The following is a 107,636-nucleotide window of genomic DNA, read 5'->3' as shown; positions in this document are numbered from 1 at the left end:
AGTTCATTTAGTGACCATTCAAAGTTACAATGGAACTGAAAAAGGGGAATTATGACCGTTTTTCACACTTACGACCGTTGCAGCATCCCCACGTCACATGATAAAAATTCAGATGGTTGACAGCTGTCTCACATTTATGACAATGGTAGTCTCCCAGGGTCATGTGATCCCCTTTTTCAACTTCTGACAAGCAAAGTCAATGGGGAGGCCAGATTCACTTAACAGTCATGTTAATAACTTAACAACTGCAGTGATTCATTTAACAAATGTCACAAGAAAAGTCATGAAATGGGGCAAAATTCACTTAATAAATTTCTCACTTAGCAACATAAATTTTGGGCTCAATTGTGGTCGTATGTTGAAGAGAGGCTGGGAGGGGAGGGGACAGGCATGGCGAGGAGAGGCCGGGCAAGGCGAGGCACCCCTCGATGTGAGTGATGTCGAGTTGGCCATGCCCACCCAGTCACATGACCACCTAGCTAGTCATTAGGACAGAGAACCGGTTGTTAAATTGTTTGAATAGTAATAGCAATAGCACTTACACTTATATACCGCTTTACAGTGCTTTATAGCCCTCTCTAAGCAGTTTACAGAGTCAGCATTTTGCCCCCAACAATCTGGGTCCTCATTTTACCCACTCTGGAAGGATGGAAGGCTGAGTCAACCTAGAGCCTGGTGAGATTTGAACTGCCAAATTGCAGGCAGAAGTAGCCTGCAGTGCCGCACTCTAACCACTGCGCCACCGTGGCTCATCCGACCACTGGATAGATGTGCAATTGTTGTAAAATGTAAAATGTTGAGCTTTACTACCTAAAGTTTGAATAAATGCTCTTTTCAGTGTTTAAGAATCATATAAGTTCTGGTTTGTTTTTTCCCCCTTCCAATCTAATTGTTTGAATAAACTAGTTTTGTTCATATCTAGTTTTGTTTGCTGACTCAAGTGTGGTAAACTGACATTCTGATTCTGAATTAGACACATTGGAAATTTCAGGATTGTATCCTTCCTTTTTGCTGCTTGGGGCTAAATAAGTGGGAAAAGAACTTTAATGGGACAAGTGCCAATAATATTCCTGACAGATGGTGCCCAATTTATTTGGGTGATGTCAGAGTATTTAATAGAGTGGGGTGGGGCGGTGGCGGTGGCCTAGAGGTGGAGCTCTCGCCTCACAATCAGGAGGCTGTGAGTTTGATCCTAGGTAGAGGCAGATATTTCTCTCTCCGGGCACAATGAGAATATATCTGCTGAAACAATCTCCGCATTGGCAACAGGAAGGGCATCCGGCCAGTAAACACTCAGCTCCATTCAGTTGCCCAAGACTCCACCCAGCAAGGGATTATGAGGTCTTTAAAAGAAGATGATGATGATGTCAGAGTATTTAATAAGCACTTTTCTTGCTGAAAAACAGCTTTCAAAATAATGGGCCCTATCTTGGAATTTACTATCTAAAAAGACATGACTTATTAATAATGTAAATGGGGAGTAAAAAAAGAAAACTTTAACCATCAGTCTAGGATGTCAGTGATCTGCACAGAGGAACCTAAGTGTTATCATCTCAGAGCAGAAGCTCCTCCTGCTCTACTTAGAATAGAGACAGTTTTGAAGAGGAGGAAGCAAACTTCTCAGCCCTCATTACAGTAGCAATTGAGCAGAGAATGGCCATTTCTGTGCCATTTGTTCCTTTGCTGCCTCACAAAGTGGTGCCAAATCACACACTTTCAGAAAGTGTCTTCTTCGCCATATGATTCCTGTGTGAGACCAGCATCTTAGCCTAGCCACCTCCATGTGCTATTCATGATAGCATCCTTGTGTGACTGGGAGACCCATAATCTGATTCAGGAAGGTCACTCACTATTCTACAAAGATTCTATTGGAGTTGGGGAGCTATAACACATTTGGATGGATGGATGGATGGATGGATAGATGGATGGATGGATGGATGGATATAGACAAGTGCTCCCCTGACAACAAAGAACTGCAGCCCAGTGAATTGCTCAGATGGAAAAAGCTGGTCCATGAAAAACAGCCCAGTGTGTGGAAGTGATACCCATCTTGTCAAAAGAAGCTCCAAATTTATCCAGATGTGAATCAATTAAAAATTGGGAGTTGGTTCCTCAGCATTCTAGCTTTGACACCAGATGCATAACTCAGAACACGACAGAGAATGATTGGAGAATTCTGCTAATCTAGGAGGGACAGTTATTTCTTCAAAGTTTACACACAGTCAAGTAGAAAAATGAATAGTGCCAATGAGGAACTCACAAATGGTTTTATTCAAGTCCTGCTGCACAGTTTCCCCCCTCACATTGATCCTTCCCAATCCCCCAAAATGTGAGACAAAAAAAAACATGTTCAAGTCAATAGATGATCTGATTTTATTTGCCCTGTGCTGATCGAGACCGGCTCCTTCAGGAGGGCAAGACAGGCTCTTGAAGGGCATTCAAGGTGGGATAATCAATAGCCCACCGTTTGGGACAAAGGTCTTATTAAAGATCATTAATACCAATTCTCTCTCAACAAATGCTGGCCCTGTGTTTGAAAGGTGGCTGTAATGCCATCGGTGAAGTTCTCAAAAAAGTAGATTCATTTTCAGCAAATACTGTAGTAACATATTGGGGATGGGTTGATCCTATTGGAATGTGAAATCGGGTTGTGATGTGGTGTTGAGAGCCAGCTTGGTGTAAAGGTTAAGGCACTGGCTAACAACTCTGAGTTCTAGTCCTTTCTTAGGGACAAAGTCTGCTGAGTGACCCTTCAGCCAGTGCCTCTCTCAGCCCTGGGAAGAAGAAGGACCCTAGCAACATAGCTACGATCTAGGAATCACACTCCTTTCCTTGTAACATTGTGTGCCTGGAAAACATGACCTCCAACAGCAATGCCTCAGGCACAGATTATGGACAACCAGGGGCATCCACAGAGGAAGTCAGAAAAGTCAGGATGGCAACTGCAATGGCATAATTAATTCCGGTCCCTTTTTACGTGTGATATGCATGCAGTCATGTGATTACTGTTGTCATCTTGATTTTTTAAAAAAATCTTTCCCGCAGATGCCCCTATGCAAACACCTATAAGCAGTTCCAGTTTTTGGTTTTAAATGAGGTTAGCCGTTTCTCTTCTGAACATACAAAAGCAGGGGTGAAAACAGCCCACAAAAGCTGCCCCCCTTTGTCCAAGAATGGAAGTTAAATAATAATATAATAAAGACTGATCACTACAAAAGTTCCAATAAAATAGACATAGTCTAAAAGAATTAAATATAATTAAATAAAATAGTACAGTATGTAGTGTTTTATCCAAAACCCAAACTATTTGGTTTTGTGGTGCAAATTCTGCTTATTTGGTCCACGTTGGCAGATGGGGCTCATCTCTGTTTCAATGTCATTGAGCCAGTGCTGTCTGAAGACTTTTCCACTCTCATGTGACCAGCATGACATCACAGAGCGCTGTTAATTTCCCACCAAAGTGGTACCTATTTATCTACTCGCATTTACATGCTTTTGAACTGCTAGGTTGGCAGGAGCTAGGGCGAGGACGGGAATTCAGCTGATTGTGTAGTGCTCAGATCTTGAACCTGGGCTACTGGCTTTCCAGTCGACAAGTCCAGCTTCTTAACTGCTGAGCCACCCGCTAATCCAGCGTACTGGACTAGAATTCAGAAGATGATGGAAATTAGAATCCATTTTTAGGGTCTGAGCTTGGAAAGCCTATCTAAAAATCAAAGATTGCCAACTTCTTAAGACTCCCCACAGTATTTGTGTTCCTCAAAGACTTTTCCTTGCCCACTTAGAAGATCATTCCTAAAGTCATTCAACTAAATAATCAACTCAGCCCCCTTTTCTTGAGGAATGCCAGAAGCCTGGATGACCCTAAATGACAAGACATAAGTTGAGAACTTTCAGTGGGGGGTGATTTCAACCCTTTTACAAGATGTTTACAATGTGGATTAAGTTTAGGATTAGGATTGAGTTTGGCAGCCAACCAAATGGAAATGGGTCATCATACTTTCAGCTGAAAACAATAGTCCTCTTCTTCCTCTTCGGTCAAGCTCAGCTTCTTTGCAAACATCTCCTTTAAGGTCTTAGCCACTTCGCTGGCCATGCGGATGTCCCCACAGACATACAGGTGTCCCTCTTCTTCATGGAGAAGCCTGTATACCTCTGCTTCTAATTCTTTCCGAAGGAGGTCCTGCACATAAACCTGGACCATTTGCATATCATTCAGATTTTTTCTTGGAAAGCTGCTATATTTAATCACTTCATAAAATGGATCATTAATCTAGTGCTTGCCAGAAGTTTCTGGGTTCCCATTAGCCCTCCCCAGCGAGGCTGGTGGCCAGGATTATGAAATTCATTTATCTGTTGGAGGCATGGAATTGGGATGCTTTGGCTACAAAGCTTTTTAGAGCAGAGCAAATTACAAGTGAATAATTCTTTTTAAAAAGACTGACAAACGTACACTCCAAAAATAAGGAAAAAGAGAAGGGAAGGAGAAAATTGAAGTATACTTCAAAACATTTCGAAGGCACTAGGGCAGTGTTGGCGAACCTTTTCGACACTGAATGCCAAAATGGGAGTGCACATGTGCGGGGAAGCACCGGCAACCGGAAGAGCAGCTCCTTGGCAAGCATGGGCGAGAACGCTGGTAACCGGAAGAGCTGAGCTTCCTGTTTTGCATGTGCGCATGCACGCTGGTCACCTGGTCTTCCAGTTTCTGGTGCTCTTGAGTGCATGAAGACCAGCTGGCACAAAGACCAGCTGGAACCCAGAAGAGCAACGGGCAACAGCTGGCGTGCCCAGAGAGATGGCTCTGCGTGCCACTTCTGGCATGCGTGCCATAGGTTCGCCATCATCGCACTAGGACATCTATTATCCAGTAGTTGGACAATCTATGCCACGGCTGGGACAAATAACTAGTAGAATCCTAATATTTTAGAGCACAGCACCAATAATGTATATACTATTAGAAGAGACTATCTATAGCTCAGAGTTGAACTGTGCAGTTCTTGGTGCTCTTGGAAACAAATCAGAAGGAGGAAGGACTATTAGATCCTGGTGGCCACCTTGAGTTATTTACAAACGTAATAAAAGTGGGATCAAAACTTCTGGAAAAAAATCATGGGCAACAGGTCCAATTTATGAAGATGCCAATGTAACTAAACACATCCAATCACATTGACAGAAGAAAAACGAACACCTTGGTTTGTTGATGGGTCTAATTCTTATTCTCCCTTCCATGCTGTTGGATCATTTCTGGGAAGATTTGTCAGGGGGCATTTCTGGAAAAAGAGTAGGGGGGATTTCCAGCTTTTTTGCAAAGCAGCAGCTGCAGGCATGGAGGTGTGAAACAGAGGAATGGAGAGGGGAGGGGGGAATGGATGGAGCGGTTTCATTATCAAGTGCTTGAGCGGAGATCAGCCGTGTCCCAAGCACAGGGAAGTAGAGAGGCAGGAAAGGGGATCCCTGCCCTCCAGCATAAAAATAAGAATGTGGCAGCTTTTTTCAAACAAAATCAGATGAGGAAGGATGATTTGATCCCATTGGCCATCTTGAGTTATTTACAAACGTAATAGAAGTGGGTTCAAAACTTCTGGAAAAAAATCATGGGCAACAGGTCCAATTTATGAAAATGGCCAGCGCTAACTAAATACATCCAATCACATTGACGGAAGAAAAACGAACACCCTGGTTTGCTGATGGGTCTAATTCTTATTCTCCCTTCCATGCTAAAAATAAGAAAATGAAAATAAGACAAAGATTATCCACCAGGGTCTTGCAGAAACAGCATGTGTGGTTAATTGTAGGTAAGGAGGCAGGAGGGCTTACTTGTTCCCCCATTCTACTGACCCCTATCACTGCCCCATCTCCCCACCCCAGTGATTGCTCTTTGCAAGCTGCTTCCAGCTGAAAGATTTCCTTGCTTTGCTTCATTAGTGGGTAGCGAAAGGGGTGGGGTGCAAGTTGATTTTTTTTCTTTTCATTTGGTCATACCTGATTGGAAGAGGAGTATAAGAACTTAGAGAAAGAATTCCAAAAAGATATTCAAAATAAAAAAATTAAGAAGGTGATGGAATTGAAAAAAACATGAAATAAATTTAAATGAACAGGAATCATTAGCAAATAAATTAAGAACATCTAAACAGATTTTTTTTTGAAAATGCAAACAAACCAGGAAGGTGATTAGCATATAAATTAAAAAAAGAGAAGGAGAAGAAAATAATAAAATATCTACAAGATGAAGAAGGGAATTACACTATAGAAATGAAGAAAAGAAGATAGTAACTCAAAAATACTATGAAAAACTCTATTCCCAAGAAAAGATTTCAGAGGAAGAGATAATAAAATATTTGGAAAAAATCACATTTACCTAAAATACCAGAACAATATAAAGGAATGTTAGAAGAAAAAATAACAATGTTGGAATTAACAGAAGCGATAAAAGGAGAAAAAAATGGGAAAGCACCAGGACCGGATGGGATACCAGCTGAACTATATACAACACTACAAAAGTGATGAGTAATGTAATATTGGAACTATTTAATGAATTATTAATGAAGGCAAGAATGCCAGACTCATGGAGGCTTATGTAACATTTATACCTAAAGAGGATACAGACGTACAATTGATAAAAAACTATAGACCGATTTCGTTGCTAAATATGGACTACAAGGTTTTTGCTTCAATAATGGCAAATAGATTAAAAAAACTGTTAAATGAATTTATTTATATGGACCAAAATGGATTTTTACCTAAAAGGCAAAACAGAGACAATATGAGGATAATTTTGAATACTTTGGAGTATTATGAGACACATTCAGAAAAACAAATGGCGATGATGTTTCTAGATTAAGGTGACCAGATTTTAACATTGGTAAAGAGGGACATTGTGGGCGTGGCTTATTTTGTGGGCGTGGCTAGCTGGTCATGTGACTGGGTGGGCGTGGCTAGCTGGTCATGTGACCGGGTGGCCATGGCTATGTGTATAGGGTAAGGTGAACAGATTTTAACATTGGTAAGAAGGACACCATTGTGGGCGTGGCTTATTGTGTGGGCGTGGCTTGGAGGCCATGTGACTGGGTGGGCGTGGCTAGCTGGTCATGTGACCGGGTGGCCATGGCTATGTGTATAGAGACTACTCAGAGGGCTGAAAAGTCATTTCTGACAGGTCCTCACACTTTTGACTGGTCCTCACACTTATGACCATCCTCACATTTATGCCCGTGCAGCATTCTTAACAACCATGTCACTCATTTCACAACTGCTTCTCTTCACCATGGTGACAAGATAGGGCAAAAACGTAAAATGTGAGGACAGTCGTAAGTTCGAGGACTGGTCAAAAGTGCGAGGACCAGTCAAAAATAACTTTTTCAACCCTCTGAGTAGTCCATATGCACAAAAGGACTAACCAGAGGGCTGAAAAAAGTCATTTCTGACAGGTCCTCGCACTTTTGACTGGTCCTCACACTTATGACCATCCTCACATTTATGCCCGTGCAGCATTCTTAACAACCATGTCACTCATTTCACAACTGCTTCTCTTCACCATGATGACAAGATAGGGCAAAAACGTAAAATGTGAGGACAGTCGTAAGTTCGAGGACTGGTCAAAAGTGCGAGGACCAGTCAAAAATAACTTTTTCAGCCCTCTGAGTAGTCCATAAAAGGATACAGTAATAGAGAGGGATGAAGGAAGGGAAGGGAAATTAGAGTAGGAGTGACGGTAAGAGAGGGAGGAAGAGAGGAGGAGAAGGAGAAAGGAAGAGGAAATAGGGAGGAGAAGAAGAGGGTGGGGGGAAGAGAAAGTAAGAAGGAAAGAAAAGAGAGGTGGTAGGTTTGAGGAGAAAGATTGCTGTACAATAAAAAAGATGAAAGGGAAGAAAGCCAACCCCAAACAAATATAAAGATATTAAGATAAAAGAATGAATTGTTAAACTTTAAAGAATAAAAGAGAACAAATATGAATAAATAGCAATAATTAGAAACACACATACAAACATACAATGTATTTTCTTTGAACAGAATATTTGGCTGGTTCACAAATTTAAACAGTGTTTAGTCATTTCAATTTAATTTACAATTTCTATATTTCCTTTTTGCCATATTTATTCCTCATCTATTTTTTTAAAAAAACAATATTACCCTTCATCCTCATCTCTAATCTTAATCAAATTCAATTTTTCTCTTCTATTCTATATTATACCCCTTCCCATTGTCATCTATTTTTATATCCATCCTCACATTGGTTAATTATGTAATATGAGTTGTTTAATACAAATTCAACATTTTAATATAAATCAATTAGTTATATAACTATCTTTTTTGTATATTAATCAATATGAACATGAATATTCCAATTATTTCCATGCAATCCAATTTCTTACAAATCAATTAATTATATTTACCAATAATAATAAACCAAATAATTTCCCCCATATATTCCTCCAAACCACAACTTAACCATTTCTGCTTTCAACACAGTATACAATTAATAGTATCTCAATTATTACAATTCCCTAGTTAAAAAGAGCTTTTTTTTCTTTTGTGTTTTAAAATCTTGAACTCTCCTCTTTTGCCCTAAATAATTTCCCATTGTTTGCACCTACCTTTTTTGGTGAGGAAAAGGAAAATAAATCTGCTGCCTAATTTTCCAACGTTGCAAGCAAACAGCAAAGCCAACAGCCTGTTTTACTTTCAGTTTCGTTTTGAGCTTGGTTTGCACAAAGAGAAAAAAAAAACTGCTGAGCAATTTAGCAAGAGCAGAGCCCTGCGCAAATCAGCTGAGAGGGGGAAGCCGAGCTAATCAACGTAGGGCGGCCCTTTGAAGCCCCGCGGCAAGAGTTTAAACAGGTTTTTTCCCTCTAGCCATCAGCGGGGACTCAGGAGGCAGCCGGGACTCAGGAGGCAGAATGAAAAATCGGGACTTTTTTAAAACGCCGTGGGACGCGGGACAAATTGCTCAAAAGCGGGACTGTCCCGCCAAAAGCAGGATGTCTGGTCACCTTATTCTAGATGCCCAAAAAGCCTTTGACAATGTGAACTGGCAATTTATGATAGAACAGATGCAGAGAATAGACTTTGGGGACAGATTTATATACACTATAAAAACGATTTATGACGGACAATCTTCTAAGTTAATGATGAATGGAGAAATGACAGAAATGTTAGCATTATGGAGGGCACTAGACAGGGATGTCCTCTATCACCATTGCTATTTGTTTTGACCTTAGAAGTTTTAAATAGAAATATCAGGCAAAATGAAGAGATAAAAGGGATGAAAATAAAAGAAGAGTATAAACTGCAAGCTTTTGCAGATGACTTAGTATTCATCTTAGAGGAACCACAAACAACAGGTCCTAAATTACTAGAACAAATAAAGAATTATGGAAAGGTGTCTGGTCTAAAAATAAAGATAAAACAAAAATTTTGGTGAAAAATATTACAGAATGTGTGGTTAATGGTAGGTAAGAGGGCAGGAGGGTTTACTTGCTCCCCTGTTCTACTGACCCCTGCCACTGCCCCACCTCCCCTGCCCGGTGATTGCTCCTTGCAAGCTGCTTCCAGCTGAAAGATTTCCTTGCTTTGCTTCATTAGAGGGTAATGGAGGGGTGGGGATTGCAAGTTGATTTTTTTCTTTTCATTTGGTCATACCTGACCTCACTGAAGTATCATCAGATGATTTGGCCCATGAACAGAATACAGAATAAGTGAATTGGAAGGGGCTTTGGAGGTCTTCTAGTCCAACCTCCGCCCCCCAACCTCTCGAGCAGGAGACTTCATACCATTCAGGACCAATGGCTAAGGATTATGGAGATTGTAGTCTGCCTCTTGATCATACTGGAAGGTTCTAGTCAGGGGTGGTTCTAAAATATTTTACTACCAGTTCTGTGGGTGTGGCTTATTTTGTGGGCATGGTTTGATGGTCATGTGACAAGCAATTCTTTAGGATTTAGCAGAGGTACTGGTCAACCAGGCTTTTAACTGCTTGCAGAGCTGTTCCGGTCTACCCATTTATTTTTGGAGCACACTGGTCTACCACCACACTTTCTTTTACCACTGATCAGCTGTAAAGCTGTAAAGCCCTTTAAAGTACCGTGGCAAGAGTTTAAACAGTTTTTGCCACTGTGCCACCACCGAGAGCATTGGACACCGCTTTCAGGCAGCTTGGCCTCAATTGCCAATCTATCACCATCGAGTGGTTTACAAGGAGCGGATCAGTTCTAGCCGATCAATTGGGAGGCTTTTTGGCTTCTCAATTTAAAGCTACGGTGTCTTGTTTTTTTTTCTCTTCTTTGTCAAGTGAGCCCTGATTTTTTTCCTTCTAGCCAATCAGCTGGGACTCGGGAGGCAGCAAATAGATTGGGGGTGGGGCCAGGCAGAGGTGATATTTACCGGTTATCCGAACTACTCAAAATTTCCACTACCGGTTTGCAAGAACCGGGGAGAACTGGTAGCAACCCACCACTGGTTCTGGCTTGTGAGATTCCACCCCCGCCCCTCAAAAATAGGCTGACTTTGGAAAGAAATTAGCTGCAGGTTCATTCCTGTGGTGTGAACCTCTGCAATATTTCAATTCTGGTCCCATGACCCCGGTCATGGTATGTTGCAATTCTACCTTAAATTGGCCCATAACCTCCCTCTAACCCACCTCCGTGACTAACGATAGGGAAAAACCAGAGAGTGGGTGGAAAATCGAGGGGGCGTAGGAATGGAGCCAAGCAGATCACCTGACCAGCATCCCACCCCCTCACATTCAATTCACTGTGGCCTTTTATGGAGCAGCACTGATCCCCCCTCCCAATTTATCTTTAGAAGCGTTGACACATCCAAATATAATAAACATGGACAATATTGTTACCGTGTTTCCCCAAAAATAAGATCCTGTCTTATATTTTTTTGAACCCCGAAATAAGGGCTTGACCTTATTTGGAGGGGTGTCTTATTATTTTGGGGCACAATTTGGGGGTGGCAGGTGGGGTGGGGAGGGGGAGAAGCAAGGGGCAGGAAGCTATATACTATTAGAAGAGACTATCTATAGCTCAGAGTTGAACTGTGCAGTTCTTGGTGCTCTTTGAAACAAATAGAGGAGGAAGGACTGTTAGATCCTGTTGGCCACCTTGAGTTATTTACAAACATAATAAAAGTGGGATCAAAACTTCTGGAAAAAAATCATGAGCAACAGGTCCGATTTATGAAAATGGCCAGCGCTAACTAAATACATCCAATCACACTGACGGAAGAAAAATGAACACCCTGGTTTGCTGTTGGGTCTTATTCTTATTCTCCCTTCCATGCTGCTGGATCATTTCTGGGAAGATTTGTCAGTGGGCATTTCTGGAAAGAGAGTAGGGGGGATTACCAGCGTTTTTGCAAAGCAACAGCTGCAGGCATGGAGGTGTGAAGCAGAGGAATGGGGAGGGGAGGGGAGGATGGATGGAGTGGTTTCATTATCAAGTGCTTGAGCGGAGATCAGCTGTGTCCCAAGTACAGGGAAGTAGAGAGGCAGGAAAGGGGATCCCTGCCCAGCCCCTCCAGCCTAAAAATACGAAAGTGAAAATAAGCCAAATATTGTCCACCAGGGTCTTGCAGAAACAGCATGTGTGGTTAATGGTAGGTAAGGGGGCAGGAGGGCTTACTTGCTCCCCCGTTCTACTGACCCCTGTCACTGCCCCACCTCCCCACCCCAGTGATTGCAGAATACGAGAATTGGAAGGGGCTTTAGAGGTCTTCTAGTCCAACCTCCGCCCCCCCCCCCAATCTCTCGAGCAGGAGACCTTATACCATTCAGGACAAACGTCTAAGGATTATGGAGATTGTAGTCTGCCTCTTGATCATACTGGAAGGTTCTGGCTTGCGAGATTCCACACACACCACCGCCCCCTCCCCTAAATAGGCTGACTTTGGAAAGCAATTAGCTGCAGGTTCATCCCTGTGGTGCGAACCCCCGCAATATTTCAATTCTGCTCCCATTACCCCAATCATGGTAGGTTGCAATTCTACCTTAAGTTGGCCCATAACCTCCCTCCAACCCACCTCCGTGACTAACGATAGGGAAAACACAGAGTGGGTGGAAAATCGAGGGGGCGTAAGGAATGGGGGCAAGCAGATCGCCTGACCAGCATCCCACCCCCTCACATTCAATTCACTGTGGCCTTTTATGGAGCAGCATTGATCCCTCCACTTCCCAACTCTGCCCCCTCCCCCTCCAGGCAGGCTCCGCCTTTTTCTTTTACCTCCCCCACCTCGTGGCTCCACTCGACTCTATTTAAGTGCGAGCTGCATGTGCATTCCCTCACGGTGGGAGGAAAAAGTCCTATTGGCAAACTTGCCAGAATTTCCTTTTCTTTCTCGGATTCCACTGTCAACTGCTGAATATGGTAAGTTGGGTTTGCTTAAGAAGGGAAGGGACGGAAAGGGATTCCCACCTACCCACTTCACTTTACGACGTCAGGTATCCTATAATTCGTGGCGGGCTGTGTTCCTGGTGCACTTCCAAGATAGACATAACTGTGATTGAGCCAAGTCAGGTTATCTGGCTTTTTAGGAAAGGTTCACCCGTTATTTAACAGAATAACACAGTTGGAAGGGACTTTGGAGGTCTTCTGATCCAACTCGCTGCACAAGGAGGTTTTTTTAATGTAATATTTAATTTTTAAAAAATTGACTTTAATTGAGTTTCAAAGAGATGAAATGCTTGAAATACAAAATAACAAAAAAGGAAAAATTGAGGGAAAGGGGTTCAAAAAGGGGGGAAAGTTAAAAAGTGACAAAATAGATTTATTTGGAATTTTCTGTAGTACAGATATAAATACATAATAAAAATAATTTTACCCCTAATCAAAATAAAAGCACAGAAACATCATATTTAAAAAAAACCAGATTGGACATCAAAATAGTGTTAGAATTATATAAGAAAATAATTCTTGTTCCAAGTTTACAACTGGTTTACAACTTATATAATATATATGTCCAATAGTAAAAGTGAAACTACACAGATCATTGAGCATAGCTGCACTTAATAACAGTTGAACAGACAGCACACCACAAAAGTCTGACTTTAGAATTCAGAGGGTTATTAGAATTTAAAGCATAGCGAACATAGAACACATATTAATCACATTGCAATGAGGGTCAATCAGACAAACAGTCAAAAGGGAGGTGGATTGGCAACGTCTCAATCAATATTTCATTTTTAAAATAAAAGTTTTATTTGTTTTGTTTATATTGTTTTCCATTTCCATCAATCTGTGTGTGATCTGGGTACAGTTATTTGAACAGACCACAAATTTGTTATTATATTATCACAATATAACTATATAATAGGATAATAGCAATAATACATAATTTCATTATCTTTGAATTCTCTCCACATTAACATTTCCTCTTTTTATTTCTCCTTTCTAACCTCTGTTTCTATTGTCTAACCATTGATAAAATACATGCCATGTCAAAAAATATTCAGTCTCTTCTTTATCCTTAATAATAAGCACTAGTCTGTCCATTTCTGCGCATTCTAATATTTTCTTAATTACTTTCTCATCTGACAGAGTATCTTCATTTTTCCATTGTGCAAATACAATTCTGGCTGCGGTTAGTATATGTAAAACCAGATAAGTAGTCTTTTTATCATATTTTTCCAATAGGATGCCCAACAAAAATGGTTTCAAATCTATATGCTGCTTTATCATTTTTTCCAACCTAGTATGTATTGTCATCCAATATTTTTTAGCTTTTGTCAAGTCCACCACATATAATAGTATGAGCCCAATGGTTGATTACACTTCCAAAATTTAGCAGATTTATCTTTATACATTTTAGCCAATCTTGCCAGTGCGAACTGCCATCTATAAAACATTCTATACAGATTTTCTTTATATGCAGTTGACATAGTCAATTTAACATTTCTGTCCCATAGTTTCTGCCATTTATCTAATTCTATTGCATATCCAAAGTTTTTAGCCCAGGCAATTATTTTCTCCTTTACCTGCTCACTTTAAAGTTTTATATTTAATATATAACAATATAATTTCTTTATCAATTTATCATCTGTTCCAGTTAATATCTGGTCTAACTCTGTTAACTCTTTATGAAAGCCTTACATTTTAACATCTTTTTCATAATGAGATTGTATCTGCATATGTGGCCACCATGTGATATCTATCCCTTGACTACTAAGTTCCTGTTTAGTTTTTAGTTCCCCTTTATCATTCAAAATGTCTTTGTATCCTACAATTTTTTCTGTATTAATAACATTAGGATGTACCAGTGCTTTCACAGCGGAAAGCCAGATTGGTATTTTCAAATAATGTTGTTCTTTTATTTTAAACCAGACTGATAACAGTGCATTCCTAACATAGTGTCTCTGGAAATAACTATGTATCTTATTCTTCCCATACCATAAAAAGGTGTGCCACCCTAGTTGAAGATCAAGCCCTTTTAATGTTAAAAATCTTATATGTCTCAAGCTAATCCATTCTTTCACCCATGTGAATACCGAGGCCTGGTAGTACAATTCCCAATCTGGTAATCCAAAACCCCCTCTTTTTTTGGGTCCTGCAACATTTTCAAGCCTATTCTCCAGCTGGTCCAGAATGCGGCCGCGCGGGTGGTTATGGGCGCACCTCGTTGTGCCCGCGTGACACCCCTCCTGCGTGAGCTGCACTGGCTCCCAGTGGTCTTCCGGGTGCGATTCAAGGTGTTGGTTACCACCTTTAAAGCGCTCCATGGCACAGGACCTGGGTACCTTCGAGACCGTCTTCTGCCAACAATAGCCTCCCACCGACCAGTCCGTTCCCACAGAGAGGGTCTCCTCAGGGTGCCATCAGCCAAGTTATGTTGGCTGGCGACACCCAGGGGGAGGGCCTTCTCTGTGGGAGCCCCAACCCTGTGGAATGAACTGCCCCCGGAAATACGTAAGATCTCCGACCTCCGGGTATTCCGCTGCGCACTGAAGACCCTGTTGTTCCGCCAGGCAGGGCTGTCAATATAATAATTTTAAATTGGGGTATTTTAATTTTTGGGGTTTTAAATCGGCCAAATCTATTTGATTATTTTAATTTTTAATTATTGTTGTGTCTTGTGTTTTTAAATTGGCTGTACACCGCCCTGAGTCCTTCGGGAGAAGGGCGGTATAGAAATAAAATTATTATTATTATTATTATTATTATTATTATTATTATTATTATTATTATTATTATTGCTTTTTTTCCGAACCAAACAAATCTTAATGTTATTTTATTTAATTCTTCAAAGTATTTTTTCTCCAGCTTTATTGGTATGGTTTGAAATAAGTATAGTATTCTTGGCAAAATGTTCATTTTTATAGTAGCTATTCTTCCTGATAGTGACAATTGTAAATCCATTTCACCAGATCTTGTTTAAATTTGCCTCATCAGTTTCATATAATTATTCTCTTTGATTGTTGCACGTTTGGTTGTTAGTATGCTGTTAGCTAAATACTTCACTTTTTAAACTATCTGTATATTAATTCTTTCCATCAACATTCTTTTTTGTGTCTCTGTAAAATTCTTAACTTCAATATTTCATTATATACCTAAAATCACAAAATCACATGACTTTCAGGATTCTGACAGCTTGTCATAGCAACAGGACCAGTTGTCCGTTCCTCCAACCTAAATTTTACAACATGCTTATTTTTACATACACTTTAAGCATACACTTCCTCCTTGCCTACAACATTTTTCAAGCTAAGCACCTGCCAGTGCTGCAAAGCACCATTCTGATATACTTAAAGGTCACAATTTCAACACCCAGATTAACATTGATTTTATTTCAGGCCCTTCAGCCCTTAATATACATGAAAATGCGTGAATAGGCGTTTATTAAGAAACAAAGGTGTACATTAAAAAAAATTCCCTTGCAATATTATTTTTAAAATCAGAACACATCTAATCAAATCCAAAAATATCAACGCTTCATTTTTATATTTTCCAAGAAAGAAATCCAAAATAATACTTTAAAACTTAAGAAACAGTAAAAACAATCACCCAAATCATACTGAATTACCAATATAGTAACAAAAATTAAATTATGCAGCGAAACACATTTCCTGGATTCACAAAAAAGGATTGATTCTAAAATAGTTCTTCCTCTTTTGAACGAATGGACCTGCTTTATCTTTGTTGGAGCTATCCAACATATTATGAAAAGTCTGTTTCTGAAGAGTGACACATGCATTTTAATGACTGTATAAATAAAAGTCATAATAATTTATTAAATAAGTCAAAGAAAATACACTTCCAGTTTGGCATCAACTGTAAATGTGGCTGGTTGCAGAGCACCCAAAATGCAAACATATGACCGTGTGTGTGTGTCACTCAGAACTTTGAATTTGCATTGTAATGTCTGTCTTTTTTTTTATAGAATTTTTTTAATTTTTAAACAAAACATATGGGAGGTAGCACTAAAGATTTGTAACCGACTGACACACTTTCTGCGATTGTAATGGATGATGGTAGTTTTATGTAATGTCTGTCTTTTTGAATGTCTGTCCTACAGTCATTAAAGTGACCAGTCAGACTTCCTAAACCCACGATGGCGAACCTATGGCACACAGAGCCATATCCGTGTGCACGCGAGCTTAGCTCTGGCTAAGCTGGCCAACTGATTTTCGAGCCTTCTGGGCCCAGTGGAAGTAGGGAAAGAGGCTGTTTCCTGCCTCTGGAGGGCCTTGGGTGTGGGGAAGGTCTGTTGTTCACTCTCCCCAGGCTCCAGAGCTTTTCTAGGAGCCTGGGGAGGGTGAAAATGGCCTTCCCCACCCACCACCCCCTGGAGGCCAGAAATGGCCTGTTTGCCGACTTCCGGTGGGACCGGAAGGCCCATTTTTCTCTCTCCCTAGGCTCCAGAAGTTTTCTAGGAGCATCAGGAGGGCGAAAATGGCCTTCCCCACCCTCCTCCGGGGCTCTCCAGAGGCTGGAAATGGCCCGTTTGCCAGCTTCCAATCATATCTGACGTCATTGAAGTATCACCAGATGATTTGGCCCATAAGCAGAATACAGAATAAGAGAATTGGAAGGGGCGTTGGAGGTCTTCTAGCCCAACACCCCCCCCCACTCAAGGAGGAGACCTTATTCAGGATCAATGACTCTCCTGATGTCAGCATTCCAAGTAATGCACCCATAGAAATCAGAACTTTCTCTGAAGGAGGACTGCAGCCACAGCACGTGACTGGCATCTGCTTGGGATGATGAATGGATGCTCTGGATTTGGGTGTTTCAGGATTGATTCCATAGCAAACAGTCTCTTGAGTGCCTCAAACACTTTTTGACATGTTAGGGTCCAGTTCAATGGTTGACTTGGTCATGGTTTGACCCCTTCTCCTCCCATTTTTAACAGTTCGATGATGGGAAGGGCAATCAGTGAATGAAGGGATGAACTGTTGGTAAAAGTTTGCAAACTCTAAAAAGCTTTGAAGCTGTTTGCGGATGCGAGGGGCTTGCCACTCTAAAACTACTTTGACTTTTCCAGGATCCATTTCCATGCCTTCACTAGAGATTTGATACCCCAGGTAGTCCAGGCAGGATTGGTGGAATTCACATTCGGAAAACTTGGCATATAGTTTGGCCACCAAGAGCTTTTTTAGTAGCTGACATACAAATTTAACATGCTCTTCTAGTGTCTCAGAAAAAATAAGAATGTCGGCCAAATACACAAGGATCCCTTTCTACAGGTGCTCATGTAGCACCTCATTGATTAGTTGCATAAACACAGCAGGGGCTCCTTGGAGACCAAATGGCATTACTTTAAATTGGAAGCTTCCTAAGGGACAATTGAATGCCATTTTCCACTCATCCCCTTCCTTAATCTGCAGTCGGTAGTACGCCTCTTGCAGGTCTAGCTTGGTGAACAACTTTTTCTTTGCTAGGTGGGCTAGCAGATCCCTCATGAAGGGGAGTGGGTAAATGTTTTCCATGCAAACAGTGTTTATTCCCCTAAAATCTATGCATAGCCTCATTGACCTGTCTTTTTTCTCTTTGAAGAGGACCAGGTGGAGAGGATACCCTCAATTTTGTTGGTTGTATGAATCCCCTTGCTAGATTTGCGTTGATATACTCTCTTAGTTCTCTCATTTCTTTTGGGGTCATAGAATACATTTTTGGCTGGGTAGTTTCACCCCGGGAACAAACTCCATGGCACAGTCGGTTGGGCAGTGGAGGGGGGGTAGAGTGTTGCATTCCTCTTCATTGAAGACCTCTGGTAGGTTTTGGGGATTTGTGGCATCCCTGGGGGCCGCTCAGATGTAGTCTTCCCTTTGTCGCCTTGCTTAATGACATTTGGTCATCATGCAGTTTTCCCTGTGGCAGTGTCGGGGAGGGAGAGGGCCTACTCCCAGGCTCATCTTCCTATCGCCCCCTTCCCACCAAAAGGTAGGGCCCCACTTGTCAAGCCATGCCAGGCCTAGGATCACCGTTTCTGTCATTTTTGGCGCCATTATGAAGTGGATGAGTTCCCACTGCCGGCCCATCTCTAGTCTGATAGGCTTGGTGAGGAGTGTGGCAGGGCCTCCCCCTATTAGTGATCCATCAGCCTGTTTGAATCATATGGGTTGGGCCATCGTTTTTGGCCTAATTCCTAATTTAAGGACTGTGGGCAGGCTGATCAGACAGTGGGTGCAACCCATGTCTTATGATAGCTTCCACCTCCCTTTTTTTCCTGTCTTGGGCACTACCAGACTTTTTTTTTAAAGTTTTTGTATTTTGCCCAAATCAATTTAAGGTACAATCCAAATTGCAAAGTCTATTTCCCCCCCCCTTTTTTTTCATAAAAAACTTCTATTACAGGGCTTTAATTTTAAGTTCCTCTTTGTTTTTTCTCCAACATTCAAGAAAATCTTTTTACTTTCTTTCCAATCCTCTTCACATCAATTATGGGTTTGTTTTTTCTTCTAATTTTTAAAGTTCTCCCAATATTTTTGTCCAGAAGTCAATTTTCTTTTCAGGTTTTATCACTTTAAATTTCCGCTTTAGTCTTCTTCCTTCCTTTCCCCCACGCCTATTAGCCACTGTTATTTTGCTGGGGCACTTTTAACAAATTTAAAAATATTTTTCTTTTTTTGCCTATGAGCTGGCAATCACTCACCCGGCATCAGTACTCCATTCAAATCACCGCTCCTGCTCACCATCTTCCGAGGTGCCTCTCCTTCTTCTCCATCCCTACAAGATGGATTCGGTCCGAAGACCTCTCGGCAGCGTTTCGTCAGTCCGGAATTGCGCAGGGCTCATTAGAGCCCGCTATTTCCCCGACTGTCTCGCCACAACACTTCTGGTCGAGTCTCGGGCACTATCAGTCTTGATGAGATGGTGAATGGCTGGATGGCTTCACTTACCATCAGGTCGTCTTCGCTCTCATCATTACTATAGTAGACCACGGGTTCTTGGGGTCCCTGGGCTGCCGGAGTTGCCTCCTCACCGCTAGGGGGAGGGGGGACCTCCATGGCTTGGCAGGTGAACTTTCCCCTTTCAGCTTCTTTACATGAGGTGTGTGTGTGTGTTTCAGCTTGGCTGATTCTGGGGTCTTCCCTTTTGGTATGGGAGCTGGAGCCAGGCATTCAGCCTCTCAGTGCCCTGTTGACCTCAGCAGAAGCATTTGATGGGTTGCCCTGAAGTCCCCCTTGGTTGTTCTTCAGGTTGTTGGGAACTGGACTGATGACCAAGCTGGCATTTCTGGTTTGGCTGTTTGGCTTCATTTTGGCAGAACTGCATTTCTTGTGACAATTAAGTTCAAGTTCCATGGCCACTGCCATTTGGTACCAATCGTGGATACATCCTGGGACTCCCTGGCAGATGCATGTGTGAAGCAGTTCTAGATCTAGTCCTTCCTTGAAAAAGTAGAGTAGGAGTCATTCTGGCCAGTGCCACAGTTTCCCAGCCAGTCTTCTGAACTCTCTGACATACTCTTTGGCAGGGTGGCCCTTCTGTTTAATTTCCCGGATCTCAGCTGCAGTTTGCTGGGTCTGGGATTCATCTTCAAACCTGGCCCTTAGGTCTTGTAAGAAGGTGTCAATGTCTCCCAGCTCCAGTGTGTCTTCGTCATGTAGTTGGGTAACCCATTCATCCACCTCCCCTTCCAGGCAAGCCGTCACGGCTCATACCATGGCTTAGTCAGTTAAGTAGTCAGCGCCATATTCATCGATGTGAGCCCACACCTAGTTCAGGAAGAATGCCAGCTTGTCCAGATCCCCGTCAAAGGTGGCTCTTATCCATAGTGGACAAGCTGGGCAGGGAAGCTGAGGAACCAGTGCAGGAGCCGCTGCTGGCAGTGGTATATTGGTCTTGGACCCAGCTGTGCCCAGGGTAGTAGGCCCATCTGGGAGGTGCCTGCAGTCCTGGCTGGTGGTGTAGAGGGGGAGGTGGGGTCCCCTACCTATGTTGTCTTGGTGGGCTGTGCCGCAGTCCAGGGCTTGACTGCGCCGACAGGGTAGAGGGCTAGCCGTTTGAGTCCCTGATGGATGATTTCAGTCACCGTTCCTGCCACTCGTTGGCCCTTTTTGCAGGGTCCCTTGGGGTGCGCAGCAGCGCCTGCAAGTTTGTCCTCTTGTTACTGTATTCCACAATCTTCCATGAGTCTTTGCTACTCGCACGGTAGCCTGGGTGAGCATCTGGGGCTCAGGACCCCAGAGAGCAGCTCTGATTAGATCAGAGAGTTGAAAGAGAGTCAGCTTGATGTCAGCGTTCCAAGTAATGCACCCATAGAAATCAGAACTCTGAGGCAGGCAAATTCCTCAAAGTTTTATTGGATACATCATATTGGCACAACTGGTGAAAGCCAACCCTAAAGTTCCCACGACTTTCACCTAATTAAAAGTAAGAGTTTTCCCTTCCCCACCCCCAGGTCACTGGTCACACTGTCCAATCCAGTTGCTGGCCGGTTGCCTGGTTACTTCCCCCTCCTTGGCCAGTTACCTGTGAGAACGTCCTTGGTTCCCACAGGAAAACTTTATTGTTTTGGCTACAAACCCCATCTAACTACACTGCTCAAAAAAATAAAGGGAACACAAGCAGAAGACATCCGAGATCTGAATGAATGAAATAGCCTAAATACTTTAAAACTATTAAATACTTTGTTCGTTACATACAGTAGTTTTGTGTTCCCTTTAGTTGTTTGAGCAGTGTATAAACTACTGTATGTAACGAACAAAGTATTTAATAAGGCTATTTCATTCATTCAGATCTCGGATGTCTTCTGCTTGTGTTCCCTTTATTTTTTTGAGCAGTATATTTTCTTCCTCCCCCTGATGTGTAGCAACCCTGAAGATGGCCCCAGCCAGCTTTGATTCAGGGTTGACACCTGTCTCTTCTAAAAATCTCCAGTGATGGAACATCCACAACTTCTGAAGACAAGCCCTTCCACCGAGTAATTGTTGTCACTCAGGAAATTTCTCCTTAGTTCTAGGTTGCAGAACGCTGGTATCTTGTCACCTCTAGTCCTAAACTAGACATACCGAATTTCTGGAACTATTCTTCATATGTCTCAGCCTCCAGTCCCCTAATCATCTTGGTTGTTCTTCTCTGCATTCTTTCTAGAGTCTCAGCATCTTTTTTATATCATTATAAATATCATTATATCACATCCAAACTGGTGCAATATTCCAAGTGTGGTTTTACCAAAGCAGTATAAAACAGTAGTAACACTACATGTGACCTTGATGCAACCCCTCTGTTGTTGCAGTCTAGGACTGCATTGACATTTTGGAAGCTGCAGAACACGGCTGGCTCACATTTAAGTGGTTGTCTACTAGGACCCCAAGATCCCTTTCCCAGTTACTACTGTTGAGCCAGATATCTCCATTCCATTCCACTCCACTCCACTCCACTCCACTCCACTCCACTTATGTTCCGTTCCATTCCATTCTAAATTCCATCTCTAAAACACACTTACATGTGTGTGTGAGTGAGTGGGGCAATACAGGCCCTTTTATGACTTGTGGATATGGATGGCTCAGGAATTCTGGGAGTTGAAGTCCACAAGTCATTAAAGGGCCATAGTTCTCCACCCCGGTTGTAAAGTGTAGAACTGTATAGTTCTGTACAGAATAAAATTGGATGTCTCTCAACTAAATCTGTTTGAAAATACTAGAAATTAAACAAGGAGAATGTCTGTCTCATGTGCACATGGAGGAAATACAGATAGTTCTCAACTTACAGCAGTAATGGAGCTTGTCTTTTTGATGGTGGTAAAGCAGGTCACCCATGTGACCGACTCAATTTTGCGAGCTTTTTTGCAGCAGTCATTAAGCAAACCAATCATTCATTCTAGGCTGGTTTTGCCAAAAACTGGAAGTAAATGCTGGTTTTAAACAAAAATGTCATAAAACATGGTCAAACATGGGTACTCTGACACGACCAGTGGCAGTGGAGAACCTATCACATCTCTCCAACTTTTGAAGTTTAGTGAGATTGCTAAACTTCACAAGCAACACATTTTTGTATTATCAGGGAGTCCTTGACTTATGACTGTAATGGAGCCTAGAATTCCTGTCTGTAAGTCATGATTGTCATAAATTGAGGCATCTACGTGACTGGCTTGATTTTATGAACTTTTTTTGTGACTTGTTAAACAAATGGAGCAGTTGTAAAGTCAAAGCTGCAGTCATAAAGGGAGTCCCCTCCCATGGGGGTGATTTTAGCAGAAACCAACCAAAAAGGCTGGAAACCAGCAAAAACAAATTGCAGTCACGTGATCATGGAACATTGCAATTGATGAAAAGTTAGCCAGTTGCCAAGTTTCCAAAATGTGGTCATGTGACTTAGACTTCCAGTTTGGCGTCGCGGCGATGCAGTCCCAACAAAATCCCGGCTGGCTAACTGCCACTGACAGGTATGCGGACCTACCCTGTCCTGAAGGGACAGGGGAAAGAGAGGGACCCCTTGGGCGGCCGAGAGGAACGGGTAAGTTCTTCGGAGGCCGGAAGCAATCCTCTTAAATCAACGGCGGGGGATGGCAGCCATGGCGGCTGCCTCGAGACTGCGACAAATCAGGACAAGCAAAGTGCAGGAGGAAGGAAGAAAAGACGATGTGCTTCGGAGTCGAGTGAGTGACACCAGCCCAGGCGAGAAACAACGTGTTAATGAGGATATTTACAAATAAGACCCCCAGCCTTACCTAGCGGCTGAAGATCTGAGGGGCTTGAAGATTTTGTAAAATAAAGAAAGAAGTTTTAAAACCCTTTAAGAACTTTATTTCACCACTGATTGATTGGAGTGAACTGCTTATTAACTAAATAGAGCTGGATATTTGAACTTTCTTGCTAAAACTGAAATGAACTTGAAAAGAGAAAAGCGATAATTAAGGATTTGTCACCTTTAAAAGCCAGACAAAGAGATCAAACGGATTGCTACATAAATGTTTCAAAATGGCGATTGAAGCTGTGACTAAGTGAAAGTGTTAATTGCGGAAACTTGTTTTTTCTTGAAAAGAACCTATTTGTCTTGTTATATATTGTGGATTACTTTGAAAAAAGCTATGGTTTTTTGAACTTTGGAGATTCCTATTCTGTTGTTTAATGATTTTACAAAGAAAGAAGAAATACAATGACTAATAAACTTTTAACTAACTGGCGCAGCAACAAAAGGCTTGGCGCAGGAACAGAAGTGGAGAAGCTGATGTTTTACTGGAAACAGACTTTATAATAGAACTAAAAAGGATATGCAGAGTTTTAAGCGTGGAAGTATTGACTTTGAATTGAAATGCATATGGACAGATAAGGAAACAAAGAAGCAAAATAGATAAATTAGATAGCAATGTTTGAATGTTTAATTGTTTAAATGGTTCAAAATTTAAATGAGCTTTAAATAAAAACAAGTGTTTATGGTAAATAAAGATAGAAATATAATAAAAATAGAAATGGGAAGTTAAGGTGACTAAAAGTGATATGTTCATAAAAGCATAACTTGTTGCAACATGTTTTAATTTTACTTTGATAACAAAGTGGTGGATGATAATTATGATCAATTGTTAATGATTTTAGATGATATACTAAGGTACACAGATGGAAGTTATAACTGTGATTGCATTTAACACATGTTGGAAATGATTAATATAAAGAAATAAATGGGGACACACCCTGGAAGAGTATAGATGGAAACTATTAATAGTTTCCATTAATAGATTGGATTAATAGACAACATATGGAAAAAGAAATTTTTAATAAGTTAGCCGAATAGAAGTTGGAGTTATGGAGGAGAATATGCTGAGAAATCAGCCAAATAATGAAATGCTGGAAATCAGGCAAATAATAGGTGGAGTGATGGAGGAGAATGAGGAGAATATACTGAAGAATAATTATTAATAAGGGTTGAAAAAGAAAATGTTGGGTGATAATTAAAATGAAATGGTAAATTTTGAGATGTCTGTGTAAAAGTTTAAGAACATGATAGGATGAATTGGGTTTAGAAAATGAGAAAAATAGAAAGAAATTTTGATTAATAAATTGAAATAAAAATTGAGTTGTATATATTTGAAAATTAAGATTTGTGGTGATAAAATTGTAAGGTAAATATATAGATTAATAGAATAGATTGTTTTTGTGTTTAATGTTGATGTTAAAAGGAGCAAGGGAAAAAAAATTTAGATAGAGCGGTATTGAATTTTGATTTATAATTGAGTATAAAAATGAGCTCTGCTTTAGTAGGAGATTAAGATGTATGATGAGATAATAGAAAGATTTATTAAGAAGTTGGAATTTATGTTAAAATTGTTTGTTTTCATTTGTTAAATTAGTATACCCATTTGTGATCGGACCAAGACTTCGTTCTTGAAAAAAAAAATTTATGTTTATGTTGGAAAAAATAAAAAAAATTTACAAAAAAAAACCAAAAACAAAATGTGGTCATGTGACTAGAGGTGTGTGTATTCCTCTGTCAGAAACCAGGTTATGAGTACATTCGGGGTGGGGGGGGTTGTCATAATCTTGGAGCGTCGCTAAATGACCGCTCATTAAGCAACACTACCTGTACTATCTAAGAAGCCTTTTTCACTGGCTGAGGAATTCTGGGGCTTGAAGGCCACACATCTCTTAAAATTGTTGAGGTTGAGAAACACTGACCTAGAAGTCGCTCTTCATTCTGATACTTGCTCATTCAATTTCCTTTGGTTTCTGTTTTTTTCCAGACCGATCCAGTTTCTTCCAACACAATTTGCCCAACAGCCCCACAGGTATGATATACAGTCCTTTACAGAAAAAAATGCCAACAATCGCTCATGTGTGTCACAGACATCATGCACTTCAACAGAGACAGAACTTTGATTGCATGGCACTATATGACATCTTGGTTTTTTGACCCCGTTGGGCGCTCTGACGTGACAGGTGGCAGTGGAGAACCCATCACACCACTCCCTCTTTTGAAGTTTAGCAAGATTGTTGTGAGATGATGTCAGAAAGCACCACATGTTTATATTATCAGGTAGTCCTTGACTTAACGACTGTAATGGAGCCTAGAATTTCTGTCTGTAAGTCATGATTGTCATAAGTTGAGGCATCCACATGACTGGTTTGATTTTATGAACTATTTTTGTGACAGTTCTAAGCAAATGGAGCTGTTGTAAAGTCAAACTGCAGTCATAAAGGGAGTCTCCTCCCATGGGGGTGTTTTTAGCAGAAACCAACCCAAAAGGCTGGAAACCAGCAAAAACAAATTGCAGTCACATGATCATGGAACATTGCAACTGATGAAAAGTGAGCCGGTTGCCAAGTTTCGAAATGTGGTCATGTGACTAGAGGTGTGTGTATTCCTCTGTCAGAAACCAGGTTATAAGTACCTTCAGGAGGGGGGTAGTTGTCATAACCCTGGACAATTGCTAAATGACCTCTCATTAAGCAACACTACCTGTACTATCTAAGACAGGGGTGTCAAACTTGATTTCATTAAGGGCTGCATCCGGGTTGTGTTTGACCTCAGGGGGCCATGGTGGGCATCACCAAGTTGGGCATGGCCAACATGTCACGCATGTCGCAGCATGCCTATGGTGGCCTGAACGCTCTTCCAGAGAAAACGGTCTCCCAAGCTCCATTTTCAACTGCGACAGCCTCCTGTAACCTTCTGCAAATGAAAACAGAGCTCAGAGAGGGCCACACGCAACCCTCGCAAGCTCTGTTTTTGGTTGGGATGACTTCCTGCAACCCTCTTCCAGAGAAAACTGAGCTCAGGAGGGCCACACACAGCCCTCACAAGCTCTTCTAGGCCAGCCCCGTGAGCCAGATCTAAGCACCCCACAGGCCAGATCCAGCCCCTGAGCCTTAAGTTTGACAATCCTGGTCTAAGAAGTGTTTTTCACTGGCTGAGGAATTCTGGGACTTGAAGGCCACATATTTTAAAATTGTTGAGGTTGAGAAACACTGACCTAGAAGTAGCTCTTCGTTCTGATACTTGCTCATACAATTTCCTTTGGTTTCTGTTTTTTTCCAGAGTGATCCAGTTTGTTGCAAACCAATTTGCGCAACACTCCCACAGGTATGATATAGGGTCCTTTTCTTTAAAAAATGCCAACAATCCCTCGTGTGTGTCACAGACATCATGCACTTCAACAGAGACACAACTTTGATTGCATGGCACTAGACGCCATCTTGATTTTCTTGACCCCGTTGGGTGCTCTGACAGGACCAGTGGCAGTGGTGAACCCATCACACCTCTACATCTTTTGAAGTTTAGTGAGATTGCTAAACTTCACAGTGCCACATTTTTGTATTATCAGGTAGTCCTTGACTTACAACCGTAATGGAGCCTAGAATTATCTGTCTGTAACTCATGATTGTCATAAGGTGAGGCATCCATGTGACTGGTTTGATTTTACGAACTATTTTTGTGACAGTTGCTAAGCAAGTAGAACAGTTGTCAAAGCTGCAGTCATAAAGGGAGTTATGGGGGTGTTTTTAGCAGAAACCAGCCAAAAAGGCTGGAAACCAACAAATATAAATTGCAGTCACGTGATCATGAAACATTACAACTGATGAAAAGTGAGCCAGTTGCCAAGTTCCCAAAATGTGGTCATGTGACTAGAGGTGTGTGTATTCCTCTGTCAGAAACCAGGTTATAAGTACCTTCGGGGGTGGGGGGGCTTGTCATAACCCTGGAGAGTTGCTAAATGACCGCTCATTAAGCAACACTACCTGTACTATCTAAGAAGCGTTTTTCCCTGGCTGAGGAATTCTGGGGCTTGAAGGCCACACATCTTAAAATTGTTGAGGTTAAGAAACACTGACCTAGAATTAGCTCTTCGTTCTGATACTTGCTCATACAATTTCTTTGATTTCTGTTTTTTTCCAGACCGATTCAGTTTGTTGCAAACCAATGTGCCCAACAGCCCCACAGGTATGATATACAGTCCTTTACTTTAAAAAAAATGTCAACAATGCCTCTTATGTCACAGATATCATGCACTTCAACAGAGACACAACTTTGATTGCATGGCATTAGATGCCATCTTGATATTTTTGACCCCATTGGGTGCTCTGACAGGACCGGTGGCAGAGAGGAACCCATCACACCACTCCATCTTTGAAGTTTAGCGAGACTGTGTGAGATGATGTCAGAAAGCACCACATGTTTGTTTATATTATCATGTTGTCTTTGACTTATGATTGTAATGGAGCCTAGAATTTCTGTCTGTAAGTCATGATTGTCATAAATTGAGGTATCCACGTGACTGGTTTGATTTTACGAGCTTTTTTTGTGACAGTTGCTAAGCAAATGGAGCAGTTGTAAAGTCAAAGCTGCAGTCATAAAGGGAGTCCCCTCCCATGGGGGTGTTTTTAGCAGAAACCAACCAAAAAGGCTGGAAACCAGCAAAAACAAATTGCAGTCACATGATGATGGAACATTGCAACTGATGAAAAGTGAGCCAGTTGCCAAGTTTCCAAAATGGGGTCATGTGACTAGAGGTATGTGTATTCCTCTGTCAGAAACCAGGTTATAAGTACCTTCGGGGGCGGGGGTTGTCATAACCTTGGACAGTTGCTAAATAACCTCTCTAAGCAACACTACCTGTACTATCTAAGAAGCGTTTTTTCCTGGCTGAGGAATTCTGGGGCTTGAAGGCCACACATCTCTTAAAATTGTTGAGGTTGAGAAACACTGACCTAGAAGTTGCTCTTCGTTCTGATACTTGCTCATACAATTTCCATTCTGTTTTTTTTTCCAGACCAATCCGTTTTGTTCCAACCCAATTTTCCCAACATTACCACAGGTATGACAAACAGTCCTTATATATATATATATATATATATACGGAAATGTCTCCTTTTTTCTCTCCTCTATTGTAGCTGTTCTTAGACCATGGAGAAGGAATTAGAGAAATTGTCTAGTTGGAATATTATTAGCCAGTGTGGTGAAATGATTAAGATGTTAGACTAAAGAAATCCCGGTTTCCAAACTGGATGACATAGGGCCATCTATTGTTTAGGGCCACTTCCCCTCCCCTCCCAGCTTTTAAATGTGGCCCTTAAAGTCTGGCAACTTTAATTTGTTTTGCTCCTGGGGGTGTTTTATTTGCTTTTGTTTGCATGTTGCTCTTTTGGTTGCCTTTTCTTTTTACTAGATCATTTTTTCAGTTGTTTAGGAGTCTAGTGGTCCACTTCAGAAAACGCAGTTTTGCAGCAATTCTTCTCAGCCCCAAGGAGCTTGAGAAATCTCTCTCTGTCTCTCTCTATATCTTTGTCTCTCTCTTTGTCCTTCTCTCTCTCTCCCTCTCTTTTTTTCTCTCTCTCCTTCTCTCTCCCTCTCTCTCTCTTTCTCTGTCTCTCTTTGTCTCTCTCCCTTTCTTTCTCTCTCCCTTTCTCCTTCTCTCTCTCTTTTCTTTCTCCCTCTCCCCTCCCTCTTTCTCTCTCTTTCATTCTTTCTTTATCTCTCTCCCTCTCTCTCTCTCCCCCTCTTTCTCTCTTTCATTCTCTTTCTCTCTCTCTCTGTCTCTCTCCCTTTCTCTCTCTCCTCTCTCCCTCTCTCCCTTTCTTTGTCTCTCTCCCTGTCCTTCTCTCTCCCTCTGTCTCTCCCTCTCTCTTTCTGTCTCTCTGTCTCTTTCTTTGTCTCTCTCCTTCTCTCTCCCTCTCTCTCCCTCTCTCTTTCCGCCTCTGTCTGTCTGTCTCTGTCTCTCTCCCTCTATCTCTCTCTCCCCCTCTCTTTCTCACTCTCTCCCCCTCTTTCTCTCTTTCTTTCTCTCTCTCTCTATTTCTCTCCCTCTTTCTTTCTCTTTCCCTCTCTCTTTCCTTCTCTCCCTCCCTCCCTCTTCTCTTTCTGTCTCTCTCTCCCTCTCTTTTCTCTCTGTCTCTCTCTCTCTCTCTCTCTCTCTCTATCTATCTATCTATCTATCTATCTATCTATCTATCTATCTATCTATCTTGTTTTTGCCTTTTCACATACCCCCACCTCCACAAGCATTCTGCAGGCTAAAACCAGGCAAAAATGGCTCGGTTTTTGGGCAAAACCAGGCCATTTTTGCCTGGTTTTTTTGCCTCTTCTACCCCCCCCCTCACACACACACCTGCAGAAGCATTCTGCAGGCTAAAATTGTTGCGCTTACCTTTTGGTTCCAGCCTGCAGGTCTCCCGAAGGCAAGTCCTGTGCTCTGCTGAAGGGTGGGTGGGGTGATGTGGGCAGGGCAGCCTTGTGGTGCTCCACGGGCCAGATTAATTGGTTCAGCGGGCCACATGCGGCCCACGGGCTGTAGTTTGAGGACCCATGCTGTAGGGCCACAACACTACGAAAACCAATTTTCTAAACAATTAAAGATTTTATCTTTGGCCACTAGATGGAGCTCAATACATGTTTAGAGAACAATAATAGCCTAGTGAAGGCAAACTTTTTAGAGACCGAGTGCCCAAACTGCAACCCAAAACCCACTTATTTATCGTGAAGTGCCAACAAGGCAATTTAACCTGAAGAATGAGGTTTTAGTTTAGAAAAAAACAACTCTTACATGATTAACATCTTTTCTCTGGAAAAAACCCCCACAATAACAGAGGTTTCAATGAATCAAACAACTTTTTATTGAAAGGTAAAAGTTTGCACTTGGCATGCTTTTGATTAATGTGACTTTTGCTGTTGTATGCATGCTGATAATTTTTCTAACCTTGGCTCATACTTTGCAAGTTTGAGAGCAACACATGCAGCACTCAGATCATTTGTTAGTCCAGGGGTGTCAAACTCAATTTCAATGAGGACCGCATCAGGATTGTGGTTGACTTTGGGGACCAGGGTGTGCGTGACCAGGATGGGCATGGCCAGCTCCCACTGTTGCTGTGCTCGCTCCCCTTGGCCAGGTTGTTCATGGTGTGTGCGGGAGGGCAAAGCATATGAGGAGACCTGGCTTTGTAACCAAAGCATCCTCAGTGATAGGATGGGAGACCACTAGGAGAGGTCAGGAGGAGGGGACAAGGGGATGGCAAAAGGCAGGAGGGCTGCTGGTGGTCAAATGCTAAGGCAGCATTTACCTCACACCCTCAATCTCTCTCATTATAATCTTCCTTCCTTCTCTTCTTTTTCCTTCCCTCTTCATTCTTTCTTTCTTCCCCTCTTTCCTTCTTTTTGTTTCCTTGTTCTCTCCCCCTCTTTCCTTCTTTTTCTTTGTCTTTCCTGTCCCTTCTTGGATGCTCAAATGCAAAAGGGGAAACATTTCTCGACACCTCCTCGCTTTGTGATCAAATGCCACTTTTGTTAGTAGTTTGTGGCAACTTAAAAGTCTGAGAACAAACCAGGCTCAGTTTATCCCGTGCTTGCATTTCATGGGGGCGTCCACAGACTACAGTACAGCAAAACTGTCAAAATGATGGCTCTGATAGTTGATCAAAGCTCCTCTGTTTTTTTATGTGCAACAGCTTTAGCATTTAAGAACAGAGGTAAGTTAGTTGCTTTTCTATTAATACATAATCCTTAAAAGAGCTCTTCTGTAGGGACCCAGCCATGGTCTAATTCAGACTAGAAATATAACAGAGAAAACTATTTTTCCCCACTTGCTTTGTCCTGTTTTCCCCACTGGAAATAGCTGTTTGCAACACATAATGCTTTCCTAAGAGCTCACAATTCAAGAATACCAATGTGCACATGAGGTATCTCAGGGTAGGGAAGGCCATGGGGTGCCTAGTGATAGAACAGGCCTACAAGGCCTCCCCAACCCACTAAGATACCGTATGCTTCTCCCTCCCTTCCTGCCACAAGGACTCACTTACCTTGCAAGCCTCTTGTTTCTCTGTTTCTTTGCCTTTGAGGAAGGGAGAGGAGAGTTGGCTGGGAAATGCTTTTCATGCCGAGAATGGATGCTCCTGGGTGCTATAATATCGCACAGATTCAGGCACCCATCCTCTTGCAGAGAGTCAGAGTCCCAGAAACTTCTATTCTGCTCATGAAAAGTGTTTGCTGGTCTCCTGCTCCCCCTTTCCCCCCAACTACTTTCCACTTAACTACTTAATGAAGCGTCTTTGTCCCATGGAGCATGCTTGCATGCATGCAGGAGAAAGAGAGAGAGAGAGAGAGAGAGAAATCCAATTTTGTGTGTGTGTGTGTGTGTGTGTGTGTGTGTGTGTATGGATGGGAGAGAGAGCAATCCGTACTTCAGCCATGGCACCCAAACTGCTGGCAATAGCGTGGGTGACACCTGTGCAGTGAGCTGCCTCCCAACGCCCCGCACCGGCTTATCTGAGCGCCCTGCCAGCCAGGCAGTGAAGCACTGCAACTGCCGCTGGAGCAAGACAGAGACAAGAGGGGGCTCTCCAAACTCTTTCTGTTTCTGTGTATGAGAGAGAGAGAGAGATATCCCTGCTTTAATCAGGGCACTCAAGCTGCTGGCAACGGCGGGGGGTGGGAGGGAAGAACCAACTGAGCAGCTGTTTTTCTCCTTGTCCTCCCCACTAAAGCAGTAGCAGTCCCTACAGGACAGCAGGGCCTCTCATTTCTTCCCCGGCACAGCGAATTCCAGCTTCAGTTGGGACTGGTGGTGGCAGCCACCTAAGCACCATGATTGCCCCCTCCCTAACCAGCCAGCCAACCCTGCCTGACCTGCTCCCTGCTGGCTGGCGCAAAGCCTCACCATTCTTCTCATATTCGTCATTGTTTTCCTCACCCAAGTGGCAGCGGGCTCCACAGGACAGGGCCTCATTCTGGAGCAAACTCTGGAGCAGGCTGGATGTGAGTGTGAAGAGCCTGGGCCCACAGTGCTTCCTTGCTCAGTTGAAGGCTTCATTCAGCCTTCAAACAGTAAGGCTGGTGCATGCAAGCGAGCAGGGCACCAGGGCCACGGATGGCGTTGATTCCTGCACCTGGCCGATTCTGTTTCCACGGCCAGCCTTACTGTTTGAAGGCTGAAAGAAGCCTTCAACTGACAGAGGAAGCACTGAGGAGCAAGGCCCTTTATACTTCAATGCCACGAGCAGCACCGCTCAGTTGGAAGAGTAAAAAAGCTAAGGGCAGCAGGAAAAGGGGGCTGGCCCCACCGAACCTCGCACGCCCACCCTGAGGATAAGGCTCGGAAAAAGCTGAAGCGCCCTCACCAAAGATGTTTGCCTGTCAGCTGTCAACCCACCCACCCCCCCCCGCGCGCATCTTCACTGCACTTTGGCTGAGCCTGGCCGCTTGCTTGAGGAGAGTATCTCCGCTTGTGTGTGCCCTCCCAGCCCCACAGCAACTGGCCAGGGGATCATGTGAGGAGGAGGAGGAGGGGAAGCTGCTGCTGCAGTTTGTGCTCGCTCCTCAGCCTGTCCCCCTTTCCATCGTACCCTCCCAGATCCCATTCCAACCCGCCAGCCCTCATGTTAGTGAGGTTGGCGTCAGCCACTGCTGGGTTGGGCCAATGTCTCGGGGTGCAGCGACGGATGCCCACAGATAGGGCTCTGGCATGTGTGCCATAGATTTGCCATCACGGAGATATACAAACTCTGCTGAAATTGGAAGAATCCTAACTGTTTAGGACTCTGCCACACGGAGCAATCTTTTGAGAAACAGAAAGATGGGAAGATTTCATTCATAAACATTGGCAGGGATAGATGACAGTTGGGTTCTGCCTCAGAGACAACCTGGAATTGCAAGATGAATTGCAGCCCATGGTGTGGTGTCACTGCACAATCGACACCTAAGGGAAGATATGCAATGACACCATGTTACACGTGGTGTCTTTGTGGATTGTACCAGATGCCTCGAAATTTCTTTCAATTTGCCTCTGCTAAAACAGGTACGGTAGGTTTTTCAACTGGGGTGAAACCTGCAAAAGCTCTTTGACTAAAATGAACAGTGACATAAATGAAATATGCAAAATAATGCAGAATTGGTTGCTGGGAAATGCTTGCCAAGAATCTGAGACCAAGACTAACTAGAATTGGTGTCCACTGTCCACTGTTTCTCAACCTTGGTAACTTTAAGATGTGTGGAGTCAGCTTCATCCTTGCTAGATAATTTTAGGAATTAAAGTGCATACATCTTAAAAGTTGCCAAGGTTGAGAAATACGGGGACAACAGCTGTCGGGGGCTCTTGGTTAGGAAATTTTTACTCATGCTGGACCTGCTCCTTATATCCTAGCTGTGATGTTGCCATACTCTGGGTCTTTGGGGAAACTGGAGTACCCATTGTGAACTGCTAATGAAATTTCCTAGGGTTATCAGAAGACATTATGGGTAACTGAAAGGGTAGATGTTTTGCAACTGGCATAGCAAAGCAGTTAACTCTTGCAGGAAGAGGAGAAACCAGGATTAAAAATGTATCTTACTGGGTAGAAATTACTATCAGTCCTACTTTAAGGAATTGTTGGATTCCCAAGCTTTTTGACAAATGTTTGGCTTATGTGTATGTTTGGATTTTTTTTAAAAAAAAATTCATGTAAAATCTTGACTGCTATTCTTTTTTCTTCATAGCCAAGTGCCTATCCCATTGGACAATGCTTTCAGCCACGAATGTATGTAAGTATCATATTAGCAATATTGCACTTAAGTCATTTTTTCTGGCCCATCAATTATGAAGGATTTCAACCCTAATTATGAGAGTCAAAGTCCCGCACATTTAGGGATCTGATACTATTCAGGTAGGAATCCTCTAAAATGGGCACAAAGGAGCATGGGTAGGAATTTTGGCTCAGCATGGGAACCCAGTCTCCATGTTTGCAAATTATGTGAATCAGGCCATCAGTGCCAAACCTGCTCTGACTTGGTCCTTTAGTCAAGAAAGATCCTCTACTCCATTTGTAGTGAAAGGTATACTGTTACTAAAAGCCAAGTAGATTACAGTGTAGCAAAAAACAGAACTAAAGTTCGAACACCAAAATTCCCTGGTTAACTTTCCCCATCCAGTTCCTCTCCTCCCTTGGTCCCATATTGTCCAAATATATTTGAATAAATTGCTTTGTCACTTCAACAGCTGGCAGAATGGTGAGTCATTGCATTCCATTCTATTCCCAGAGTTTTGACCTTGAGCTGGTGTCTCTGGATGGTATGATGAGTAGTTGGGTTCATTAGTTTCACTTTCCCCCAAGCATTCAACCCTTCGACTTCATAGGTCATGGCAGACTGAGAGTAGAAGGTGAAACTCAAGCAAATGATGGCAGTTCTGACAATCGCATTCAGCCATAATGTGGTTGATTAGTGTAGCTGTGTCTGGTATGAGAACTCAGCAACGGGGAGATGTTAACATGTCTTAAAGATTAAGCATGTGGGAGAGCAAATGTGGGTGGTAGTTAGCTGTTGCACTCAGCTTCAAGTCCCTCATCTACCATGGAGGGCTTTGGGCATGCTGTTCTCTCAGAATAGAGTAGAATAGAATAGAATTTTATATTGGCCAAGTGTGATTAGACACACAAGGAATTTGTCTTCAGTGCATACGCTCTCAGTGTACATAAAAGAAAAGATATGTTTGTCAAGAATCATAAGGTACAACACTTAATGTTAGGAAACAAATAAGCAATCAGGAAAAAATATCAGTATAAATCATAAGGATACAAGCAACAAAATTACAGTCATACAGCCATAAGTGGAAAGAGATGGGTGGTGGGAACGATGAGAAGATTAATAGTAATGCAGACTTAGTGAATAGTTTGACAGTGTTGAGGGAAGTATTTGTTTAGCAGAGTGATGATGTTCAGGAAAAAAAACTGTTCTTGTGTCTAGTTGTTCTGATGTGCAGTGCTCTATAGCGTCATTTTGAGAGTTGGAGTTGAAACAGTTTATGTCCAGGATGTGAGGAGTCTGTAAATATTATCACAGCCCCCTTTTTGACTCGTGCAGTATACAGGTCCTCAATGGAAGGCAGATTGGTAGCAATTGTTCTTTTTCCCCCTGCAGTTCTAATTATCCTCTGAAGTCTGTGTCTGTCTTGTTGGGTTGCAGAACCAAACCAGATACTTATAGAGGTGTAGATGACAGACTCAGTAATTCCTCTGTAGAACTGGATCAGCAGCTCCTTGGGCAGTTTGAGCTTTCTGAGTTGGCGCAGAAAGAACATTCTTTGTTGTGCTTTTTTGATGATGTTTTTGATGTTAGGTGTTCATTTTAGATTTTGAGATATAATAGAACCTAGAAATTTGAAGGTCTCTACTGTTGATACTGTGTTGTCTAGTATTGTGAGAGGTGGAAGTATGGGAGGGTTTCTCCTAAAGTCTACCACCATTTCTACGGTTTTGAGTCTGTTCAGTTCCAGGTTGTTCCGGTCATACCACAAAGCTAGTTGTTCAACCTCCCGTCTGTATGTGGATTCATCATTGTCTCGAATGAGACCGATCACTGTTGTGTCATCTGCGAACTTCAGTAGTTTAACAGATTTGAGATGCAGTCATTGGTGTATAGAGAGAAGTGGAGAGAGCACACAGTCTCGTGGGGTCCCTGTGCTAATTGTACAGGTATCTTAGGTGATTTTGCTTAGCTTCACCTGCTGCTTCCTGTCTGTTAGGAAGCTTATGATCCACTTACAAGTGTGTTCAGGTATCTGTAGCTGGTTTAGCTTAATTAGAAGAGTATCTGGAATGATGGTATTGAATGCTGAACTAAAATCTACAAAGAGGACCCTTGTGTAAGTCTTTGGAGATTCAAGATGTTGTATAATGTAGTGCAGAGCCATATTAACAGCATCATCTGTTGATCTATTTGCTCGGTATGCAGATTGAAGGGGGTCTAACAGCGGATCCGTGATGGTTTTCAAGTGGGACAGCACTAGCCTTTCAAAGGTTTTCTTAGAGGAACTAGTCTGTAGTCATTCAGTTCCTTGATGGAGGGCTTCTTCGGCACTGGGATGATAGTAGAGAGTTTGAAGCAAGAAGGAGCATAGCACATCTCTAGCAATTTATTGAAGATTCGGGTGAAGATGGGAGCCAATTGGTCATCACAGACTTTTAAGCAAGAAGGAGTTATCTTGTCTGGGCCTGGAGTTTTTCCTGGCTTTTGTCTGTGAAATAGGTCTTGCACTTCCTTTTCTGTGATCACTAGGGGTTGTGAACAGGGGTGAAATCCATCAGGTTCTGATAGGTTCTGGAGAACCGGTAGCGGAAATTTTGAGCAGTTTGGAGAACTGGAAAATACCACCTCTGGCTGGCCCCAGAGTGGGGTGGGAATGGAGATTTTGCAATATCCTTTCCCCATGAGTGGGGAGGGAATGGGGATTTTGCAGTATCCTTCCCCTGGAGTGGGGTGGGAATGGAGATTTTGCAGTATCCTCCTGCCATGCCCACCAAGCCACGCCCACAAAACTAGTAGTAAAAAAATGTGGATTTCACCACTGGTTGTGAACCCAATGGGATGGCATCAGTTGTAGGAGGCTTGGCTGTTGTTGGTGTGTCTGAGATGGGGGTTGTGGAGATAGGTGGCTGTAGTTTCCTTTCAAACCTGCAGTAAAACAAGTTCAGGTCATCCGCCAGTTGCTGATTTCCTTCAGCCTCATTGTATCATTGTTATGCAAAGATAATGGAAGGGGGAGTGTTATATGTGTCCCCTGAGGCTCCAAAAGGAGGGCATAAATCTAAGCTATCTAATAAAAATGAACCCAACCTTAGTAATCTGATGTATCTTTTCTAATAAGAGCTGCAATAGGAAAGAATCAGCGCTGGGAATTGGGCCTGAGCATCATTGGAATTTCCCACAATGCATCAGATTTAAACTAGGTTCCTTGGGCATTGTGGGAAATCTGAATGGCTTGGGCCAGAAAATCTTTTGAAAAGAGGTCAGCAGTGAATCACAGTACGGCCTTGGTGCTTTGGGAAAAAACTTAGCCAGAGGCTAAGACCATCAGTGGACATTTACAACTCTGACCAGGAAGGACCATTGGTGCTTTCTCAGGGGGAAAATCTACGCTTAGGTGGATAATCAAAGATGTCCCCACAAGGAGGTCAAAACAGTCACCATGTCAATAGAAGCCCAGTCCTCTTTTTTATGAATGAGCATCCACATTAAAAAGAGCAGGGATTTGATATGTGGTGGCCTCAGACATTTTGATTTTTTCAGACTCCCTCCACTGAACCCCTGTATACACCAATCGGCTTTTGTTAAATTCTGATTGATAACTTGAAGGTACAAAATGGGAAAATATTCAGATTAATTCTAATATTGTTTGTGTGTGTTTTCTCTCCACAGTCTCTCCCTTACCAAGCTACCATCTGTGGGGGCTTTTTCCCATCCAAATCAATAATAATCTCAGGCTCTGTGTCCCCTTGTGCTCAGAGGTAAAGGCTAAGAAATATTGTTGGTAAAAGTTCTTTCCACACAATTTTATTCCGGATTCATTTATTCAGAATTCCTTTCAAATGAATGGTTTTGGGCTGCACAGTTAAAAACAGTCAGTTGCCTTTCGAAAAAGCAGCTTTGAAATGACTGTCAAATGCACGTGTGTTTCTGTGTTTTGTATTTTATCTTTAGCCATAAAAATAAATAAACATGTTTGGGGGAAACAAAATAAAGTGAGGTTCCATCAACAGATGATAAAGGGCTACCACAAATGAACATCAGCATACCTAGAGTGAGTTGGCGATACTTCTTAAATATTCCTTCCAGGAACAAAGTTGGCCAACCAGAAGCAGCACCTCTCTGTCACCAGCATTCATGATTCACATCTGTTACCTTGACCTATAAAATAAAATGAACAGAAAGGTTACACACCCAGGCATCACACACCCATTCCAAAAGTGCTAAATATGATAAAATGGACTTTGCTGTATTGTTTTTTTCAAGTGCAAATAAAAATAATCATTACTAGTCACCCTCCATGCGTGTTAGGGTACAATGTGGTTATCACTATATCATATACAGTATCTCTATGCATTTATTTCTATCATCTTTCTATCTGTCTTGTCTGTCTGTCTATCTGTCTATATCTCTCTATCATCTATGTATCTATCATCTATCTCTATCATCTTTCATATCTTTACAAGAGCACACAATAGATACAAACTCAAGGTAAACTGCTCTAAACTCAATTGCAGAAACTATGACTTCAGCAACAGAGTGATCAATGCCTGGAATGCACTACCAGACTCTGTGGTCTCATCCCAAAACCCGCATAACTTTAACCTTAGACTGTCTACTGTTGACCTCACCCCATTCCTAAGAGGTCTGTTAAGGGGACATGCCTACCATCCCTGTCCTACTGTCCCCATTTATTCCCATCCATTTCATGTATTCATAATCATGTTTATACTTGTATCTGTTATACATGCTTGACTAAATAAATATATCATTTCTCTCTCTCTCTCTCTCTCTCATCTATCTTTATCTATTTATATATTATCTATTGAATGACCCCTTTTTTCCAGAAGTGGAGATCTCTTGGTGAAGTCCTAAAAAAAGAGAATCTATTTGGCAAAAAGATTCTTGCTCACCAGGTTCACACAGGAATTCCCTTTGAGAAAAATAATGGGTTTTGAATCAGCAATATAGTATCTTCAGAAGTTGGAATGTTCATTGTGTAGTTTCTGGATGTGGATAGTTTCCTGCTAATTGTGCAGTGCAACATTTGGGTCTTTTTATGTAGGTTCTACATCAGTCTGAAAGTGGGGAACGATATTGCTTTACATCTCAACCCACGATTTGATCAGAACACAATTGTTCGAAACTCTCACTTCAACATGTGCTGGGGCTCAGAAGAGCAACACCTGCCCTGTGGGATGCCTCTGTTGCGTGGCCAACCCTTTACCGTAAGTCAAAGCAATTTGGTTGCTCCACCTGGGCTGGATGATTGTGTGAAGTGACTTAAATTTGCATTTATCAGGCTAGCCTAATGCATGGATTTCAGGATCCTTGATTCACCCATACAGTAATACTCTTTTAAAAGCTGCACTGCTTACAATCAAAATTAGGACTGGATTTTTGGTCATAAATTGGTGCGGTTGTAAGACAAGTCATTCGGTTACCAGACCTGGTTTTGCAACCATTTTTACAATGGCTGTAAAGCAAATCACTATTTCACAATTCTAAAATCACTATTAAACCTGAACTAGTAATAAATATCAGAACCATAGTTAGCAGAACATAAATCGCCAAATAAAATAATACATTATACTATGTTACTAATAATATAATGTATAAATAATATAGTATAATACCATGTATCCATTTCATCCTTATTACCGTACTAAGAATTTATTCAGATTTAAATTTGTAAAATTGAAATATGATTCTAAGATAAATCCAAATTTGGCATGCAGTACCAATCCATGTACTAGGTTAAAATCAGAACTGAAATAAAATCTGTATCAAAGTTACTTTTAGTTGTTCTGGATACTCATCATTTAATGACTTTGAGGACATCATCAGATCTTGCAGGTGCTTCTGTGAAACAACTTTGCTGCTTTGTTGTCTGGGAAATGGTTAATGTGTGATGTTAATAGACGAAATAAAAATTTAAAGATCTGGGTTATATTATTGGGTCCCATTAAGGTAATCACAAATGTGCATTTTCTTTTTATAGATCTGGATTCAGTGTGAAGCACACTGCTTTAAGGTGGCTGTGAACGGACATCATCAATTTGACTACAACCATCGCATATGTAACCTGCATCAGATAAATCTGCTTGAAGTGGATGGTGACATAACATTAACCAACATCCAGGCTTAAAATTTCCAATAGAGGTCCATTTTTGGATAGATATCCCAGTGGTGGGATTCAGCCGGTTCACACTGGTTTGGGAGAACTGGTAGTTAACTTTCTGAGCAGTTCGGTGAACCGGCTGTTGAAAGAAATCTCCTTCCAACAGTCTTTTTGTCTTTCCCACCTTAAAGGGTTAATCCTGTCAGGAAGGAGACTTTCTGGTGTGCCTCTGTGTGTTGTTTCTAGCCTAATTCTGCTTATCTTTATTGCCTAACTTTACTTATCTTTATCTTATCTTTAACTTTATCTTTACTGCTTAAGTGTTTTCAAAAACTGCCTCTGTTGTTAAGCCTTGTTACATTGTAACAACTGTTAGTGGTTCTTGGCAGTACATCCAGACTTTCTGTAGCATGAGTGGCTTCTCTGGAGTTTTTTCTTTTCTTTGCTGGTACTTTTACTCTGGGGCTTGACTTTTTTAAAGGGGGAGGGTTGTTTTAAGCTTTTTACACTGCTTTAGTGGTTCCTGGCATTGTCTTTTTGTGGTGTACTTCCAACATGTCTGAGTCCAGTTGCCCCTTGAAAAAGCACCTTTCGAGTCTCTTGCATTGCTTCAGAGTGGCCAAGGCACATGATTGCTCACTTATAGTAAGATTTTTAAAAAAGGAGGTAGGGGTGTGGATCCTCCCTCACATTCATTTTAGTTTTCTCTCAATAAGGCTTAGTAACATGGCACCAGGCTTGAAGTTTATTTAGATATCTGTGGCATGTATTAATTTTATTGTGATCCTGACAAGCTTGGGAGAGCAGAGACTTGAACCTGGGTCCTCTAAATTTCTTAATTTGTCTCTTTAGCTTGGCATTTTGTAGCCCAAGCATGCCCACCAACTTTCTGGAGAGCTTAAATGACGTCTCTGCTAAAGGGTTTTACTTTATGAGTTGGCTGCTGATAATTATCATTGCATTTTAACTATTTTAATTCCTCAAGGTGCTCTGGCACCCTGCCTGATTTGTAATTCCGGGTTGCAGGTATTCCTGATGAAAAGGAAAGTATTCAGACAGAATGGCTGTGAATGTCTTCAATGTGCATGCCCCCATTTCTAATCTAATGATTGGTATTTAGGGCAGCTTTTTGCAAGCGAAGAAGATTTTTGTATTTTTGTACAGGTAATCAACTTACAACAGTTCATTTAGTGACCATTAAAAGTTACAATGGTACTGAAAAAAGTGACATGACTTTTTCACACTTATGACCGTTGCAGCATCCCCATGGTCATGTGATAAAAATTCAGATGGTTGACAACTGTCTCACATTTATGACAGTGGTAGTCTACCAGTCATATGATCCCCTTTGCTTGCAACCTTCTGACAAGCAAAGTCAATGGGGAGGCCAGATTCACTTAACAGCCATGTTACTAACTTAACAACTGTTGTGATTCACTTAACAAATGTGGCAAGAAAAGTGAAATGAGGCAAAATTCACTTAATAAATTTCTTAGTTATCAACATAAATTTTGGGCTCAATTGTGATCATAAGTCGAGGAGAGGCCAGGTGTGACAAGGAGTGGCTGGGAGGAGAGGGGTGAAGTGGGGTGGGGTTGGGTGGGGTGAGAAGTTGGGCAAGGGCACCTTGATGTGATGTCGAGTTGGCCATGCCCGCCCAGTCACATGACCACCCAGCCACCCCTACCCAGTCGGTCATTAGGGCAGAGAACCGGTTGTTAAATTATTTGAATCCCACCACTGGATAGATGTGCAATTGATGTAAAATGTTGAGTTTTACTAACTAAAGTTTGAAGAAATGCTCTTTTCAGTTTTTAAGAACCATAGTTTTTTTCCTTCCAATCTAATTGTTTGACTAAACTAATTTTCTTCATGTCTGGTTTTGTTTGCTGACTCAGGTGTGGTAAACTGACATTCTGATTCCAAATTAGACACCATGGAAATGTCAGGATTGTATCCTTCCTTTTTGCTGCTTTGGACTCTAAAATTTAAGTAAATGGGAAAAGAACTTCCATGGGACAAATGCCAATAATATTCCTGACAGATAGTGCCCAATTTACTTGGGTGATATCAGAGTATTTTAAAAACACTTTGCTTGCTGAAAAACAGCTTACAAAATAATAGTATCTGTCTGAATTTACAATCTAAAAAGACATGATTTATAAAGAATGTAGATGGGGAGAAAAAAGGAAAAAATTAAGCATCAGTCAAGGATGTCGGTGGCCTGCACAGAGGAACCCAAATGTTACCATCTCAGAGCAGATTCTTCTGCTCTATCTTAGAGTAGAGACAGTTTTGAAGAAGCCAACTTCTCAGCCCTCAGCCCTTACAGAAATGGCCATTTCTGTGCCATTTGTTCCTTTGCTTCCTCACAAAGTGGTGCCAAATCACACACTTTCAGAAAGTGTCTTCTTTGCCATGTGACCTCCATGTGAGACCAGCAGCTTAGCCTAGCCACCTCTATGATAGCTTCTGGGGAAAGCAACTAGAATGATCCTTGTGTGATTGGGAGAGCCATAATCTGATTCAGGAAGGTCACTCATTATTCTACAAAGATTGGAGTTGGGCAGCTATAATACATTTGGATGGGTGGAGGGAGGGAGGGAGGGCAGTCAGTGCCTGGAATGCACTACCTGATTATGGTTTCTTCCCAAAGCCCCATAACTTTAACCTTAAACTGTCTACTGTTGACCTCACCCCATTCCTAAGAGGTCTGTAAGGGGCATGCATAAGCGCACCAGGGTGCCTACCGTCCCTGTCCTAATATTCCTTTTATTCGTATCCTTTTCATGTATTCAAAATCATGTTTATACTCTTATCTGTTATCTTATATATGCTTGACAAATAAATAAATAAAATAAATAAATAAAATGTTAAATGCTCCCTTGACAGCAACGAACTGCAGCCCAGCAACTTTGTGAATTGCTCAGATGAAAAATGCTAGTCCATGAAAAACAGCCCAATGTGTGGAGGTGATACCCATCCTGCCAAAAGAAGCTCCAAATTTATCCAGATGTGAACCAATTAAAAATTGGAAGTTGGTTCCACAGCAATCTAGCTTTGACACCAGATGCAGAATACTGACAACACTACAGAGGATGGAGAATTCTGCTAATCTAGGATGGACAGTTACCATATTTTTTGGATTATAAAACGCACCTTTTCTCCCCCTGAAAATTTGGGTGCATCTTATACACCAAATGTAGCCCCGCCCAGCCTCTGAAATGGAGGTTTCAGAAGCTGGAAAAAAAAGCAAGACACAGAGCTGACAACGTACCTGTTGCTAAAGTTCACCTCTGGGAACAGCTGATTGGGAGTATTCCGGGAGGCCATCTACCAGCCAATCAGCTTTTTTCTTATTTTCCTCCCCAAAAACTAAGGTATGTCTTATACTCTGGTGCGTCTTATACTCTGAAAAATACGGTATTTCTTCAAAGTTTACACAATCAGAAAAATGAATAGTGCCAATGAGGAACTCACAAATGGTTTTATTCAAGTCCTGTTGCACAGTTCTTTCCCTCACATTGATCCTTCCCAATCCCCCAAGATGTGAGACAAAACAAACAAACAAACCATGTTCAAGTCAGTAGATGATTTGATTTTATTTGCCCTGTGCTGATTGAGACCAGCTCCTTCAGGAGGGCAAGACAGGCTCTTGAAGGGCATTCAAGGTGGAATAATCGATAGCCCACCATTTGAGACAGAATTCTTATTAAAGATCATCAATACCAATTCTCTCTCAACAAATGCTGGCCCTGTGTTTGAAAGGTGGCTGTAATGCCATCGGTGAAGTTCTCAAAAGAGTAGATTCATTTTCAGCAAATACTGTAGTAACATATTGGGGATGGGTTGATCCTATTGGAATGTGAAATCGGGTTGTGATGTGGTGTTGAGAGCCAGCTTGGTGTAAAGGTTAAGGCACTGGCTAACAACTCTGAGTTCTAGTCCTTTCTTAGGGATAAAGTCTGCTGAGTGACCCTTCAGCCAGTGCCTCTCTCAGCCCTGGGAAGAAGAAGGACCCTAGCAACATAGCAATGATCAAACTCCTTTCCTTGTAACATTGTGTGCCTGGAAAACATGACCTCCAACAGCAATGCCTCAGGCACAGATTATGGACGACCAGGGGCATCCACAGAGGAAGTCAGAAAAGTCAGGATGGCAACTGCAATGGCATAATTAATTCCGGTCCCTTTTTACGTGTGATATGCATGCAGTCATGTGATTACTGTTGTCATCTTGATTTTTTAAAAAAATCTTTCCCGCAGATGCCCCTATGCAAGCACCTATAAGCAGTTCCAGTTTTTGGTTTTAAATGAGGTTAGCCATTTCTCTTCCGAACATACAAAAGCAGGGGTGAAAACAGCCCACAAAAGCTGCCCCCCTTTGTCCAAGAATGGAATTTAAATAATAATATAATAAAGACTGATCACTACAAAAGTTCCAATAAAATAGACATAGTCTAAAAGAATTAAATATAATTAAATAAAATAGTACAGTATGTAGTGTTTTATCCAAAACCCAAACTATTTGGTTTTGTGGTGCAAATTCTGCTTATTTGGTCCACGTTGGCAGACGCTGCTGTAAAAGCAACTTTTGGGGACCCCCGTTGAGGCTAAAGAAGGCCTCTGGGTAGGAAGTTAGGGTTAAAGTTTTAGCTGGGTTTGCGATTGTAAGACTCTTATGGATTCTTCAGTTTTTATTTCTTCCATGGTTCTTTGGTTCTCTTTTGGAAACGTTGCTCCAAATATGTCCTCTTTGTATCGTTTCTGCCTCTGTAAAAACAAAACAAGGAAAGTTAAGAATCGGTGGAATTGTTTTAGTATAATTCCTGTGGAATTTTAAATGGAGGCCTGGATGGAAGGACTCAATTAAAACACAAATTGTTCAAACCAGCAGCATTCATAGGGAGGGTCAAAATCTGACTGATAGGGAGTGCAGTGCCATGATCCTTTTGTTACATGCATGTAAAAAGGGGAAAGGCTTGGATTGCAGCTACTTGCCTTTCATTTTGATCATTCGCTGTGGATACCCTTCCAACATTGCAAACTCAGTTAATTTGGGGGAAAATATTCCATAAATACATTATTCAACTTGTTCAATAAATAAATTGAGATGCCCAGAATTGCCATCTAATAAGGCCTCCCCACCAGCTCCAAAGTTATTTTAGGCAGCTTGGTTACAGAGTGGGGCCCATACTGGCAGAGGCCAATCATCACTTCTGAATTAGTTAAAAACCTTATTGGATCCCTCCTGATCATTCCATGATCTGGGGTCCAAGACCTGTCCCCTCCTTGTGCATTTGGGCAGCATTGACAGAACCAACATCAGTCTGTTCTCAGGCCCTATTGCCGGAGAAGGGGCCTTGCTAGAGGGTGAAAACTGAGAGGAGCATAACGGACTGGAGAAGAAAGACCCCCTCCCGGGATATCTTGGCAGCTGTAGAGGACCTGGAGGCCCCCTGTGACATCCAATGGAGGCTGGGGTTTGGATTTGTTATCCCGGAAGAACTGAACTATCTGAGGAATGTAGGGCTGGGGGGCGACGGAGGAGTTTTCCGTCACATAGATACCAGCCCTTTTCTCCTCCCCCTCCCAGGTACTGTGTCTGCCTAAATGGGCTTATTATTCGCCCAAATTGAGGGAATCTTCTCTCTCCCCCCCCCTTTTCTTCCCCTCTTCCTTCTTCCCCTTCCCTTCTTTCCCTTTTTCATCGGGACTTACTCGAATATGATCTTGAGTATAAGACTTTACCAAGGATTTTCCATCTTCACCCCTGGCGTGACTCATAGACTGACTGATAGACTGATAAATCTTTCTTCCGACCATGGTCAGCCAAACTGATGCAACTGTTGAGGGGTCCTCTATTACATCATGGCTCTTGTCTGTGGGAGAACTTTTTCAATCTACGGCCCCGTGGGGTTCCGCTGTGAGAGGGCGGGCCGGAGGTCGCCCCCATTGGAGGAGATAATTTAGGACCCTCCTGCTGTTGTGGGAGGACAGTTGAGACACCAACAGCACATCGATGAACAATTGGCTGTGTTACATCTTTTGTGAAGTCCCCTGTCTGAGCTTTGGGCCTCCATCGCTGCATTTTGGAGATGTATACGACTGCAGATCTTCTTGCGCTGCGAGATTCCCCCTTCTCGCAGATGTGGCCCTCCTCACTATCGAGGGCCCACCTCAAGGAAGGGTTTTGGGACCCAGAGAGGTGGCATGTGAAAACGAGGGGATTGAGGGGTTTTTTAACAAAATTTTTAGTCAAATTTTTAAGGGGTCCTAGGGAGGGGGAGGGTCAGATTGGAATTCGGGCTGTGGGTATGGGGGATAACCCACAAGGGGGAGGGTCGGGTCTGGCAGTGAAGCGTGGTGTGGGGGATGGAGGACCCGGGATCGAGGGGGGGGTTAGAGCTTGTCCGGATAGTTTTTTGAACATCAGTACTGTAGGTGGGAGGGGTAGATATGGCGGGAGCAGGGGGCCATATCGTGTTAGGGGAGTGCGCACTCGCTGTCTACGAGTGGTGGCGTGCTCCGGCCCCCAAGGCTCTACTCGCTCCTCAGGTTGCATAGACCCTCAAGACCCAGGCCTTCGGCTGATGCTGTGCAATGCCAGGTCCGTAGTAAATAAAGCCCCCCTCATCTGTGATCTTGTTCAGGAGGGGGGTGCGGACCTGGCAGGTATTACGGAGACCTGGTTGGGCCAGGAGGGGGGGGTTCCCCTCGTTGAAATGTGCCCGCCAGGTTTCCAAGCATTCCATCAGCCGAGGTCACAGGGGAGGGGCGGGGGGGTAGCGGTTATCATTAAAGAAGGTCTGAGACCGAGGGAGGCCACTGTTCCTCAGACGGCCGGCTGTGAATCCCTTTTTGTGAAATGGGGTCATGGGGTTCAGATGGGTTTGCTGATCACGTACCTGGCTCCCTGCCACGTGGCAACAGCCCTGCCCGAGCTACTCAACGTCATCGCCGCGGTGGCGGTTGATACCCCTAAGCTTATGGTTATGGGGGATTTCAACCTGCCGTCCGTGGGTGAGACGTCAGAGATGGCTCGGGAGTTCATGGCTTCCATGACAGTTATGGACCTGACCCAGTTAATTCATGGCCCTACCCACACAGGGGGAAACACGCTGGATCTGGTTTTTGTCTCTGGACAGTGGTTGAGGGATCTTGATATAGGGGATATAGTTACTGAACCCTTGTCATGGTCAGATCACTCTCTCCTTCGTCTCGACTTTCGAACCGCTGCACCCCGCCGCAGGGAGGCGGAGCCGGTCAGATGGTTCCGCCCCAGGCGCCTGATGGAACCTGACAGATTCCAGACGGAGCTTGGGCCATTTCCTGAGGTTCTGGCACACGCCTCGACTGGAGACCTGGTGGCCGCCTGGGATAGGGCGGCTGCTGGTGCTCTGGATCGGGTCGTGCCTTTGCGGCCTCTGACCCGGCGCCGATCTCAATTGGCTCCTTGGTTTACCGAGGAGCTGAGGGAGTTGAAGCGCCGGAAAAGACGCCTAGAGAGTAGTTGGAGGGCCAGTCTTCTTGAATCTGACCGGACACTAGTAAGATCCCACATTAGGAATTACTTAGTGGCGATAAAAGCAGCGAAATGTAGTTATTTTGCTGCTCTTATTGCGTCATCAGATAATCGCCCGGCCGCCCTCTTTAGGGTGACCCGCTCCCTGCTCCACCAGGAAGCGCGGGAGGACCCCTTGGAGGGTAGAGCCGAGGATTTTGTTCAGTATCTGTATGACAAAATCACTCAGATTCGGGAAGATTTGGACTCCGACTGGGTAGTCTCAGGGGGAGAGACAGGGGCAGGTCTTGAGAATGTTATCTGGGATGAGTTTGATCCTGTGACCCCTGAGGACGTGGACAGGATTCTGGGTAGACTGAACGCGACCACTTGTTTATTGGACCCGTGTCCTTCCTGGTTAGTACTGGCTTCCCGGGAAGTGACACGAGGCTGGCTCCAGGGGATTATAAACGCTTCGCTGAGTGAGGGTGACTTTCCCGCCGCCTTGAAAGAGGCGGTGGTGAGGCCTCTCCTCAAGAAGCCTTCCCTGGACCCGGCAATGTTGGTAAATTATCGTCCGGTCTCCAATCTTCGCTTTGTTGCGAAGGTTGTTGAGAGTGTGGTCGCGCAACAGCTCCCCCAGCACCTGGATGAAACGACGTATCTGGATCCGTTCCAGTCGGGCTTCAGGCCCGGGTACAGCACGGAAACGGCATTGGTCGCGTTGGTTGATGATCTCTGGAGGGCTCGGGACAGGGGGTGCTCCTCTGTCCTGGTCCTGTTAGATCTCTCAGCGGCTTTTGATACCATCGACCATGGTATCATGCTGCACCGGTTGGAAGAGTTGGGGGTGGGAGGCACTGTGTTGCGGTGGTTCTCCTCCTTTCTCTCTGACCGGTCGCAGTCTGTGTTGACAGGGGGACAGAGGTCGACCCCGAGGCCCCTCATATGTGGGGTGCCGCAAGGGTCGGTCCTCTCGCCTCTCCTGTTCAACATTTATGTGAAGCCGCTGGGCGAGATCATCCGTGGTTTCGGGGTGGAGTACCATCAGTACGCTGACGACACCCAGCTGTACATCTCCACCCCGGATCACCCCAACGATGCCCTTGAAGTGATGTCCCGGTGCCTGGAGGCCGTACGGATCTGGATGGGGAGGAACAGGCTCAGGCTCAACCCATCCAAGACTGAGTGGCTGTGGTTTCCGACGTCCCGATATAGTCAGTTGACGCCATCACTGACTATTGGGGGCGAATCATTGGCCCCCACGGAGAGGGCTCGCAACTTGGGCGTCCTCCTGGACTCACGGCTGTCTTTAGAAGAGCACTTGACGGCCGTGACCGGGAGGATTTTTCATCAGGTTCGCCTGATTCGCCAGTTGCGTCCCTTTCTGGATTGGGACTCTTTACGCACGGTCACTCATGCCCTTGTCACCTCCCGCCTGGACTATTGCAACGCTCTCTACATGGGGCTCCCCTTGAGGAGCACCCGGAGGCTCCAACTGGCGCAGAGTGCGGCCGCGCGGGTGGTAATGGGAGCGACATGGCGTTCCCATGTAACACCTCTCCTGCGCGAGCTGCACTGGCTCCCGGTGGTCTTCCGGGTGCGCTTCAAGGTTTTGGTTACCACCTTTAAAGCGCTCCATGGCTTAGGACCCGGGTACTTGCGGGACCGCCTACTACCACCAATAGCCTCCCACCGGCCGGTACGCTCCCATAGAGAGGGGCTCCTCCGGGTGCCGTCAGCCAAACAATGCCGACTGGCGGCCCCCAGGGGGAGAGCCTTCTCTGTGGGGGCACCTACTATCTGGAACGAGCTCCCCCCAGAGATACGGAGGATCCCGGATCTGCGCACCTTCCGCCGCGCCTTAAAGACCTTACTATTTCACCAGGCCGGCCTGGCCTAATTTTCCCCCTCTTTTATAAAAGATTTTTAAAATTTTAAATATTTTTTAGTATTTATATATTCAATTTTAAATTGGTTTTAAAAGTTTGGGGTTTTAAATTTGTCGGGGCCAAAATTATTTAATTTGATTTTATTCTATTTTTTAAATTTTGTATTGTATGTGTTTTTATTGTTTGGCTGTGCACCGCCCTGAGTCCTTCGGGAGTAGGGCGGTATAGAAATCTAATAAATAATAATAATAATAATAATAATAATTGCAAAAGACAGCTTTACCTGGAACAGATTACATCCTGCAATGATACCGTTAACACTCTCAAACAACAACATCTGACTATCCCAGGTGCTTGGAAGTACCTGGGATAAAAATTAGCGGGATAAAAATTCCCAATCCAGTCTAAACAGTTGACTGGCTGTGCAGCAAACCATAATAATGGCAACTATCAAACTGAACACCACAAACACATGTAGATACATGCAGAACCCATGTATCTCTTTTTAAACATTTCCATCCTGATATTCTTAATCCAAGGCTGTTTCAGGCTATCATAAATCTGTTAAAAATTGAAACCAATGCTACAAAGTTGAATGAAAAATAGCAGAAAAATGAGGGGGCAATATATTTGCAAAGAATTAAATAGTTGATAAGAAAAGTAACCAAAACGTTAACAGTCATAGTACTTAGATTAAACTTTGTGGTCTATTTGCAGAAATAAAGATACTCATAATACAGCCAAAAGCCACAGGAGGGGAGAAGATAAAATTAGTCAATTCTGAAATGGAAATTAAGCTCACCCTTAAAGTAATCTTCTCTAACCCAGTGTAAAGGTATGGTAAAGGAGTCCAAGCATATTTGATTCCGCTAGTCTTTGCCAACTATAGGGGGTGGGGCTCATCTCATTTTCAATTTCATAGAGCCAATGCTGCCTGAAGACTTTTCCACAGTCAGGTGACTAGCATGACATCACAGAGCACTGTTAAGTTCCCACCAAAGTGGTACCTATTTATCTACTTGCATTTACATGCTTTTGAACTGCTAGGTTGGCAGGAGCTGGGGCGAGGACGGGAATTCAGCCCATTGTGTAGTGCTTGGGTCTCGAACCTGGGCTACCGGTTTTCCAGTAGATAAGTCCAGCTTCTTAACTGCTGAGCCACTCCCTGATCCAGAAAGATGATGGAAATTAGAATCCATTTTTAGGGTCTGAGCTTGGAAAGCCTATCTAAAAATCAAAGATTGCCAGCTTCTTAAGACTTCCCACAGTATTTGTGCTCCTCAAAGACTTTTCCTTGCCCACTTAGAAGATCATTCCTAAAGTCATTCACCCAAATAATAAACTCTGCCTCCTTTTCTTGAGGAATGCCAGAAGCCTGGATGACCCCAAATGACAAGACATGAGTTGAGAACTCTCACTGAGGGATGATTTCAGCCCATTTACAAGACCATGTTTACAATGCGGATTAAATTTAGGATTAGGATTGAGTTTGGCAGCCAACCAAATGGAAATGGGTCATCATACCTTCAGCTGAAAACAATAGTCCTCTGCTTCCTCTTCGGTCAAGCTCAGCTTCTTTGCAAACATCTCCTTTAAGGTCTTAGCCACTTCGCTGGCCATGCGGATGTCCCCACAGACATACAGGTGTCCCTCTTCTTCATGGAGAAGCCTGTATACCTCTGCTTCTAATTCTTTCCGAAGGAGGTCCTGCACATAAACCTGAACCATTTGCATATCATTCAGATTTTTTCTTGGAAAGCTGCTATATTTAATCACTTCATAAAATGGATCGTTAATCTAGTGCTTGCCAGAAGTTTCTGGGTTCCCATTAGCCCTCCCCAGCAAGGCTGGTGGCCAGGATTATGAAATTCATTTATCTGTTGGAGGCATGGAATTGGGATGCTTTGGCTACAAAGCTTTTTTAGAGCAGAGCAAATTACAAGTGAATAATTCTTTTTAAAAAGACTGACAAACATACACTCCAAAAATAAGGAAGAAGAGAAGGTGAAAATTGAAGTATACTTCAAAATATTTGGAAGGCAATTGGGCCGTGATGGTGAACCTATGGCACACCTGCCACAGGTGGCACGCAGAGCCATATCGGTGGGCATGTGAGTGTTGCCCTAGCTCAGCTCCGGCATGCATGTGTGCACCGACCAGCTGATTTTTGGGCCTTTCAAGCCCACCGGAAGTCAGGAAACAGGCTGTTTCTGGCCTCCGGGGGGGTGGGGAAGGCTGTTTTTGCCCTCCCCAGGCTCCAAGAAAGCCCCTGGACTCTGGAGCGTGGGGAGGGCAAAAATCGGGCCTTCTAGTCCCACTGGAAGACAGCAAACAGGCCATTTCCGGCCTCTGGAGGGCCTCCAGGTGGAGTGGGGAAGGCCATTTTTGCCCTCCCCAGGCTCCAAGAAAGCCTCTGGAGCCTGGGGAGGGCAAAAAACGGGCCTACCGGGCCCACCATGCCATCGCGTGCTAAAAGGGGGGGAGGGCGGGGGGGTCATGCACGCATGCGCGGGGGGGCAGGGCGCATTGAACTATGGGTGTGGGCACACACACACACACGACCCCCCCGCGTTCCCACTTTTGGCATGCGACGGCAAAAAGGTTAGCCATCACTGCAATAGGGTGTCTATCCCCCAGTAGTTGGACAATCTATGCCACAGCTGGGAGAAATAATTAGTAGAATCCCAATATTTTAGAGCACAGCACCCATAACGTATATGCTATTAGAAGAGACTATCTATAGCTCACTGTGCAGTTCTTGGAAGTTGGTTGGTTGCTTGCAGAATTTTCGTGATCCAACTACTGTGTTTCCCCGAAAATAAGATCCTGTCTTATATATTTTTTGAACCCTGAAATAAGCACTTGGCCTTATTGCCATGCATTCAAAAGCCCGATTGGGCTTATTATCAGGGGGTGTCTTATTTTGGGGGAAACAGGGTAGGTAAGTTCATTACTGCAAGCAAGTGTGGGCTTTGCTGCCATACATACTTGCGCTGATGAGGTTACTTAGGTAGAGAAGATAAAGATCACATACAAGTAGCCCTCAATTTATGACCGCAATTGAGCCCAACATTTCTGTTGCTAAGCAAAACGCTTGTTAAGTGTCCTACTGTACAACCTTTCTTGCCACAGTTGTTAAGTGAGTCACTGCAGTTGTTAAGTTAGTAACACAGGTGTTAAGTGAATCTGGCTTCCCCGCTGATCTTTGCTTGTCAGAAGGTCGCAAAAGGGGATCACATGACCCCGGGACACTGCAATGGTCATAAATATGAGTCAGTTGACAAGCGTCTGAATTTTGATCACCAACCAAAGGGATGCTGCAATGGTCATAAGTGTGAAAAATGGCAGTGAGTCATTTTTTTTTCAGTGATGTTGTAACTTTGACCAGTCATTAAATGAACTGTTGTAAGTTGAGGACTACCTGTATATTAAAACAATTCCACCAACTCGTGCCGTTGTAATGAATGGTCACAAAATGAACTGTTATAAGTCAAGGACTACCTGTGTTATAACTGCATTATACTGCTTTTGGCCACCTTGCTTCCTTACCATCTTTATGTTCCCGCTCTTTTTAATCAGTGGGACCAGAGCTTAAACCCAGGACTTTCTGGATACAATTTAGTGCTCTGCTGTGAGCAAAATATCAAAGGCAAGATGCAACGGAGGCTTACTTTGGGATTCCCGGGCTCTCTGGAGTAAGCTGTGTAGACCTCTTGGAGAATCCCTTTCCGATGCATCTCCTCCATTTCTTCTCGATAGAGATGGTCCAGGCTGGAGTGCCGGCAGCCGAACAGCAGGATCAGACCTCTCCCTTGGATCCCTAAAAACCAGAAGGCCAAAATCAATTGGGCTTCTTAGGTAGCTCAAGGCACTGTTTGGGTCTAAATATAGAGAAGGAGTCCAGTGTCCCAGTCAGCAGAATGAACAGGAGGGCCCCTAAATGCCCCAACATTATCACATTTTGAAAGAAGAGAAGCAACTCACGATGTCATCTAAAGAGGAACAAAGCCATGTTGCAAAAAATCACAATTTAATGACTTAACTGGAGCACTGAGTGAGACAGCTGAACACGAGTCTTATGAAGGAAGCGTAAAAGGCTGCCTCAAATTAACTTGGGGTTAACTTTTAGACCGATCTTAACATCTTCTCTTTTCGAGATCTACTTCACAGGTTTAAGCAGATGTTCCAAAAGAGTAAGGCTTGTATTCCATGACCCCAAATAAGAAATGGAAAGTCTAATTTCTAATTAGAGCTGTCGTGGTGTAGTATTGCAGGCTAACTCTGCCGATTGCCAGCAGTTCGATCCTGACTGGTTCAAGACTCAGCTTTCCATCCTTCCGAGGTTGGTCAAATGAGGACCCAGATTGTTGGGGGGCAAGATTCTGTAAACTGTCTAGAGAGGGGTGTAAAGCATTATGAAGTGTTATATAAGCCCAAGTGCTATTGCTAGTGCTAATTGTTAGATAATGCCAACCCCTAAACACTGCCCATTTCAGTTACGCATGGATTTATCCAACCAGATCATTCAGAAAGTAGCAAAGCCCTCTTCACCTTTCTTTTCTAAATCGAAGTGTCGTTGTTGCCAGAAGCTTCTAAAAGGAGCAATTCCTGTACCAGGACCAATCAGGATGCACGGTTTTCTTGGATCTTTTGGAAGTTGGAATCCAGCAGCACTAGATAACAATGAGACAAACAAAATATCTTACTCCTAGAGAAGCATGAAGTGTAAGTATTTCTTCTTCCATGAATGTACACTTCTCAGATTATCTTGCAACAGATCATGTGTCTTAATTTCTTTAGATTTCAAATAGATATAGGTAGTCCTCACTTAGCAATCACAATTGGGGCTGGCAAGTCCATTGCTAAGCATTACAGTCGCTAAGCAGAAAATCACAGGATCACAACGGACTTATAACACTTCTTCACAAAGAAACGGTTGCTGGAATTGGGTATGTCTAGTTTAATGAAAAGAAAGACTAAGGGTGACATGATAGCAGTGTTCTGATATCTCAGGGGTTGCCACAGAGAAGAGGGAGTCAAGCTATTCTCCAAAGCACCCGAGGGTAGAACAAGAAGCAAGGGATGGAAACTAATCAAGGAGAGAAGCAACCTAGAACTAAGGAGAAATTTCCTGACAGATTTTAGAACAATTAACCAGTGGAACTGCTTGCCTCCAGAAGTTGTGAATGCTTCAACACTGGAAGTTTTTAAGAAGAGATTGGACAACCATTTGTCTGAAGTGGTGTAGGGTTTCCTGCCTAAGCAAGGGGGTTGGACTAGAAGACCTCCAAGGTCCCTTCCAACTCTGTTATTCTATTCTATTCTATTCTATTCTATTCTATTCTATTCTATTCTGTTCTGTTCTGTTCTGTTCTGTTCTGCTCTGCTCTGCTCTGCTCTGCTCTGCTCTGCTCTGCTCTACTCTACTCTACTCTATTCTGCATCACTGATTTACGATTTTCCTTCTGTGTTGTCCCTTAACTCTATTTGTCACAAGCCTCTTAGGAAGCATGCAAATGGCAATTATGCAACCATGATACAATGTGACTGTCATAAATGCAAGGATTGGTGACAAAGCTGTTTTTTTTTTTTACACCATCGTAACTTCAAAAGGGTGCTACTGTAAATGGGGCAGTCAATAAGAGAAAACTGTACATTGAGATAGATTCGACCTATGCCAATTGGAAATGTTTAGGCCTCGTTGGTCTGCTTTTATTTTTCTTTTCGCTCGGAGAAAAGACTAAGGTGGAGCCCATCCCCTTGTTTTCTTAATTTCTATTTACAGGTCTTCGAACAGTACAAAAATTAGTCCATATGCTTTCCAAAAATTAGTCCATATGCTTTACATTCCTAACAGAATCAACCTGTATTTCATATGATACCATTTGGGTATTTTTCAGTTTGAGAACTCAAGTTTTTGTTACATGTTGAGGTGGGGTGGCGCAGTGGTTAGAGTGCTGTACTGCAGCTACTTCAGCTGACTGCTACTTCAGCAGATCAGCGGATCAAATCTCACCGGCTCAAGGTTGACTCAGCCTTCCATCCTTCCGAGGTGAATAAAATGAGGACCCAGATTGTTGGGGGCAATATGCTATTTAGTATACTGTCTTTGGTGTAAGCCGCCCAGAGTCCTCGGAGAGTGGGCGGCATAGAAATATGATTAATAAAATAAATAAATCATAAATAAATAAAGTTATTTTTTCAGCTGCAATCTTACCTGCGAATAAAACAGGGAATTGTCTTTTTCGGGGCCATTGCATTCAACCAAGCACTGCATACCCCATGATGCACTGGACCTTTTCCATCTGAGAAGAAAGGGAGAGCAAAAGGCCACACATATGATGTTTTGGTGAAGTATTTTGAGAAGGTTTAGCTGAAATCACAAGAAAGGTGAGCAGACAGACTTCGCAGCATGGTGATTTTACTTAGAGGATAAGAAGGATATTAATGTTTTTGAATTTTGCTGTTGGAAAAGACCTGAGAATTCAGTATACAGGTAGTCCTCGACTTACAACAGTTCATTTAGTGACCATTCAAAGTTACAAGGGCACTGAAAAAAGTAACTAATGACCGTTTTTCACACTTACAACCATTGCAGCATTCCCATGGTCACATGTTCCAAATTCAGACACTTGGCAACTGACTCATATTTATGACGATTGCAGTCTCCCAGGGTCATGTGATCACTTTTTTCGACCTTCTTACAAACAAACTCAATGAGGAAGATTCGCTTAACAACCATGTTAAGCGAATGCTCCCCCTGGAGCTCCGGATGGCCCCTGACCTTCGTTCTTTCTGCCGTGACCTCAAAACATGGCTATTTGGCCTGGCCGGATTGGACTGAAGGGGTTTTTTAAAGGGGATTTCATTGGTTTTTATATTTGAATACTGAATTTTATGTGTTTTTTATTGTTGTGAGCCGCCCTGAGTCCTTTGGGAGAGAGGGCGGCATACAAGTTTAATAAAATAAATAAATAAAAATAAATTTATTTATTTATTTATTTATTTATTTATTTATTTATTTATTTATTTATTTATTTATTTTATTCAATTTGTATACCGCCCTTCTCCTAGTGGACTCAGGGCGGTGCACAGCCAGAACTAAAACACATCCCAATACAAAATTTAAAATTTTTAAAAGAATTACATGACTTTGGCCCAAAATTTAAAACATTCAAACTAAAACCCATTGACAATTTAAAAACTTAAAAAACGGGGGGGGGGGGGTTTCACGCCAGCCCTGCTTGATGGAAAAGAAAAGTTTTTAGGGCACGGCGAAAGGCCCGGAGATCCGATATCCTTCGTATCTCCGGGGGCAAATCGTTCCAGAGGGCGGGGGCTGCCACAGAGAAGGCCCTCCCACTGGGGGTCGCCAGCCGACATTGCCTGGCTGACGGCACCCTGAGGAGTCCCTCTCTGTGGGAACGTACTGGTCGGTGGGAGGCTATCGGTGGCAGAAGGCAGTCCCACAAATACCCAGGTCCTATGCCATGGAGCGCTTTAAAGGTTACTACCTTAACAGTTGCAGTGATTCACTTAACAACTGTGGCAAGAAAGGTTGTAAAATGGGGGGAAATTCACTTAACAACTGTCTTGCTTAGTAACAAAAATTTGGGGCTCAATTGTGGTCGTAAATCATGGGCTACCTGTATTTACCGTTCTAGTTGCAGGAACTTTTTATCATCTCCAAGAAAGGATGATTCCTAGCACAGCTGGAAAAAGATTATAATCTTGGAGTATAAATATCTGTTGAGCTGTTCAAAAGCACATTTTAAATTTTTTTTGTATTCTGCTTTTATTATTTTTAAACAACTCAAGGTGGCAAACTGCCCAGAGTCCCTTGAGAGTTGGGCAGCATAGAAATGCGACAAAATAAATAAATAAATAAACATAGCTAATACTTCTTCCACCTCTTATTTTTTTTTCCACAACAAACAACCCTGTGAGGTGGGCTGGGTGGAGAAAGAATGACTGGCCCAATGTCACCCAGCTGGTTTTCATGCCTAAGGCGGGACTAGAACTCACATCTCCTAGTTTTTAACCTGGTACTTTAACCATTAGACCAAACTGGCTCTCACATTTGATGAAGAATCACTGCAGTCACAGGGCCAAATGAAGTTTCAGAACAGAAAGAAACACTTACTTCTAGATCTATAGCTCACTACAGCCACAGTCAAGTGTAATTCCTGGGGTGCCCAATCCTGCGAAGAACTGATGGAGTAATATCTGGGCTTGAGTAAAGGCAGCTGAGAGAGTAAGAAGGATGTTGAGAGCTTGATGGATGGGAATTCCTCCAGGACTTCCAAGATAGTAGGGCTGTTGTAAAATTTCCACTTGTTGTATTCCTCCAAATTCTACAGTGAAAAACAAACATACAGACACTCAGGCACTTGGTGTTTATTTATGGATTTAGATCTCCTCCAAAATGGGGGTGCAGCCTGCTGTAGAAACAATGGTACCTTATAAAATTCCAAGAGATAACACAAGATTGTTGGGGGAAATATGCTGATTCTGTAAACTGTTTAGGGAGGGCCGTAAAGCACTATGAAGCGGTATACTGTATAAGTCTAAGAGTGCTATTGCTATTAAACAGGAAAAGAGCATAGAAATAACAATAGGCATAAACTTGACTCAAAGCCAGAGATGGAAATGTGTTATCCTTAATACAGTTATCTGTATTTTTCGGAGTATAAGACGTACCGGAGTATAAAACGCACCTTAGTTTTTGGGGAGAAAAATAGGGGGGAAAAAATTCTGCCTACCAGGTATTCATCTGGCTAGTCCTTAGCCTGGTCAGCTTCAGCACATTAGTTCACTCACTGGTTTTGAGGTTAGGGCTGGTTGGGGCTAAAATACAGCTTCTAAAGCACAGCTGATCGTCAGAGGGAGCAGCAATTAGAAAAGCAGGCAAAGCCCGGAAGATTGCTTTGCTTGTGTTAGGGCTGAAAAACAGCTTCAAAAGCACAGCTGATCGTCGGAGGGAGCACCAGAGACTAAAGCAGGCGAAGGGGTAAGAGAGGCAGCAGCTGTTCCGGGTAGCCATTTTGGGCACCGCGCACAGGGTTACATTCGGAGTATCAGCCTCTTTTAGGAGGAAAAAAAGTGTGTCTTATACTCCGAAAAATACGGTATTATGTTACCAATCCCTGATCAGTTCACTAGGGTTGCATTATTGTAGCTATATTAAAGATTCTGTTGAATTGATCTTGACTCCGGATTACCATACAGGCATGTTGATGTAGCTTTTTTAGTAGCAGGACAAAAGTGATCTGCTATCAGAATGTTTTCAGCTTCCCAATATGATCTACAGCCATAAAATCTCCTGATGGCCTCCCACCCAAGCACTAACAGAATAATAGAGTTGGAAGGGACCTTGGAGGTCTTCTAGACCAACCTCCTGCTCAGGCAGGAAACCCTTCACCACTTCAGACAAATGGTTATCCAACATCTTCTTAAACATTTCCAGCGTTGGAGCATTCACAACTTCTGGAGGCAAGTTGTTCCCCTGATTGTTCTAACTATCAGGAAATTTCTCTTCAGTTCTAGGTTGCTTCTCTCCTTCATTGGTTTCCATCCATTGCTTCAGGTGCTTTGGAGAATAGCTTGACTCCCTCTTCTTTGTGGCAGCCTCTCAAATATTGGAAGACTGCTATCATGTCACCCTAAGTCCTTCTTTTCATTAAACCATACATTCCTAATTCCCGCTACCGTTCTTTGTATGTTTTAGCCTCCAGCTCCCTAATCATCTTTGTTGCTCTTCTCAGCATTCTTTCTAGAGTCCCAATATATTTTTTATATTGTGGTGACCAAAACTGGATGAAATATTCCAAGTGTGGTTTTACCAACTGGCGTTATAACCAAGTCCAACCCTGCCTAACTTTTGAAGATCAACCATGGTTGGCCACCTGCTAGCAGATGAAACAGAGACATGCTCTATAAGCAACATTTTCTCTCCCTGCCTGTAACTAGCCCCAAACTCACATGACACAAGAGATTCAGCCTTTCCTTCTCACTTTTATCTTCTGCCAGCTGGGAAAATGATCTTAGCAACTGCTGGGAAGGAGGAGAGGTGACATCAAGGAAATGCATCAAAGCTTGGGAGAGTGTACATGCTGGAAATTTTTTGTAAGGAGTCCAGTAGCCACCTGGAATGAAAGAGGAAATGGGTGAGAATATATTCTGGGAGTCAACAAAGGAAATCAGCTGGGGGGAGACTTCATCTATGTCAAAAATAAATACATCTGACCAGTTGTCTTCCAAAACGGTCTTTCCTGTTGACCCGAACTGTTAATTGAAGTCAGTATCATCCCTGCGGGGGATACCTCATCCCCACAGCCTTTTTTTTTTTTTTTTTTGATTTATATGCCGCCCTTCTCCGGAGACTCAGGGCAGCTTACAATGCGTTAAGCAATAGCCTTCATCCTTTTGTATATTTTATACAAAGTCAGCTTATTGCCCCCACAAACTGGGTCCTCATTTTACCTACCTTAGAAAGGATGGAAGGCTGAGTCAACCTTGAGCCTTGGAGAGATTCGAACCAGCAGAAATTGCAGGCAGCTGTGTTAATAACAGGGTGCACTAAACCACTGTACTATCAAGGCTCTTTAAATCATGCTACCCAATTTAGAATGGATGGCTTTTCCATTTTGGAGTGTGAAAATAGTAAAACAAGGAGCTTTAAACTCTCAATTGACTTAACACACCTATTTTACTCAGGGGGAAAATAGCTAACAAAAATGCCACTCCCCAAATGGAACAAAGGAAGCCCCAAATTCCCCACACACGCCTGTTCTGATAAGGCCATCGCTTCACCATGAGGTCCCTTTGGGAGATGAAAGGCTAAAATGCTGCCCACTCTTGCCCAATTGGAAAAGATCTGAATGCCAAGATAAAAGAGGCATCCTTTTCTTTTTCCTGTTCACTCCAAATTCATTTGGATATGCATTGTCCCTTTCTTGGAAAGATATCCGCTCATTAGTTGTTGTTAGTTGCGAAGTTGTGTCCGACCCATCGCAACCCCATGGACAACGTTCCTCCAGGCCTTCCTGTCCTCTATCATCCTCTGGAGTCCATTTAAGCTCACGCCTACTGCTTCAGTGACTCCATCCAGCCACCTCATTCTCTGTCTTCTTTTGCCCTCAATCTTTCCCAGCATTAGGCTCTTCTCCAGTGAGTCCTTCCTTCTCATTAGGTGGCCAAAGTATTTGAGTTTCATCTTCAGGATCTGGCCTTCTAAAGAGCAGTCAGGGTTGATCTCCTCTAGGACTGACCGGTTGGATCGCCTTGCAGTCCAAGGGATTCGCAGGAGTCTTCTCCAGCACCAGAGTTCAAAGCCCTCAATTCTTTGGCACTCAGCCTTTCTTAGGGTCCAACTTTCACAGCCATACATTGCAGCTGGGAACACCATAGCCTTGACTATACGCACTTTTGATGGCAGGGTGATCTCTCTGCTTTTTAGTATGCTGTCTAGATTTGCCATAGCTTTCCTCCCCAGGAGCAAGCATCTTTTAATTTCTTGGCTGCAGTCCCCATCTGCAGTGATCTTGGAGCCCAGGAAAATAAAATCTGTCACTACATTAGGGGTAAAATGCTCGCGGTTCGGACCAGATCGCCTGATCCGGTAGCGATGGCAGCGGGTGGTTCAAAGAACCAGTAGCAAAAATCCCTGTGTCCCCCCCCCCCCCCATGCCCAGCTGAGCCACACAATCATCAGAGGCTTTTTTTTTTTAATTTTAAAAGCATTTTTTCTACAACCTCTTCAGCCAAAAAAATGCTTTTAAAAGTAAAAAAAAAAAAAAAAACCTCTGATGATCTGTGGCTGAGCTGGGATCATCAGAGGCTTTTAAAAGCATTTTTTTCTACAATCTCTTCGGCAGAAGAGGTTGTAGAAAAAATGCTTTTAAAAGTAAAAAAAAAAAATTGGCCACGCCCACCCAGTCACATTACCCCCTCCAAGCCACGCCCACAGAACCGGTAGTATAAATTTTACATTTTACCATTGCACTACATCCATTTCTTCCCCGTCTATTTGCCAGGAATTGAGAGGGCCACGATCTTAGTTTTCTTAATGTGGAGTTATCATATCCCTCATATCCCATAGCAAAAAAAGTTGGAAAGAGGACTCCTAACTTACAATCGCGGCATGTTTCCAGTCTAAAGATTTCATTGAACGGAGGAGCATCTGCAACGCGGGAGATGATGCCATCAACCAAAGCTTCTCGGTTTTCAGGGAAGATCCCCAGATGGTCCCCTGGGAGATAGTTGATTTCCTGATTGGCTTCACAGGAAAGTTTAATTAGCATGGTAACACGGCTGAAAAGGAAAGGGAAACACAAACCCATTTTAAGTCAACCGTCACAGGATTTCCTTGTTAAAATCACAAGACGGGATACTTCTCAAACTTCATGTGGGAAGCATTACGGTGTGATTCTTTGATACCATTTATGGGAAGACTTTTGAACTTCAATATAGGTCATTATATTTTTAGTTGAGGGAAGGGCTCTATGGCCATAAGCTACATAAACCACAAGCTAACTAGATAGACAGCAAGGACTGGGTTTTCTTGTTTTTTCTTGTATTTTTCCCTAGGTGGCTCAGTGGCTAAGACACTGCACTTGTTGATCAGAAAGGTTTTTATTTTATTTTTTTTATTTTATTTTGAATTTGTATACCGCCCTTCTCCCTGAGGACTCAGGGTGGTGAACAGCCAAGTAAAAACATCAAATACAAATATTAAAATACAGTTAAAATATACATATATAAATTTGGCCCTGTTAATTAAAAACAATAAACAAAACACTTAAAAACACTTAAAAAATTAGGCCAGCCCGGCTTGCTGGAAAAGGAAGGTTTTAAGGGCACGGCGGAAGGCACTGAGGTCTTGGATTCTCCTTATCTCTGGAGGCAGTTGATTCCAGAGGGTGGGAGCCCCCACAGAGAAGGCCCTCCCCCTGGGGGTCACCAGCCTACACTGTTTGGCTGATGGCACCCCGAGGAGGCCCTCTCTGTGGGAGCGCACAGGTCGATGGGAGGTCGTCGGTGGCAGCAGGCGGTCTCGAAGATAGCTAGGCCCTATGCCATGGAGCGCTTTAAAGGTGATAACCAACACCTTGAAGCGCACCCGGAAGACCACTGGGAGCCAGTGCAGCTCGCGCAGGAGCGGTGTTACATGGGAGCGCCAGGCTGCTCCCGTCACTACCCGCGCTGCTGCGTTCTGGACCAGTTGGAGCCTCCGGGTGCTCTTCAAGGGGAGCCCCATGTAGAGAGCGTTGCAGTAGTCAAGGCGAGAGGTGACGAGGGCATGAGTGACTGTGCACAGGGAATCCCGATCAAGAAAGGGCCGCAACTGGCGAATCAGGCGAACCTGACAAAAGGTCCCCTGGTTACAGCCGTCAGATGTTCCTCCAAGGACAGCTGCGTATCCAGGAGGACTCCCAGATTGCGAGCCCTCTCAGTGGGGGCCAACGACTCGCCCCCAATAGTCAGTGATGGAGTCAACTGACTATATCGGGATGCCGGGAGCCACAGCCACTCAGTCTTGGAAGGGTTGAGCCTGAGCTTGTTCCTCCCCATCCAGATCCGCACAGCCTCCAGGCACTGTGACATCACTTCAAGGGCATCGTTGGGGTGGCCTGGGGTGGAGATGTACAGCTGGGTGTCATCAGCGTACTGGTGGTATCTCACCCCAAAGCCACGGATGATCTCGCCCAGCGGCTTCACATAAATGTTGAACAGGAGGGGCGAGAGGACCGACCCCTGAGGCACTCCACATATAAGAGGCCTTGAGGTCGACCTCTGCCCCCCTGCTAACACAAACTGCGACCGGTCGGAGAGAAAGGAGGAGAACCACCATAATACGGTGCCCCCCATCCCCAACTCTTCCAACCGGTGCAGCATGATACCATGGTCGATGGTATCAAAAGCCGCTGAGAGGTTTAACAGGACCAGAACAGGGGAGCAACCCCTGTCCGGAGTCCTCCAGAGATCATCAACCAACGCGACCAATGCCGTTTCCGTGCTGTGCCCAGGCCTGAAACCCGACTGGACAGGTTGGCGGTTCAAATCCCTAGTATAGGTCTCCTGCGTGAGCAGGAGGGTTGGACTAGATGACCTCCAAGGTCCCTTCCTGTCAAAGCGTAAATCAGCTTCGGTACTCCCCCCTGGGGTAATTGCACTTGATTAGAGACGGATGGATCTTGTTTTTCCATGCTGTATACTTTAAAGAAAGAAAACCCGAAATATGTTCTAAGAAACATTTTATTATGAAGAAATAAAACAAACTTACTAACTACATCGTTACCGGACAAAGGAAAAAGATCAGGAAGTTTCTTCCTTAAACTTGGACATGCGCAGTAGCTCAGAAATCACAAGACAGTCTTATCTCTGTTGCTACAGAGACGTGATAAAGTTCTCGGCCAGGCTACCGTAAGTCTTAGGATGGAAGCTCAGCTGACAAAACACATAACGCAGTGACACTTCCAACTCTGTTACTGTTACTGCTTTGAAAAACATTTCACATCTCATCCAAGAAGCTTCTTCAGATCTTGGATGAAAAGCGAAATGTTTTTCAAAGGAAAAAAACCAAGAAGGTCCAGTTATCTTTAGGAAAAAAGCACCTTTGGGACAACCATGACCTGGATGATTGAGAATCTCTTTAGACAAGGACTTTAAACTTGTATATATTCAAAGATAAAATTGACTAACACCAAGGGGTTGAAAAATGTTAATACCTTTTCCAGCAAGAAAAGGGAAGATTAAGGATGATTTTTTTTTTCTTCTTACCCCACATTTATTGCCACATACAGGTTGGCAGGTCTTTTAAAGACTGAATGTAGCTTTTGGCCCTTAAAAAGAAGTGTCTCCCTTCCTTATGTAGGAAGTTAGCACCCACCCCTTTCCTGGAAGAATGAAATATTTTAGGAAATATTGAAAAGGCAGAATATTATGTTTCCCTGCATGAGAAATGGAGAAGCATGTTTTAAAGACAAAGCAGCTCCCCACTTCCTGCCTCCCCCCTTTTTGTCAATGGGCTAGAGGCAGAAACTCAGTCTTTGTCAATGGACCATCAGCTGCAACACAATAGCTACAGAAACTAACACAATGGGACCCATCTAGGACAGAAACTCACCACATGGCACCTGGGAAGATTACATCAGCCAGCAAGGCTAGCTAAGACCCCCACCTCCTGGGAGTCTGACAACCAATCAGGATACTCTTTCGGGGCCCCAGGAAGTTCAAAGCCAGAGAAAGCATAAAACCCGGGGACTCGCTGTATCTCGCCTCTCTTTTCTGTTCAGGAACTCAAGCCATGTGATCCTGTCCACCATTAAACCATCTTTCCAAGCAGTCTCCATGTTTCCAGTATCTTTTTCCCCACTTGGAGCAGAACCCAGAAGGATATTTCTTTCTACACTTATATTGAGCTAAAATTCAGTGGTTTTCAACGTTATTTTATTTTGGAACAATTCTATTTAACCATTTATCGGTACTATGCAATTCTTTTATTGAAATATAACAGTATGTTTGTATATATAATCACATGGAAAAAGTTTAGGCCAGGGGTCTGCAACCTTAAACACTCAAAGAGCCATTTGGACCGTTTCCCACAGAAAAGAAAACACCGGGAGCCACAAAACCCTTCCCGTGCCTGACTATTTCTTGAGCGGCCACAAAACTAGCATATGTAGTTGAATTAAATGTTTTGTTTTCTTCTGAAACTTTTCTTTTCTTGGATTTATCCATGGTTGGCCTATCAGGGGTTGAAAAGCTCAATACATCGCGTGCCAGCGGGTGTCGCACATTGGTGGTTGTGACGCATATTTTGAGTGACAGGGAGCCACAGCAGAGGGGTGAAAGAGCCACATGTGGCTCCAGAGCCACAGGTTGCTGACCCCTGGTTTAGGCAATGCTGGTCAAAATGCATATCTAAATACACAATGGCTAATACAACCTCTACATGGCACAAAGTTAAAAATAAAATCTTTCTGCAAATTTGAACGCATACTTTATGTGCAGCTAGAAGATTAACGGGTTAAAAAAAAACAGGAAGTATGGCAAGCAGGAAATAATACCTGGACTGTGAACTTTGAAGATTCTGCCGAAATTTGAGGGTCAACGGAACTACATTTTTCCCATGAATATCACCAAGTGCTACAGAGAAAACAAAGAAAAAAACTGTCTTTTGTCACAGCTTAAAAAAATTTGGACCATTCCAGATAACATCTTAAAAGCATCCCAAGACATGTTAAACCCAGTGCAATTTTCCCCAAGATGCTGGCGCAGCTGTGGGAAAGATGCACCTGTTTTTCAGGTGTTCTTGGTAGGTGCCATCTGCACACCCAGCTGCCCTCCTGTCACATACGGGTAGTCCTTGAGTTACAATCGCAATTGAGCCTGGCATTCTGGTTGTAAGCTGTTGCGGTTGTAAGTTGAGTCGTTAAATGACTGGGCTTGATTTTACAATCCCTTTTGCAACTATTGTTAAACCAGTCACTGCAGTTGTTAAGCGGATCATGTAGTCTGAATCTAGCTTATCTAATGGACATTTTTGGCTGGAAAATGACAAAAAAACCCATTGCAAATTGCATTCACATGACCATGGGATGCTGCAACCAGTCATAAATGTGAGCTAGTTGCCAAGTGCCCAAAATGGAAGAATAGAATAGAATAGAATAGAATAGAATAGAATAGAATAGAATAGAATAGAATAGAATAGAATAACAGAGTTGGAAGGGACCTTGGAGGTCTTCTAGTCCAACCCCCTGCTTAGGCAGGAAACCCTACACCACTTCAGACAAATGGTTATCCAACATCTTCTTAAAAGTTTCCAGTGTTGAAGCATTTACAACTTCTGAAGGCAAGTTGTTCCACTGATTAATTGTTCAACTATCAGGAAATTTCTCCTTATTTCTAAATTGCTTCTTTCCTTGATTAGTTTCCACCCGTTCCTTCTTGTCCTGCCCTCAGGGGCTTTGGAGAATAGCTTGACTCCCTCTGGCTCTAATATGGGTCTAGCGTTTGTGTATGTGTGTGTGAGAGAGATTGTGTATGGGTTTGCAGTCATAATTTTGAGGAGAGGTCATAACCTACTTTTTTCAAATCTTTAAACAACCATTAAGTGATAGGTTGCAATTCAAGGACTACTTGATTGCCTTTTGAATGTGAGTCTCTTGCACAACCAAAATCTGTATTTTGTGGTTGTTGTTTTGTTTTTAACACATGCAAGTTGACTAATTGAAGAGAAACAAATGTCAATTTTAGTTTATTAACAATTTATATATAACTCATCTGAAAATGTGATTTGGCAGTTATGATTTCAAAGGTATAATTGAAATTATAATTACCATACATTGTCACCCAATGGATGGGCACAAAATGGGGAATATGCTTTGTTATGAGCTTGGAATAAAACATAAAATTTGAAACACACAATTGGCACCTTTTAATGATGGAACGAATTCAACAGAGTGTGTATGGAACGAGAATTGGAAATAATTCCTTGTTTTTTCCTTTCTATTCATTAGAACATAAAAGTGAGTGTTTACACAGCTATCCATTTGCTAATGTACAAATAAGATAATGTAAAATAATATAAAATAATATATATGATTTTTTTTAAAAAAATAAAATAAAATATAGATGTTTATTTTTAAATCTTCCATTTGGCCAATTTTATGTTAAGTTATGTTGTAGATAGGACTCAGCATTAACTTTTATTCTACCTTGTTTGTAGGCCTGTGATAAAAAAACGAAGCACAATTTTGTTTCAAGTTGCCATTGTTTCCTCAGGTAGATTAACTCAAGACAAAATGCTTAATCTTGTCCTGAGTTTGGAACAAAACCCCCAAAACAGGATATTTTGTTCAAATTCAGTACCCATTCCTTTTGATTTTTGAAATATTTTTCTAATAACTACTAGGATGTATTCCATGAGTTAAAGCACTGTATTCCAACCTTGGCAACTTTAAGAAGTATGGGCTCTCAGAATCCCTCAGCCAGCATAAAATCCATACATCTTAAAGTCACCAACGTTGAAAAATACTGATTAAAAAAGATCAAAGTGATGATAATAACATTCAATTAAAAATAAAGGCATTTAAGGATCAGAGGAGAACATACCTTTCTCTAAATCCAATGGCCGAGAGTCATATACAATCCTAAAATCCTTGGGGTTCCAGGTTTCCTTACATGTATATTCTTTTGGTAACAGGATCTTGTGCTTTCCACGGATATCAAAAATTTCACAGGCAGTCTTCTCAAATATATATATAAAAAGAATAGATGGAGGGTTAGGGTTATGGAGGACTCTATGTAATCATCTTGAGCTTTTGGGTTAGTCATCTTGAACCTTCCAGTTAGGGGGTTAAAAGTAAATGAAATTAATTTCAGTCAAGTGGCTTGTTTAAAAAGACTGGTTTCAATTCACAGCCCAGCAACTGCCAAGATCACGCAAACAATAAAGCTTCTGGGGGAGGCCAAGGCTAATATGTGTATGGAGAAGGAAAATGAGAGTTTTCAATGTAATTAACATCCATTATGCATGGAAGTGACACGATGTGCTTCTTTAGAAAGCAAAGCTGGATTAGAAGATTAGCCCCATTGTGCCTTAGGACAATTTAATGGATAACTAGGGGACACCATTGGGAATGAGAGGAGAAAGACCAAGAAAAGAGCCTGTTAATTCAATAGCCTGGCTAATCGGCAATGTGGTGTAAACGCAGACTCTACACAGGCTTTCGACAAGAAGAAACAAGAAATAAAACAGCAATTGGTGAACACATGCAAGTAGTTTTTGTTAAATGGCTGCCTTGTTTAGGAAGGGGATGAAAAAGTAATTTTAAGACCAATCTTTGCATTTACAACCTTTGCAGGTTGTAAAGCCAAGGAAAATGGAAGAAGAGCCTAAATCCAGTTGTGGTTTCACTTAGCAACCTCCTTGCTTAACTGCAGGTGCCAGTCCCAGTTGTGGCTGCAAAATGAAAACTATCTGTATACTAAGGCTAGGGTTACCTTTCTATAAAAGTCATTTATTGTTTCTGTACTGTATTTATCTCATTTAGATTCTTCCTTTCTCAGCTCTCCCCCCCCCACCCCCCAGGATAAATAATGTTTCTGGGCTGGGCCAAACCTCAAACCCCTCATTTCTCCCAGGGAAATCGGCTAAAGCCGTGTTTTGCAGATTTGGCAACTTTTAAATGAGTGGACTTCAATTCCCAGAATTCCTCATCCTGGCTGTGAAATTCTGGGAGTTGAAGTCCATACAGCTTAAAAGTTGCCAAGTTTGAAAGACACTGAGCTAAATCATTGGATTCTGGTATCCGCTGCCGAGACATTGGAAACTCGGAGACTCACTGGGCATCAAGGTTATAGAATAGAATAGAATAGAATAGAATAGAATAGAATAGAATAGAATAGAATAGAATAGAATAGAATAGAATAGAACAGAATAGAATTCTTTATTGGCCAAGTGTGATTGGACACACAAGGAATTTGTCTTTGGTGCATACGCTCTCAGTGTACATAGAAAGACAAGATACATTCGTCAAGAATCATAGTCATAGGGTACAAATAAGCAATCAAATCATACTAGGAAACAATCAATTTATTGTGTTATTGTAGTTACCTGAAATGTTAGAACGGCCCAGTTCCGAAAAGCTTCTTCTTGCCCGTTGAGTTCATCTCCTTCACCCATTGGGCTGACTGGAAATGCCCCCAACTGTGCAAGTTTTTGGTGCACAAGACGGGCAAAGGCACAGAATTCTGGATACATGCTTGAACCCAAGCCGAAGACCGCATACCTGTTCCAAGAGAAAAGCTGCATTAATGCTGGTTTTTTAAAAAAAATATTATCATGAACAAAGTGTTTGTGTTGGAGGAGATCTCATTTTAAAACAGGCATTTTTCCTTCTGAGATTATTCCTGTTGAAGTACCTCTGCTAACAACCTATTGAAAAGTTCACAAGCCTCCTGCTTGATAGAATTGAGAATACAGGCAGTCCTCGACTTACAACAGTTCAATAAAGAATAGGAATTGGTTAACTGGGATAAGCAAAATTCTGGAAGTAATTACCGGAATTTGTTACTCAGTTGTTTCATTGACAAGAGGGCATTCTGCAGAGTCTATAATTAAAAAAAAAAAGATTGTTATATTGCATGGATAGTTTGACTGATTTTGGAAAATCAATATATAATAGCATGCATTAAAAGTATTACTTTGCCGTTGCTTGGTGCATCACCATTTCCAAAAGTGCTGGTGACCACTAGAAGTAGACTTTCCTTCTCAAGGTCTTTTAGGTTGTAATCCCCCATACAGGTAACCTAAAAGGAGAAAGGAATGTTATGAGGAACTGGAGAAGGTAAATGGAAGTGGATAAAACATGGTGAGGCAAAAAATAACATTCACTGTCCATCTTTCTTCAGAACCTGAAAAACATATAGCTAGTTGCTAAGTGAACTCAAGGGGTCACAGGTTACTTAAGAACATAGTCAAACTTTAGTACTAACACAATACATTGTGGAAGATGAGTTTCCCTGAAAGCTACCTTGTCTACGTCATCAACCCTGTCTCTGCTTTATATAAGTGGGAGGCAGAGACACTGCACCGAGAGCCGTGGTGGTGCAGTGGTTAAAGTGCAGTACTGCAGGCTACTTCTGCTGACTGCCGGCTGACTGCAATTTGGCAGTTCGAATCTTAGCAGGCTCAAGGTTAATTCAGCCTTCCATCCTTCCGAGGTTGGTCAAATGCGGACCCAGATTGTTGGGGGCAAGATGCCGACTCTGTAAACCGCTTAGAGAGGGCTGTAAAAGCACTGTGAAGCGGTATATAAGTCTAAGTGCTTTTGTGTTTTATTTGTTTTATTTATATAACATTCAATTTTCATCAACAGTGTATGGTCTGGGTACATATGTTTAAATAGTCATAATACACATCTTTGTTGTGGTATTCATCACCATAATAGTAATTATATAATAAAATAATAATATAATAACAATAATACTTAACATCATCTTCTTTAACAACTCGCCACTTAAACATTTCCTCTTTTTATGTCTCCTCCTTTCTAACTTCTGTTTCTATTGTCTAGCCATTGATAAAATATGTCCCATATCAAAAAATATTCAGTTTCTTCTTTATCCTTAATAGTAAGCGTTAGTCTATCCATTTCTGCACATTCTAAGTGCTATTGCTATTGCTATCTTCTAAGTATCTGTAATAATACAGATAGTCCTCAACTTCAAAGTTGCAGCAGCACTGAAAAAAGTGACTTACAACCATTTTTTACACTTAGCAACTGTTGCAGCATCTCCATGATCAAATGATCAAAATTAGGATGCTTGGCAACTAGCTCGCATTGATGACCATTGCAATGCCCCGGGGTCATGTTTTTTTATGACCTTCTGACAAGAAAAGTCAATGGGGAAGCCAGATTCACTTAACAACCGTGTTACTCACTTAACAACTGCAGTGATTCATTTAACAATTGTGGCGAGAAAGGTAAAAATGAGGCAAAACTCACTTAACAACTGTCTCGCTTTGCAACAGAAATTTGGGGCTCAGTTGTGGTTGTCAGTCAAGGACTACCTGTATTGCTCTTCTTCACAAGTAAAACAATATTTATAGGTCCCGGTCAATCACAGGCATCTTACCTTGGTACTGAAGGCACAATTGAACATATCTCCCAGCTTTCGAGCTAGAGTTTCTGATTTCCCTGTTTCTGTTGCATAGAGCACTGTTGCTTTGATCCTGACAGCCATGGCTCTTCGCATCAATGAGGACGCAAAAAACACAGCCCTGCAAAGAGAAACATTTTCTTTGATCCAGATCCAAGAGTAGATTTTCAGATGGATATCAGGGGTGAAATCTACTTACCTTCCCTACCGGTTCGGAAGTGCACACGTCACATGTACGAGCAGAACCTCTGCGCACGTGCAAACCCTTCTGCGCATGCGCAGAGGGTAAAAAACAGGTTACTTCCTGGTTAAAACCAGGAAGTAACGACGCCCGGGCAGGTGGGCAGAGCCTTGTGCTGCCATCGCTACCGGTTCTCCAAACCACCCGCTGCCATCGTTACTGGTTCCTGCCGAACCGGTCCAAACCGGTAGCATTATCACCCCTGATGGATATTATAATTTATCCTGGAAACGTACTTGGCCCATATGCAGAATCTGATCTCTCTTTTCTTCGGCTTGTGTTTCTCATCTTTCCAGATGTGTGTTTTCCATGCCTCCACCTAGAAGAATAGGAGAAGTTGGTCATTTCAATGTCAGATTACCATGATTTTACCCAATTTTGCTTATAAAGCTATCACTGATTCCACAGACCTATGACTTCTCCGGCAAATATTTCCTTCACTGGCTCTTTCCTCATTCTACTTCTATCCCTTATTCCCTTTGTTGTGGGAAACAATTAGATTTCTGCACTTGCTAAATTGAACTTGGAGCACTGGTGAATTGTATTTCTTCCTATGGATCCGTGTCCACTTCTGGGCCATTCTGAAATCTTTTAGGAATCAAGGAAGCTTCACATAGAGATACACTTGGATATTGCTATGTGTTAAGGATGACTTCAAGGAGGGTTACTCCTTGACAAATAGCAATAGGAATAGTATTTAGACTTATATACTGCTTCACAGTGCTTTACAGCCCTCTCTAAGTGGTTAACAGAGTCAGCATATTGCCCCCAACAATCTGGGTCCTCATTTTACCGACCTCAGAAGGATGGAAGGCTGCATTAATCTTGAGCCGGTCAGGATCGAACTGCTGAACTGTAGGCAGCCGGCAGTCAGCAGAAGTAGCCTGCAGTATTGCATTCTAACCACTGAGCCACCATAGCTCTTATCATTGCCAAGTCTAGTTATAATATATTTATACTTTGTGTTGATCATAAACAATTGCTCCCTTAATAATGTTCTAAGCTATTCCTTGCTTCCCAAAATTATCTTTTCTAAATTTCTGCTTAGAACTAAATGTGGGAAAAGGATAAAAGAAGGAAGGAAGGAAGGACTAAATTTGAATTAGCTGGTGGCAGAGATAAACCGGTGGTCTGGACTCAATTTTCATGGGAATAATACTTAGAACCTGGGGAAATTACTCCATCCATCCATCCATCCATCCATCCATCCATCCATCCATCCATCCATCCATCTTGTCAGAGTGTTTACAGCATGACCGCTATTTTGAGACAACCCAGGAGCAAAATACAGGACACAGAGGTTTGTCTTACAAACAGTGGTTTATATACGAGACTTCTGTTTACAGACATACACGTGGTAGGCACATACCAGACAAGCAATCATTCTTCAACTCTACACAGAGAACTACAATGCAGATAGAACACGGCGAGGAGAATGATACACGAGGAGAGAGATACGCCCTCTCATGGCCTCCTTTATATAGACAGCTTCTTAAAGGGCAATAACCCTGCTGACTCATCCTCAGTTCATCATCTTGATTCACAGCCTTACAACAGTTGGTCAGCTTTAAATCTTCATTACCTGGACACATCCATCCATCCATCCTATCTATCCCTAATATATCCGTTTGAATATAATGGAAGCCAATTTATGGTTGTTAAGGTTCTGACCTAGAAACTAAGAAATTGTGAGATCCAGTTCCATTTTAGGCATGAAAACTGACTGGGTAACTTTAGCCAATCACCAGAAGACTGTGAGTTCTAATCCCACTTTAGGCATGAAAGTCAGCTGGATGATTTGGGCAGGCTACTCTCTCTCAGCCCAACCTATTTCATGGGGCTGTTGTGGGGAAAATAAGAGGAGGAAGGAATACTAGGTATGGTAGCCATCTTGAGTTACTTATAAACTACAAATCTAATAAATAAATTAATGACAAAAGCCAGTTTTCCAATGTTTCATGGGAAAAAAAACAAAAATAAAAGCTGATTTTGAATTGAAAGATGCTAATATGAACCACGCAATCCACTGAATTGAACTTAGCTCACCTGATAATAATAGAAGGGTGAAATAATGTAATTCAACATCTCCTGATGGAAGAGAGGTGTAATGCTACCGGAAATGGGAGGAACCAGCCAAACCCAATCTGCCGGACACCCACCACGAATCCGGTATTCATTCTGCATGTACTTCATGAATGATTCCGCGGCAGAATGGTGGTCCATGATAGTGATGCTTTGTTTCTAGAAGAGTCACAGAAATGCAAAATTTACTTGGCTCCAGTGTACACGTTGGTTAAGACTTTCAGGCACAAGTCCATGGCCTTATCGACAGTACTCGACTTGCAACCATTTGTTTAGTGACCGTTTGAAGTTACAACGGCACCGAAAAAAAGCGACTTACAGACGTTTTTCACACTTACACCCATTGCAGCATCCCTGTGGTCCAGGCGTGGAATTCAATTTTTTTTACTACCGGTTCTGTGGGCGTGGCTTGGTGGGCATGGCAGAGGAAGGATACTGCAAAGTCCCCATTCCCACTCCACTCCTGGGGGAAGGATATTGCAAAATCTCCATTCCCACCTCACTCTGGGGCCAGCCAGAGATGGTATTTGCCGGTTCTCAGAACTACTCAAAATTTCTGCTACCGATTCTCCAGAACCTGATGAATAGCACCTCTGCTATCCAAATTCGTCATACACTTGGCAACCTGTATGTACTCATGATAGTTGCAATATTCCTGGATCATGTGATCACCGTTTGCGACCTTCTGACAAGCAGAGTCAATGGGGAAGCCCGATTCACTTAACAACCCTGTCAGTAACTTAACTGCAGCAATTCATTTAACCACAGTGGCAAGAGAGGTCATGAAATGGGGCAAAATTCATTTAACAACTATCCTGCTTAGCAAGAGAATGATGGGTAATTGATTTAGAAGCAACTAATCCAATCAATGGTTGGGTTAGTTGCTTGCAAAGATCTCCAACAAAGCCTTTTCTTCTTTGAAGGAAACAAAAAAAAAAAATCAGTTCTGAATTTCAGACCTTCTCACTGCAAAGGAAGTGGCTAGAAATAGAGAAGAGCGACCTTTTGCTTCTCCTTTTTCCACTCACCTGAAAACTATGGAGCACAGCAATGTTAACCTCTATAACAGCTTTGTCTTTCCACAGGGAAGAGAGTTTGTTTGTTTCCAGGCCCATCCTTCTCCCCACTTCCTGAATCAAGCAGACAAAACGGGGGAACAAACAATGTGTCATATTCTACGGTGTTTCCCCGAAAATAAGACCTCCCCTGATAATAAGCCCAATTGGGCTTTTGAGCGCATGCGCTAAAATAAGCCCCCTCCTGAAAATAAGCCCTCCCTGAAAATATTTAAACTAATAATAATAATAATAATAATAATAATAATAATTTTATTTCTATACCGCCCTTCTCCCGAAGGACTCAGGGCAGTGTACAGCCAATTTAAAAACATAGGACACAACAATGATTAAAAATTAAAATAATTAAAATAATTAAAATAATTAAATAGATTTACAGCAGGTCCCCGTCATTTCCTCTGATTAGGGTTAGGGAGACAGATCGGGAAATCAGGTAAGACTGCAAGAGGAGCCCCGTCTTGCTCCATGCGCCCCAAAATAATAAGACCTCCCTGAAAATAAGGCCAAGCACTTATTTCGGGGTTCAAAAAATTATAAGACAGGGTCTTATTTTCGGGGAAACACGGTAGCTTCATTGAAATGGTAAAAATACAGCTTTCATCGTCTGCACCCACCCACCCTCTGCAGATGCCTCTGGCCACCTGAAACACACCTTAACCCCTCAACCAATCTTTACAAAGGCTTACCTGAAGAATATTGTAGCGCCGGACATCACAGAAGTCCCGTACCCCAATCTCAGTCCCCATGTACCAGCCATTAAAAGGACAAGCTGTAAATTCCAACCCACCAACTTCAAGGAGCATATTAGACACAGCTGGAACTGCATACCACTTCAAGTCTAGGTCTTTAAACCATTCATATCTGCAGAAAGGATCACACAGAGTTGTGTTAACAAGCCATCTATTATCCATTATTTTGACTGGGTAACCTATTGGTTCTTTCATTGTTAAATTCACGCTGCACCACAGTTCCTCAACAGCCACTTCTCATTAAATGAGCCTGTAGTACAGTGGACTAAAGCACTGTAATTAATGTCTGCTGCTTGCAATTACTGCAAGTTCAAATCTCACCAGGCTCAAGGTTGACTCAGCCTTCCATCCTTTCAAAGGTAGGTGAAATGAGGACCCAGATTGTGGGGGCAATAAGCTGACTTTATATAAATGTACAAAAGTATGAAGGCTATTGCTTAACACATTATAAGCCGCCCTGAGTCTCCGGAGAAGGGCGGCATATAAATTAAAGCAAAAAAAAAAGTTACTTTGTTGGAAGGGGAAAAACACAAGTAACTGGAAATTTGGACTATAATGGCCCTGCTATCTATGTCTGGACTCTATTTTGTAACAGCGGCCTTAGCATCTGCTAAAAGTTCTCCCCAATTATATCATTAAGAGAGAGAGAGAAAAAAAAACTCATTTTGATTAAACACAAGATGAGAAAAGCTGCAAAGCTTCGGGACTAAACATTCTTGCCGTTTCCTTACTTTCAGCTCAATTTTACTTGCCTGTTATCTCCAAGGACAAGTTCAACATCATTTAACCAAACAAAAGCCAAGCCAACCTGTCCCAAGGTCTCTCAGCAAACAATCTTGCTTTGATAAGAGTCCTCCACCTGACCCATCACAAACAGGTCTGGGCTTCTGTCATCTGAAGCCAAGATGCTTACGTGGGATGCTCCATCGACACCTCCAGGATGAGCTCTGGCGGCAATTCAAATAATTCTGGGTCTTGGCCGTTGGCTTGCAGGACCAGTGGAAGCACATCAAAGCAGCCATATTTGGCTCTCCAGCCAAGCTGGATGCAGAGCTGAGAGAAGGGAAAGAAGGGTGGTGATTCTTTTCCGTTCTTTCTTGAGAGGAGACAAAGTATTCGGCTCCTTCAATGCCCAAAGAGCATGACTTATGGGTTCTGGAACTGGATGCAGTTTTGGTAAAGGTGGAATCAGGGGGGCGCCTTGCGGGGGGTTCGCAGGGGTTCGGGAGAACCTCTAGCTAAGATTCTGTGCAGTTCAGAGAAGCTTCAAATCACATTCCTGGCTGGTCCCTCCCACCCCGCTCCGCCCCTCCCAGGAGTCCCCACGCGGCCCGTTTTGGATGCAGGTAAGTGCAGGGTGCGCACGGAGGCTCGGGGAGGGCAAAAAGCATGCCTACTGTCTTCAGGAAGTCCAGAAACGGGCCTGTTTCCGGCCTCCAGAGGGCCTCCGGAGCCTAGGGAGGCCGTTTTCGCCCTCCCGGAGGCTCGAGAAAAGCCTCCAGAGCCCGGGGAGGACAAAACTGCCCCCCCCCATGGTGCAGGAGACTGACTAGTCCATGCCCACCATGGCCACGCCCACCCAACAACGGGGCAGAGAACCCCTTGCTAAAATTTTTGAACCCCAACCCCTGGGTGGAATGTCCTGATCATCTCATGTTTGGACTATTGCAATGCATTCCATAAGGGGGATGCAGAATGTAGCAGCACAGACAGCTTTAGGCATCCCTGTGGTGGTAACCCCGGGTAACACCACTGCTGTGGGAACTGCACTGGTTGTGGGTTTGCTTTTCGGTCCAGTTCAAGGTGTGTTATCATCATCTTCAAAGCCTTTTATGGCATGGATTCAGATTAACTGAGGAACAGTCTCTCATCCAATGGGACTGGCCCAGCCCACTCACTCCTGCAGAAGAGGTATATTAGGAATTTAGGCTGGTGGGGTCTAGGAGACGAGCCTTTTCTGCTGTGGGTCCTGCCCTTTGGAACAGGGTGAGCTTAGCCCCTACCATCTTGCTCTTCTGAAGGGCCCTCAAAACCTGGTCCTGCCAACTGCCCTGGGGTCTCGATGGGGATGTTCCACTTTGAAGGTGGTTAGTAGCAATAGCAACAGCACTTAGACTTATATACTGCTTCATAGTGCTTTACAGCCCTCTCTAAGCGGTTTACAGAATCAGCTATTGCCCCCAACAATCTGGGTCCTCATTTTACCCGCCTCGGAAGGATGGAAGGATGAGTCAACCTTGAGCCAGTGAGAATCGAACTAAGACGGTGAGATTTGAATTAAGTAGCCTGCAGTACTGCACTCCAACCACTGCTCCATCTTGGCTCTATAGTAGATAGATCCTACCTCCATGCCAGTCATTTATTCATCCCTTTTATTTAATTTCATGTTAACATTTAATGTTTTAATGCTAACACTGACTGTTTTTCATGTTTTAATGCTCTCGTTGTTTTATACTGTGCTTTTAAGGTGTTGTAAGCCGCCAGGGAGATGGACAGCATAGAGCCAGTTTGGCCTAGTCTTACAGCATCAAGGTAGAAAGCAGGAGGCCATGCCTTCAACCCCCATGTTAGCAGAAAATCCAGCTGGGTTATTTTGGGCCAGTCACTTTCTCTCAGCCCAATCCCCTCCTCAGGGTTGTTATTGTGGGAGAGGAATAGGAGGAGGAAGTTGGGTATGTTCAACACCTTGAGTTATTTATAAAAATAATAAAGGCGGGAAACAAATAAATAAATCAATAAAATATAAATTTAATAAATTAACAATAGTACCCTGTTTCCCCCAAAATAAGACGTCCCCTGATAATAAACCCAATCGGGCTTTTGAGCACATGGCAAAAAATATAAGACAGGGCCTTATTTTCAGGGAAACATGCAGTGGTGAAATCTAAAATTTGTTACTAATGGTTTTGTGGGCGTGGCTTGGTGGGGGGGTGGTTAATGTGACTGGGTGGACCTGGCCAATTTTTTTTTCTTTTAAAACCATTTCTTCTACAACCTCTTCGGCGAAGAGGTTGTAAAAAAAATGCTTTCAAAAGGCTCTGACGATCCCAGCTGAGTTGCCTGATCGGCAGAGGCTTTTTTTCTTCTAAAAGAAAAAAAAAAACCTCTGCCGATCAGGCAACTCAGCTGGGATCATCAGCTGACGATCCCTTTGACGATCCCAGCTGAGCCGCGTGATCATCAGAGGCTTTTTTTTTTTACTTTTAAAAGCATTTTTTGAGCCGAAGAGATTGTAGAAAAAATGCTTTTAAAAATTAAAAAAAAAAGCCTCTGATGATTGTGCGGTTCAGCTGGGCATGGGGTGGGGGGCAGGGATTTTTGCTACCGGTTCTCCGAACCATCCGCCTCCATCGCTACCAGATCAGGTGATCCAGTCCGAACCAGGAGCATTTCACCCCTGGAAACATGTTAATAAAAATGCACTACTCTCGATATTTATTTTGTACATACTTGTGTAAACTCCACTTTGGCTGGATCTCCCACAATGGATCCATCTGGCATCTGGTAGCCAGCATACTGGATGAGTTGATTGTTCCATATTCGAAAGTCGTGCTTTCCATCAGTTCTGTGGGGGAAGACAGTGATGGTGGACCTGTTTCAAGAGAGTGGGAGTGAATGACAGTTTACTCAGTGATTCTATAGATCCCGATGAAATATATATATATTTAAAAAATGGCTCATACCTTATGTTCCCTCCATTTGTAGCATACTCCAAATGGCGACAAAGATGTTCAAACATTTCTTTAGCGTTAGTGCAACTGCGAGCATCAAACACCTAAAAGGCATTAATCGGCAAATGAGAAAACTGAATATTAGTAATACATCCTTCCAAGGTCGTTTTCCAACCCAAAGCAAGAAATATAACTTTTGCAATCTTAAATAACTCCTAGATAACCCGTACTTGACTCTTAGAAACCAGTTAGTTTAGCATGTTTTGCAGATAATAACCTCACAGAAAGGACACTTATAGATCATGTAGCTCCAACTTTGATCAAGAATAGATCCATCATACTGAAATAGATTTCCTGGAGACCTTCAGTGTTCCACGGCCTGTAAGTTATATCAGAGTTCTCTCTAGGACAGGGGGGGTCAAACTCGATTTCATTGAGAGTGGAATCAGGGTTGTGTTTGACCTTGGGAGGGCGTGGCCAGCTTGACATCACTCGTGTCGGGGGCACCTGTGGTGGCCTGAGCGCTCTGCCAGCAAAAATGGGCTTCCGTGAGATGTCGTCTCCTGCAACCCTCTGATAGTGAAAACGGAGCTTGGGAGGGCCGGATCCAGCCTCTGGGCCCTGAGTTTGAAACACCTACTCTAGGGCAATATTTCTCAACCTCAGCAACTTTAAGCTGTGCGGACTTCTATTCCCAGAATTCCCCAGACACAGCTTACAATTGTTGAGAAGCATTATCCTAGAAGGTCAAAGGAAAGTATCAATCTTACATATCAATTCTCATTCATCTTTTTCATTGCTCTCTGAAACGTGCTCTTTTTCAGGTTACACATTCTGAACTTCCAAAAGGCAGATTATTGGGGATCCAGTTAAGCAGATTCAGGAATTTAAATCTTTGTTAAGATTGTAAAGTTCAATAATATGTGTGCCGATTCTTTCCTATTTCTAACCTTGCCAAGGGAAGTCATTGACATCATCAGAGCATCTTAAACATAGTCCTAGAATGCTGGGCCAGAGTTCCATTCTTTGTCTTATAATTTTTGTGGAGGCATTTTGCAGTGGCTCAGTGGCTAAGATGCTGAGCTTGTTGATCGAAAGGTCGGCAGTTCAGCGGTTCGAATCCCTAGTGCCGCGTAACGGGGTGAGCTCCTGTTACTTGTCCCAGCTTCTGCCAACCTAGCAGTTCCAAAGCACGTAAAAAATGCAAGTAGAAAAATAGGGACCACCTTTGGTAGGAAGGTAACAGTGCTCCGTGCGCCTTTGGCATTTAGTCATGCCGGCCACATGACCACGGAGACATCTTCGGACAGTGCTGGCTCTTTGGCTTTGAAACGGAGATGAGCACCGTCCCCTAGAGTCGGGAATGACTAGCACATATGTGCTAGGGCAGGGGTCAGCAACCTGCGGCTCTGGAGCCACATGTGACTCTTTCATCCCTCTGCTACGGCTCCCTGTTGCTGGTCAGCTCCACAATTATAAGGCTTTCGGTTAGGACAGGTAGAGGAAAAAGGAGGCCGCATTAGGAGGAGACTTTATGGTGGGGGAACCAGACTCCCGGTCGGCTCCAGAATTGAACGGGGGCTTCCAGTTAGGACCTTTGTGGCTCTTTGAGTGTTTAAGGTTGCCGACCCCTGTGCTAGGGGAATCTTTACCTATCACTATGGAATAGGATGAGCCGAAGCCTGGCTTTTTCAGTAGAATCTGGTAAGTCTGGAAGAGCAAAAGCAAATGGATCACCTGTAAATTGGACCACTGGATTCTCCCGATGCACCGAGGAGCATTTCTCCAGGCTTGCTTTGTGGCAAAGATAAGCTCTTCGTTGGTGAGTTGATAAGTTCCTGTTCTTTCTATCTCCTGAGCCACTGCTTCCAGCCGTGTTGTGTGCTCTTCCGTTTCCGCCCTGCAAAGAAAATAAAGGAAATGGCAACAGTGGTGAACAGGGCAGTAAGTAATATTGGTAAAGCTAACATAATTCAGAAAGTTTTCCAAAATGATTCAGGGATTTCTCAATCAAAGAGATGCACGGAAGAAACAAGTGAATGTTGAAAACCATCATTCTTTCCTATGGCTATCAAGCGATCCTGGATTGATGGTGTTCCTGGGAGGAGAAGACAGCCTGTAAAATTCCTCATTACCTTGACACACTGCTGCAGGAGTCATAATAATAAGACTTTTCCCCCCCTTGTAGCGCCAATAACATCATTGTTTGCTTGTAAGATTAGAAGTTGTCTGGCTCCAAACATTAAAAATACAGCTTTCTAGATAGTAGAGATCCTTCACCTAATGACTTGCCATTAAACATGGTTTGTTTAATCAGCTACAATCAGTACAGTAGTTTCTCAAACTGCAAAGCCGTAAACCAATAAACAATAAACAGTAAAGAAGCTGCCTTCATATTCTGTGCCTACGCCAGAGGTCTTCGAATTTGGCAGCTTTAAGACTTGTGGACTTCAACTCCCAGAATTCTCCAGCCAGCTATGCTGCCAAGTTTGGGGACCCCTGGCCAAAGCCATAACTAATCAAACCAGGATTGGGAGGGGAATTTATGTAATTGTTAGGAGTCAAAAACAACTTGATGCCACACAACCAGTGCAAGGAGAGAACCAGGGGTGAAATCCAGCAGGTTCTAACAGGTTCTGGAGAACCGGTAGCGGAAATTTTGAGTAGTTCGGAGAACTGGCAAATACCACCTCTGGCTGGTCCCAGAGTGGGGTGGGAATGGAGATTTTGCAATATCTTTTCCCTGGAGTGGGGTGGGAATGGAGATTTTGCAATATCCTTCCCCTGCCACGCCCACCAAGCCACGCCTATAGAACCGGTAGGGAAAAATGTTGGATTTCACCCCTGGAGAGAACCATCAATGACAAGTAATCCTGCCTGATTTATATCATTGTTTCACCATTGCCCTCAGGTCATAAAAAAGCACATGCACATTTAGGAACCTTCAGCTCCCTTTTTCTTCTCCAGTTAAATGGTTAAATATTCTTTTGCCAGCCATAAGCAGGCACAAAAATGCCTTGATTTAAGACAGCTGTCTTCCAACCTCAGCCATTTTAACATGCATATAAACTTCAACCCAGGCTACCTTGCTGGGGAATTCTGGGAGTTGAAGTCCACACGACTAAAAGTGACCGAAGTCAACAAACACTGAAGAAAGATGAATCTCATCTTAGCAGATATATAAAACTTGGGTTTACATAGTAAGTCACTGCTTTCATTCACCGTGGTGTGTAGAACAAACCAAGATGGCTATGTTCACACACAGAACTAAGCGAAAGCCAAGCAAACTATGCTATGACGTACTGGATCTATGAACATGGAAATTGTTAGCTCTCTATGGTCTCAAGTGGAAACTCTTCCTAGATTTTGCAAGATACTAAATAATGCAGACTTTTGTTATACCGTATTTTTGGGAGTATAAAACGCACCTTGTTTCCCCCTAAAAGGGGATGAAAATTTGGGTGCGTCTTATACACCGAATGTAGCCCCGCCCACCCACTGGCCCCCACCCTTTGGCCTCTGCCTCCCAGCAGTTTACTTCCTTGCAGCAAGCAGCAAGAAGAAACAGCCCATTTCAGCTTCAGCACAGCCTAATTAGCCCAAGTTGATTGTTCGTTGGTTCGGCCTCCCGACTCTCAGCTGTTTCAGGCTGCAGGGATTGCCATTGCCTATAGCTGCGCGGGCCTCTGCTGCTTGCTGCAAGGAGGTAAATTGCTGGGAGCATATTTTTTTTCTTGTGCTAATCAAGCTATGCTGAAAACGAAAATGAAAGTAAAGCAGGCTGTTGGCTAATTGCTGCAACGAGGCAAAATTGCTGGGAGGCAGAGGCAGATTTCTTTTTCTTGTTTTCCTCACCAAAAAAGGAAAGTGCGTCTTATAGTCCGGAGCGTCTTATACTCCAAAAAATATGGTATTGCACGCAATGCATATATAGTAAAGCAAACAGCCATTGGACCAATCTTAGCCTTGATGGTCATGGGACTATCTCTGGAGGCCATGTGCTGGGAGGCTATGGGTTTTCTTGGCCAGTGTTTGGCCACTGTGACAACAGACTGCTGGATGAAATGGGCCAGGAGTCTGATCCAACAGAGCACTGCTTAGATTCTTATGTTCTAAATCAGTGGTGGGTTTCAAAATTTTTTTGGGTGTGGGTGTGGGTGTGATTTGGTGGGCGTGGTGTGGCTTGGTGGGCGTGGCTTGGTGGATGTGGCAGGGGAAGGATACTGTAAAATCTCCATTCCCTCCCCACTCCAGGGGAAGGTTACTGCAAAATCCTGATCAGTTGGGACGTGGGAGGCAGAGAATAGATGCAGGCAGGGCCAGTCAGAATTTTTACTACCGGTTCTCAGAACTACTCAAAATTTCCCCTACCAGTTCTCCAGAACTGGTCAGAACCTGCTGAAACCTACCTCTGTTCTAAATGAATAATTACCCGAACAAATTTCAGTCCTATAAGCCAAACATGGCCTGCTGAGGCCTCCATCTGTCCTGCCAGATCCTATTAGCTTCTCTTCATCTCTCTCCCCCTCTTTTGATTTCTCCTGGAGTTCAGAAACTGTGTTTTTCAGCCATTATAATTCTAATCTCTTGTCAGCAGCTATTTGGAGATAACAAGGTCAGGCCTCCCAAGGCTTTCGTTTCTCTGCGCTCCTCACCCTTCGCCTCTAGACCCGAGAGACAAAGCTTTTTGTACATGACAGGTTTCTTCCTCCTTTCAAAGGGAGCGCGAGGCTGCTCCAGACTGCCTCTGCATGAAAGAATGGCTTAAGGAGAGCAGGTGGTAGAGCTACCTATCTGTGAAGTTGTCCCTTTATCTGAGTTGCCAAGGATGCAAGAGCTGAGAATGCAGATGTGGGTCCCTGCACCTGCCACAAATGCCTGATACAAGAATGTCGTGGGCATCATTGCATCATTATATAATTTGCGTTATCTAGACAAAAATGTCAGAACATCAAGACCAGCGTTAGTCCCTCTCTCACAGATTCCGCCCTCCCCCCAAATGGTTTTGATTTTGGTTACAGGATTGTATGTAAAGCAGCTTGGATGTCTGAAAGCAGAGTTCAAATGCAAATGTTCTCTAATTTTTCTTTGTTCTTTTCTGCTGTAGGAAGTTAACACCCACCCTCTTCTAGGAAAATGAAATATTCTAGGAAATATTAAAAAGGCAGAATATTATATTTCCCTGGATGAGAAATGGAGAAACATGTTTTTAGGCAAGAAACAGACTCACTCTTAATAGCCTCCACCATCCTCAATAGCCCACAGCAGATGTCCCGCACTTAAGAGATAAAGAGATAGCTAGTTCTATTCATAGGCAAATGCCCGCACCCAAGATCCAACAAAGATAGGATTAGCTCTCTACCCATCTAGCAACAGAACTCATCACATGGCACCTGGGAAGATTACATCACCCAGCAAGGCTCAACCAAGCCTGGGACACAGACAGCCTACAAAATTAGCTAAGACCCCCGCATGGCCCCATGGGAGTCTGACAACCAATCAGAATACAAGCTCAAATTCAAAGCCCAACAGAGGGTATAAATCTCTCTCTCACACACCCATGTGTCTTTTTTGCCCAGGACCTCAAAACCATGTGGTCCTGTCCATCATTAAAAACCATCTTTCCAAATAGCCTCCATGTTTCCAGTGTCTTTCTCCCCACTTGGAACTGAACCCAGATGGACATTTCTTCCCACACTACTTTTCTATAATTCCGGAGAGACGCCTTCCCTGATTACCTGCTCTTTCCTTTTTGTTTCACTTACAAACTTAAGACAACACAAAGGCAGTTTATTGCTCCGTTAGCACTACAGTTAGAGTAACGCTATTATGCCAATCACCGCCTGAATCTTTAAAAAGGTCTTCCAAAATTGCCGAAAGGAAGTGAATCACAGGATAGAAGCTCAAAATAAGCAAAAAACAAAAAAAAACCAAAAACCTGACTCACTTTTGAAGTGTGTTGTAGAAAAGATGGATAAACTCAGTTGCTTGAAGTAGTAATTTGTCTCTGGGGATGGGTTCCTCTCGGGGACCCCGGATTAACCCTTTCGGATTCATGAGAGATCCCTGGCAAACTTTGTTCTGACAGTTAAGAACCTGGGGAAAAAAAATATGTACAGGCAAAAGGGATGGATTAGCAAACACTTCTAGAATCAGCAGTAGGCACAGGTACTAGGTTTAACCTTTGGGGTGGTTTAATTAACAGAGGTGGGATTCACTGGCCTTCCCTACCGGTTTGCAAATGTGAGCGCACACACTCGTACACCCGTGCTCACTTCGCTCGCGCACACCATCTTCCACGCATGCTCAGCCTTCTGTGCATGCTCTTTGCTCACGCACACGCCTTCCACACATGCACACAACCTCCAAAACGTGGTGAAATTACATCCGGGCATGTGGGCAGGGCCTACTGCAGTTGTCGCTACCAATTCGCCCGAACCGGACAGAACCGTTTAAATCCCATCACTGGTTTAATACCCGTCTCAATGAAACATTGACCTTACAATGGAAAGCACAGTATGGAAAAAAAATCTGCTCAGGATCATGGATTATCATGGATTAGTTATGGATAACTAATCATGGATTAGTTATGGATGATTGTACTCCTGAGAATAACATGACCAACCAAGAAAACAAACCAATGGCTCATTGAGCAAATCAATCATGAGTTTTCACTTGAGGTACAAATGACCAGGCTCAAATTATCCTACTTATATAGAAACCCAGCTTCCTGGAAAAGGCTCTCTTGCTGAGAAAGGGGGAAGGAATGAGAAGAAGAGGACAATCAGCAGCAAGATAGATCAACCATTGGAAAACCCGAAGGACCAGGTTGGAGATAGATCATCCTGGAGAAGATCTACTTATGGTATGTGGTTGCTAGAAGTTGAAAACAATTTGATGGCACATGATCAATTTATCAATTAATGGATGACTGTAACAAATGATGGCTTCCTTTCACTGAAATGTTTACTGTACAACTATGTATGTGAATACATGCCCCTGTTTAATTTTTAGGTGTTTTTCTTTTATGTATTTATGTATGTATGTAAGTATGTATTTATTTATTTATTTTGTGTATTCTTTTTATTTTTGAATTTAATAATTTTTTAAAACATTATTAGGTAGAACCTACAGATAGAACCCAAAAGTGAAGCGGTGCCAATCCAACTTGTGTTTGGAACAGGAATCCAAATGGATTCTTGAAAGATGCTTGCTCAAACTCTGCTGAAGCAGGAATAGTGAAAAGAAGGCCTCTACCTTCCTGGGCAAATTGTTTCCCTGTCAACTTCTTTCATTAGTACAGTTTTTTTCTAATTTTAATGAAGATACGCCTTCCTGGTAATTTTAAACTTCTAACAGTAACCTTTATGACCGCCACTTGGAATGACAGATAACAATCCTTCAGTTATTTAAAGAGTCTTCTTCAGCTTTCTCTGAGTAGAGGAGAATCTGCTGTGGCCACTTCAAGGCGTGTGTGGTCTGCTAGAGAGCTAGAAAAAACACCTAAATCTTAAGCATTTCTCTTACCTCTTTGGCCTCATGGTGCAATGCATCTTGAAGGATTGTTCCAGTCTCCCAATTTTTAATTTTTAAATGCCTTGGGCATCTAGATGTTTGTATGGTATTATTCTGGAGAAGTTTCTGAGTAGAAAAGAAACCAAAAACAAGGCATTTGATAGATTTAATTTGGATTTGATTGCTGTCTTCCTCTAAAAATCAGGTCTGTCTGTCTGTCTGTCTGTCTGTCTGTCTATCTATCTATCTATCTATCTATCTATCTATCTATCTCTTTCCAGCCAGCCAGCCAGCCAGCCAGCCAGCCAATAGAACTTTCTTTCTTTCTTTCTTTCTTTCTTTCTTTCTTTCTTTCTTTCTTTCTTTCTTTCTTTCTTTCTTTCTTTCTTTCTTGCTAGCTATCATCTATCTATCTATCTATCTATCTATCTATCTATCTATCTATCTATCTTTCCATCCATCCATCCATCCATCCATCCATCCATCCATCCATCCAATAGAACTATTTATTTTTATCTTCACAAGAACTCGTTTCAAGGGCCAAAGACACCAGTAAACTTCAGAGCTGAGTAGGACACTGAATTCAGCATAAAACATTTAACCCGAATACTTGTCAACTGATTACTGTACTACATTGTCTGCCGTTGCATAATATTCTGAACACAAACTACCAAATGAATTGGAGTTGATGCTACACAGGAAACAATAAAAACTAATCAGATTTAGCAACTAGATTTGTAACCGCCTTCATGATGCATGTTTTTATGGACACAGGTTTGGGCACACTCTCACAATTGTCATTTTACAGTTGTCATTTAACTTGCCATGTTAACTCAAGTTAAGTTTCATAAAATGTACTAAAGCCCAAACTGAACAAATGACATCTTCGTCTGGCTACTGGGATTATGTTGCTCTCCAGATGAAGGTGACCATTTTATGTTGCTCAGAGTTACCTTGAACCACAAGATGAGTGGCTAGTTAATGTAATAATAAAGGAATAAACAAATAAACAAAATCATTCCCGGCCTCTTGCAGGGTTATCTAATCCCCACCTTGGCTTATCCTCTGTATTTTAGTCTTAATTTTGGATAGAGGCAGGGGTGGGCTACAAAAATTTTAGCAAAGGGTTCTCTGCCCAGTTGCTGGGTGGGCGTGGCCATGGTGGGCGTGGCCTAGTTGGCTTCCTGCAGCATGGCGGGGGGTGGGTGGGGGGTGGGATGTTTTTGCCCTCCCCAAGTTCCGGAGGATTTTCTTGAGCCTCTGGGAGGGCAAAAACGGCCTCCTCAGGCTCCGAAGGCCCTCTGGAGGCCGGAAACGAGCCCGTTTCCGGCTTCCCAAACTTCCGGTAGGCCCATTTTTCACTCTCCCCAGGCCTCCACATGCGCCCTGCATTTACCACTTACCTGCATCCAAAATGGGCCGTGTGGGGACTCCTGGGAGGGGAGGGGTGGGCGGGGCCAGCCAAGACTGGGATTTGGGGGTTCTCCGAACTGCACAGAATCTTAGCTAGAGGTTCTCCTGAACACCTGCGAACCCCCAGCAGCCCACTCCTGGATAGAGGGACCCCAAAACCAGACTCACTTCTTTTGCCTTCTCAAGCAATGTGATGCCATTGGGTTTCCTGCTCAGGCTCTTAACAAGAGCACCTTCCTGCTTTGCCACACTAGAAGAAAAGAGAAATAATCCTTTGTGAAGTGCATGATGGTAAAGCATTCAGTCTATGCTAAATAAGTGGATATGATCACATATTTCCAGAGAAAAGGGAAAAGTAAAAGTTTCTCTGTTTTGTTGTACCCGACTTTAGGGTGTGGTGCTCATCGCTGTTTCTTGGCTGAGGGAGCCAGCGTTGTCCTAAAACATTTTCCATGGTCATGTGGCCAGCATGGCTATAGACTTATATAACGCTTCATATAGCCCTCTCTAAGAGGTTTACAAGGTCAGTCTATTGCCCCCAACAATCTGGGTCCTCATTTCACCGACCTCGGAAGGATGAAAGGCTGAGTCAACCTTGAGACAGTCAGGATTGAACTCCTGGCTGTGGGAAAAGTTAGCCTGCAATACTGCATTCTAACCACTATGCCACTGCGGCTCTTACACTAAAGTTGCATCGAGTGCTGTTACCTTCCCACCAAAGTGGTACCTATTAATCTACTTGCATTTGCATATTTTTGAACTGCTATGTGGGCAGGAGCTGGAACAGGAATGGGAGTTCTTGCGCAACACTCAGGTCTCGAACCTGTGTTCTCAACTTTCCAACCAAAAAAGTGTCTTTAACCACTGAGTCATCGGGCCCTAAGACAACCAAAAACTCCCGTCCTTTATGATGACCCTATTAGAGAAGAATGGCTGTACAGGTATCCTTGACTTCATTCATAGTTATGATAGCTTATGACTGTTGTAGCATCCCCATGGTTATGTGATCAAGATTCTGACAAGTGACAACTGGTGCGTATTTAGGACAGTTGCCGTGTGATCACTCTTTGGATCCTTCCCAGTCATCTTCCAACAAGCAAAGTCATTAGATGAAGCCAGATTTGCTTAACAACTGCAGCAAAAGAGATCATAAAATTGGGCATGTTTCACTTAACAACCACCTCACTTAGAAACAGAAGTTCAAGTCCCAGATGTGGTCGTAAATCAAGGATGACATTTATGATTGCCCTGACCTGGATGGAATATTTTTTTTTCTTTTTGGAAAAAAAGAAGGATATCAACTAGTAATGTTATCTTCTTTGGAAGCCACTGTCGCCACTCTTGCTAGACAGTAAGAGATAAAGCAGGCTGAAAGAGACTGATCCAAGGATACCAAGATAATTTTCTGGCTAAGATGGAGATCTGAAGTCATATCTCCTCAAATTTATTTTTATACTTTCCTAAAGTTGTAAAAAATATTAAAATAAAATAAAAAATAAAAAAGTTTTGTAAAAAGGGATACGGTGGCTCAGTGGCTAAGATGCTGAGCTTGTCGATCGAAAGGTCAGCAGTTCAGCGATTCGAATCCTTAGTGCCGCGTAATGGGGTGAACTCCCTTTACTTGTCCCAGCTTCTGCCAACCTAGCAGTTCGAAAGCACATTAAAAAATGCAAGTAGAAAAATAGGGACCATCTTTGGTGGGAAGGTAACAGCGTTCTGTGCAACTTTGGCATTGAGTCATGCCAATCAAATGACCACGGAGACATCTTCAGACAGTACTGGCTCTTTGGCTTTGAAACGGAGATGAGCACTGCCCCCTAGAGTCAGGAACGACTAGCACATATGTGCGAGGGGAACCTTTACCTTTAAAGTTGTAAAAGCAAATGACTACTGGGGGAAAAAATGTTTTGAGGAAACTGCACCTGCAAACAACCATCATTGCTGAGGATTTTTAAAAAACTAGAAATTATATTTGGTATCACTGTTTCATGTATTAAAAAGTGGATTTTCCAGAGCAGGAAAAAACACTCATGAGCAACTATAAATAAACAGCTGTAATGTCAATGTGTGAATAAGCTAGGATCATGATATCCTAGGAATCCAAAAAGGTATTCATTGTGCACTCATACATACGACATATGAGTATGAAAAAAGGTTAGTAATGTATTAATATGGTGATGCCACTCAATTAAAATACACTTCAATTAAAATAGAATCATTCCTAAATATCCAGGGAATAATTAAAAAACTCTCATTCAGTTTTGAGTTAAATCTTATTTATGAAGAAGAAGGACCATTCATGAAGCACTACTCAAAGGTAATGCAATCGTTTAAACCTCACTAGGTAATAAACACCCATTGTGACTGTCAGGAGAATTTACCAGAGGAAACTGTCAAGATAGGGACTGTGGCTGTGGGTTCAAAGCCTGCCTCTTTTTTTTAATGTGGTTCATATGCCACGCTTGGCAAAAAAGGGTGACATTTTGACTGCATAGTTGTAGCTACCATCTCGACTTTTTTTGACATACTCCCTTCCATGGATGCCCTTAAATCAGGGGTGAAATGCTCCCGGTTTGGACCGGATCGCCTGATCTGGTAGCGATGGCAGCGGGTGGTTCGGAGAACCGGTAGCAAAAATCCCTGCCCCCCCCCCATGCCCAGCTGAGCCATGCGATCATCAGAGGGTTTTTTTTATTATTTTTAAAAGCATTTTTTCTACAACCTCTTCGGCCGAAAAAATGCTTTTAAAAGTAAAAAAAAAAAAAAGCCTCTGATGATTGCGTGGCTCAGCTGGGATCGTCAGAGGCTTTTAAAAACATTTTTTCTACAACCTCTTCGGCTGAAGAGGTTGTAGAAAAAATGGTTTTAAAAGTAAAAAAAAAAAAAAGTTGGCCACGCCCACTCAGTCACATTACCACCACCACCACCAAGCCACGCCCACAGAACCAGTTTCACGAATTTTACATTTCACCACTGCCTTAAATAATGCAGCAAAACTGAGAACTTCTATGTTGGTGTATTAATACAGGTAGTCCTCGGCTTAAGACCACAATTGGGACTAGAATTTCCATTGCTAAGCAAGGTGGTTGTTAAGTGAGTTGTCCTTGATTTTATGACCTTTTTTTTTTTTGTGCCAAGGTTGTTAAGCAAATCACAATAGTTTGTAAGTGAATCACACTATTCTAAAAGTGTATCCAACTTCCCCTACTGACCTTCCTTATTGGAAGTTGGCTGGGAAGGTCACACATGATCCCAAGACACTGCAACCATCATAAATACATGCCAGTTGCTAAATGCCCAAATTTTAATTATACGACTGTGGGGATGCTGCCACGGTCATAAGTGCAAGGACCCATCGTAAATGACTTTTTTCAGTGCCGTTGTAACTTCAAACGGTTACTAAACAAATGGTGGTAAGTCGAGAACTGCTTGTAAATAAAGGTGATAGGATGAAAGTATTTTTCTCTAATATCTTTCCAGCAGAAAGAAAAACTAACACCAGAGAAAATTAAGCCAACAGGACAACTGCTTGAACACTTGGGGGTGGGGAGAGAGAGAGACAGACAGAGATAAAGAGAGACAGAGAGAAACAGAGAGAGAGACAGATAGAGAGAGAGACGGGGAGGGGGGAGAAGCAGGTGTGAAAGAACTAGTGATGCTCCCATTGCTTTGATAAAACTGAGAGGCTTCCTGGGGTGCTGGTGGTGGGTCGAGGGAGTGCTAAGCCAGGGTACCACCCATTGAGCTAAACAAAGAATCACGTCAAGCTGCTTCAGAGATCAATGGGGAACAAGTTGGTTATAGGAACAAAACAAAGACAGGGAAAGCCATTCACAGAATGGATGGCTTTGGGGAATTAACTGGGTGGATATTTCAAAGAATTCCAGATGCGCCCTTGTTAAGAAAATAGTTGTGAATTTCATTGCTTTCCTGTAGAATATAATAATAATGATTTTTGAACTTGTCTCCCTTCCTTTTCATTTCCATGCTGGGCAAGGGAAAAGGTTTTTTTTTTTTTTTTAAAAAAAAAAACCTTATCATGTTTTCCCACCTTCCCTTTAAGGCGTTCCTGGCTGAGTTTTCCTTTTGCTGTTCTGTTCGGATGACGGTCCTGTGAGGTAGGCTGTACTAAGAAAGAGGAATGGACTCTCAATACCATGGCTGAGATTTTCCTAGACTTAAGATGCCATCTCCACACAAATAGATATCTGCATCTACTAGAGAAGAGCTCCTCAACCAGAGGTGCTATTCAGCAGGTTCTGACAGGTTCTGGAGAACCAGTAGCAGAAATTTTGAGTAGTTCGGAGACCTGGAAAATACCACCTCTGGCTGGCTCCAGAGTGGGGTGGGAATGGAGATTTTGCAATATCCTTCCCCCAGGAGTGGGGTGGGCATGGAGATTTTGCAGTATCTTTCCCCTGCGACACCCACCAAACTATGCCCATCAAGCCACACCACACACACCAAGCCACGCCCACAGAACCAGTAGTAAAAAATTTTGAATTCCACCCCTGTCCCCAACCTTCGGCCTGTGGACTGATACCAGTCCATGGCCCGGAAAGATTGAACATCGCTGTTCTAGAGTTATCCGATTATTGTACCATGGTTTGTGATGGCACAAATGAGGTCTCATTTATGAGATTTATAATATCCATAATGCCCTCTTCTCTTTTCCTACACTAGAACAGCCCTGTGAGGTGGGCTGGGCTGAGAAATGCGGACTGGCCGAACATCATACAGTTTGTTTCTGTGCCTAAAAGCGCACTAGGCCTCTCAAGTCTCCCATTTTCTAGCCCAGTCTTCACTACTATATCACCTTCCAAATGGCTGCATAATGCTACAGATTGTAGTGTGTGTGTGTGAAAGACAGAGAAAGAGAGAGAGAGAGAGAGAGAAAGAATTTTCTTGGCTGTTTTCCAATAGAATGTAATTTCTCAGGTAATTTCCAGATTTCGAGCCAAGGAGAAACGTGAAGCAGCCTCACCTGTGGACATTTTCGTTTGCTTTTTCTGTATTATTGTTGAGATCCATCTCTTCCCACAACTCGGAGTGATTGGATGGTGGCACACAAAGTAACGCCCACGGATACTTCATTCTCTGCATAATCTAGACCAAGGCGGTTTGGGTGCCGTTCAAATCCTAGCCAAGCAAGATAAAAAATCCGTTTCTGCAAAGGAAATAAATAGCAGGCATGAAGAGAGAAAGAAGATTTTTTTTGTTTTAAAAGCAAGGGAAGGTCAGGGGTGTTCGGGTGGGACCAAAAAAGCAAGATGGCCACCTTGCACACCGAAGGAGAGCAAGGCTTCAATTGTGATTACGTTCCACCACAGACTGTATACAAGTCCCTTGGCAATTGCTTCAAAATAACCATATAATGCTTCCAGGTTTTTCAGATTAATACAGGTAGTTCTCAATTTATGATCATATTACTGTCATCTGCACCTCTATAACTGTCTGGTTTGGTTCTGCAACCCAACAAGACAGACACAGACTTCAGAGGATAATTAGCACTGCAGAAAAAACAATTGCTACAACCTGCCTTCCATTGAGGACCTGTATACTGCACGAGTCAAAAAGAGGGCTGTGAAAATATCTACAGACCCCTCGCATCCTGGACATAAACTGTTTCAACTCCTACCCTCCAAACGACTCTATACAGCCCTGCACATCAGAACAACTAGACACAAGAACAGTTTTTTCCCGAACGCCATCACTCTGCTAAACAAATAATTCCCTCAACACTGTCAAACTATTCACTAAGTCTGCACTACTATTAATCTTCTCATTGTTCCTATCGCCCATCTCCTCCCACTTACAACTGCATGACTGTAACTTTGTTGCTTGTATCCTCACGATTTATATTGATATTGATTGTTTCCTAGTATGACTTGATTGCTTATTTGTACCCTATGGGTACCCTATGACTATCATTAAGTGTTGTACCTTATGATTCTTGACGAATGTATCTATTCTTTTTATGTACACTGAGAGCATATGAACCAAAGACAAATTCCTTGTGTGTGCAATCACACTTGGCCAATAAAGAATTCTATTCTATTCTATTCTATTCTATTCTATTCTATTCTATTCTATTCTATTCTATTCTATTCTATTCTATTCTATTCTATTCTATTCTATTCTAATGCAGCCTGCTCATTAAGCAAATGCCGCAGTCATAAAACGAATGCTACTGTCATGAAAAGAGTGGCAAAGTCATTAAGCAAACCCATTGTTCTCTTTTCATGGTTTCTAGTATTTGGCAAAGCCATCATAATACGTGGTCACATGACCGCAGAATGTTTGCAACAACCATAAATGCAGCCATGTTGCTAAGTGCCCAATTGTGTGATCACATGACCTCTGGAAAGACCCACCACTATTGGAAGTTCAGAACCAAACTGTAACTCCCTTTTTTCAGGTAGCTCATAACTTGAGTCGCTCAAACGACCGGTCATAAGTCGAGGACTACCCGTATGTAGAAAACAGATATCCCGCATGAAAGCACTCCTGCTCTTCTCCAGAACTATTTTGACACTAGAGCAGAGGTCTTCAAACTTGGCAGCTTTAAGACTTATGATAGCATAGCTGGCTAGAGAATTCTGGGAGTTGAAGTCCACAAGTCTTAAAGCTGCCAAGTTTGAAGACCTTGCATTAGAGTCTTTGGTGCTGATTTCCAGGAAGGAAACAGGATTAAATAAAGATTCTGCACCGTGCTTAACGTAGCCAAGGGAAGCTCTTCCTATGTTTTTCACAATCAGATCCCATTAAGAAAAAGTCCCTTCCTGTCATTAGAAGCATCCTTCTGTTAATTCTGTCCTTCTTATTACTTCCTGATCAACACAGGTAGGGAGTGGTGACGAAAGAGGTGATGTTGGTTGAACTCAAAACGCTAAGATGGTTTGGGAGACAAAATAATAATAATAATAATAATAATAATAATAATAATAATAATAATAATAATAGCAAATATGCAAAAATGGAAAACAGTTCTAACAGCAAATGGGGAGAACATTGGTGAAGTCAACATCAGATGAGGAATCTTCCAGGGGGACTCACTTTCACCACTACTGTTCAACATCGCATTAATTCCATTGACAATAATCCTACGAAACACAAAACTGGGATACCAAATCTCAAGCCAACATGGCAAGATAAGCCATCTACTATACATCTACTACTTGTCATCGGGGCACTTGGTACCATGTCCACGAATTACACAAAACACTTCTAGAAATTGCAGCTTCCTGCAATAACACCAGCGGAACTGCAAAAAACTGTGCTACTCGGAACATCATATATTTTAAGAAGGTACTTGGTTGATACCTAGGATGCTGGCAGCAACCCGTATCAACCATTAGCACCAGTCAATGGTATTTGTGACACATTTTTAAATGTCCAGTTGACTGAGTTTCATTTTTAATGAATAAAAGAGAATAATAATAATAATCTCAAGGCAATAGGCTGACCCAAAACCAATCCTAAAGAAGACAATGTGAAATCATTTCCGTACAGGTGCAAAAAAGAAAAAAGCACACAGGCATATCTAGGGCACTAATGAAACTCATCCAAGTTTGATAAATAAACTCAAAGGGGCATTCCTGTACTTTTAACCTTTAAGCAGTTGGCTCTCATTCTCTACAAAACAGGGTGAAACTTTCATTACTGGCTTCCTTCCATTAAAAAAATGTAGAAACGCCATTATTTTGCAATTTCATGTAAAAACTGGGGAACACGCCGCATGGGCATGAATGATAATTAGGTAATATTTAATCAAATATTAAATGGGCAAAGTTATCTGTCTTTTATCTATGTATCTATATTTATTTTTTACCCCACAATAACTCAAGGTAACAAATGTAGCTAATATTCCTTCCTCCTCCTGTTTTTCCCACAACAACCCTGTGAGGTATGAACATATGAAGAACGGTTGCTGGAATTGGGTATGTCTAGTTTAATTAAGAGAAGGACTAGGGGAGACATGATAGCAGTGTTCCAATATCTCAGGGGCTGCCACAAAGAAGAGGGAGGCAAGCTATTCTCCAAAGCACCTGAGGGTAGAACAAGAAGCAATGGGTGGAAACTAATCAAGGAGAGAAGCAATTTGGAACTAAGGAGAAATTTCCTTACAGTTAGAACAATTAATAAGTGGAACAACTTGCCTGCAGAAGTTGTGAATGCTCCAACACTGGAAATTTTTAAGAAGATGTTGGATAACCATTTGTCTGAAGTGGTGAAGGATTTCCTGCCTGGGCAGGGGGTTGGACTAGAAGACCTCCAAGGTCCCTTCCAACTCTGTTATTTTATTCTATTCTGGTATAAATTTATTAGGTTGGTTGGGCTAAGAGAGAAACACTGCTCCAAAATCACTCAGCCATCTTTCTAAACCAAACATCACTACTGTCTCTAGAGGATCCGTGGTATATATGTATATGTACATTACACTCATCAGAGCACAAGGAAGCATATATAAGCCATATTGCTACATATGGACAAAGTTTAAGGTGCAACTCCAAATCTCATATTTATAAGTGAATAAACCTCCCTAAATAGAGAGGGCTACAGATCTAAACAGAGGCTTTCCATCTTAATGCATTAAATACTCATCCTAAATACCACCAATTGTCAGTTATAAGTGTAACATATTGAACGACTTTTTCTTTAATGCAGCCAGTGGAGTTATAATGCAAATCTACAGCCTCCCAGCTTCATCCCAAATAATGAGATGGGCAGTATATAAATTTTACAAATAAAATAAATACATAAAATCTACAAGCCTTTGTTTGTTTGTTTGTTTTTAATTTAGTCCAGAAGTAAATGGATTTGGGCAGGACTGAATCCAAAATTCGTGTGTTTAAAAAAAAAACTCTTGAAAGATAACATTAAACGCCATACTATATTTATGAATCACAAAATAATCGCCGTTGTTCTATTTCATTTGATGAAATGGAGTAGATTGCTTTTTGAGGGACTCGTGCAAAAGAATCCAGTTGTTCTAAATTTGTAAAAGGCATTGCAATCATTTCTTTAAAGAGCTTACTCCAAGGCTGCTTTTTAAACCAACTTGTAAGATATACACCCCCCCCTGCCCCCATGCATTAAAATCACCCACAGTCTCAAAATTGCAATCAATTTGAAGATGGTGCCAAGAGCAAAGGAAGTCCTAGGAAAGTTGCGATTTCCCATGAACTTACCAGACCAAGAAACTCAGCGGGACACACACCTCAGCATAATTCCTCCGTTGCAGATTTGAGATCCAGAGCTCTTGAATCAGTTCCTGCTGCTGCCTGGATCAGATTTTTAAAAAAATCACTTTGGAGTCTGCTAAACTGTCTACTTGGCTGAGTTCCTAGAACTTTCTGGAGTTACCTGTGCCATACAAAACCTAACAGACAAAAACCGTGCCAGGGATTTGCATGTTTCTTCAGCAAGCATCTGCATCAGTCTTCTTTCTCTTGCATTTTAGCCCGAGACAATATTGGCCAATTTCTTCTCTCAGCCAAAATATCTATACTGATCCAACTTGAGAAATCTCTGCTGCCCCACAGAGGCAAAGATTTAAACATCCCTTTTCACACAGCTGGCAGGAGAAAACGATCTTACCTTGAGCTTTTTCTTTCTTTCTTTCTTTAACCTGTCTGTTGCAAGATCTTTGTAGCCAGAAGGTTCTTCTCTCTCTGAATATTCACCCACTCATTGGACCATATAACAAAGTCAGTTGCATTTTATACTCTCTTTAAATGCAAGCAAAGATAGGTGGGGAGTCCCTTACTTTTAAGAGTGACAGATGAGTCACTTCTGGCTTTCCTCACAAATGTGCAGGATGTTTAGCAACACAGTTTTATTGGCCAGGACGAATATTTAGGTTTGTTTGCTTATTTATTTATTTTTCTAAAACTCACAGGCATCTTGTGGGACTTACTAACTAGGGAATTCCCAAGACTCGGCTGAGTTTTCCCTTCCTCCAAATCAGATCCTGTAGATAGGAGTGATGATGTAATGATGAAAAAATAATTTTTAACATAAAATAACATAAAGAAGAAAATAAATCCTTGAATATAATTGCAGTACTGTAATTGTATTGCAGTGACATTTTGAATTCAGTTTAAAGCATTTTTTAAAAAAAATTCTGCATATTTTTTCTCCTGGCCTCATTCACTTTTTAGAGTGTGGTCCTTCTGCTGAAAGACTAAGCAGTGCACTGTCCCCAAAACTGCTGCCCTTCAAACCATGGTATGTCTTGTTATGCCATAGTGACCAGTTAATCTGACACGTGACTAGACAATTTGTGACTTTCCAGAGATTATTGGACTCTGCTTCCAATTATCCTTGGCCAACTGGGTCAGGAGCTGTTGAGTCAGGGGTGAAATCCAGCAGGTTCTGACAGGTTCTGGAGAACCAGTAGTGGAAACTTTGAGTAGTTCGGAGAACCGGCAAATGCCACCTCTGGCTGGCCCCAGAGTGGGGTGGGAATGGAGATTTTGCAATATCCTTCCCCCAGGAATGGAGAGGGAATGGAGATTTTGCAGTATCCTTCCCCTGCCATATCCACCAAGCCACACCACGCCCACCAAGCCAGGCCCACAGAACCGTTAGTAAAAAAAATATATATATTAATTCCATTAATATATAATTCCCCCCCTTCTTTAGTCTTTTTTAGTTTTTTAGCTTTTAAATTGTCAATGGGTTTTAATTTGAATTGTTTTAAATTTGGTCCAAAGTTATGTAATTCTTTTAATAATTTTAAATTTTGTATTGGTATGTGTTTTAGTTCTGGCTGTGCACCGCCCTGAGTCCACTAGGAGAAGGGCGGTATACAAATTGAATTAATTAAATAATTAAATAATTAAATAATTAATTAATTAATTAATTAATTAAATAAATAAATAAATAAATAAATAAATAAATAAATAAAGTTTTAACTGGGTTGTTTTAAATTGATGGCCAAAATTATTTAATGTCTTTTAAACTGCTTTTAAATTTTATATGTTATGTTTTACCGTGGCTGTTTCACCGCCCTGAATCCTGTTGGAGAAAGGCGGTATACAAATTAAATAAATAAATAAATTAAATAAATAAATAAATATAGTCCATATGCCTGTATACTATATGAACTAATAGAGAGCCAATTTGGCATAAGAGATAAATTTCACATGGAAACCTAACTTCATGAGAGTCATTCTGGCGTAGTTGTTAAGGCATTCCTCTAGAAACTGGGAGACCATGAATTCTAGTCCTGCCTTAGGGACAAAGTCAACGGCAAACCAATTCTGAAAAACCTTGCCAAGAAAATCCCATAGGAGCTTCCCCCCCCCCCCCCCCGCCAAGAGGCAACTGGACTTTCTGGTTTTTCTTTCAAGATGTTTTGCTTCTCATCCAAGAAGCTTCTTCAGAGCTGAAGAAGTTTCTTGGATGAGAAGCAAAATGCCTTCAAAGAAAAACCAGAAAGTCCAGTTCCTCTTGGGAAGAAAAAAAGCACCTTTGAGATGTAGGAAGTTAGCACCCACCCCTTTCCTAGAAGAATGAAATATTTTAGGAAATATTAAAAAGGCAGAATATTATGTTTCCCTGTATGAGAAATGGAGAAGCATGCTTTAAAGACGAAGCAGCTCCCACCTTCTTGCCACCCCCACACCCTTTGTTAATGGGCCAGAGGCAGAAACCCAATCCTTTGTCAAAGGACCATCATCTGCAACACAATAGGACCCATCTAGCAACAGAAACTCACCACATGGCACCTGGAAAGATTACATCAGCCAGCAAGGCTAGCTAAGACCCCCACCCCCTGGGAGTCTGACAACCAATCAGGATACTCTTTCTGGGTCCCAAGAAATTCAAAGCCAGAGAGGGCATAAAACCCGGGGACTCGTTGGGTCTTGCCCCCTTTCTGTTCAGGAACTCAAACCATGTGATCCTGTCCACCATTAAACCATCTTTCCAAGCAGTCTCCATGTTTCCAGTGTCTTTTTCCCCACTTGGAGCTGAACCCAGAAGGATATTTCTTCTTACAGGGACAACCGTGACTTGGATGACGGAGAATCTCCATAGACACCTGCCAAGAAAACTGCAGGGACTTGTCTGGGTAGGAGTGAAGCGTAAGGGCAATGGGAGAGTTTAGTACAGTGGTTTAACCACCAGGCCAGAAAGTTCTAGTCCCACTTCAGACACAAAGCCAGCTAGGTGACTTTGGGCCAGTCACTCCCTTTTAGCCCTGGGATGTCGGCAATGGCAAAGCACTTCTGAAATCTTGCCAAGAAACCCGCAGTCACTAGGACTTAACACTGACTCAAGGACCAAACCAAAATAAGATAATTTGATCTTGAACCAACCTGCTCAAGCGTGTTGAACTTATCCAATCTTTTCCCTTTCGCTTTGGGGCCACCCTGTCCTGCAATTCCTTATCCTAAGAGGAACAAAACTGATTGGCACAGAGGCTTTTTGGGGAAGGATCCAAGCTGTCTCATGAAGATGACGCAATACAAATTTGGGCAGGTCACGAATGAGCAGCCTAAAAAAAGCAAGAAGGGAGAAAAAAGTTACTAACATTAAAATCCCAACCGTCTGCTTGGAAGTCCAACTTCAAAGACTGCTAGACAAGTGGGTTGCATCTTCATACAATTATATATCACTGATCATCTCAGATATGGAGGAAAATCTCCCAGAGAACAGTCAGGAAATGATTTTTAAAGTGGCTGTGCTTTGTTTTCTTTTCTGCCTGGTCATTTGGTGTTTTAAGTGAAATTTTGATTTGTTTTTGTATTTGCCTGGTTCTAGAAACCTGGAAGAGGATCGTTCTGAGTGGGTTTCATGACCATGATTTTATGAAGAGCCAAAGACTTTATTCAGATAAAACAAAGCTGGAGAGTAATAAGAAAAAACTGTGTGGTGGTGGCATCTTTCTAGAGTTCAACAGAGAGTAAGACCAGGGAGTGTCTATGGTGATTCTCAATCAACCAGGTCACAGTTGTCCCAAAATTCTTTTCAAAAGAAAACTGGACTTTCTTGGGGGGGGGGGTTTCCTTGAAAATGTTTCGCTTCTCATCAGAGTTTAAAAGAAGCCTCTTGGATGAGAAGTGAAACCTTTTCAAGGAAAAAAAAACACCCAGGAAAGTCCAGTTGCCTTTTGAAAAGCACCTTTAGGACAACACCAGAGGATGTTAACAAACTGGTGTCATTATATCCTCACCTGACAACGGTCCCCATTAAATCTCACAATCATGTAATAACATCTCCATTCAATGGAGCATTAATGAGGCTTGTCCATTCAATCCAAATGTCTGTTAAACCTGAATTTAATCACTTGCATAGTTACATACTTACTAAAATTGGATGGAAATCAAATTTAACACTGTTAAGGAGAATGATGTTTGTTTTTGTTTTTGGTAGCCAAAAATTAGAAGGAATCTGCCAGCACTTTTTCAGACTAACAAATTTTATTAGAAAACTGAAAAGTTGCTAGCTGATACCTTGCGATTTTTGCTTTTTTAAAAAGAAATTGAATTAACACTTATTTTGAGGGTTACATATGTTTGCATTTCTGGCTTAGAAGGGATGCTTCTGATTTTCACACTTCTGCAACTGAAATTGAGTGAGGATTTGAGGGAGCAAAATGGCTTAAGGGCTACCCCTCCCCACCCCCACCCCCACCCCCACCCCCAGAAAAAAGCTTCAGACTAAAACTCCAATTCTATGAAATCACTTCCATGAAAATCTGTAGGGCTTCTGAAAGAAAATCTTGTTTTTATGGATTCATCATTTGATCGCTTTCCATACTTCACCAATTTATTTGGCAGCACTTTTCTTTTGTTTCTTCAAATTAAAATATTGGTGATTTTCCACAGGCTGCCTGCAAAGAATCTGCACATTTTCTGAGTATCCTGAGATGGCAAAACAAAGGCAGCTCTAAAATGTTTAAAAAGAAATGGCATTGGAGCACCCAGCTAAGTGAACAGCCTTGAGATAAAGGCCTGCTGATGATTTTTTTTTTTTAAATTGTACTGCAACAAACAAATTGGAATTAATAATTTTTAGAGAAGAAGAGCTACTGAAGGCACATCCAAAGCATCAGGGGATGCCCCAAGCCAGATCCTGCTAGGAAAAGTTTTCCATTAATTTCAGTTTCTCATCTGAATTAAGAAGCTTGCCCAGAAATTTTCAACTGACCTATGTAATTTGCTGGGAAATCAGGTTGAGGAGAGAAATGAATCAGTCCATCTTCTGCCCATCCCAAAATGAACGAACAAATGAATGAAAATCTGGCTCCCCAAACATCAGGGTGGAAAAAATACTGGTAAGTAAAAATAAATAAGTGGAAACACATGACAGAAAAGTCTATTTTCAAAACAAGAAACAGACAACCTCAAGTCAATTGCTTGAATTCCCCAGTCATCACAGGCAACTGACAATCTGTTGCTTAAAGGAATGGTCGTAAGTTGAGTACTGTACTGTACTGATTGCACTGATTTATTCAGAAACCCATTTCTAATCTTTTACTTATTTTAAGATTCTGTATTATGAAATTCCACCCCAAACTAAAAATCTATCGATTTGCAGAAAACTCTGGAACTTTATAGTGTTTAATACTGTGTCCTCATTGTGTCCCATCTTCACCCTCTAGTGTCACTTCCGTTTGGGAGTTTGATGCAGGCGGCAGACTTGGCTGACCTCAGTGATGACAACCAAACAAAAAAGGAACAGAAATTTAGTCTCTTCCTTTCTGTTTTTCTCAGTATATACTGTGTGCCTTTGTTGGATATTTGCAAAGCAATCTAGTGGTACGAGAGGAAGCTATCCTGCTGCAAACTCGGCATCAGATGCTATTGAAAAGCCACTGTGAGCTATAAAATTGAAAAATAATATGTTGACATTTTTTCAGCCCAACTCTTTTTTCTATACCTCAAGCCATATATATTGTGACTCCAATGGCAAAAACAGAGGGACGCTGGGATCAATCCAGGCAATTTTAACTTCTTGCAGATTCTTGCCATTTTTCTAGTGTGCAAAGAATCTACATCAAGTGAGTAAAAGATGCAGCTAATAAATATAGGTAGTTCTGGACTCACAGCCGTAATGGAGCCTCCCCAATACAGTCAAAAGTCATGATGGCTGTTAAGTGAAGCATCCACGAGACACACACCCCTCTTCTGACCCTCTATCCCTGTTGTTTCCGATGCAATTATTAAACAAACTTGTGGATCATTAAGCGGAGGATGGGGGAGGAACTAGGAGGCCTAGCACAGGTGTTGCCATGGGCCTCCCAAATGTGGGAAGCCCCCCCCCCATAGAGAATGAAATATTTTGGGGAATATTAAAAGAGGCAGAATATTGTATTCCCCCAAAGGAGAAATGGAGAAAAAACAAAATGCCTTCAGCCGCAGCGATCACAGAAGGCTGGAGCTGATGGGATTAAGAATTTACATTCCCCCCACCCAAATTCTAAGGACAGGACATGACCTTTAGGACACAATAGGATTAACCCACCACCATTGAAATAGCAAAAGACACAAGGCTTACTACATTGCACAACCCCCAGGAGCATCTCAATCACAAAACCTCAGGACCCTATAAAAAATCCATCCACTCACCCAGACATTTTGTCAGCCATCCCAGAAACATTTCTGCTGTCATTGAAGTTTCTGGAAACCAAATAAATCAGACCTTCATTCCTTGTAGCCAGCCTCCATTTTACTTCTAGCGTTTTTCTCCAGGATTGGAACTGGACTGGATTTTTCTTCCAACACAAGGCTTCCCCCACCCTGAGGCACCCTGTGCATTACTTCCCACCAGGTACCTGCAGCAGTGGTGAGTTGCTATTGGTTCACCCCAGTTTGGGTGAACCGGTAGCAGTGGCGGTGGGAGGCTCTGCCCACTCAAATATGTCATCAAATACGCACTGCGGATGCGCAGAAGTGGTGCGTGCGAACCAGTAGCAAAGGTAAGTGAAACCCGCCACTCACCTGCAGGCCTTAAGTCTGCTTTCCACCCCACCGGGCTCCACACTCTCCTCCTCACTCAGCGTCCATCATTGCACATTTACCCTTCAAAGATCTATTAAATGAAGAACAGGGTGACTCAGGGACCACAGGGGAGACCTGAGAGGCCTAGTGCAGAACATGCCCTGAAGCACCCTGTGCTCTGCTTCCTGCAGACCTTGGGCTGCTTTCCACACTAGGCCCCACGCCCTATTCCTCACCCTGTGTGCATTTAACTTTTGAAGATCTCCAGTCACTAAATGGATCACAGGGCGCCTCAGAGGTGCCATGGAAGGCCCTAGGAGGCATAGCACAGGCCCTGTCCTGGGCCTCCCAAGGCCTCCCTTACTCCTTGAGGCATCTATGCTCTGCTTCCCATCCTTTGAGGCCCTCATAGCTCCTCACACATCACACCCATCTCCTCTAGGTGGCTCAGTGGCTAAGACACTGAGCTCGTCAATCAGAAAGGTTGGCAGTTCGGCTGTTCGAATCCCGAGTACAGGTCTCCTGCATGAGCAGGGGGTTGGACTAGATGACCTCCCAGGTCCCTTCCAACTATGTTACTGTTACACTTACTTTTCGAAGATCTCAGGGGCTCCAGAGTTTGTCTTAGGAAAGCAAAGCAAGCTGCTTTGTTTATTGGCCATGCGGCACAATCCTGGAAGCAGCCACCATGTTCCGAGCGGCCACGTTAAATTGTGGCTACTTGGAAAACGGTGCTGGGTTTCCAACGCACGACCCAGCAACTAAGCAGCTTGCTTTGTTTCCCTAACATGACCTCTACTATGGGGGGGGTCTGCTGTGGTTACTAAGCAACCAGTCGTAAGTCAAGGACTATAAGTACAGGTAGTCCTTGAATTACAACCTTTTTTTTAGTGACCGTTCAAGGGTACAATGGCACTGGGCGGGTGGGGAATGACTTATTGGCATTTATCACACCAAGGCAATTGCAGCATTCCCATTGTCACCTGATCAAAATTTAGAATAGAATAGAATAGAATAGAATGGAATGGAACGGAACAGAATGGAATAACATAATAAATTGGAAGGGACCTTGGAGGTCTTTTAGTCCAACCCCCTGCTCAGGAAGCAAACCCTATACCGTTTCAGACAAACGGTTGTCCAATCTCCTCTTAAAAACTTCCAGTGTTGGAGCATTCATAACTTCTGGAGGCAAGTTGTTCCACTGATTAATGGTTCTCACTTCAGGAAATTTTTCCTTAATTCTAGATTGCTTTTCTCCTTGATTAGTTTCCACCCATTGTTTCTTGTTCTACCCTCGGGTGCTTTGGAGAATAGCTTGACTTCCTCTACTTTGTGGCAACTCCCGAGATATTGGAAGACTGCTATCATGTCACCCCTAATCCTTCATTAAACTAGACATATCCAATTCCAGCAACTGTTCTTTATATGTTTAGTCCCCTAATCATCTTTCTTACTCTTCTCTGCACTCTTTGTAAAGTCCCAACATTTTTTTTTACATCGTGGCGACCAAAACTGGATGCAGTATTTTGAGTGTGGCCTTACCAATGCATTATAAAGTGATATTAAGACTTCACGTGATCTTGATTCTATCCCTCTGTTAATGCAGCCTAGGACTGTGTTGGCTTTTTTGACAGATGCATGCCAATTGCCGTGTCCCAGGGTCATGTCATCTCTTCTTGCAAACTTCTGACAAGCAAAGTCTATGGGGAAGCCAGTTTCACTTAACAAGCATGTTACCAAATCAACAACTGCAGTGATTCAACAAATCACCGATTAACAAATGTGGCAAGAAAGATCACAAAATGGGGCAAATACCCCTTAACAACTGTCTTGCTGGGCAATGGATCAGTGGTGGGTTTCAAAAATTTTTACTACCGGTTCTGTGGGTGTGGCTTGGTGGACGTGGCATTGCTTGGTGGGCGTGGCTTGGTGGACGTGGCAGGGGAAGGATACTGTCAAAACTCCATTCCCTCCCCACTACCGGTTCTTCAGAACTGATCAGAACCTGCTGAAACCCAACTCTGCAATGGATATTTAGGGCTCAATTGTGGTCGTAAGTCAAGGACTACCTGTATTTGTGAAGCTATTTCTATCCCTTCTCCTCTGCAGCAGTGGTGGGTTGCTACCGGTTCTTCCCCGGATCGGGCGAACCGGTAGTGACGGCGGTGGGAAGCTACGCGACACCCGCCCAGATGCGTCCCCTGCGAGCGAACCGGTAGCAAACTAAATTGAAACCCACTACTGCTCTGCAGGCTCCAATTGGCCAGCTCCAATTTTTGGAGTGAGCACCTTAATGTGGAAGCTTTCTCAGAACTGTATAGTTGAGGTGAGGATGGGTGTATGAGTGAGTCATGGTTGTCATGAGTTCAGGAGCTGGAAGGTGATGAGGTGAGGTAAGAGTTCCTGACAAAGGGGAAACCAGACTACCCACAAACTCAGCTTTTCAAAACATTACAACAGAAAAAGCTTACTTAGCTGGGCTTTCAAAATTCCCACAGTTGAATCAGAAATAATTTGGCTCATGCAGAGGTAATGTAGTAGCACCGTAGAATCAGAGAAATATGGAGCTGCTTTTGCATCAGAGTTGCATCATCATGCCTAGGTTCCTGGACATTTGATGTCCATTTTAATCTTCTTATATCCTGTTTGGTCCATATAGTCAAAGGTTTTCCCAGTAGTAATGCATGGCTGTGAGAGTTGGACCACAAGGAAGGCTCTTGAATTGTGGTGCTGGAGAACACTCTTGAGAGTCCTTTGGACTGCAAGAAGATCAAATCACTCAATCCCAGTGGTAAAATCTAAAATTTGTTACTACCGGTTCTGTGGGCGTGGCTTGGTGGTGGGGGTAATGTGACTGGGTGGGCGTGGCCATTTTTTTTTTTTAAACTTTTAAAACCATTTTTTCTACAATCTCTTCGGTGAAGAGGTTGTAAAAAAATGCTTTCAAAAGGCTCTGACGATCCCAGCTGAGTTGCCTGATCGGCAGAGGTTTTTTAAAAAGCCTCTGCCGATCAGGCAACTCAGCTTGGATCATCAGAGGCATTTAAAAGAAAAAAAGGGGTTTTTTTCTTTTAAAATCCTTTGACGATCCCAGCTGAGCTGTGCGATCATCAGAGGGTGTTTTTTTTTACTTTTAAAAGCAATTTTTGGCCGAAGAGGTTGCAGAAAAAATGCTTTTAGAAGTAAAAAAAAAAAAGCCTCTGATGATTGTGCGGCTCAGCTGGGCATGGGGGTGGGGGCAGGGATTTTTGCTACCGGTTCTCTGAACCACCCGCCTCCATCGCTACCGGATCGGGCAATCCGGTCCGAACCAGGAGCATTTCACCCCTGCTCAATCCTAAAGGAGATCAGTTCTGACTGTTCTTTGGAAGGACAGATCCTGAAGCTGAAACTCAAATACTTTGGCCACCAAACGAGAAGAGAAGACTCATTGGAAAAGACCCTGATGTTGGGAAAATTGGAAGGTAAAAGGACAACAGAGGATGAGATGGATAGAAAGTGTCATCAATGCAGTGGGCATGGTTTGGACAAAATCCAGGACACAATGGAGGACAGCCTGACTAGGTGGCTCAGTGACTAAGACACTGAGCTTGTTGATCAGAAAGGTCGGAAGTTAGGCGGTTTGAATCCCTAGTATAGGTCTCCTGCGTGGGCAGGAGGTTGGACTAGATGACCTCCAAGGTCCCTTCCAACTCTGTTAATGTTACAGGGGGAGCTTGGTATCTTGTGGTCTAGGCGCTCATAGAAGGTCAGGCATGACTTAATGACTGAACAACAGCAACAAAAATATCCTGTTTCCTTTGAAAAGCAGGAAGGGGCCACTTGATAAGCATTAGATAATTCTGTCATTAGACACAGTGAGTAATGGGGAACAGACTATTAGACCTTCTC

The 107,636-nt window shown here is 42.7% G+C and overlaps 2 protein-coding genes across 4 annotated transcripts; one reads left to right on the top strand and one right to left on the bottom strand.

Moving 5' to 3' along the window:
- The first annotated feature begins 25,913 nt into the window (after positions 1-25,913).
- Positions 25,914-42,852, top strand: LOC132712284 (galectin-5-like). Its single transcript, XM_087891961.1, has 8 exons — positions 25,914-26,003; positions 26,415-26,459; positions 27,273-27,317; positions 28,147-28,191; positions 33,837-33,881; positions 37,533-37,621; positions 38,926-39,088; positions 39,862-42,852. Exons 1-8 carry the CDS (start codon positions 25,914-25,916, stop codon positions 40,006-40,008), a joined length of 669 nt encoding a protein of 222 aa, XP_087748087.1. The 3' UTR covers positions 40,009-42,852.
- A 602-nt stretch (positions 42,853-43,454) lies between these two features.
- On the bottom strand, positions 43,455-97,469 carry NOS2 (nitric oxide synthase 2). 3 transcript variants are annotated; one of them, XM_087889654.1, is made up of 27 exons: positions 97,393-97,469; positions 92,777-92,959; positions 87,961-88,042; positions 86,392-86,505; positions 84,812-84,960; positions 80,602-80,764; positions 78,877-78,968; positions 78,644-78,785; positions 76,107-76,246; positions 75,131-75,305; positions 74,397-74,498; positions 73,333-73,527; positions 71,523-71,605; positions 71,022-71,166; positions 69,588-69,692; positions 69,445-69,494; positions 68,998-69,172; positions 67,494-67,626; positions 65,447-65,525; positions 61,510-61,688; positions 59,358-59,521; positions 57,520-57,730; positions 55,594-55,681; positions 53,928-54,049; positions 53,048-53,196; positions 50,901-51,095; positions 43,455-44,753 (listed from the first exon to the last, which is right to left on the bottom strand). In XM_087889654.1, the coding sequence occupies exons 2-27, from the start codon at positions 92,893-92,895 to the stop codon at positions 44,625-44,627; spliced, it is 3,480 nt and encodes a 1,159-aa protein (XP_087745780.1). In that variant the 5' UTR covers positions 92,896-92,959; positions 97,393-97,469; the 3' UTR covers positions 43,455-44,624. The 3 variants fall into 3 exon arrangements, with proteins under 3 accessions (XP_087745780.1, XP_087745784.1, XP_034276654.2); XM_087889658.1 differs by lacking the exon at positions 97,393-97,469 and adding an exon at positions 96,984-97,269; XM_034420763.3 differs by lacking the exon at positions 97,393-97,469 and adding an exon at positions 96,984-97,108 and having other exon boundaries at positions 92,777-92,931.
- Positions 97,470-107,636: the final 10,167 nt, after the last annotated feature.

The sequence above is a fragment of the Pantherophis guttatus genome, chromosome 1 (genome assembly GCF_059756535.1).
Source record: "Pantherophis guttatus breed Tessera chromosome 1, ASM5975653v1, whole genome shotgun sequence".
NCBI lineage: Eukaryota > Metazoa > Chordata > Lepidosauria > Squamata > Colubridae > Pantherophis > Pantherophis guttatus.
The sequence above is the reverse complement of the archived record's forward strand: the minus strand, read 5'-3'. Positions and strand labels throughout refer to the sequence as shown.

Coding starts and splice junctions, on each gene's coding strand:
- LOC132712284 (XM_087891961.1), top strand. CDS start 25,914: ATGGTGGGCATCACCAAGTTGGGCATGGCCAACATGTCACGCATGTCG. Junction 26,460..27,272: donor TTTGCGCAACACTCCCACAG/GTATGATATAGG, acceptor GTTTTTTTCCAG/ACCGATTCAGTTTGTTGCAA. Junction 28,192..33,836: donor TTTTCCCAACATTACCACAG/GTATGACAAACA, acceptor TTTTCTTCATAG/CCAAGTGCCTATCCCATTGG.
- NOS2 (XM_087889654.1), bottom strand. CDS start 92,895: ATGCAGAGAATGAAGTATCCGTGGGCGTTACTTTGTGTGCCACCATCC. Junction 80,765..84,811: donor TTCTACAACACACTTCAAAA/GTGAGTCAGGTT, acceptor TTTTCTTTGCAG/GGCGGAAACGGAAGAGCACA. Junction 67,627..68,997: donor GGGCCGTTCTAACATTTCAG/GTAACTACAATA, acceptor ATATTTGAGAAG/ACTGCCTGTGAAATTTTTGA.